This window comes from Pongo abelii, chromosome 1, assembly GCF_028885655.2.
Source record: "Pongo abelii isolate AG06213 chromosome 1, NHGRI_mPonAbe1-v2.0_pri, whole genome shotgun sequence".
Lineage (NCBI taxonomy): Eukaryota > Metazoa > Chordata > Mammalia > Primates > Hominidae > Pongo > Pongo abelii.
The window spans coordinates 43,864,526-43,995,188 of record NC_071985.2 but is presented as its reverse complement, the minus strand read 5'-3'; the positions used below and the strand labels follow the sequence as shown (position 1 = coordinate 43,995,188).

At 46.4% G+C, this 130,663-nt stretch overlaps 3 protein-coding genes, 1 non-coding gene and 1 pseudogene across 8 annotated transcripts in view; 3 read left to right on the top strand and 2 right to left on the bottom strand.

Annotated features, from left to right (window-relative positions):
• Positions 1–33,202: 33,202 nt before the first annotated feature.
• LOC112130856 (U2 spliceosomal RNA) lies at positions 33,203–33,292 on the top strand (annotated as a pseudogene).
• A 2,234-nt stretch (positions 33,293–35,526) lies between these two features.
• On the top strand, positions 35,527–69,616 carry MFSD4A (major facilitator superfamily domain containing 4A). The gene is given in 10 exon segments (NM_001131772.1): positions 35,527–35,786; positions 46,190–46,388; positions 47,068–47,328; positions 50,363–50,531; positions 51,287–51,402; positions 52,440–52,613; positions 58,533–58,680; positions 64,166–64,236; positions 65,511–65,631; positions 66,799–69,616. Coding segments are annotated over 10 exon segments (1,545 nt in total). The 5' UTR covers positions 35,527–35,556; the 3' UTR covers positions 66,855–69,616.
• LOC112130997 (U6 spliceosomal RNA) lies at positions 61,465–61,571 on the top strand. The gene has a single exon (XR_002913161.1). It is a non-coding gene; the product is annotated as a U6 spliceosomal RNA (small nuclear RNA).
• Positions 69,617–74,568: 4,952 nt separating the features above from the next.
• Positions 74,569–97,787, bottom strand: ELK4 (ETS transcription factor ELK4). 2 transcript variants are annotated; one of them, XM_002809560.6, is made up of 5 exons: positions 97,648–97,787; positions 89,697–89,912; positions 86,096–86,968; positions 85,095–85,211; positions 74,569–82,782 (listed from the first exon to the last, which is right to left on the bottom strand). In XM_002809560.6, exons 2-5 carry the CDS (start codon positions 89,901–89,903, stop codon positions 82,684–82,686), a joined length of 1,296 nt encoding a protein of 431 aa, XP_002809606.3. In that variant the 5' UTR covers positions 89,904–89,912; positions 97,648–97,787; the 3' UTR covers positions 74,569–82,683. The 2 variants fall into 2 exon arrangements, with proteins under 2 accessions (XP_002809606.3, XP_054378072.1); XM_054522097.2 differs by lacking the exon at positions 97,648–97,787 and adding an exon at positions 97,400–97,516.
• Positions 97,788–125,974: 28,187 nt separating this feature from the next.
• Positions 125,975–130,663, bottom strand: part of SLC45A3 (solute carrier family 45 member 3) — a 22,601-nt gene continuing 17,912 nt past the window's right edge. For all 4 annotated transcript variants that reach the window (XM_024248200.3, XM_009238683.4, XM_054522068.2 and 1 more), the window contains 2 exons: positions 129,955–130,220; positions 125,975–127,776 (listed from right to left, as the gene is read on the bottom strand). In XM_024248200.3, coding sequence (XP_024103968.2) covers positions 127,339–127,776; positions 129,955–130,220 — 704 coding nt within the window. In that variant the 3' untranslated portion in view covers positions 125,975–127,338. The remainder of the gene's footprint in view (positions 127,777–129,954; positions 130,221–130,663) is intronic.

Here is a 130,663-nt window from a genome sequence, read left to right as displayed (position 1 = left end):
GGCCTGGCATTGGCCCAAGTTGGTGCCTGTGGGGTGGGGCTGGCCAGGAGAGCAAAGAGGGACCCCTGGGCGGGGGTCTGGGGTCTGGCCGTGCAGCCGATGCCTGTGTTCCTGGTGCCAAATGGCCCCCTGGCTTCTGGGGAGGGAGGCAGGCAAGATCAAGATGGGGTTGACATGGGAGATGGCCAAGGCCAGGGCAGCAGGACGAGGGTGTGGGCCTCGCTGTAATTCAGGCCCTGCAAGAATTGCTGCAGACCTCGAATACACCTCCTGCTGTTGCCTAGCCCACCTCCCCACCTTTGATCTGGACACAACCCGCCCCCGCCAACACATCATACACAGCTCCCAAAGTGCTCAGAATCCTGCTGTTGTCCAATTCGGTGACCAGGTTTGTTCTTCTCGAGACCACTCTGAGAATGCCAGGCCCCAAACCCTGCCTCCTGACCTGTCCTCATGCCTGGCCTTAAGCACTTTGCAGTTTGCCGGCATGGTTTGCAGTTACTTAAGAGGGTGGCTGCTTTCCAGAGGAGGAAGCTGATGCTGAGGTTGATGATATCTCCCAAGGCTCTGGAAGTAAGGGGCGGGCCAGGGCTCCATTCTCAGCTCAGCACCAGTTCTACCGAACAAGACCTCCTCACTTTGCTTGTAGGCAGCCTGACACCAAAGTAGGATCGTAACTCAGACAATTAGTGCTTGAGGGGAGGAGAAGGGCTGGGAAACACATTAGTGGGAATTGGAAACCAGACATTTATTAAGTTCCCTGCTGGGTGCCGGGCAGCCCTGTGCCCAGGCATTGTCTCACTGAATCCTCATAGAAACCCCCCTTTCTCCCCACTTTGCAGATGAGGACAGGAGCCTCCCAGGGGTAGCCTGGGGTCACATACCAAATTAGAATCCCAGGTGTCTGTCCCCCAGCCCTGTGGTCTTTAAGGAGTGGGAGGCGTGGGGAGGGTGAGGTGGAGACATGGGCAGATGCTGCCTTGAGGAGCACTTTGCAAGGCAACCCTTGTGGCAGGCAGAGGTGGCCCAGCGAGGCTCTGCATCTTTAGGAGTCGCTGGGGGCAGCCGTTCTTGCTGCTGCAGCTGTGGCCCTGCTGAGGAGGCACACACCTAGGGGCTTCTGACATCAGGCACGCTGAGCTTCTGCCCTAGAAAGCTGCCAGGGCTGGGGGTGCAGGCCAGCCTGGGAGTGTGGAACTCAGCTGGACTGGCCCACACCAGGCCTTGGATATGATTGGTGCTCAAAAAGTGATGGCTCCGGAGAAGGAAGCTGGGTTCAGGGGTGAAGAGGGGCTGAGTGATTTTGGCCATGAGCTGCCACTGGGCTCCCAGGGACCAGCCTGAGCTACAACACAACCCAGTGTCCTGGAGCCCTCGGTTTCCTGGGCACCCCTGCAATCATTTCCTTATGCCGGTGACTCTCAAAAACAGGAGCCTGCCCCATTCTGCTGGAATCCCCGGCCCAAAGCAGCCTTTTGCAAGTCATTCCCCCTCTGGCCTCACTTTTGCCATCTGCCTGCTTCTGGGACAGGTCAGGAATATCCAGGGTGCAGACGCCGTCCCCTCCACCATGGCCATTTGGCAGGGGCATTTGAGGTGTGTAGCAGCCCTGCAGCTTCAGACAAAATGTCCTATTTGCTGAACTCTACAGGGTGGGGGTGATATCAGCTCCTGTGCTTGGCACTGCCCACATCATCTTGCACCCCGGTGGGATCTGGAGCTGGCTCTCCCCTGCCCCACCCGCCTGTGGGCTCCCTTTCACCCTGCCCCTACTCTCTGGGTCCAGTGGTCAGGGCTGATGTCTAATAGGCCACCACTCCTCTATCCTGCTAGGCCCCCTGGGCCAGCCAAGTGTCAGGCACTGTTGCAGGCCTGCTCCTTTCCTCCCTCCTTGAAGCATTCCAGCCTCCTTTGGACCATCTCCCCACCTCTATCACTGCTCAGACCCTTGCTTTTGGCCGTGACACTCTACAGCACCCTAGTGACCCCCTCTATCTCCAGAGCAAATCATCAGCACCATGAATTAGCCACAGCCTCCTCCATGCCTGGCCCTGTGCTAGATGCCAGGACACCAAGATGCATGACATTCCACCCCCACCTTCCAGAAGCTCAGACCTGCCGGCAGAGACGGCCTTGATTACAACAGGTTTTCTCAAGAACCCACTGTGCACCCGGTGCTGTGCTAGGCACTGAGGATACAGCCGTGAACAAGATGGCCAACCCCTATTCTCATAGAGCTTATGTTCCAGTGGAGGGTATAAGACGTTATCCAAATCAACAGGCATATCAAGGGGTCATAAGTGTGATGAGACAAAATAAGGCAGGGGCAGGTTTGAGGGGGAAGAATGTGATGGCATAGGGTGGGGAACTGCCTGGTCAGGGAGGGACCTCTCCATCAAAAATGAACTATGGGCTGGGCATGGTGGCTCACACCTGTAATTCCGGCACTTTGGGATGCCAAGGCAGGCAGATCGCTTGAGCCCAAGGGTTTGAGATCAGCCTGCGCAACATAGCGAGACCCCATCTCTATTAAAAAAAACAGCTGGGCGTGATTGCTCATGCCTGTAGTCTCAGCTACTCAGGAGGCTGAGGTAGGAGGATCACTTGAACCCAGGTAGAGCCGCAGTGAGCAGTGATTGTGCCACTACCATCCAGCCTGGGCAATGGAGTGAGACCCTGTACCCAAAAAAAAAAAAAAAAAAAAGTGAGTTATGTTGTGTAAGGGGGCCAGGTGGACAGCCAGGGACAGAGTATTCCAACAAAGGCCCTGAGGTGAACATGCTTGAGAATGAGTGAGAGGCAGTGAGGCCAGGGCAGAGCGAGCCAGGCAGCATGGCAGGAGGGCTGGATCATGTGGGGCAGTGGCTTTGCCCATTAGATCCACCTGGGAAGTGTTTAAGATCCACTGCCATCCGGCCTCAGCTCAGATTGATTCAGATGACCCTAACATGTAGCCAGGGTTGAGAACCGCTCACTCATGCGAGGTCTTGTGGGCTGTGGTAGGGGTTCTGGATTTTATTTTGAGATGGGAAGCCACTGGCCTCTGTTTTTAAAGGCTCAGAGGGTCAAATAGGAGATGTCAGCCCCTATGAGGAGGGTGCTGGGGCAGGGAGAGGAAGGATCCCCCAGGTGGTGGTAGAGCAGCAGCAGGTGTGGTGGGAAGGGAGAAGGGAAGCACCTGCTCTCCTGTGTTGCTGTGAGAGGGACTATCATCCTAATCCCAGGGAGGGCCACAGAGGCTCTAGGGTTAGGTAACCTGCATGGCCACACAGGGAGTAAGGTGGACTGTCAGTTCCAACCCAGGTCAGCCTACCTGAGCAGCTGCCTCCGGGCAGGTGTGGACGCTGGCACGGACACTCCACCTCACTTGTTTGCATGGAGGATGGGTATCTGGTTTCCAGGGACTGGGAAATCCTTGCCTTCTGGTCACCTAAAAGCATTGTCTGACAGGCAGCCAGTAGGCACCTGGGGGTTGGGCAAAAGTCACTATCCCCCACCCCACCAAGTGCCCCCTGCCATCACTCAGCCCCTCTTCTGGACCTTCAGAACCTCCCACCATCTGCCAACTAAAGGCATCATTGGGCACCAGGGCCCTGCTCCCGCCCTAGCTGTGGAGGCCCGGTGGCTGGCATCATTGCTGATGGTCAGTGCCCAGACTCCAGGCGAGTGTGTGCCAATTCTCCTAGACAGGACGGGTGGGGCCAAGGGCAGCTCTGATGAGATTGCAGGTGCCACGTGGCCACTCCCACTTCCTCCCTTGTTTTCTCCTCTCCCTTCTTCCTGCTTCTTTTTACTTCTCTCAGTGCCCCTTGGGGGCACTAGGTATTACTCAGTGGGTGGCCCTGAGTAACATTGAAACCCAGAGATCAATAATCTGACCCAGCCTGTTCTCTAAGGAAGGAGATTTTGCAGCCTTTCCCTTGAATCAACCCAAGCCTCCAGTCCCTGAGATGTGTTCTCAATGCCAAGCATCAACCCTTGCTCCTGCACCCCCGGGCCCTTCCTGGTGATGTGACGCAAACATGGAGAGCTGAAGCATGGACAGGGCGTGGCAGGGAGGATCCCCGCTGCCCTCCTGCATGTGGTCAGCACTCCTGCTTGCCCCTTTCTGGGCTAGAAACTTCTAGCCCAGTTCCTCATCTTCCTGTCTCCTCCAGAGCTCCTACCTCCCTAATTTACTCATTATCCATCAGATGGTTCCAGACTCTGTGCCAGGCTCTGTTTTCACTACCCAGGATACAAACTTGACCCTGACTTAGACCCCACTCCCAGGAGCTCAGCGTCTCAGAGGCGGCTAGGATAATCTTTTCTTCCTCTCAGCTTCTTAAGGTCTCAGCTACTTGGGGGAAAGACAGTTGTCCATTAGTCATTCTATTAAAATTTGCTAAGGTTTTTTTTTTTTTTCAAGAACAATAAAATGTTTTAATGTCCTCATGTTTTCCCTGGAGGAGAGATTGGCTAAGTCCTAGGTTCCTGGGGAGAAGGAATCTTGCACAACTGGGGAAATAACACACAGGCTCCAAAATCACACAGACTTGGATTCAAATCCCAGCTCTACGGCTTGCAAGCTGAGTCACCTTGGGAATGTTCCTTAACTGCTCTGTGCCTCAGTTTCCCTCTCTGTAAAATGGAGATAGTGATAACACCTATTTCACAAGGTTGTGAGGATTTAAGAATGAATATTCAGGCCGGGCGCAGTGGCTCATGCCTGTAATCCCAGCCCTTTTGGAGGCCGAGGCGGGTGAATCACTTGAGGCCAGGAGTTCGAGACCAGCCTGGCCAACATGGTGAAGCCCTGTCTCTATTAAAAATACAAAAATTAGCCGCGCATGGTGGTGGACACCTGTAATCCCAGCTGCTTGGGAGGCTGAGACAGGAGAATTGTTTGAACCCAGGAGGTGGAGGCTGCAGTTAGCTGAGATCGTACCACTGCACTCCAGCTTGGGTGACAGAGTGAGACCCTGTCTCAAAAAAAAAAAAAAAAAAAAAAGAATGAATATTCAGGAGGGGCCTGACCCAGAGTGCTAGGTGAGTGAGCTTCACATCCTCACTCTGCACACTCCCACCCACTTCTCCACAAGCAGGAATTCCAGCTTCCTCCCTCCTGGAAGTAAAGTGGAAGATCATATGCTTTTATTTCTTGCATTCTTCACTCTTGATAAGATCTCAATCAGCAAGAATGTATTAAGAATATCCTACTTTAAAGATTTTGCAAGACTTTTAAAATGACCTCAGCCCAGAGTTTTTTCTCCACGGGAGCTTTAAACGTAGCTGGGGAAGTAAACATGGAAAGAGAATTTATGATAAAAGGCACTGGGTCAGGTCAGGTGTCACTCAAAGTGGATCTGCTGCCTCTTGAGGTAGTAAGCAATTTGTCCCCCAGACTGGGAAACTACTTGGGAATTCCAGGGGCACCACTGCCTCTGGTACGTCTTGCCAGGTTCCTGAGGAGCCAGCAGCCAGATCAGCACCTGGCCTGACCCTATTCCTTGGATCTTTCTTTTTTGCTGTACGGAGTAGCAAGGTATAACTGGCAGATGAGATACCTTCCTCAGAGAAGCCAGAGGAATGTGGCAAAGCATGATTCTGGGCTTGCAAACACCCTTCTCCTTGGATTCCAGGATTCCAGGGGTATCCTCTCAGCCCTGTCACCGGCTTTGAGGCCAGACTTGGCTTTTCAGGACCTGGGACTGATTCTGGCGTATGGGAATGAACTAATCTGGGATTTTTTTTTTTTTTTTTTTTTGAGACAGTCTCACTCTGTTGCCTAGGCTGGAGTGCATGATCTTGGCTCACTACAACCTCTGCCTTCTGGGTTCAAGCAATTCTCATGCTTCAGCCTCCCAAGTAGCTGGGATTACAGGCATGTGCCACCACGCCCAGTTAATTTTTGTATTTTTAGTGGAGATGGGGTTTTGCCATGTTGACCAGGTTGGTCTTGAACTCCTGGCCTCAAGTGATCCACCTGCCTCGGCCTTCCAAAGTGCTGGGATTACAGTCATGAGCCACCATGCCCAGCCCTCAATCTGAGATTCTTAAAGCTGGAGTTGATGAGAGTAGGAGGGCCACCTCAGGGAACAGGAGATGGGGCCAGAGGTTACGGCTCAGTACTGTTTCCTGCCTCGGGCAGATGCCTTGAGTGGGTGCCTTCAGCCACCTGTGATTCCACACCTCCAGCCAGTGTTCCACTTGGTAATGGAATTTACTGCCTGGCTTCTCTGTAGAAGATGAGCTGGGGTGGAGCGAGGTTGAGGTTTATAAGCAATAGAGGCAGTGGTGTGCCAGGTTGCCTCAACCTGAGTCCTGGCACCACCACATCCTAGTTGTATGACCTTAGCCACATAGCATGGCTTCTCTCTGCCTCAGTTTCCCCACCTACAAAATGGGGTGATCATAGGATGAGTGTGGATTAAATGAATTAGTACATGAAAAGCATGCAGAGCCCAGGCATGGTGGCTCACGCCTGTAATCCCAGCACTTTGGGAGGCCGAGGCGAGCAGATCACGAGGTCAGGAATTCGAGACCAGCCTGGCTAACATAGTGAAACCCCATCTCTACTAAAAATACAAAAATTAGCCAGGCATGGTGGTGCACGCCTGTAATCCCAGCTACCCAGGAGGCTGAGGCAGGAGAATCAATCGCTTGAACCTGGGAGGCGGAGGTTGTGGTAAGCCAAGATCGCGCCACGGCACCCCAGCTTAGGCAACAGAGCAAGACTCCGTCTCAAACGAAAAAAAAAAAAGAAAAAAGAAGAAGAAGAAGAAAAGCACGCAGAATTTACTGGTCATGTAGAAAGCACTACACAGTGTAAGCTGTCATCTTTCCCTGAGGGAGGGTAGAAGCAGGCATCACCCGCCTTCTCTGTTTCACTGTGAGGGCTGTGACCAGGAGCCAAAGGCTTCTTACTAAAAGGAGGAATGGTTCCGTGGGGCACACAAGTGAATAAAACCCTTTCTGTCTATGGAGAACTACCTGTCCTCCCAAAATGCCATTAGAGTTTGGGAATTCTGGTGTCACTTATTCCAACAGATACAGATGTTAGGCAAAAGGCTATGAACTTAACAAATATTACCTAAATTTTAAAACTTTTTAAAAGTTAAGAGACAAATCTTTTTGGGGCCAGGCACGGTGGCTCACGCCTGTAATCTCAGCACTTTGAGAGACCGAGGCAGGTGGATCACCTGAGGTCAGGAGTTCAAGACCAGTCTGGCCAACATGGTAAAGTCCCATTTCTATTAAAAATACAAAAATTAGCCGGGCATGGTGGCATGCGCCTGTAATGCCAGCTACTCAGGAGGCTGAGGCACAAGAATCGCTTGAACCTGGGAAGTGGAGGTTGCAGTGAGCTGAGATGATGCCACTGCCCTCTAGCCTGGGCAACAGAGCGAGACTGTCTCAAAAAACAAAGAAAAAAAACTCCTTGGGTCCAGGTCCGGTACTCACACCTGTAATCCCAGTGCTTTGGGAGGCTAAAGCGGGAGGATTACTTGAGGCAAGGAGTTCGAGACCAGGCTGGGCAATATAGCAAGACCTTGTTTCTACAAAATATTTAAAAAGTAGCCAGGCATGGGGGTGCATGCCTGTAGTCCCAGCTACTCTGGAAGCTGAGGCAGGAAGAGCACTTGAGCCCAGGAGTTTGAGCTGCAGTTAGCTCTAACTGCACCACTGCACTCGAGCCTGGGCGACAGGGCAAGACCTTGTCTCAAAAAAGAAAAAAAAAAAATGTCTCCTTGGCTTAGACCACTCTGTGAAACACTAGAGATTCAGAAATAAATAAACAGTGTTCTATCCTCAAGGAATTCACAGCCTGGTAAAGGAGAGAGACATCGGTTGTAGAAATAACAATAATGGCTTTGAAGTGGGCTTTGGTATCTGCATTTCGCAGATGTGGTAGGTATTATCCCAGAGATTGTAAACAGCTGCCCAGATGACTTGCTCCTTCCACCTCCCTCCACTCCCCTTCCTCAGCCCCTGCAGTACCTACCTGGTTTGCAAGCCTTGTAAACTGAGTTGGGCCTCACTGCCAGGCTCATAGCTGTGAATGAAAATATGAATGAATACAAACATGAAATGTCCGCTGCATTAGGAACTTGCTGGAACCCACTCTTGCCTGGCCAGCTCTCTCCCTTCCCTTCCATGCAGCAGCAGGCACCTCGGGCTACCCTGCTGCCTTGAGCTTAGGCTTCAGACTCGAGTGCCCATTTACAGTCCTGGGGTACAGCCAGTCTTGTTTCTAAGGTGTTTCCAAACTCTACTCCCCAACCTCCACTCCTAGGTGTTCCTGGGCTGCAGAGGGGCTCCAGAGAGGCTTCAGAACATTCCGCTGACTGTCCCACTGTCACCACTAAGGGTTGAGCCTCCTCGCCAGCAAGGTGCCTAAGCCCCTTGTACCCTGGCTCTGACTTCTTTGCATACTCTGCAATCTTGCTACTAGACCAAGGACCCATTTTCCCCAAGGGCACCTCCTACCTCAAGCCCTTGTGCCTGAGTCTGTCCACGTTCCTTCTGTTTGGACTTCCTTCCTTCCAGTTCCCTGCAGCACCAGTTCCAGTTCAGTCACTGTGCCTTGGGCAAACTCCTTCACCTGGCTGAGACCTTGGTGCTTTTGTCCCTACGATGAAGGTGGGTCCTGGATGCCCTCAGAGTCTCATTCTTGCTCCTGGATTTTACATAAACCTGTCTGCTGTCACTTTCATGTTTTATAATCCCCCCTCTTCTTCTTTCAAACATGCCTCAAACTCCCTTCCTCCAGGAAGCCTTCCTTGATCAGCCCCGTGAATACTCCCATATGTGCTCAGTTCTGTTGGTAGCAAGTGGGCCTATGCCAGTGCTGGTGCCAAGGGGTCCACAGGGGCCTTAGCTCCCTCATAACCTCCATTGCCTGAAAGGCCACCCGAATACCTACAACCTAAGTGAAAAACAGAGCTTAGCATAGAAACAGTGACCACTTCTCAGTAAATCCCCCAAGCATTCTCTCAACCCCCAACCAGACCTACCCCAAGCCAGACAGTCTAGACATTCTAGTTGTCTATAGTCTACACTCTTTATTTTTTTGGAGACAGAGTCTTGCTCTGTCACCCAGGCTGGAGTCCAGTGGCGTTATCTTGGCTCACTGCAACCTGCACCTCCTGGATTGAAGCAATTCTTCTGCCTCAGCCTCCCAAGTAGCTGGAACTTACAGGCACATGCCACCACGCTCGGCTAATTTTTTGTATTTTAGTAGAGACGGGGTTTCACCATGTTGCCCAGGCTGGTCTTGAACTCCTTAGCTCAGGCAATCCGCCCACCTTGGCCTCCCAAAGTGAATGGATTACAGGCATGAGCCACCGCGCCCAGCTTAGTCTACACTCTTGTATCTAGGTTTTCAGTGTCTAAGTCTCTTTCTTGGGTTTAAGTTGCCTGGGATGAAAAGGGCCATGCCTTCTAATTCCTGGCTGTGACCTCCCCCAGTGGCTTTGTCAGAGTAATGACACCACTTGGTGACCAAGTAATTTTTTAAATAATTATTTGGGTTTTTGTTTGTTTGTTTTTATTTATTTTTTGAGATGGAGTTTCACTCTTGTTGCCTAGCCTGGAATGCAATGGCGCAATCTCGGCTCACTGTAACTTCCACCTCCCAGGTTCAGGCAATTGTCCTGCCTCAGCCTCCCAAGTAGCTGGGATTACAGGTGCGTGTCACCATACCTGGCTAATTTTGCATTTTTAGTAGAAACGGGGTTTCACCATGTTGGTCAGCCTGGTCTCGAACTCCTGACCTCAGGTAATCCACCTGCCTCAACCTCCCAAAGTGCTGCGATAACAGGCGTGAGCCACCGTGCCTGGCTAATGTTTTTAATAATTATGAAAATGCTTTCATGCCCAGTAGCCCTTGTTACCTCACCTTCTGTGAGGGAGACAGAGCATGCACGATTTCCCCAATTCAGTGGATGGGGAAACTGAGGCTTTGGGATTTTGAACTCCTTGCACATGGGAGGTTAAGTGGCAACACTTGGCCTCCTACCAGGCACACCCCTGCCCCAACGCTGTGCACCATAGGTCAGTGACTCTGAACTGCTTTGTTTGCCAGCTCAGGTTTTAATCCATTTCAGCATCGGGCCGTGAGCAGTGGCCGCGGGGCTGGCAGGAGAGCCAGAATAAGCAGATTTGGCTTCTAATCTGACTCACCCAACTGGTTCAGAATGCAGCCAAACGGGGGAAATTTGGGTGAGCTCCTCCTCTTCCCCTCCCTCGCTTGCTCTCGCAATTGTCCTCTAGCACCTCTCTCTACCCCTACCTCCCCCTCCCCCCCTCCCCCCACACTCCCCCAGCTCTAGGAGTGCATGCGGGGGCGGGGTCCTAGGAGGATGTGAGCCCATGGACATGCGGGCGGGATGTTTTTCTCCTCGGCATTGTTCTCCCATGCCCATTGTGTGCGCTGAGAGCAGCACGTCACCAAGTCGCCTGGCAGGCTCTCAGCAGAGCTGGGGAATGTTTCCGGAGTGAACTAACCCATTATGAATGGCCGAAACTTTTTAAAAGCTCTGGCATTTCTTTGGATGGCCAGACTGGGAGAGCCAAAGAGAAGGAAGGATTTGGAAACTCCTGGCTTTGAGACTAAAGGTCCCGGGGACCTTGGCAGACCCGTGGTTTGCCAAGAGGGCCTTTCAGACTGGGCCTGCCACCCAGTGAGGGATCTAGGAATGTCACGTGGAGGGGAAATGGCAGGTGGGGCAGTGGATGGAGGGCTCAGCTGGAGGTGTGGAGGGAGTCAAAATTGTATTATATTTTGTTTAGAACACCTGACCCCAACTTGGGACTTGGGATGGCTCACACCTGAGTATGGGAAAGGACCTAGTCACCTTTGAAAGCTTCACTGAGCTCCCCCCAGAGGAAATGGAAAGTCAGAATTGTTTTGAAGCAGGTCAGTATTTGCCAGTGGGTGAGTAATGCTCAGCGCTCCCAGCTCTTTCCTCCCAGAGAAAGCATTCCTCTATACATCCCTCTCTTTACCACTAGGCTGGGGGTGCCATCTCTCCGAGGTGCCCGGTGCTTTGCATACATTTCCTCATTGTTTGATTGGTCTTGTGAAGATCAACTCACAGCAAGACCAATAAGCTTGTGTAGTAACCTATTTCTTTAGATGAGGAAACTGAGTTTCACAGAGGCTGAGATTGCTCCAGACCACGCAGCTACTTTGTGGCAGAGCTGGGACTGGAACCCAGGTCTGTGACACTCCAAAGTCCATGTTCTGCGACAGAATTTCTCAAGCATTCAGGTGCATAAGTGATGGCTGGGGTGCCAGCCGAGAGTGCAGATTTCTGGGTGCTGTCCCCTCTTCCTCATCCTAATTCAACAAATCAGAGTTGGCGGCAGGAATCTGCATTTTTGACAAATAACAGGTGATTCAGAAGCGGTTGGGGCAAGGTTGAGAAACACTGCCTTGGGGCTCTGTTGTTGTTGTTGTTGTTGTTGTTTGAGACAGAGTCTTGCTCTGTCGCCCAGGCTGGAGTGCAGTGGCACGATCTTGGCCCACTGCAACCTCCACCTCCCAGGTTCAAGCAATTCTCCTGCCCCAGCCTCCCAGTTAGCTGGGATTACAGGCGTGTACTACCACACCCGGCTAATTTTTTTTTTATTCTCCAATTTAAAACTTTTAATTAAAAAGTAAACTTCAATGTCAAAAGTGCAAACTTGGGGAGGGCAGAAGTATCACACACAAGGCTGTCACTTCACACTTGGAGGGTTGCACAGCGGCCAGGGAGAGGTGTTCCTCACATCCCAGATGGTGGGCAGTGGCCGGACAGAGGCGCCCCTCACTTCCCAGACAGTGGGCAGCTGGGCAGAGGCACTCCTCACTTCCCAGACAGGGCGGCGGCCAGAAAGAGGCACTCCTCGCTTCCCAGACTGTGGGCAGCCGGGCAGAGGCGTTCCTCACTTCCCAGACAGGGTGGTGGCCAGAGAGAGGCGCTCCTCACTTGATGCCTGGCAAATTTTTGTATTTTTAGTAGAGACGGGGTTTCACCATGTTGACCAGGCTGGTCTTGAACTCCTGACCTCAGGTGATCCGGCTGCCTCAGCTTCCAAAGTGCTAAGATTACAGATGTGAGCCACCACACCCGCCCGGGGCTCTGTTTTATGACTTCAGCCAAAAGAGCAGCAACCTGGTCTGAAAACACAGGTGCAGCCTAGGACCCTGCTGAGCCCTCAAGGGGCGGCCCTCTCCCCTCACTCCACCTTCAGCTATAGAGTGAAACCCAGAAGAAGTAGTCCCATCTCTCAGAAGGCAAAGGACCCATCTTCTGCCTAGAAAATTTCCCATTGCACTTTATAACATTTTCAACCCCCAAAGAGAAACCTGAACCACACTGGAACATTTACTCATCCCTCAGAGGTTTATGGGCCCCTTGCCATGAGTAAGGGATTGGGACAGATACCGCTCAGATGGGTGTAAAGCAGGTTTCTCAGAGATCGGTGCATCAGGACCCTCCTGCTTCAGAATTATCTGAGGGTCTGCTAAGAATGCAGAGTCCTGGGCCCTACCCCAGACCTCCAAAGTCAGAATCCCTGGGGGATGAACTCTGGGAATCTGCATTTTAAATACTCTCCTCAAGCAATTCTGTAGCAAGTAGACGTTTGAGAAGTGGTTTCCTGAGAGTCTGGGAAGGCAAGGAACTGGGAACGCTGTAGCTTTGGGTCTTGCAGGTTAAAGACCACAGTAAGACACCCAAACTACATTTGTCAGCCGGGAATCCCTGGGGTGCAGCTGTGGATTTGTGAAAGGAGAGCTGCACATGGCACATGGAGGTCTGGGTTTGAATCCTGGCTTGGCTACTCTGTGATTCTGGGCCAGTGACTTAATCTCACGGAGCTCAATTCCTCACATGCCAAATGGGATACTCTAGTCCACCTCCCAGCATCGCCATGAGGACCTAGTGAGCATGCCGCAGCTCTGAATGAACAGCGCGGGCTTGTGCTGGAAGGAGCTCATTCTGCATGATGTGGCTCTAGGCAGTGCCATCAATGGGCTCCTAGTAGCCTCAAGCTGGAGCAGACCCACTTCACTCTGCTGGGGAGCCAAGGGCTGGGGTGGGGTGGCTGGTTAGAGTTCAAAATCAGACTCTGGACTCATGGGGTGGCCCAGGGTACCCAAAGAGGGTCAGGGGTCAAGCTGTGCCTCACAAGACCCTGAAGAGGACAGTATAACCCTAGCAGGATAGCCTCGTGGTTAAGGGCATAGGCTCTAGAGCCAGAGAGCTCAAATCCTGGCTAGAGTACTTGCTAGCTGAGCGACCTTGGGCCACTTACTTCAGCTCTCTGTGCCTCAGTTTTCTTATGTGTAATATGGAGATATAAAAAACATACCCACTTCCCTGACACAGGGGAAAAGCCCTCAAAATATGTCACACATATTAAGTACTAGGTAAATATTAGCCATTATTGACTATTAATGGAAGGATTTTATGCATGGGGAGTCTTTTAATAGTTGACTTCATAGTTGTGTGTGTCTGTGCAGGGCTGTGTGCCCTCCATGTCCAAGTTTCTCCCTGGCTGCCCTAATCTGGAGATGATGCTGAAAATGGAGCCAGATGTCCAAGTCTTCCAGCTGGGATTTAACTCTTGGTAAATCTGCTAGGGTGTAAGGATAAGGATGAAAGCAACGGCAGCCAGATTAGGAAGCATCTCTGTTAGTAGCTCTTAAACCAAGGCTGCTTAAGAGAAAGCATAGATGGACATAAAAGGAATTCGACACCTGCTCTTCTCTTTTTTTTTTTTTTTTTTTTTTGAGGCAGAGCCTCACTCTGTTGCCCAGGCTGGAGTGCAGTAGTGCAATCCCGGCTCACTGCAGCCTTGACATCCCGGGCTCAAGCCATCCTCCCACCCCAGCCTCATGAGTAGTTAGAACTACAGGTGTGCCCCAGCATGCCTGGCTAATTATTTTATTACTTGTAGAGATGGGATCTCGATATATTGCTCAGGCTACTCTCTAACTCCTGGGCTCAAGGAATCCTCCCTGCCTCGGCCTCCCACGGTGCTGGGATTACAGGTGTGAGCCACTGCACACGGCCTGCTCTTCTCTTCCATTTCCTTTAGGTTCAGCGAGGCATGGTGGCTCACGCCTATAATCCCAGCACTTTGGGAGGCCAAGGCAGGTGGATCACTTGAGGTCAGTTCAAGGCCAGCCTGGCCAACATGGTGAAACCCCGTCTGTACTAAAAATACAAAAATTAGCCGAGCGTGGTGGTGCACATCTGTAATCCCAGATACTCGGGAGGCTGAGGCATGAGAATCGCTTGAACCCAGGAGGTAGAGGTTGCAGTGAGCCAAGATCGTGCCACTGCACTTCAGCCTGGGTAACAGAGCAAGACTCCATCTCAAAAAAAAAAAAAAAAAAAAAAAAGAAACCAGCCAGGCGCAGTGGCTCACGCCTATAATCCCAGCACTTTGGGAGGCCAAGGCGGGCAGATCACCTGAGGTCAGAAGTTCAAGACCATCCTGGCCAATGTGGTGAAACCCCGTCTCTACTAAAAATACAAAAATTAGCTGGGCATGGTGGCGCGTGCCTGTAATCCCAACTATTCGGGAGGCTGCGGCAGGAGAATCCCTTGAATCAGGGAGTCAGAAATTGCAGTGAGCCGAGATGGCACCACTGCACTGCAGCCTGGCGACAGAGCAAGACTCTGTCTCAAAAAAAAAACAAACAAACAAAAAACAATATTTCCTTTAGGTTCAACTTCCATATGGACTGGGGGGCAGGGCTTGGGTAAGAGATGGGTGCAGGCAGTCTGTGAATTAAGGGATCTTTGCATGCTGAGAAACTGGGAAGGAATGGGATTCTCTGCCAGCTATGCTCTTCTCCATGAATCTGCGAAAAGGCAAGGAACCATCTCAAATCCTCTGAGAGGAAAGGAGATAGATTGGGGTTGGGCCCTGCTTCAGTCACTACCCTGCTCCTGTCTCCTCCCCTCCTGCCCAATTTTCTTTTGGACAGGTGCAGGCAAGAAGACTTGGAAGGTTCCCAGGAGGGAGTGGAAGTGTCAGGACAAATGTGTTACTTGGGCTCCCAGCCCCAGTTTCTCCAAGATTACTGACGGGATGTGAGAAAAAGCCCTCCTCTTGCCCCTCTCCTGAGGCCAACCAGCCGTCCCGAGAGCCCCTTCTCCTCCAGCTAGACCTCTGGGGGTTGGTCAGTAACCATCCTTGGTTTGGAAGATGCAGCTCTGTCTGAAGGATGCTGCTAAGTCGAGGGCCCCCCCAGTGGGGAACAAGCACTGCAGCATGTCTAGCAGAACACCCCGGAAACAGTGATGCACAGAAAGGAGACACCGCTGTGAAGAGAGGACTGTGGCCAACTCAGACTCTCGTAACCCAACCGTCTCACAGAAGGTGGAGGAAGCAACAAGGACTTGTGGTCATTCAGCCTGCATTTGCCAGCACTTGGCACGCCCCCTGAGTCAAGGCAGGGGCCATCCCAGGTGGCAAAGGGACAAGGAGACAAGGTCCACACCCACCAGGAACCCAGGCCAGTGGGAAACAGTTGGCTACATGGGCACAAAGGAAAGAGCCGCTGATTCTATCTGGAAGGGGGTGACACATGAGCTGCACAGTGGAGGCTGGGTCGCATTTCTGCAGGACAGGGGAGAACAACCAAGGGGCCATGTTCAGAAACCACCGATCCTGCTGTGCTGGGGGAGGTTGGGAAATGATAGGGGAGGAGGATGGAAATGCATTGAAGACACTGAGCTTGATCCTGTGCACCATGTGGGGGAGGGCAGCATCCATTATTTTTTTGCTGATTATTAGAATTGATATGCTTATCATAAAAAAATTGAGGGAGAAACAGAAATAGGATAAAGAAAACTAAAATCACTCATATGCCAACTACCCGTAAATAACCACTGCTAGTTAATATTTTAATGCTTTTATAAACCAAGAAGTTTCTGAGGCAGGTGTCAATTAATTTAGAGGTTTATTTTTCCAAGGTTAAGGATGCACATCCAGAAGACAGGTCTGTGCCTGTCTCCAAGGATGATTTTGAGGGCTTCAATATTTAAAGAAGAAAGGGTGGATATTGGTGAAATAGGAAGAAATGTTTAAAACGCATGGGTAGATAAGAGGCAAATGGTTGCATTCTTTTGAGTCTTTGATCAGCCCTTCACCTGTGAGAGGTGGGTAGAGGACTAGTCACCTATGCATTCATCTAGCTCAGTGAATCTGCATTTTTACATAAGATAAAATAAACATAGGGGCTAGCATGGTGGCTCAAGCCTGTAATCCCAGCACTTTGGGAGGCCAAGGCAGGTGGATCACTTGAGCTCAGGAGTTCGAGACCAGCCTGGGCAGCATGGCAAAACCTAATTTCTACAAAATATACAAAAATTAGCTGGGCATAATGGCACATGCCTGTGGTCCCAGCTACTTGGGAGGCTGAGGTGGGAGGATCACCTGAGCCCAGGGAGGTGGAAGCTGCAGTGAGCTGTGATCACGCCACCACGCTCTCTCTATAATCTTTTGCTTTATTTATAAACAGTGCTGCAATAAATAACTTGGTACATACGTCACGTTTTACATGTACAACTCTATGCAGGATAACTTCCTGGAAGTGAAATTGCACGTCAAAGGGCAGGTGCAGTTATAATTTTGGTGGATATCGCCAAATAGCTCTCCATAGAAGTGATGTTAATTGCTTTAAAATGTTCTTCTTTTGCTGTAAATGAAGGACATAATAAAGTCTGAATTTAGAGCTGGTAAGGCTGGATTAGGGGAGGGTCGGCAGGGACCAGCTAGGAGGCTGCTACAATCGTACAGGAGAAACCGCCTGGAACTGAACTATGGGCGAGAACCACTGGACTGAGGCAACAGAAGAAGCTAGAGCCCTGAATTCAAGGAACATGCCGTACTTAGAACTGACAGGACACAGACATAATTGGCATTTGGAGGTGAGGAAACAAAGGCCTCTGACAGGGACAAGTGGGAAGCTGCATCTGAAGTCAGAAACAAAAGCAGCCTAACAAGCTCGGCGTGGTGGCTCACACCTGTAATCCCAGCACTTTGGGTGGCCAAGGCAGGAGGATCGCTTGGGCCCAGGAATTCAAGACCAGCCTGGGCAAAAAAGGCAATACTCCGTCTCTATAAATCTATAAATACAAAATTTAGCCAGGTGTGGTGGTGTGGTGCCTGTGGTTCCAGCCATACAGGAGACTGAGGCTGGAGGATCACCTGAGCCAGGGAGGTCGAGGGTGTAGTAAGCCGTGGTCACACCACTGCACCCCAGCCCAGGCAACAAAGCAAAACACTATCTCAAAAAAAAAAAAAAAAAAAAAAGCCCAACAGAGAAGGAAGGAGCCTCTCAGATTTCAGGAGCCTCTGTTTCACAGAGGGAGAGATATTCATTATGATGAGGAAGCTTTCAATTTGTTCATTCTCCTATGTTAGGAGAATGACCATTCTGAAAAAGATAAAACACACACATTAAGAGGGAATTGAAAATTTCCATTCATGGGCCGGGCACAGTGGCTCACGCCTGCAATCCCAGCGCTTTGGGAGGCCAAGGCAGGTGGATCACTTGAGGTCAGGGGTTCGAGACCAGCCTGGCCAACATGGTGAAACACCGTCTCTACAAAAAATATACAAAAAATTAGCCAGGTGTGGTGGTGCACGCCTGTAATCCCAGCTACTTGAGAGGCTGAGGCAGGAGAATTGCTTGAACCCAGGAGGCAGAGGTTGCAATGAGCCAAGATCGTACCACTGCATTCCAGCCTGGGCAACAGAGTGAGACTCTCAAAAAAAAAAAAAGAAGAAGAAAGAAAGAAAGAAAAGAAATGAAATCTGCCAGCTGACCAGGATGGCTCACTCTTAAATATGAAAAGACAAAGATCGTCAGACATTTGAAAAATGACCTTAGCATGAAAAAGAGACAAGGATAAATGGTGGTGGTGGTCAGGGCAGAGCTTCATAAGAAAGAGAAGTAATTTAGGAAACAGAAGACAAAAGAACATTTTAAATATTTCAGGCATTCTCAGATAGATTGGAGAGGTGTTACATCCCTAAACAAGGACAGGATGCTATGAAAAGGAGTAATCAGAGAATAAGTGTGAACTACTGGAAATTAAAGATAGGATCACAGAAATAAAAAAGTCATTAGAAGGTGTTGGAAGGTAAGACAATTAGTTTTATATCTAAATGATAGTATATCTAGATCCTAAAAATTTCCTTAGAGGTAAAAAAAGAAAGAAAGAAAGGTTACCTAAAAATTTCCTTAGAGGTAACAAAAGAAAGAAAAAAGAAAGAGTACCTCTAAAAATATAGGCATCAGAGGCTGGGTGTGGTGGCTCACGCCTTTAATCCCAGCACTTTGGGAGGCCAAGGTGGGTGTATCACCTGAGGTCAGGAGTTTGAGACCAGCCTGACCAACATGGAGAAACCCCATCTCTACTAAAAATACAAAATTAGCCGTGCATGGTGGCACATGCCTGTAGTCCCAGCTACTCAGGAGGCTGAGGCAGGAAAATCGCTTGAACCTGGGAGGCGGACATTGTGGTGAATTGAGATCTCACCATTGCACTCCAGCCTGGGCAACATGAGCAAAACTCCGTCTCAAAAAAAAAAAATATATATATATATGTATATGTATATGTATATGTATATATATTTATATGTGTGTATATATAATTTGCATATATATATATATATATATGCATCAGATGGCCTCAAAGTTCTCACCAGCAAAGGCTAGAACTATGCCTTCAATATTCAATGACCAAAGCAATTTTCAACCAAGAATTCTATATCTGTCCAAATTACCATTCAAGTGTGAGGGTGGAGCAATGATACTTTCAGACATGAGGGACTCAGAAAACCTACATACCACACACTCCTTGAGAAATTAAAGATGTGGTGCAGCAAAATGAGAGCATAAACAAAGAAGAAACAAGCAGAAGAAAGGAAGAGAAGGAGGGAGGGAGGGAGGGCTGCCAGGCCCAGGGCGTCAGTGAAAGGAAGAAGCCCCAGGCCAACACCTACGTGGCGGAAGAGCAGAGGGCTCTGTGTAACAGGTCCTGAGAAATAAGGCACCTCTACTCATTTGCTGGAAAGGCGGGAGCAGACTTGAGGAAATGACAAGGGTATTATTAAAGAATAAGCCTGGCATGGTGGCACATGTCTGTAATCCCAGCTACTTAGAAAGATGGCTTGAGTCCAGCCTGGGTGACATGGTGAGACCCTGTCGAAGAAAGAGAGAGACAGAGAGAGAGAAAAAAGAGAAGGGAAACAAGAAGAAAGAAGAAAGGCAATCCAAAACTCTTATGAAAAACTAGAAGAAATAAAAGAAGAAAATTCATCATAGGACATTGTGTGGCTCTGTAATAAACAATATTTACATTGTCACAAAATGTAAACACTATTTATTGGATTTAAACATTTAGAAACCTATAAGCAAAGTACAGAAGATTAGAACATAATCTAATGAGAAAATTGGAACATAAATGTTGTCAACATTGAACATTTAAAGTAAATGTGCCAGGCGCAGCGGCTCATTCCTGTAATCCCAGCACTTTGGGAGGCCTAGGTGGGTGGATCGCTTGAGGTTAGGAGTTTGAGACCAGCTTGGCCAACATGGCCAAACCCTATCTCTACTAAAAATACAAAAATTACCTGGGTGTGATCCTGCATGCTTGTAATCCCAGCTAGTTGGGAGACTAAGGCAGAAGGATCACTTGAACCCAGGAGGCGGAGGTTGTAGTGAGCCAAGACCATGCCACAGCACTCCAGCCTGGGTGACAGAGCAAGACTCTGTCTCAAAAAAAAAAAGTAAATGTTCAGAAGACAGAAGTTGGGAAGGGCAGCCTAAAGGGAAAGGTAGGAGTGATGATATCTTTATCCTATAAACAGTGAGTCAAAACTACTATCAACAGCTAGTGGGATGAAAAATAAAGATGTAGTCACTAAAGCAACAGAGGTAATTGACAGATTTATTTTTATTTTATTTAGAGGAATTAAATAAGAACAGTTATATAACTGTACTGACAGTAGGGTGGGGGGAGGGTTGTTTGGATTAGATATGTAAACTAAATCCTCATTTTTGATAAATTATTATTATTATCATTGTTTTGTGTGTGTGAGATAGGGTCTGGCTTTGTCACCCAGGCTGCAACCTCCGCCTCCCGGGTCCAAGCAATTCTCCTGTCTCAGCCTCCCAAGTAGCTGGGATTACAGGCACGTGCCATCACACCCAGCTAATTTTTTGTATTTTAGTAGAGACAGGGTTTCACCATGTTGCTCTGGCTGGTCTTGAACTCCTGAGCTCAAGCAATCTGCCTGCCTCACCCTCCCAAAGTGCTAGGATTACAGGCGTGAGCCACCGTGCCCCACCTCATTTTTGATAATTATAAATTAATAGAGGATGTTTAAATTTGAAAAACCAAGGAACAGTGGCATTAGCATATTATTTAGAGATATGGAAGTTACTCCCAGAATAAAGAGCTAAAAGAGTTAGAAGCAGTTGTCTCTGGGGAGCAAGACTAGAGGTGGGAGGGATGAGGTAGGGGACTGTAAGCTCTTCTGTTCTAGTTTATTTTTAACCATGTGCATGAATTACTTTGATACAAAACATTTTAAGTGTGTCACAAGACAGATGAGAAGGTGGAGGGCAGACCTTTTGTGGCCATAGGTGAGTTCTGGGGGCCCGATTCAGGTAAGACACCAGAGTCATGAAATCCCTTGCAGGTAGGACTGAAAAACAACCTAGATACTTGAGGACAGTGGAGATGGGAAACTGTTCTGATTTTTACAAGGAGACAGAAGGTATTTCTGGAAACTATAGACCAAACGGCTCAATATAGAATCCTGGCAACATTCTAGCACAGATTATTAAACAGATGGCTTGGGAGTGCTTTGTGACTTTTTATTTATTTATTTATATGCCACCTCATTCCAAAAAGAGGAATCTGTAGTGGCTTACAGAGATACATACTATACTATAAGATAAAAACCTTTCTTTAAATGAGGAAAGGGTCTCAAAAAGTTAAACACAGAGTTACTATTTGACACAACAAACCACCCCTCTAGTAGGTACCCAAGAGAACTAAAGCATATTCACATAAAAACTTGTGCATGAATATTCTCGGCAGTATAATTCATAATAGCCAAAAAGCTGACGAATGTATAAACAAAATGTGGTATGTCCATACAATAGAATACTATTCAGCCATAAAAAAGGAATAAAATACCAATACCATGGATGAACCTTGAAAACATTATGCTAAGTACAGGAAACCAGACACAGAAAGCCACATATTGTATGATTCTATTTATATGAAATATCTAGATATGAAATATCTAGAACAGGCAAATCCATAAAGACAGAAAGTAAGTCAAGGGGAAGAGAGAATGAGAAGTGACTGCTAATGGGTATGGAGTTTCTTTTTGGGGTGATGGAAATGGTCTGAAATTAGTAGTGATGGTCACACAATCTTGTAAATACACTAAAAACCACTGGATTGTACACTTTAAAAGGGTGAATATTATGATATGTGAATTATCTCAAAAAGCTTTATTATAGAAAAAGTTAAGGAAAGGAGGGTGTATTCGTACATTTTCACACTGATATAAAGACATACCTGAGACTGGGTAATTTATAAAGAAAAGAGGTTTAATTGACTCACAGTTCTGTGGGCTATAAAGGCTTCTGCTTCTGGAGAGGCCTCAGAAAACTTACAATCATGGCGGAAGGCGAAGGGGAAGCAGGCACATCTTCACATGGCCAGCAGGAAAAAGAGAGCAAAGGAGGAGGTGCTACACACTTTCAAACAACCGGATCTCATAAAAACTCATTATTGAGAGAACAGCAAGGGGGATGTCTGCCCCCATGATCCAATCACCTCCCACCAGGCCCCTCCTCCAACATTGAGAATTATAATTTGACATGAGATTTGGGCAGGGACACAGACCTAAACCATATCAGAGGGTGAAGAGAAAAAGACAAAAAATAAAGCAGAACCAAGTCAATTGTAACACATACACCACAAAATTCTTTATAGGTGATAAAGATGGACCATGGCTTTGATCTTGAGCTACTACATGGCTTTGCAGCAGCTACTACAAACCTGGAAAATAGTGTTAACTAAATGATTCCTGGAATCCGTAAGACAAACATGAACTGGTTGCTCAGGAGGATCATGGCCTTTTTTTGGTGCTGATGCCCAATAGGCATCTCTCTGGTGTGTCTTCATAAAGAGGATCCATTGACAACATCTCCCCATATCTCCGGTGACAAGAGTCACACAGTTATATACTAGGTTCAGTCAAATTGGACACAAAGCCCAAGTATAATTCAATAAAGGCACTTTAGTGCAGGGTCTAAATGGTACAGGATATGCAGGCAGTTCTTCAGTGGTAAAATGTGGATTTTCTGGAGCAGTGGTTTCCAACCCTAGCTGCACATTAGGAAGCCCTGGGAACTTTTGCAAAATACCAACACAGGACTCCACCAACCAGAGATTCTGATTTTTTCTATGTTTCCAGGGGATTTTAATGTATAGCCAAATCTGAGAACTGATGAGATCGATAAATTGTACATTTTTCATGAAATCCTCTATAAATACTATTTCTTGCCTCAGAGTTTCATCAACTCAAGGTTATAATACTTAAACACATTTTTGTGTAGCTAATATTTTCTGAATGCCAGCTATGTACCAGGCAGGTGCTGTGCTCTAAGATATAAGGATAATTGTGTGACCCAATCTCTATCCTCAAGGACCTGATCCAGTACTGATTCGGGTTACAGACACCTCCACTGCTTGTCACAAAGGAAGGTGGTGAGGGGATGCAGAGAACACAAGGCAGGCACCCGGGGCAGCTCTGGGTGGGCGGAGCACTCCCAGCAGAATGAACAACTTAGCTGAGTCCCAAAGGAAAGATTAATTAGGAAAAAGTGGGGTGGGAGAGTGGTACATTGTGGTCAATATTTTTCTCAATAACTTGGATGACTATTAGTAACCATTCTATATGAATGTGAGGTGCCATGCTTACTCAAGAACAGCTGGAGGAATAGCCCCGTGCTACATGACTGAATGGGGGACCAAAGTGCACTGGTGGGCAAGAGGAACTCAAACCAAGATTAATTGACACTCCGGATCAGGGGAAGGCAACTAAGAAGCCTGAGCAGTGCTGCCCTGAGTGTTCTACTAGAGGCTTCGCATGTGTTATCATGTAATCCTACATCGACATTTTACAGTTGAAGAAAATCAGCCTTATAATGTCAAGGTAGCTGCCTTGAGTTGGCACAGCCAAGTGTGTAGCCAGAACTCAAGTCTAAGCCTGTCTCACTCCAAGGTCCAGGTTCTTTCTGTTATTCCACATGTATCAAGTCCTGTATCAATTCTTTAGATTCAAAGAATCAGCTGCTCATAGACAAGATAGGAAGGCTTGGTTCAACTGCATTTTCTGTGGGGGAAAATGTTAACAGCTATCAGCTTATGCACTAGTCTTAGATGTGTGTATTGGAGTTGAATGTGAGAGGCAGACATTCTCATGGGAAGGATCCAGACTTTGGAGTCAGGCAATGCAGGCTCAAAACTCAGCTTTGCTACTTATGCTGTGTGACTTTAGGCAAGTTACTCTGCCTTCCTGAGCCTCAGTTTTCTTATCCATAAAATAGGGATAATAATGCCTACCTCACAGGACCATTGTGAAGATTAAAGTTAATGTATATGCATGGAACATTTTCCAAGATAGAGCATATGTTAGGTCACAAAATAAATCCCAACAAATATTAAAAAAATCAGGCTGGCTAGGTTGGGCATGGTGGTTCACACCTGTAATTCCATCACTTTGGGAGGTCAAGGCGTGTGGATCACTTGAGGTCTGGAGTTCAGACCAGCCTGGCCAACATGGTGAAACCCCATCTGTACTAAAAATGCAAAAATTAGCCGGGCGTGATGGTGCACGTATGTAATCCCAGCTACTCAGGAGGCTGAGGCAGGACAATCGCTTGAACCCGGGAAGCAGAGGTTGCAGTGAGCCAAGATCGTGCCACTGCACTCTAGCCTGGGCAACAGAGAGAGACTCCATCTAAAATATATATATATATATTAGGCCGGCTATGGTGGCTCACGTCTGTAATCTCAACACTTCGGGGGGCAGGAGGATTGCCTAAGCCCAGGAGCTTGAGACCAGCCTGGGCAGCATAGAGTGAGACCCCATCTCTATGAAAAAAAAAAAAAAAATCAAAACCATACCTAGTATTTTCTCAAACTACAATGGAGTAAAACTAGAAATCAATAACAAAAGGACCCCTGGAAACTCTACAAATACATGGAAATTAAATAATACATACCTGAACAACCACTGGGTCAATGAAGAAATTAGAAAGGAAATAAAAAAAAGTCTTGAAACATGAAAATGGAAACACAACATACCAATACCCACAGGATACAGTAAAAGCAATACTAGGAGAGATGTTTATAGCAATAAATACTTATATCTAAAAAGTAGAAAGATTTCAAATAAACAACCCCATGATGCTCCTCATGGAACCAGAAAAGCAAAAACAAATCGAACCCAAAATTAGTAGAAGCAAAGAAATAATAAAGATCAGGGCAGAACTAAACAAAATAGAGACTAAAAATAGTACCAAAAGATGAAAACTTGTTTTTTCTAAAGATAAACAAAATTGACAAATCATCAGCTAGACTAAGAAAAAGAGAACACCCAAATAAATAAAATCAGAAGCTAGGCACGGTGGCACATACCTAGAGTTCCAGCAACTTTGTAGGCTGAGACAGGAAAATTGCTCGAGGCCAGGAGTTCGAGGCTACAGTGTGTGATGATTGTGCCTGTGAATAGCCACTGCTTTCCAGCCTGGGCAACAAAATGAGCCTCCATCTCTTAAAAAAAAAATCGGAAATGAAAAGGGAGACATAATTGACACCACAGAAATACAAAGAATCATTAGAAACTGTTATGAACATCTATATGCCAACAAATTGGAAAACCTAGAGGAAATAGATAAGTTCCTGAATATATATAACTTACCAAGATTGAGCCAAAAAGAAAACCTGAAGAGACCAATAATAGCTAACAAGATTGCACCAATCATGCCACTGCATTCAAGCCTGGGTTACAGAGCCAGACCCTGTCAAAAGAGGAGAGGAGAGGAGAGGAGATGAGAGAGGGGAAGAGGGGAGGGGAGAGGAGGGGAGGGGAGTCTAACACCAATTCTTCTCAAATTGTTCCAAAATAATTAAAGAGGAAGAAATTCTTCCAAACTCATTCTACGAGGACAGCATTTGATACCTGATATCAAAAACCAGACAAGGACAAAACAGAAAAAGACAACTACAGGCCAATATTTCTGATGAACATAGATGCAAAAATCCTCAACAAAATATTAGCAAACAGAATCCAACAACACATCATAAAGGTAATAATACACCATGATCATGTGAGATTTATTCCAGGAATGCAAGAATAGTTCAACATTTGCAATTCAATAAACACGATACATCACTTCAACAGAATAAAGGACAAAAACTATATGATCATCTCAATAGGTGCAGAAACAGGATTTAATAAAACTCTACATATTTTCATGATAAAAACTCTCAACGAATTAGGTTTAGAAGAAACATACCTCAATACAATAAAGGCCATATATGACAAACCCACAGCTCACATCATACTGAGTGAAGAAAAGCTGACACCCTTTCCTCTAAGAACTAGAACAAAATAAAGATGCCTACCCTCATCACTCTTATTCAACTAGTACTGGAAGTCCTAGCCAGAGCAGTTAGGCAAGAGAAAGGAACAAAGGGTATCCAAATTGAAAAACAGGAGTCAAATTGTCCCTCTGCAGACAACAGGATTTTACATATAGAAAAATCTAAAAGATCACACACACACACACACACACACACACACACACAAACCTCTTGGAACTGACAGACAAATTGAGTAAAGTTGCAGATACAAAATCGACATACAAAAATCAGTAGCATTTCTATATGCCAATAATGAACGAGCTGAAAAAGAAATCAAGAAAGCAATCTCACTTATTTTATTAAAATAAAATACCTAGAAATAAATTTAACCAAGGAGGTGAAAGATCTCTACAATGAACTATAAAACACTGCTGAAAGAAATTAGAGACACAAAAAAATGAAGACATCTTATGCTCATGGATTAGAAGAATTAATATTGTAAAATGAACATACTACCCAAAGCAATCTACAAACCCAATACAATCTGTATCAAAATACCAATGACATTCTTAACTGAAATAGAAAAACAATCCTAAAATTCATGTGGAACCACAAAAGACCTGGAATAGCCAAAGCAATCCTGAGCAAAAAAAAAGAAAGCTGGAGGCATCACACTGACTTCAAAATATGCTACAGAGCTATAGTAACCAAAACAGCATGGTATTGGTATAAAATAGACACATAGACCAATGGAACAGAATAGAAAACCCAGAAATAAATCCATGTATTTTCAGCCAACTGATTTTCAACAAAGTTGCCAAAAACATACCCTGGGAAAGGATAGTCTTTTGAATAAATGGTGCTGGGAAAATTAGATATTCATATGCAGAATAATGAAATTAGACCCTCATCTTGCACCATGTATAAAAGTCAACTCAATGGATTACAGACTCAAACATAAGACCCAAAACTACTAGAAGGAAACATAGAGGAAATGCTTCAGGACATTGGTCTAGGCAATGATTTTATCCATAATATTTCAAAAGCACAGGGAACAAAGACAAAAATAGACAAATGGGACTATATAAAATGAGGAAGCTTCTGCACAGTGAAAGGAACAATCAACAGAGTGAAGAGACAACCTGTATAAAGGGGGGAAACATTTGCAAAGTATTCACCAACAAGGGACTAATATCCAGAATATATAAGAAACAACTCGACAGCAAAAAAAAAAAAAAAAAAAAAAATTAAAAAGTGGGCAAAGGATAAAAAAAAATAGACATTTCTCAGAAGGATACATACAAATGGCCAAACAAATATAGAGAAAAATGCTCAGCATCACTAATCATCAAGGAAATGTAAATCAAAACTGCAATAAGATATAATCTCACCCCAACAAGAATGGCTGTCATTAAAATGATAAAAAAAAAATGCTGGTAAGGATGCAGAAAAAAGAGAAATCTTATACACTATGGGTGAGAATGCAAATTAGTAAAACTATTATAGAAAACAGTATGAAGGTTCCTTAAAAAACTAAAAATAGATCTAGCTACCATACAATCCAGCAAACTCACTACTGAGTATTTATACAAAGAAAGGAAAATCAGTACATCAAAGAGTTATCTGAATCCTCATGTTTATTGAAGCTCTATTCACAATAGCCAAGATATGGATTCAACTTAAATGGACATCAACAGATGAATGGATAAAGAAAATGTGGTTTATATACACAATGGAATACTATTCAGACATGAAAAATAATGAAATTCTGTCGTTCACAGAAACATGATGAGCCTGGAAGGCATTCTATTAAGTGAAATAAGTTCAGGCACGGAAATATTAATGTAGCAAGATTACATTCATTTGTGGAGCTTAAAAAAATTGAGCTCATAGAAGTAGAGATAGGATTGTGGTTATTAGAGATTTATAAGGGTGGGGGGATGAGGAGGATAGGGTGAGAATGCTTAATAGATACCAAGTTACAGCTCGATGGGAGGAATAGGTTCTAGTGTTATGTAGCACTGTAGGATGAACACAGCTTACAATAATTTAGTGTATATCTTTGAATAGTTAGAAGAGAGGATTTTGAATGTTCACAACACAAAAAAAATGATAAATATTTGAGGTGATAGATATGCTAATTGCCCTGATTTGATCATTACATATATTACATACATTATACCTGTATCACAACATCACTCCCTGTCCTCAGACTATGCAGATAAAAAAAAACTCTGTACCCCGTAAGTATGTACAATTATTCTGGGTCAATCAAAGATAAAAAGAAAAAATAATGTATGTGCAGACAAAGAAAAGGTATTTACAACACATGTAACTGACAAAGAACTCATATCCAGCATATATCAAGAACTCCTAAATAAATTTCAAAGAGATAGACAACCCAATTTTAAAAGTAGGCTGAAGACTCAAAGGGATATTTCAAAAAAGAGGATGTGCGAATTGCCAATAAGCATATGATGAGATACTGAACCGTATTTGTCATGAGGGAAATGCAAATGAAAACCTTTGAGATACTAGTACCCCTACACGGGAGGCGAGGGGAGGGGAGGACTGACAATGCCAAGTGTTGATAAGGATGAGGAACTAAAACTCTAGTAGGAGTGTACACTGGACCAACCACTTTGAAAAACTGTCTTGCAGCATCTACTAAAACCAAACCTATCTGTGACATAGCAATTTCACTTCTGGACATAAACTGAATAGAATGGGAGCTTCTGTCCACCAAAAAATAAGCATACATATGTTTAGAGTAGCTTTATTACAGATGCAAACTGAAAACAATCTGAATGTCCATCAATAGTAGATGAGAAAAATATATTGTGGTATATCCATGTAATGGAATACTACATAGCAATGAAAATAATGAACTACTGCTCTCACATACATAATGTGGAGCAAGTACACTACTGTTTCTGGCATGGGTGCTGGAAATGTTCTATATCTTGATGTGGATGGTGGTCACATAGATGTGTACACATAAAAATCATCAAGCTATTTAAGACTTGTGCACTTTAATATATGTAAGTTTAACCTCAATCAAAACAGTAAACTAAAAAATACTATATGTTATGTGCTTGGCACGGAGTGGGCACTGAATAAATAGTTGTCAGAATTTCTAGAGAAGAGGAGGCAGCAAGCCCATTGCACTGTGCACTGCTCAGACCACCGGGAGCCCTGGGTGCAGTGCCGGGAGCCACCCTTTTTGAGAGGGTCGCTGACCGTGACAGCATGGCATGACGGTGCGATAAGAATAGCAAAGGAGTACTTGGTAAATGAGAGATGGCTGAAGGAAGCAGAGACGATGATGTCAGGAATAAGACTTCAAAAGAACATACAGTGTATTCCAATAGTGAATGGCTCTCTGTAGAATGGGAATTAGACTTTTGCTTAGTGGCTCTAAAGTGGTGATTCTCAAACTGTAACTGCATCTCAATCCCCTGAAGCGCTTGTTAAAACACAGATGATTGCTGGGCGCGGTGGCTCACGCCTGTAATCCCAGCACTTTGGGAGGCCAAGGCGGGTGGATCACTTGAAGTCAGGAGTTCGAGACCAGCCTGGCCAATATGGTGAAAACCCATCTCTACTAAAAATAGAAAAGTCAGCCAGATGTAGTGGCGCGCGCCTGTAATGCCAGTTACTCAGGAGGCTGAGGAAGGAGAATCGCTTGAACCCAGGAGGCGGAGGCTGCAGTGAGCCAAGATCACACCACTGCACTCCAGCCTGGGCGATAGAGCTAGACTCTGTCTCAAACAAAAACAAAAACAAAACAGGTTACTGAGCCTCCCCCCTAGAGTTTCTAATTCAGCTAGTCTTGGGCAAGACCAAGAGTCTGAATTTCTAACAAGTTCCCCAGACATGCTGCTGCTGGTGGTCCAGGGACACGCTTTGCCAGCCACTGTTCTAGTGCACAAAATGAGGATGGCAGTTTGTGTTGTTGTTAATAATAATAATAACCATGAGAATTTATTAGGAACCTGGTGTACCAGCTCCTATGTTATATACTGTCTACATTTTCTCACAGTAAGGGAGTTCTTATTCACCCCATTTAAAAAACGAGGAAACCGAGGGTCAGTTTCTCACTGATTTCACAGCCTGGGCTAGATCCTCTGATTCCTGAGCCTAGGCATGCTCAAGCTGAGGCCAGGTGGCTACCTGCAGGGATGCTGGATGCTGTAAGTGGAATCCCATTTCTGAGTGGGAGGTTGCACTAATCTCTTCCTTCCTTCCTTCCTTCCTTCTGTCCATCCGTCCGTCTGTCCGTCCTTCCTTCCTTCTTCCTTTTTCTTTCTTTTTTTGTTTTTGAGACGGAGTTTTACTCTTGTTGCCCAGGCTGGAATGCAATGGCACAATCTCGGCTCACTGCAACCTCTGCCTCCTGGGTTCAACTGATTCTCCTGCCTCAGACTCCCGAGTAGCTGGGATTACAGGCGCACGCCACCACGCCTGGCTAATTTTGTATTTTCATTAGAGATGGGGTTTCTCCATGTTGGTCAGGCTGGTCTCGAACTCCTGACCTCAGGTGATCTGCCCTCCTTGGCCTCCCAAAGTGCTGGGATTACAGGCATGAGCCACCATGCCCGGCTGGTTGAACTAATTTCAGAGAGTCCTTCCAACTGTCCGTTAGACTAGTTTCAACTAGCACTTTTAAGCACTAGCACCTAGTAAGCACCAACTAAATGCCAGACGCTAGGCAACACCTCTCCAGGGTGTTTATGGCAACTGGTCTAACTCTAAGATGCTTCTGGGTCATCTCACCTCCTCCTGTCCCTCCCTTTCTTGGCACTTGTGTGACCACTCCCCTTACCCTCCAGACAGGCTAGCACTAAGTAGCTCAACCGGATATTTGGTAAAGGAGGCTCTTTGTACACACACCCACCTCTGCTGTATTTGCATTCCTATGCCTTAGGATGGCTGGGCCATCCAGGTATAGTCCTTGGCACCAAACTATCTGCCATCCGCCCCATGCCAACCTCAGACTGAGCCTTCCAATCCACCCCCACACTCTGGCCAGCAGAACAACCATATAGGGAGTGACAAGACAAAATCCGGAGATGGGGGAGGGGTGGCTTCATGACCCAGAATGGCCAGAGGAACTGCAGGATGTGCTTAATGACCTTGAGCTGGAGACTTCACTCTACTGCTCCTGCCTGGCCTCTGCAGAATCTGCGAAGCAGAGACCAGAAGGCCCTGGGGACAGAGGGCAGCCCCAGGTCACTAAGAGAATCCTGCTAAGCATGAAATCAAGCCGAAGTCCCAGTGATTCCCCACTAGGCTGGTAAGAATCAGGTCTCTTTATATCTTGTTTAAATATTTAAGGTTTTCAATTCTAAGAGAAACAGTAACAAAAACAAAATACACAACATGGGTTTACACACTAAGGAATTTCTGCAGCTGTAATGCATGTAAAAGGATAGTGGTAAGGGTATCTAACTCTTATTTCATTGTTTGTTTACTTTCTTCTGTGTGTTTCCATGACACAGATTACCTATAGATGGTCCAAGATCTGCAGGTGATTTATTGCTACTCAACTTCCAGGTATAAAGCATAGGAGTTCAGCCGAGTGCAGTGGCTCACGCCTGTAATCCCAGCACTTTAGGAGGCTGAGATGGGCAGATCACCATGGGCCAACATGGTGAAACCCTGTCTGTACTAAAAATACAAAAATTAGCCAGGTGTGGTGGCGTGCACCTGTAATCCCAGCTACTTGGAAGGCTGAGGCAAGAGAATCACTTTAAACTGGGAGGCAGAGGTTGCAGTGAGCTGAGATTGCACCATTGCACTCCAGCCTGGGTGACAGAGCTACATTCCATCTCAAATAATAATAATAATAATAATAATAATAATAAAATAAAAATAAATGAATAAATACAAGGCCGGGTGCGGTGGCTCACGCCTGTAATCCCAGGACTTTGGGAGGTCGAGGCAGGTGAATCATGAGATAAGGAGATCAAGACCATCCTGGCTAACATAGTGAAACCCCGTCTCTACTAAAAATACAAAAAAATTAGCCAAGCATGGTGTTGGGTGCCTGTAGTCCCAGCTACTCGGGAGGCTGAGGCAAGAGAATGATGTGAACCTGGGAGGCGGAGCTTGCAGTGAGCCAAGATCATGCCACTGCACTCCAGCCTGGGCAAGAGAGCAAGACTCCATCTCAAAAAAAAAAAAAAAAAAAAAAAAAAGGCACAAGAGTTCAGTGTAGTATAAACATCTCTCACCAAGGAGTCAGAAATCCAGGCACCCAGTGATGAACCAATCCTGTGGTCCTTGCCTTGGAAGGGCGGCACTAAACAGAGAATCAGCACTAGGATAGTTTGGGAGCCCCAAGGAGGGAGCCTAGGAAGGTCAGAAAAAGGCTTCTGGAGAGCCAACCCTTGAGGCAATTAATAGATTTCAGGCTCCAAGAGCTTGAGAACCCTTTACTCCCACAGATCCTTTATTCCAATTAATGTAACCTTTCCATATTTGGGAGTCTCAGATCACTTTCCATGGCTTGTGAGGGTGGGGGATAATTCCCTTCTAATTTATAAGGGGGGAAATCAGAGAGTAGTTAAAGAAGGATCCAAGGTTTTGCCCTTCAAATTTAAGAATAACCACAAGGTGCCCAACTAAGAACAGACATGTGAATACACAGCAAAAGGAAAGACTGGATAGCCTCTGCCCTTGGGGAACTTGTAAGTGGGAGATAAGACATGTAAATGTAAAGCCAAAAGTAATTGTATAATTTTTGTGCAAACAATTCACCTCACCAGCTATTTATCCAGGACTTGCTATCTGCAAGGCATTCTTTTATGTGAGGCACATGAGAAGGGGTGGAGTTAGAACACAGGTAAATATACTCCCAGCCCTTAGGAACTCATGATTTAACTGGCTCCTGTAAGGGGCTGGAGGAACAGTCCGTGGAATGTAATACCTGGCCTTGTGAAGATGGGGTAGCAGTACAGGAGTGGATGAGAGTCTTGCTGGAAAAGAGAATTTAATAGAATTAATTCATCTGGGAAAGATGCCTAGAGGAGGTGGACAGTGTGTGATGCTGGAAAATAGAAGAGACAGAGAAAGGGATGAAGAAAGCAAAAATAAGCAAAACCTTTTCACATATAGACTTGCCTTTCAGACCCCACTCAAAAGTCACCTCTTCCACGAAGCCTTCCCAGGCAGAATTAGACACTTAGCTCTCCAGGCCCTCAAACTACCCCATTACAGAACATACCTCACTGTTGCACAGTTGGCCCCCTGTCTCTGTGGGTTCTGCATCCGTAAATTCAACCAACTGCAAATCGAAAATATTTGGGAAAAAAAATTCATCTGTACTGAACATGTACAGACTTTTTTCTTGTCATTATTCCCTAAACAATATAGTATAACAACTATTTACATAGCATTTACAGTGTATTAGGTATTATAAGTAATCCAGAGATGATTTAAAGTATACAGGCCTATGGATGTAGGTTATATGCAAATACTATGCCATTTTATATCAGGGACTTGAGCATCTTCAGATATTGGTATCTATCGCTTCTCAGTCTTTTGGCTAAGACCAAATGTAGTTTCTGTTCTTATCAGATATTGGTATCTGCAGGCACTCCTGGAACCAATCCCCCCGCGGGATATGGGATACGGAGAGACAACTGTACTTGTTTCCATATCTGCTTATATCAACCAGAGGACATTGTACAGTACCAGAACCCAATAGGTCTTTGACTATAAAGGGGCTGAGTACTGTATTCATGGTGGAATGCCTCCCTTTATTTTTACTTACTTTTTATTTTTACTTTTTACTATTTTAATCAAGTATAACTTACAGACAAAAATGCACAAATCTTAAATCTACAGACCAATAAATTTTTACATATATTTACACCTGTGTAACTACCACCTAGATCAAGCTTCAGAATGCTTCCAGCATCCCAGGCACTGGGGGCTACCTCATTGTGGCAGGGTCATTGTTACTGTGGCTAGTGGAGCTGAGCCAGCAAGGTGCTGTAGTTGAGGAACGCCATTTAGGGAAATTATGGAAGGATTTCAGGTGTTTGGGCTAGAGAAGCAAAATCACTAGGGCAAGGTCATTTTGGGTGTGAAGGACTTACATGACAGAGCAATTAGATTTGTTCTGTGTGGGGCCGTGGGGAGCAGTTACAGGGCGAAGCATTTCAATTTTGCCTAAGACCCTCTCTACAACCAGAGCTCATCCACACTGCAAGCAGAGCCCCTGGGAATATGCAAGGTCCCCAGCACTAGAGGTGTCAGTCAAGAACAGGACTGGCAAGCATTCAAAGGTAGTTATGGGGAGGGGATAGGGGACTCAATTGGAGGCTATTCCTTCCAACTCTGAGCGTCTATGGTTCCTGGAGTTCTGTGATAGTGGCAGAGAAGACTCAGTCAAAAACTTGTGGTTATGATTTGTTTGGTGTTTTTTTTTCCCCCAGAGGGTAGCTTTTTAGTTTATTACAATTACTGTGCAGGCCCCCCATCATCACTATCGAATAAGTACTTGTCATTACCCACAGAGTGATGAGCCAGAGGGACCCTGGGACTCCCCCTTCTCTGGGGCTCACTGTCCAAGAAGGGATAGGGCAGATGCAGGGGTGCGGCTATGAGATGGGACCAGTACCTGCAAGAGAAATTGGTTGCCCCACCTCATGCCAAGTTGTCTTGGGGACACCCGCCCACATACCTCCTCAGTCTTTTCAGCACTGGTCCCCCTGGTGGGCCAGTGGACATGATGTCATGGCTCCTGTCATTACTAGAACACCTGGGCAGAGGGGACACCACAGGGCCTTACTGTTCTGCCTCTAGGGGCCAGATCCTGGCTCCCTTAGGAGCGGGAACACACAGAACCCACCAGCCAGCCAGAGGCCACCTAATGAAGGGACAGCCTAGGTCAGCTGCAGGCTCCTCGAAGGACACCCAGTCTAGAGAATAATCAACCCCTACTCACTGCCAGGGATTTATCCATCGAAGAAAGAATTTTCCCCAGACCTCTTTTTAAATTTTTTTTTCCAGGAGATTATTTCAGAATTCCTCCCGGGGTTCCTCCAGGACGCGGCCCTTCCCTCTCTGCCCTCCTCCAACTAGTTAGGAGAGAGACAGAGTCAGCACAGACCAGCGTCATCCTCCTCCTTCCCGCACCTGGCCAGGTGGAGAGGAGGGCCTCATCTCAGGCCCTTCCAGGGAGCTTAGTGTGAGGAAGATGTTGAGTTTCTAGGGTTCTCCTTCTAAAGGGCAATGTGATTAACCTCTTGGGGTTCTAATGAAAGCCATGCACGCACGAATACTCTCCCAAGAAGAAACATATGTACAACAAGATTTTGCCTTCTGTTCTGGGGGAAAGGGGGGTGCCGTTAGACCCTCGAAGTCCATCTGTGAAGCGCCTAGGTTTAAAGGTCCGGGTTTCCTCCACTGCCACAGCCCGGGTGCGGCGAGAGGGCCCCTAGCCTTATCCGGAGATACAGGATGTCTCGGGCTCTCCATCTGCCGGGCTCTAAAATGGGCGCTCGGGCCCCTCGGTCCCTGGGGGCTGCATCCGGAGGCTGGTGGGACTGGTCGAGGGAGAGCGGGCGGGGGGCAGCGCGGCTGCCGGTTGGTCTCCGCAGCCGGGGGAGGGCGAGCTTGTGCGCTTGGGTAGGAGGGGGAGGCCGGCGCCTGGCACCGCACGGGGAAGGCGCGGGAGCGGACGCACTGCCCACCCGCCGCAGAGGCGCCCCCGCCGCCGCCCGGGCCCGAGGGCGGGGCCCCTCGCTGGGGCGGCCCCTCCCCGCCCCTCCCTCCCCGCCGCGGGCCTCCCCAGCCCGGCCGGCCCTCCCGCGGGCGGCACTCGGGCACCGGGCTCGCCGGGACCAGATCCGCGAGCCCGCCAGCCTGCGCCATGGGCTGCGACGGCCGCGTGTCGGGGCTGCTCCGCCGCAACCTGCAGCCCACGCTCACCTACTGGAGCGTCTTCTTCAGCTTCGGCCTGTGCATCGCCTTCCTGGGGCCCACGCTGCTGGACCTGCGCTGCCAGACGCACAGCTCGCTGCCCCAGATCTCCTGGGTCTTCTTCTCGCAGCAGCTCTGCCTCCTGCTGGGCAGCGCCCTCGGGGGCGTCTTCAAGAGGACGTGAGTGCCGCGCCCGTGCGCCCCCGCCCCGCGGCCCCCGGCACCCACCCTCGCCGGGCCGACCCTTCCCTCCCGCCCCGCGACCCGGCCTCTGCCCCAGCCCCGTGGGGCTGCCCGTCGCCCCCGCCTCCCGGCCGCGACCACCCCTCCCAGCTCCGCCTTGGCCGAAGAGCTGCCTCCCTCCCTCCCTCCCCCGCAGCTCTCCCTGGAAAACTCTCTCCAGAGACTGAAGGTGACTTCTGGCTTATTTATTTGTTATCACTCATCCCTGTGAGAGGATAAAACCAGTTCCCACCTGCTTCCCCCACCCACCGCCCCGTGGGGAGAGGAGTGATGGAGTTTGCAGAGGTGGGGAGGGTGCCCCTCTTACACAGCTCCTCTGGGGTTTGTCAGTAGCCCCGGCTGCCGGGGGCGGGATTGGCAGTGAGGTGGAAGGACCGTGGGAGGGCCAGCTCTGTGGCGGTGCAGGGTGCTGGAGGTGGCCTGCGGCTTGACTGATTCTCAGGGCCAGGCTCCACTGTAGGCAGCTCCACATCAGCTAACACAGGCTGTCCCTTCCCCCGGGTAGCCACGGGGTTTAGTGGGTTCTGTGTAGCCCTCCTCCTGAGGCAGCCAGAACATGGTTCCTGCATTGGTCCCCGAGACACACAGGACCTCACCGTTAAGGCCAGGTTGGGAGGGGCAGGACACTTTACCCATAGCTTAGTAAGGTGACTCTCCAGCCCTGGTGCCAAGGTTCCCCTCCACTCCCCACCCACCTTATCCTACTCCTGCTCGGCCTCTGCCCCAGGACAGGGCTCTGGACTCTCCCTGGCACCACCCCCAGAAATCCCCCTTTGACACCATTGCAGAGCCTTATTCTCTCGCCTTAAATTGGGCAGGGCCACCTCCGGGGGCCCTTGTGGAAAGAGCCAGATTCACTCTCCCAGTGCAGCATGGAAAACAGAGACCCATAATAGAATAGGGAATAGATGACTTGCAAGCCAGAGGCTGCTGCTTGATTTCCCCAGTCCCGGCTCCTGGCTGAGTGGTTTCCTAGATCCCATGGACTCAGTCGAGCAAGCAGCCGGCCTGGAGACAAAACCACAGTTGGGCTATCCCAGAGAAACCTCTGGAGGGGCCGTTCTGGGCTGTGGTCATGCCCTTTGGCTCACGCCTAGAGGTGTTCATGAGGGCAGGTGTTTCCATCCACCTTGCTTCCAGAGCTGGTGGAGGGAGCACAGGTGTCAGTACAGATGGACCCCACTTTAAGCCTTAAAAACATGACCAATTTTGGAAGTGATTATCCTCATTTTCCCCAAATCCTCTTGTAAACCAAATTATTCTCCTCTTAAAAAGCAAGTCTCCTTGTGTACACCAGTGTTTTGTGGGTGTGGTACAGGATTGGAATATACAGAAGATTCAGAAAATCTTAAGAACAAGCTCAAGATTCATTCTGCCTAGAGGTTTAATTAGAAACAAAGTATCTGTGGCTAGCAGAGGTTTTTCGGTTTTAAGTACTTTGACTTACAAAAGCTCCTTTACCTGGAACTTTTAAAGAACATATGTAGTGCAAAGAACACGGAGGGGAAGGAGGATGATTTGAAATGACAGGTTGGCAGGGCAGGGTTCGTGAAGCCAGCAGAGATGCACACCCACCCAGCTGGGCCATCTCTTCCTGGGTAGTTTTGTGTCTCCCTCAGCACTGCTTACCCAACAGGGGGCTCTGAACAGGCAGCAGAGAGAACCCTGCAGCAGGAACTGGCTCACAGAAGAGAAAAAAAATCATGGTAACAATGATAACTAACTTTATTCTGCACTTAACTGTGTGCCAGGCACTATTCATAGTACTTCACATGTATCAGCCCATTTAATCTTCACAACCACCTTGCAAAGTAGTACTGTTATCTCCATTTTATGCATAAGGAAGTGGAGGCACAGAGAGGTTAAGAAACTTGGCCCACATCACATGGTTGTTAAGAAGAGGCCTAGCCAGAATTTGAACCCAGGTGTTGTCTCTAAGACAGATACTTAGGCAATGCCTCTTGCTTTGTGAGTCATCAGTATAAACTCTGCAGATCAGGCACAGGTTTGGGATGAGTAGCCCTAAGGATGCTCATGGGCTGGGTATTCCTGAGCTCTGACAACTTCTGGGAATGTAATGATGACCCTCTGGGGCTTCCTGCTGGGATCTTTGGGGGGTGGGGTAGATCCTATCAGTGGTTGAGGTTTAAAATCTGAACCTCAGTCCTCCTACCCCCAAGACAAAATGCCATGAAGAACTCCTTCCTTTGGTTAAGAGCAAAGCAGATATACAGTGGAAACAGAGGGATGTCCAGGGGTGGCCTTGAGTGTAGGCGACAATCTCCCACTACCTTGCTGACTCTGGGCAGTTCTCATCACAGTCTCCCATCCCCCCAGACAGGAGCTCCACCAGCCCTGCAACAAAGCTTTGAAGCTGGATTCCATGGGACCATTTCTCAGTTAAAATGCAATACCCCTGCAAGCAAGTGCTTTGCAGCTTAAGTGATTACCAGCTAACACTCTCACTTGGTTTATACTTGTGAGTGGGGGATTGCTTTAACAAATCTGTGAGAGCCAGCTGTTGCGGGGGAGTGGGAGAAAGTTTAGGATGACACATGGGAGAGGAGAGTTGGGGGCAGTGTCTTTCTCGTGGGTTCCTAGTCAGGTCCTGCCTACTGCTGGGCCTAGACTGAGGGTGCAGGCAGAATGGGGCCTCCATAGGGATGTGCTTTGGGAGGACTACGTGTGGAAAGTGGAGAGCCTTGGCTATTGGAGTGGGTGCAGGGGAAGACTTGAGCTCAGGGCAGCACCAGCTTGCTCACTCTCTCAGAGAAAAACAAAAAGCCACCTGGTTGGCAAGGGTGTGTAGGTATGTGCTTTGTCAGGCAGGAAAGGGGAAGGGGTATTTAGATTAAAGGTTAGGATTTTTCCTGGTTTCTTGGGGACCAGTCTAACCGCCCTAGGCAGTTGGGAGACCCCTTTATCTCGGAGGCATCAGCGTAAGTAAACAACTTTCAGTGCTTCCCCAGGCTTCTCCCAGCCTCACCTTGGCCTTTCCCCTGTCCATGCTCTCTTAACAGAGGGTTCGTCAGAGGATCTGTTGAGTTCTTCCTCTCTTTGCCCTATTCACTTTCTCTTTTCCTCCCTTTTTTCCCCCTCAAATTCCTTCTAATCTGCAAGTCCTACCCTGCCCCAGACCTAGCTATGACTCCCTCCTGGCTATTGCACCAAACCCTCTCTTCCATACACCAGTTGCCCAGGCCACCCCCAGACGTGCTGGCCCCCTCCCGTCCCTGGAACACAGGACAAAACAACTTCTCCCCTTGAGCTGGGCTCTGGTTGGTCTCCCATCCAGAAAGCCTCTGCCTCTCCCTCCAGCACCTTGTCTACCAATCAGCATGCAACAAACCTGTGCCAAAAGCCTACTGAGCATCCAGTACCAGACATTGTCTTTATTTTAAAAATCAGTCTAAACATGGGGCTATCATAGGGTCCCAACTCCCAGGTATGATCCCCAAAGAACTGAAAATGTATGTCCACACACTAAACCTGTACGTGGATGTTCATAGCAGCATTATTCATCCCAGTCAAAAAGTAGAAACAAAGCAAATGTCCATTAGCGGATGGATGGACAAACAAAAACGTGGTCTATCCAGCCAGGTGTGGTGGTGGATGCCTTGTTGTTCCAGCTACCTGAGAGGCTGAGGTGGGACGCTCGCATGAGCCCAGGAGTTCAAAGACAACCTGGGCAGCATAGTGAGACTCCAGTGTCAAAACAAAACAAAACAAAAATGTGGTGGATTGGCCCAGCGCGTTGGCTCACTCCTATGATCCCAGCACTTTGGGAGGCTGAGGCGGGTAGATCACCTGAGGTCAGGAGTCCAAGACCAGCCTGGCCAACATGGTGAAACCCCGTCTCTACTTAAAAAAAACAAAAACAAAAATTAGCTAGGCATAGTGGTGCGTGCCTGTAATCCCAGCTACTCGCGAGGCTGAGGTAGGAGAATCACTTGAACCCAGGAGGCGGAGGTTGCAGTTAGCCGAGATTGTGCCATTGCACTCCAGCCTGGGTGACAAGAGCGAAACTCTGTCTCAAAAAAAGAAAAAAAAAAAAGTGGTGTATCCATGCAACGGAATATCACTCAGCCATAAAAAGGAATGAGATACTGACACATGCTATACCATGGATGATCTGGAAAACACTACGCTAAGTGAAAGAAGACAGACACAAGAGATCACATATTGTATCATTTTATTTATGTAAAAGTTCAGAATAAGGAAATCTGCAGATACAGAAGGTAAATTAGTAGTTGCCTAGGGCTAAGGGTAAGGTGTGGAGATGAATGGGGAGTGACTACTAATGAATATAATATTTCTTTTTTATTTTTATTTTTTGAGACATAGTCTTGTTCTTTTGCCCAAGCTGAAGTGAGGTGGCGCGATCTCGGCTCGCTGCAAACTCCGCCTCCCGGGTTCAAGCAATTCTCATGCCTCAGGCCTCCCTAGAAGCTGAGATTACAGGCATGCACTGCCACACCCAGCTAATTTTTGTATTTTTAGTGGAGACAGGTTTCACCGTGTTGGCCAGGCTGCCCTCAAACTCCTGACCTCAAGCAGTCCGCCTACCTTGGCCTCCCAAAGTGCTGGAATTACAGGTGTGAGCCACTGCGCCCGGCCTGGATATAAGATTTCTTTTTGGGGTGACAGAAATGCTCTAAAGGTAGATTGTAGTGATGGTTTTACAACTCCAAATAGTCTAAAAACCATTGAATTGTACGCTTAAATATGTGAATTTTATACTATGTAATTTATATATCAATTTTTTTTAAGTTAAAAAAACCTCAAATCCAGGTTCGGTGGCTCACACCTGTAATTCCAGCACTTTGGGAGGCCAAGGTGGGAGGATCACTTGAGGGCAGGAGTTCAAGACCAGCCTGGGCAACAAAGTGAGACCTTGTCTCAAAAAAATTTTTAAATTAGCTGGGCATGGTGGTGCACACCTATAGTCCCAGCTGCTCAGGAGGCAGAAGTGGGAGGGTCACTTGAGCCTGGAGGTTGAAGCTGTCGTGAGCCATGATTGCACCACTGCACTCCCACCTGAGCAACAGAACAAGACCCTATCTCAAAAACCAAAACAAAAATCTCAAAACTTATATCACCCATTAATTCACTCATTCAACAAATACCTCTTGAGCCAGATCCTGTTTTAAGGGTGAATACAATAGACAAAGTAAAAGTCACTGCACTCTTGGAGCCCACACTCTGGAGAACTTTACATTGTGAAATGAAGGAAATCAAGCAGGGTAGCATGGAGAGTGGCACATTTTGGGGGCTACTTAGCTAGGTGATCAAGGAAGCCCTTTCTGGGGAGATGATATTAAAGCTGACTCTTGCATGACAGGAGAGAGCCAGGCATGCAAAGAATTGAGGGAGAGGTGTTCCAAGTGAACAGACTGCAAGTTCAAGCTCAACCAACATCTAACGAGCACACCCTGTGTGCCCAGCACCACGGTGGGCCCCAGGGGATGCCATCATGCACAAGTTGCAGCTCCCAACCTCAGAGTCTAACGGGGTGGTCCTGCCGTGGCTTGGAATCTCCCCAAAGACCAGTTTGTCTGCCCCTCCCTTTGGATCTCTCCAGCTTTAACATGGGGCCCTTAACAACTGAGGTGTCAGTGTGAAGGCTGGGGTGACCAAGTTAGAGGGGGGCCTTTTTACCCCGGCCTTGCCCTCAGTCTCAGCTGCCCCTTCCCCATCAGCCTGGCCTGAGATAGAGTCACCAGCCTGTCCTAGCTCCCAGGGGGTCCTTTGTCTCCTGGTTTCTTGTCCCAGGTCCCCAAACCATCTCCTTCTGGGCTGCTGCCCCTTTGGGGTGGTTAGGGGCTAGGGACACTTCCATCTGTGACTCTTCCACAGTTCTGCTCTCTGCCCCTCTCCCCTGGTCCTTCGAGGAAGGAGATCTTCCAGGCTGGGAGGGGAGAGGTGGGAGGAAGATGTCCTAAGCATCCCTGCTGGGCAGAGGGATCACCTGGGACAAACATGTGAAGAGAATGGCAATGCCATCAGGCCCTACCCAGGGTGGCATGGGGGCTGGGCCTCAGCAGCATTCTTCCCCACCCCTGGGGTGGCAGGCAGGAATGGGCTGCCTGGCATCTTACTGCTCGGGCCCTTCCCCTGTTTTGGAGCCAGCTATTCCCTCCTCTTTTCACAGAACCAGGAAGGCAAGAACAGGTGCCCAAGGCAGAGCAAGGTCAAAGTGATCATGTGTGCCCTGTGAGTAAGGCAGAGCATGGGGCTGAAGGGGGCGGCAGCAGGTCAAGGTCACCCAGCAAGAGGGGCTGGGCAGGCAGCTCCAGCAGAGCCACAGCTCACCTGGGGGAGAACTCTAGCTCCCTCCTCTTCCCTCTCCCACTTAGACCTTCTGTGTGGAGCCATTAATAAGTAACTTGGTCATTTCTGAGACTTCCTGAAGTAGGTTTTCCAGACTGTCCAGGCTATTTCTTGGGTCTCTCTGGGCCTTGGGGAAAGTGAGGCTCTTTCTCTAATTGGCCTGAATTAACCTGTGAGCCCAGGACCAGGGGAGGGAAGACCAATGCCACTCTGCCACTCTGCTGGCTTTGCCTGGGTTGGGAGCCAAGACTTTGGATCCTGGCTCAGTTCTACTCCTCTCTTTTCCCCTATCTGGGCCTCAGTTTCCTGATCTGTAAAATGAGGGACAGGACTCATGTCATTGCTGCCACCTTAGCTGGGACGCTGCCCAGGGTGGGGAGTGAGTGGGGCAGGGGACAAGGAGTAGGAGCAGGGGTACCTCCCTCCAACAGTTCCTGGACCAGCCTTCGAGGGTCACCCCAAAGGGCATTGCAGCAGGAATAGGGGCAGGCCTGGGAGGGTAGAATCTGGGAGCTGGCGCTGGTCTCTGTACCCTGCCAGCTCAGTGCAGTTCTCTAGGCCCAACATTGTTCTTTGGGGAAGCCAGGGCCAGCAGGGAGGCAGTGAGCACCTGGGACGGGTGGCAGGTGGCCAGGGGAAAATCCCAGAGAGTGAGCAAAGGAGGATGAAATGTCACGTCACATGGACTCCTTGTGGCAGCCTCAACCTCATGCAGAGCTTGTTATCCCCATTTTACAGCGGAGGAAACTGAGGCTCAGAGGGGCTAAGCATAAGTGGCTTGCCCAAGCCACATCACTGGGAAGTGGCTGAGGTGGACTTAGAACCTAGTATTCTGATTCCAGATCGCACTCCATCCTGGATGCCAAAACTATTTTGACATGGTTATTCCATAATTTTTAATGATGCACATTCCTAGAAGGGGCTATTGACCAAGCCATTTAAAACAGGCAATAAATGTATTTCAGTCTGGCTCTGGGATGTGTCTGGGACTTCCTTTTCCTTGGCAACAGCATATCATTCTAAAGAAATTTGTTCAGGCTGATGTTTGGAATGTCCAGGCACAGCCCTGTGGAAGCAACTGGGGAGGGTGGGCAGCCTGGGATCTACAGACAAGATTTCCTGTGATACAGATGTCCCCATTTATTGGGAACAGGTCTCCATCGCCCTAACCTCCAGGCCTATCATACTAAAATCACAGCCCAGGGAGATGCAGGGAGGGGATTTCCCAGGCGTGGTTCTCTCCAGCCTCCCTTTTCCGTCTTTTCTCTCTTTATCCCTCCCTCCTACCTGTGGCTGAGCCTGGGACAAACCATACCCCCAATGGGCACCTAGTGTCCTTCTCAAGAATGACAAGTGAGAGGAGACAGAGAGCAGTGAACAGGACAGAGATGAGACCTGGACAGGGCTTCCTGACCCCTTCCAGCCCTTACTGACCCCTTCTCCTTTTCCCGATCCCCACTGTACACCGGGCACCTTCCTGGCAACCCGTCCCTACATGATTCTTTCTCTGCCTCTATCTCTGTCACCCTTATCAGATAAACTAGCAAAACCCCCACATCGGCCTCCCAGCAGTGCCCAGTCCCTTCTACCAGGCCATCCCATGTGGGCTGGCAAGACAAGCATTCCCCAAGCACTGTGCAGGTCACTAGCCACATCCAGGAACCTGGGTTGAGCGTCTCTGCAGAGCCGAACATGGGGCCAGGCATGGCTTCCACAATGAACAGGCAGAGGCAGATGCCTGGGGAAGGTGGTGGAGCCAGCAGTGATGCTCGCAAGCATGTGGATCTCTGCTAACCCCCGCAGAGGGGTGTTAGAGGCGCATGTTCTAGAGACTGCAGCTGCTCTCCAGTGCTTCCTAGCCCTGCCATTCAACGCTCTGCAGAATCTGGCCTCCTATTCTTGGCTGGCACTCCCCTCTCCAGCCTGGTTGGGTCCGTGGCTCCTTCCTCTCCCCTCCTGCATTTGCAGGAGGTTCTGAGTGGAGCCATTAGCGAGTAACTCGGTCACATATCCATACACATGTACTCACATGTGCACGCACATACACTCCTCCCTGGAAAAGCAGCATAGCATAGGGACTATCAAACCAGAAGACCTTGGTTAGAGTTCAGGCTCTGTCTGCTGCTATCTTAGCTTTTCTCAGCCCGAGTTTACTCACGGGTCAAATGGGCACAACGACAAAGCCTGCCTCATAGCCTTGTCATATGCACCAAATGACAAACATTAGCAGTTGTCAGCAGACCATAGTAGCACTCGCTATTATCCTGGTTTCCTTTCCCATACCTCTGCGCAGCCCCTGCCCTTGTCAGTTTACTGATCCCAGGTCCCGTTCCCCTCAGGACTCTGCTGCAGGATGGATGGATGACTTCACTTTCCTGCAGGATTGAAAGGCAATAATGATAATGAGCTAGTTCTTCAAGAGAGTTTTTGCACTTGCCTTGGGGCATCCCTGCTTACCGCAAAGTGGTGAGTGAGGTGGTGGAAATGTCATGTCCTGGTACCTGTGTCAGTGGGAGGACCTCTGGCTATCCCTGAAGTCAGGCCACCCAGGAGGCTGCCTAGTCTGTCTTGTCCGGGGAAAGAGAGAGAACTATGATGAGCAGCCTGCTGTTTCATCAGCCCATGGTGTGTGTTAGCATTGCCTCCCCATGACGCACTCTCCCTCCATCTCCTTCTAACAGCTGGCCTTGAGGTTGGTCCCCCTCCCCTCCCCCATGAGTTCTGATCTGGGAACACGCTGGGGTCATGACTGTCATGATCGGTAATCTCCCCAGCAGATCAGCCTGGAAACAAGAAAGGAGAAAATAACGAACTGCTGTATCAGCAGAGCCGTTCTGATAGAGGATTTAATCAAAGATGGGGCAAGACGAGATGGCTGAGGGCCAAGGCCAAGAGCCAAGGGGGTCAGGGGCAGAAGATCTGGGAAGACAGCCTGAGGGATCGCTGGGGCCCTCCCCTTTTTTTTCAGTGTGAAACTCAGAGAGGCCTTTCCCCCTCCCCTCTCTCAGCTCCCACCTTTCCAGGTCCAGCAGCCACACTGGAGGCTGATGGGGCGGGGGGCTCTCTCCCTTTTCATAATCTGAGAAAGTTCCTCTACAACCTCCAGAACCTTCCTGCTGCCCAGTCTCTCCTCTCTGACATTAGACTTTCAGACTGGTCTCAGAAAATACAAGTCTTTATCCTTTCTCTGAGATTCTGGTTATTGGGCAGAGTGTCTGAAAAAAGACCTTGACAGAGCCTTAGACACTCCACCCATTCATTCATTCATTCACTGGTAGGGTAGCAGGCCCTCCCCCTGCCTGCTGTGGGCTTTTCTATTATCTGAAGAAGGGGAAGATCAACATGGTCACCTTTCAGTGTGTATGGCCACAGTGCCTCCTTTCCCCACTTCTGCACATTTGCCAGGCACAGAGCCTGCGACCTCTGCCTGCTACAGGGGTCACCAAATCACCTCAATACCTGGGCTGTGGGCGCTGGTGTGGGCGGCTCAGGCCGGGTGCCTGTGAAGCAATGGCTGCCTCACCATTCCTGTGTGGGGAGGGAACAGGGCAGCCAGCACCAATTCCTGGGCAGGAGGAAATGCCCAGCTCTGGGACTTCTGGGCTCAGGTTCCATCTGGGTCCCACCTGCGGTTGCATGTCTATGATACATGGCTCTTGAGATGCTCAAAACAGGTTCCCTGAAAAGGGTAGGAAATATTTTTGCATTTAATTGCTTTTAAGTAAACAATTTAGGGTTTAAGGAAATAACACGCAATTGTTTGTAAGTAGAATACTAGTGGCTAGGCTTTGTGAAGTGCCCTGCAGCCACCTTGTGAGGTAGATTGTTATCTGAGCAGACTTTGACAACTTGCCCACAGCTAATAAGTGAGCAGCTCCTTCCTCAGCTCTCTTCCTTTTCTACCAGAGGGGGAGAAATGTCTTGGCTGCCCAGACCACCCAGTGAATGGAGGAGAAGGGGGAGGGGATGCTTCCAGCCCCCTCCCCTGACATCACCCTTCCCTCCTGCAGCCTGGCCCAGTCACTATGGGCCCTGTTCACCTCCTCTCTGGCCATCTCCCTGGTGTTTGCCGTCATCCCCTTCTGCCGCGACGTGAAGGTGCTGGCCTTAGTCATGGCGCTGGCGGGCTTGGCCATGGGCTGCATCGACACCGTGGCCAACATGCAGCTGGTGAGGATGTACCAGAAGGACTCGGCCGTCTTCCTCCAGGTAAGCCCGGCCAGCAGGCACAGGGCTGGGAGCTGGGGAGGGCATGGGAGCTCCCTAGGCCCCCTCAGTCTCTCCCAGCCTCCTCCCCCAGGGGGCCACTTACCAGCTGGGTTAGTAAGTTCTGGACTCGGTTTTCCCATCTCTAAAGCAGAGCAGTGACCCCTGCCCTCACTGCAGGGTGTCCCAGGGAAAGAAAGCTCTTTGCGAACTGGAAAGGGGGTATGACTCAGGGCTTGCCTCCCCTCTCCTTCCCCTCCTTCCCTCTCTCTCCTTTCTTCTTCTTTCTCCCCCCGGGATTCAGTCAGCCCTTCCCTTTTTGTGCCCAGGATTCAGCCAGCCCTTCCCCATTTGTGCCCCCTTCCCTTTAGGGTGTTAGCTAGTGGATGCTAACATGGGGATCAGTCCCAGCTGGGGATTAACAGAGATGGGGAGGGAATTGGGCACTGTCACCTGAGTCATCCCAGGCTGGCAGGGTGGTTGAGAAAGGAGTGTCACTCCTCACCTCCCCTTACCTCTCCTGCTTCCTACCCCCAGTGGTCCCCATTCCGGGGCTGGGCGCAGAGGGTGGGGTTGGTGGAGGGGGCTCAGTGTGGGTACTCTGGGCTGGAGGCCAGGCCACCGCTTCCCCGGGCTGAAGACTGAGCCACACCCCCACCCGCCACCTCTCCTCTGTCCCCAGGTGCTCCATTTCTTCGTGGGCTTTGGTGCTCTGCTGAGTCCCCTTATTGCTGACCCTTTCCTGTCTGAGGCCAACTGCTTGCCTGCCAATAGCACAGCCAACACCACCTCCCGAGGCCACCTGTTCCACGTCTCCAGGGTGCTGGGCCAGCACCATGTAGATGCCAAGCCTTGGTCCAACCAGACGCTCCCGGGGCTGACTCCAAAGGACGGGTCAGGGACCCGAGTGTCCTATGCCTTCTGGATCATGGCCCTCATCAATGTGAGTGTCCCTGGGGCGGGCCAGGTAGGGAGCTAGTGGACAGTCCACACATGCCAGTCCACCCCACACCCAGTGCAGATTCTTCAGATGCTGAGAAACGTGCTGGGGCTGAGGTGTGCATCCCAGAGGCAGGAGGATGGGAGGACAAACCCTCCCCGGGATCCCCCACACTACTCCACCATCCTTCAGCGACCTGTGATTGCAGTTCTCAAGGAAGGTAAAACAATGAGCTGAGTGCAGTGAAAATCAGGGTCAACTTTAGAATTATCTGAGGTTCTGTGGGAAACTAGTTTTTTCCTCCAAGGCCAGATGAAGTGGGCCCTGGACAGACCCTGGCAGGAAGTGGCAGGTTTTTCTCTGGGTCCCTTCATCGATGGTGGGATTCTCCTGTGCCCTGCAGTCAGGGGCTCCTGTGGAGGCTGGGAGACAGACAAGATGACCTCTGAAGGGCCCTGCCTGCGAAGGCAGCCTATGGTGGGAACAGCAAGAGATCACTTCACCCCATGACTGCGTCAGATACTGAGGCCCGCTTTGTACACCCCTGCCAAGTCAGCACTGACTCTGGCCTCTGGCTGGAAACCTCCTCTGGTGCTCTGCAAACCCAAGTTGGGATCTCCCACGTGAGCCCAGACTGGAGCCAGAGCGTCAGGTGGGGAGACCCCCTACCCCCATCCGCCTGGCTTGGGGAGGACTGTCAGGAACACCAGCGCATCCCTGGCTCCTGGGCTGGGGGTGGGGAGCATTCTAGTGGCCACTGTCTTGGCTGTGGGATGGAGGCACCATGCTGCTTGTCATGGTGGCTTAGAGCCTCTCTTTGCAGTGGGTGGACTTATCAGCTCTCCTGGGGCAGGTGGGCTGGACTCAGGCACTAGAGCAGCTGCCCAGCTGCTGCTGAGCCTCAGAATATGCCACACACATAGCACTGAAAGGAGCCTTTGAGACCACCATTCCAGCGAGCAGCAGGGCAGGGGTGGGGGAGTCATGCCATCACCAGCTCAAAGCCCTGACAAGGGACTGATAGGAGGCTGAGCCCGGCTGGAAGCCCTGACCCTCAGCATAGACCATCTACCTGCTGCCCCCTCATCACCGGTCCTTTTCCTTCCTTTCCTTTGTAGATTTCCTTTCCCTGGCCCGAATCTCCTCTGCGGGCTCTCATAAATGCACCCTCTCCGTCTGCTCCTTCCCTTTTCGGCCCATGCCCATCCATTGTTTTGGAAAGAATGCGGCTTTGGGCCTGTTCCTTCCAGGAGGGACCTGCGAAGGGAAGGAGCAGTGTCAGTAGAACCTCTAGGCTGAGACTCCCAGACCAGGAAGCCGGAAGGTCCGGCTTAAGCCCAAGGTTTGTTCTCTCTTGCCCCATGAAGTGCAGACTGGAGAGACTTTGTTTGCTGCAGGATTTCCGGACTTTTTCTATTGGTTTGTGTCTGAAAATAAACAGTCCAGCACAGAGGAAGATGGGGCTGTGCATGTACTCATGTGGGTGCACACGCACACACACGTGCACACCCCACCTGCCCTTCTCTGACTTTTAAGGTGGGGCTGCCTTCCCTGAATGGAATTCTTATAAAATTGGGCGTGTTCCTGCCAGCAATGCCAGCCAATCCTCTGTGAAGCCCTTCCCAGCACCCACCTCCCTGGAAAGCCCCACCTGAGCGATCACGCCTCTTGTACAGCTGTTTCCCCTTGGCTTTCACTCAGGCACTCTGCCACTACAGGCCTTTGTGGGTGGGTTTCCTGTTTCCCCCCTCACACTGGAGGGAGGGCTGTGTCTCCCCCATTAGGGCTCAGCAGGGGCTGTTCTCTCCCCACTCAGGCCTGACTGCCAGGGGCCATGTCTGACCTTGACTTCTTTTTGAGTGTGCAGAAAGGCTCCCAAGGTCACCATAGGGAGGTGCCAACACAGGGGTGGTTTTTGTCTTTCACTCCTGTTAGGTGACTTGAGGAAATACTGGTGAGAGCCAGCCTGCCTCCAGGCACAGGGAAGGGCTCCCCCAGAACAACACCAGGGAGGGGCTGGCAGTCTGCCGGCCTTCCATCTCTACCCTGTGCCTCTCCCGCAGGCCGGGAAGAGCCCAATAGCTGGGCACTCTCACCAGCCTCTGGGAGACATCTGCAGCTCCCTGGGCTTCCTGTCTTTCCTAAGTGAAAGGAACTGGGCTGAAGTTGCAGCAGGAAGGACAATAGTTAGACTTGATGCAGTACTTCCTGTCAACCAGGGTGGTGAGACACAAGCAGGGGCCCCTGAGGGAGGTGGTGGAGGCTTCCCCAAGCAACGTCAGAAGCAGGAGCCATTTCCCACTGCTCTGAAGGAGTTCCGATTTAGCATAAATAGTAGCAAACTGAACATTGGGCTTATGTGTACGGGCTGCTCGTAAACATGCATTTTTCAATCAAAAGGAGATCACGTTTTTGTTTTCAAGCCCCTGAGGAGAGCCTCTGTGCCCTGCTAGGATCAACATCACCAAGGCAGCTCCTTAGGTGGAGATAGCGCTGGAAGAATCAGGATGCCAGGCTCCATTCTGGCTTTGCCCCGAGTCCACTGTGTGACCAGGGCAGTCTCTCGGTCTCTAGTTTACCCCTCAGATCTCTTCCAGTTCTAACAGGTTATGACTAAGTGATAACATCCCCCAGCATATTTTGTAGAGATGTGATGCCCAAAAGCAAAGCTGCTTTGTAAAGCATCACGCGACCCACCAGCATGAAGGAGTGTGAGGTGTGACACTCCAGCAAGCTTACCCCCAGCACCTCTTCTGGGCCAGCAGAGAGTTTGAGTCTAAGCTTTGCATGTGACAAATATCTGTCTTTTCAGGGAAGCGAGTATGGTGATCAGGCAGCAATTACAGCAGGCCTCCCCACTGCTACCTTGGTCGAGGCACCCGGCTTCTTAGGTTGGGATGGCTCAGCTCTTAGCTGGGCACCCTTAGAAAAGAGCTGTCTTCTCCCAGGACTATGCACATGCAGTGTGTGCAGAGGCCAGGCGTGGGAAGGGGGAGCTTCAGGACAGGGCTCTCCTGACCCTCTGCCTGCTCCCCAGCTTCCAGTGCCCATGGCTGTGCTGATGTTGCTGTCCAAGGAGCGGTTGCTGACCTGCTGTCCCCAGAGGAGGCCCCTGCTTCTGTCTGCTGATGAGCTTGCCTTGGAGACACAGCCTCCTGAAAAGGAAGATGCCTCCTCACTGCCCCCAAAGTTTCAGTCACACCCAGGTAGGGGCTCTAATGAATCTGCATCCTCACAGCCTCATGTTGAGGCTTCCTTGGTAACCCCTCTCCCAGAGAGAGTGAACCTAGATCACAGGTGATTTTTTTTTTTTTTTTTTGAGACAGAGTTTCACTCTCGTCGCCCAGGCTGGAATGCAGTGGTGCGATCTCGGCTCATTGCAACCTCTGCCTCCCGGCTTCAAGCGATTCTCCTGCCTGAGCCTCCCAAGTTGCGGGGATTACAGTCGCACGCCACCACACCTGGCTAATTTTTGTATTTTTAAAGTAGAGAAGGGGTTTCTCCACGTTGGCCGGGCTGGTCTCAAACTCCTGATCTCAGGTGATCCATCTGCCTCGGCCTCCCAAAGTGCTGGGATTATAGGCATGAGCCACCATGCCCGGCCACAGGTGATAATCTTTTTTTTTTTAAAAAAAAAAAAAAAAAAAGAAACAAAAACCTTGGCCCTGATGGTGCAACCTGACCAAGAGAATGAGGAAGGCAGACTTCTGACTTCACCCTCCATTCTGCTCAGCCTTGCCTTTTGTTACCTTGGGCAAGTCACCTGACCTCTCTGAGCCTTGGTTCCACCAAGACTGGGAGATGGACAGGGGTTATTCCTAACAGAAAGGTAGTGAAAGTAGAGGCAGTAAGTGGGCCCCATCCTGCAGGGCTCTTCTGACTGCCAGCCACGGCCCTGGGACATGCAGAGGGAGGGAGCAGAAGCTGAGATTCACCCCTGTTCTTCCTGTGCCTCCTGCAGGGCATGAGGACCTGTTCAGCTGCTGCCAAAGGAAGAACCTCAGAGGAGCCCCTTATTCCTTCTTTGCCATCCACATCACGGCCGCCCTGGTCCTGTTCATGACGGATGGGTTGACGGTGAGCCTGCCTCAGAGGGTGCCCCCTATTGGGGGACCCTTCACCCCGAGACTCCAGTCTGGGAAAGGCAAGAGAAAGAGAGGAGCATGAAGGTTTCCTGGAGACCTCTCCTGGAGTACAGTTGATTCAAAAATTTAAAGTCCTAGAGTGACTGTCTCCAGAATCAGTCACAGCACATTGGTACTATGGGATTCTGTCTTGGCCAATTGTTTTTTATTTTTGTTTTATTTTTGTTAGTGCTATAGGTAGGGGGCCTAACTGGTTTGTTGTCAAGGACAGGCTACTTGCATTTTTTAAAGGGGTGGTGCCCTATTCCGCAATTAGAGGTCATGCTATATAAACAGGGCACTTTGCTTCCTGGAATACATTACAAACCTGGGTGTCTCGAGCCAGTGTTGCAAACAAGCTTCAGGTGGAATTTAGGCCCAGCTGTTCATGCCACTAGTGACCTCTGTTACATTGGTTAGCACCTTTTTCCAGAAACTTCTTAGGATTATATTAGGGCAGTCGTGAATGGCTGATCAACTGATTGCCATATGATGACCTCTACAGAGAAAAAGCCCTAAAAACTTAGATGACCTGGTGGAAAGTACTCGTGACACTACTGGTTGACTTCCAGCACTTGGTGTGACCTTGGGCAAGTCACTTCTGTCTGCTTTCTCATCTGTAAAACGAGATGCTTGCACACACCTTTTTTTTTTTTTTAAGTCGTGTTCTACTCTGGTTGAAGTGGGGAGCAGTGCCTGTCTGCCCAGGCCCTGCAGGTACTCCCATGGAGATCCAGAGCCACCTCTCTGGAACCCCTACATCTCCACGGTGCAGTCTGTAAGCTAAGGTACCCCAGGTTCTGTCCTCAGCTTGAGCCAAGTGTGTTGTGTGGCCTTGACCCCAAGCCCAGCCCTGGCTGAGCCTCTGGGAGCAGAAACAGGCAGTCCTCCCTCTGCCCTCCCCACACCTGCCCAGCCTGGGCTCCCTTTGTGAGGGTCATTGTCTGGCTGGGCTGCAGGTGTGCTCAGCGGCACCCGCTCTCTCCACAGGGTGCCTATTCCGCCTTCGTGTACAGCTATGCCGTGGAGAAGCCCCTGTCTGTGGGACACAAGGTGGCCGGCTACCTCCCCAGCCTCTTCTGGGGCTTTATCACACTGGGCCGGCTCCTTTCCATTCCCATCTCCTCAAGAATGAAGCCGGCCACCATGGTTTTCATCAACGTGGTAAGCAGCTGAATAGCCTCCTCTCTCTTCTGAGAGATCCAGGAGAAGCCTTCTCCTCCTGGCCCTACCCCAGGACGTTTGCCCAGGCCTGCACTCTGCCAGCAGGATGGGAACTCAAGAGTAGAGGGAAGAGAGGAGAGAGAGGATGACGACGAAGGGGTGGGAGCCTGGGAGGTGGAGCCTACCTGTGTGACCATGAAAAGTCTCTTCCCCTCTCTGGGCCGTTGATCTTATACCCTTAAAACATGAAAGGTCTGTAGGAGGTGCTGGCTGCAGTGTGTGGAGCCCATCCCAGCCAACAACCGGCCACGAGCGTGAGGAAAGCCAGTGCTGGCCCTGGTCCTCCTGTGTTTACCTTGGTGCCCAGCTGCTCAGAGCCCTCCAGTCAGTGGAAAGCTGTGGAGGTCAGGGATCCCGCAACCTTCGGAATCACCGCCTCTGGGCTGGGGCCTGGGGATTTGCATTTTGTAGCTCTCCTAGGTGATTCTTTTTTTTTTTTTTTTGAGATAGGGTCTCCCTCTGTCACCCAGGATGGAGCACAGTGGTGTAATCTCAGCTCACTGCAACCTCTGTCTCCCAGGTTCAAGTGATTCTCCTGCCTCAGCCTCCCAAGTAACTGGGATTACAGGTGCCTACCACCATGCCTGGCTAATTTTTGTATTTTTAATGGTGATGGGGTTTCACCACGTTGGCCAGGCTAGTCTTGAACTCCGAACTCCTGACCCCTCAAGTGATCCACCCGCCTCGGCCTCCCAAAGTGCTGAGATTACAGGAGTAAGCCACTCTGCCTAGCCCTAGGTGATTCCTAAGTAGGTAGGACATGGAGGATGACCTTCAAGGAACTGATCTGCCTAGGAGGCAGGAGGTCTGGGCCTGAGCAGTGGGTTAAGACTCTTGCCTTGGTGTCCATCCATGTCACCATCCATGACACAGGGGTCCACATTACAGACTCCTGCCAAATCATCTAGTCCAACCTCCCATCAGGCTTAAGCCACCCCTATAACATCCCTTCCAAGGGGTTCACTGTCTGCTTAAACACCTCTAGTAACTGCAACTCACTACCTTTCCAAGTAGCCCAGTGAGGGTACTAAGCCCAGGTAAGAAAGCATTTCCTTGGTTGAATTTCTAGCAGAGAGGGGGTTTGGACAGAATGTTGCAGTTTCAGAGACAAAGATCATGATCCCCAAGAAAGGCCTTTGTATTTGACCTTGTGCTAGTTGACCCTCAAGAAAGAAATTTCAGTTCAATGTAGATGGGAGGTAGGTGATAAACCCAAACTCAAGAGGTTGAGGGTGAGAGGGAGATGAGCAGTAGAGGAATTTCTCTTTGTAAATATTTTTGAGTTGAAGGGAGTTGTGTTCTGCAGGACTCGGGGTGGTATGGGCCTGTTTATCGTACAGGATAAAGGGAGGACACCTATTAGGAGGAGGAGTCTGTGAAAATACCATTGTGAGAGAGTAACCGAGTGAGGAAGGCCCTGACAGAGGGGAGGTGGGATGGAAAGCGGGAGTGGAGGAAGCTCTAAGCTCAGTAAGGAGGAAGGCCCCTGTCCACGGAGCTGGGGCGAAACGATGTCAAAGGGGAAAGGTTCCAGAAGAGGAAGGGCACAGACATGGTGGCCAGCCCTGGCTTTCCTGTCTAGGGCAGACACAAGGCCAATTGCTAAGACAGAGGAGAGTGGGTGGAAATCTGGGTTTGGGAAAATAAAGGTCTGAAGCATCCACATGTGTTAGGCATTGCCCGTAGACACTCACCTGGAGTGCTGGGTTTTAAAAAGGAAAATCAGGTTCCTGGGCCCAACCCAGTCTGAGTGAATCCGAATGTCCAGGAGGAGGCATAGCAATCTATATATTAAACAAATGCCCCAGGGGAATTAGATCATCCAGCAAGCTTAGGAAAACACTGTCCTGGAACAAGTGACTCCCAAATACATTAGATTCACTGGAGCTGCTTTTTGAAAATAGGATCATGAAAAGGCCAGGCGCGGTGGCTCACACCTGAACTTTGTAATCCCAGAACTTTGGGAGGCCGAGGCAGGTGGATCACTAGGTCAGGAGTTCGAGACCAGCCTGACCAACATGGTGACACCCCATCTCTACTAAAAATACAAAAATTAGCCAGGCGTGGTGGCGCCTGCCTGTAATCCCAGCTACTCAGGAGGGTGAGGGAGGAGGATCACTTGAACCTAGCAGATGGAGGTTGCAGTGAGCTGAGATGGCACCACTGCCCTCCAGCCTGAGTGACAGAGCAAGACTTCATCTCAAAAAAAAAAGAGAGAGAAATAGGATCATGGACCCCTACCCCAGAGATTCTAATTTAGGAGGTATGGAGAGGAGCCTGGGCCTCTGGGTTGTTTTGGAAGCTTTCCAGGTGCTTTTGTGGGCACCCTGTTTGGGAACTGCAGCTGAGTGGCCCTGAGCAAGCCTCTCCTGTGTAGATGCGAAGTGCCTGTGTCATATTCACTGTGACTACTTCCGAGTATTCCTCTCTAGGTTAAATTAATGGTCACCCTGTTCTCAGCATTCTCCTGGAGCTCAACAGCTACTTCCTGACTTAGTATGTTTGTGCTGTGTGCAAAGCCCTGCTGCAAACTGCAGGCTGCCAAGTTCTGGAAGACAAGGTTCTTGCTTTCAGGGAGCTTACGGCTGGCCAGAGGAGGGCAGTGTGCCCCAGCACAGATGGAGGGTGAGGGGGTATAGGCAGTGGGGTGCAGGCTCAGTACCAGACTGAGTCACTGGCTGAGGCAGGGGCCACACTGTGTGGGAAGAGAGTTGGTGGAGCTGATAGTTCGCCCTGGTTAGTCTTCTATCACCAAGGCTAAAATAAGACTTGGGTGTCTTTCAAACTTCCCCAAATCTAGGGATTTTCAGGGTGACAGTCTTTGAGGCATGGCTGGAAATGCATGTGGTTTGTACATGGGGTAGCCAGGTGGAAGAAGAGGAGCAGGAGTGGCGGCTTCCAAACCCCGGCATGTGTCCCAGACTCCTAAGTTGAACACTGAATATCAAGAGGGTGCCAGCCCCTGAAGACAGGAGGTGAGCAGGCCTGGCTGAAGTTCAAAGGCCCATGTTCAAAGGCCTGGGTTAGGGGGTAGGAGGCTAACTTGCGGGGAGCACAGTAGGCAGGGTGGGGGGTGGGGAGCAGAAAGAGATGAGGATGGGGAAGTAAACAGGGGCTACATCCTCAGGGTTTTGTAAGCTGGGCTTTGAATTTTATTCTAAGTGGGCAGGAAGCCAGTAGGTTTTAAGCAGGTCTGCAATGCATTTTCTTTTTTTCTTTTTATTTTTTTGCATCTCACAGATACATTTATTCATGCTATGAAGTAAATGGCACTTATGCAGGTGTCCCGTGATGTTTCACATTTCCATCTAACATAGCTTGCATTGCATTTTTAAAATTTATTATTGTTTTTTTTTTAGAGAGACAGGGTCTCACTATGTTGCCCAGGCTGGCCTCGAACTCCTGGGCCCAAGCGATCCTTCCTGCCTCAGCCTACCAAAGTGGTAGAATTAGACAGGAGCCACCATCTCTAGCCACTTGCACTGCATTTTAAAAGTGCCCTCCAGTGTGGAATAACAGACTGTAGCTGGCAAGAGTCAAACACGGACTGTCTGTTATTGTAGTCCAGGCACAAGAGGGAGGCGGCTGGGATGGGGTGGCCTGGATGGATCTGGAGCAGTACAAGGATCGAACATGTTTTTTGAGATGGTGTGGACAGGACTTGTTGCTGACCCAGGTGTGGGAGGTAAGGAAAGGGGGGAATCAAGGACCTTAGACACAGGACTTAAGCAACTGCATGACTGGGATGCCCTCACTTGATGTGAGCAGGAGTAGGATTGGCAGAGGAAATTAAAAGTCCAGTTTGGGCCACATGGTTAGTCATCCAGGGACTGACTATATCCAAGGGGCAGCTTTAGGTACAAGTCCGGAGTCCTGGACACAGCTCATGGCTAGAGGGATAGATATAAGCATGCCTGCTGTAGAGGCAGGTAAAACATGGAGCAGGGCACTGCGGATATGGAAGAGCCAGAATAGAATCCTGGGCCACCCCAACATTGAGAGAGTGAACAGAGGGGAAAGCAAGAAACAAATGGATCTCAGGGACCATGTTCCTCGCCAAAGAAAGACATGACCTTTGGAACCATAATTATGCTATGACTTTCATATTTTTACTGCATGAAAGAAGTCTTTTGTCTTTCCATTTCCATTGTGAAGGGAATATGTTTCTCTCCTTCAGCCACTGTTTTGTGGCTGATCCCTCCCCAGGGGAGGAAGTCTGTCTGGGTAAGGCCTCTGAGCCTCGAGAACACCTTCCACCTAACAGATCCTGTGGCAGAGACGGAAGGGCTGCTAGAGGAGCGTAAAGGCCTCAAGGATTAGGAGCACCAGCTTTGATTTTCCAATTGGAGCAACTCTCCCAGGATCGGCTCCCAACTCTGAAAGTCTTTCCTTTCTGCATGCCCAGAAGTGGAGGGGTTGGGAGCTGGATGAGATTTCTTGCCTAGCTCTATAGTTTGTACTTACTTTTTTAAGAAACGGATGTCTTCATCCAGGAGATTTTTACCTCAAAGCCATAGGCTGCTATAGAAGATCCTTATCTCCTGAGACGTCTAAGAAAAGCCCACAGAGAAACACTAGGACTCATATTTGTCTGAAGCACCACAGTCTACAGAGCCCCTTCACTTGTATTATTTCACCACCACTCTTTAGTGTGGCTTTTGTAACTACTCCTATTTTGCAGATTAGGAAGTTAAGAATCAGAGCAATCAACTACTTCCGGGTTCCACAGCTGGTAAAAAACACATCGGGACTTCCACCTGGGTCTTCTGACCCCAAATCTTGTGCTGCCTGGGTTTATTCCCAGATACACTTGCATAGAAGTGACTCAATGCAGACATAAAAACGTGTTTAAAGAACTTAGAAATATGGTTATGTTAACAAAAACATGCCTGTGCGACAGAGACCTTTACTGAACTAGAAAGATTTGGCCGGGCATGGGGGCTCATGCCTGTAATCCCAACACTTTGGGAAGCTGAGGCAGATGGATTGCTTGAGCCCAGGAGTTCAAGACCAGCCTGGGCAACATGGCGAACCCTTTGTCTACTAAAAATACAGAAAATTAGCAGGCGTGGTGGCACATGCCTGAGGTCCCAGCTACTCAGGAGGCTGAGGTGGGAGGAACGCTTGAGCCCTGTAGGTCGAGGCTGCAGTGAGCTGAGATTGCACCACTGCCCTCCAACTTGGGCAACAGAGTGAGACCCTCTCTCTCAAAAAAACGAAAAGAAAAGAAAAGAAAGATTTCTGGGTCTCCAACCATAGGTTAGCATCTGCCCATGGGAATCTGAGCCAAATCTGAGAGTGCCAAGCTGACTACCACAGCCACTGACCCTCTCTCCCTGGGTGGCTGGCTAGGATTCCCAGAGGATGGGACCCTGCCGCCATCACCCCTTTTCCCCTGCTATCTGATGGCTTCCTGTCTGTGCACTCTTGGCTTTCAGGAGAAGAGAAGCAGCTTCTCACAAAGAAACAGACTCTCCTACCCCCAGGGCTGGCAGGGCAGAGAGAGCTGATGAAATTGGCTTGGGTGGAGTTCCCGCGGTTACAGATAAGACCTTGGGGACAGGTAGTCCTCAGTCCCCAAACGCTTATGCAGCGTGTACCGTAGCTGTTAGGGGAGATGTCTAGGTGGGAAGATGTCTAGGTGGGGGTCTCCTTTCCACGCTTCCTTCCGGATGTCAGAACGGTCCCTGGAACACTGCGGTTCCCGCCTGGTCCACGGGGTGGCGCGCGGGTCACACAGCTGGGCTCCTTGGGCTAGAGAGGAAACGCCAAGTCAGGAGACGCCGACTCCCGGCGGTTCCTCACCACCGATGCTCAGCTTTTCGCAATTCCTAACCGCCTCCACCTCTGCCGCGACAGGTTGGCGTGGTGGTGACGTTCCTGGTGCTGCTTATTTTCTCCTACAACGTCGTCTTCCTGTTCGTGGGGACGGCAAGCCTGGGCCTGTTTCTCAGCAGCACCTTCCCCAGCATGCTGGCCTACACCGAGGACTCGCTGCAGTACAAAGGTGAGGGCCGGGCCCGAGCCAGGAGGCGCGCTCTAGCTGGGCGCCGCCGCCTCGGTCTGCCCTGTCTCTCTGTGCTCTTTTTTTTTTTTTTTTTTTTTAATTTTATTATTATTATACTTTAAGTTTTAGGGTACATGTGCACAACGTGCAGGTTTGTTACATATGTATACATGTGCCATGTTGGTGTGCTGCACCCATCAACTCGTCATTTAGCATTAGGTATATCTCCTAATGCTATCCCTCCCCCCTCCCCCCACCCCACAACAGTCCCCGGTGTGTGATGTTCCCCTGTGCTCTTCTAGGCCAGCACCATCTCCCAGTGAGAATGCTGCCCTAGCTCCCTGGAGAAATGAACGCCTCCCTCCTGACTTCGGCGGGAGCAGGCCCACAGCGGGGGTGGTTCTGACCCGCAGGGCTCCCTCCATTCAGAATGATCCCCGTAATGATGGGACTGCAGGCCACAGAGAAGCAGTTAAGCTTTTTTCCATCTGCTTTGTCCCCATCGTAACGTCTGCTGACCTGCAGCTGACATTTTGTGCGATATGCATGTGCTGGAAATGCCAAGTTCAAAGAAAAGCAAAGATGCACAGGAGAAGTTATGGCATAGGAAAAGCATTTTGTAACCTAATTTTCAGTAACAGTACGTGCCTGCCTTGTGGCTGTGGTGGATGTTGTTAGAAACGTGGAGGATTAGAACACTGATCTGGTTTCAGGAGTCACACAGCCTCTTTGATGTCAGAAATCTCTTAATTCTCTCGACTAATCTCCCTCCCCTTTCCCTAGCCTCCCAAGTGCCTATAGCAAAGATCTCTTTTTTAATGAGTTAATTTAAAATAATTATGTTTTGAACATCACCAGAGACGCACTAGAGGCTGGAAAACCAGCATTAAGATGAGCGATTTCAGGCCGGGTGGGGTGGCTCACGCCTGTAATCCCAGCACTTTGGGAGGCCAAGGCAGGCGGATCACGAGGTCAGGAGATCGAGACCATCCTGGCTAACACGGTGAAAACCCGTCTCTACTAAAAATACAAAAAAATTAGCCAGGCATGGTGGCGGGTGCCTGTAGTCCCAGCTACTCGGGAGGCTGAGGCAGGAGAATGGCGTGAACCTGGGAGGCGGAGCTTGCAGTGAGCCGAGATTGTGCCACTGCACTCCAGCCTGGGCGACAGAGCGAGATTCTGTCTCAGAAAAAAAAAAAAAAAAAAAAAAAGAGGGGCGATTTCTTTAGAGAAGAGTGGGGGAAGTTGGTGTACAGGGAGAGTCAGGGCAGTTAGAGCTGCACTCAGCAGTTATCCACAGCCTGGATCCTTGAAATCGAAGGATAAGCCCTAGACAATTTTAGCACATAACATCACCATCAGTCGTTAGGAATAAAATCTTTTCTATGATAAACCTGCACACTTTTTGTTTTGTTTTCAAAATGGAATTTTTTTTATTATATAAGTCGTATGTGCTCACTGCAAAAACCTCAAACAATAGAAGCACAGTTTAAAGCAGTAAGTGAAAGTAGCTGAAAATAACCCTCTTAGCAGTTCATTTCCTCCCAGATCCCTTCTGAGCTTGTGAGACCATTCTCTGCGCTGTTTAATATTTGCAGTTTAGAAGACAATTCCTGTGAGAGAATGGATTAGAGAATCAAGTGTATCTGAGTTTCTTTGGCTTCTGGCTCCTCTGAGTGGGGGTACTACACATCATCTGAGAAACACCCCCAAATCAGGGCACACCTGGTATAAATTCCATTGAATCATGACTCTGAAGAGATCCTGGCCATGGTGAAAACTGAGGGCAGAAAATGCATCAGCTAGTCATCATCCAGGCAGCCCATCACTCACCCATCTTTCTGCTACTCAGGACATCATGCTGGGTCCCACGGGACATGGCCAGGGAAACACAGCCTCTCCCTGCAGCTTGTCCTAACAACAGGACAGCCACGCACCCAGCTCCCACGGGCGAGGGCCCAGGAGCCCTCAGACTCCTCCCTCACCCATCAGTCTCCAAGCCTCAAGGGAATCAGTGAAGTAATGAAATAAGGTAGCCATCACATGTCACACAGTACAACTCAAGAGTTTTAAGTGATCAACAAATGTTAGAGTTTAATAATGGTAAGTGAGGCCGGGTGCAGTGGCTCATGCCTGTAATCCCAGCACTTTGGGAGGCTGAGGCAGGTGGATCACTTGAAGTCAGGAATTTGGGACCAGCCTGGCTAACACGGTGAAACCCCATCTCTACTAAAAATACAAAAATTAGCTAGGCGTGGTGGCGGGCGCCTGTAATCCCAGCTACTTGGGAGGCTGAGGCAGGAGAATCGCTTGAACCCGAGAGGCGGAGGTTGCAGTGAGCTGAGATTGCACTCCAGCCTGGGTGACAGAGCAAGACTCCGTCTCAAAAAAAAAAAAAAAAAAAAGAAGTGATATTGATTGATTCTGCCTGCAAATGATCACTCAAATCCATCCTCTTCATTTCTTACTGTCCCTGCCTGATTTAATGTCTTTATCTTCATTGACCTGCTTGGACTAGTTAATGGTACCCAGGTTTTTCCAAGTTCTAATCACCTCCATCCCTTCTTTGATGGGTCTTGGCTTGTCTCCTTGTCTTCAGTCTTGCCTCCATCTAACCCAGCTGGCTGAACATTAAAATCACCTGGAGCTCTGGTACCAAAACCCAGTGACTGGGCCTTACCTCTGAGTCTGATGCAACTGGTCCAGAACTGCTGGGTGATTCTAATGTGCAGCTAGAGGTGAGGACCATGTACTAAGCCACCCTCCACATGGTAAAACAGGGCTGTGCTTACTTCAGCAGCACATGTACTAAAATTGGACCAACACAGAGATGATGAGCATGGCCCCTGTTCAAGGATGACATGCAAATGTGTGAAGTGTTCCCCAGAAAAAAACAGAAAACAGAGCTGATCACAACCTCCAGATCTACCTATGGAGCATCTTTCTCTCCAGACTTCTCTCTCCTTGCTTCCCCTCCAAACCTGCATCCTAGCCACCAATTACATGCTTTTCCCTGATGGCACAAACACTGTTCTGTACCTCCCTACTTTGGCACGTGGTGAACCCTCTGCCTGGAAAGTCCTCCCTGCTCCATCTCGCCCCTTTATCTTCCTGCTCTTCCTTCCAGACCCAACTCCAGGAAGCGTCCCCCTCCAGGAAGCTCCTCTGATCCCCACTGGAAAGGTGTGCCTCCCCTTTGTGTCCTTTGACGTTGCCCCCGTCTCTCATGTTTGACCCATCTCAAGACTTTTGTACCTATGTTATCTGCTTCTTCTCCTAGACAACATGACCCTACCAAGGGACAAGGGTAAGAGCATGGGCTGTGCAGGCAATAGCACACCTGGCAGTCCTGCCTCCAGAGTTACTGGCTTTATGACCTTGTGCAGTTTCACTTCCTTCCCCTCTCTGAGCCTCAATTTTCTCATCTGTAAAATGAGGATGCAAATACCTGCCTTTTAGGATTGTTTTGTGCATCAGAAAAAATGTAAAGCTTTTGACTTAGCATCAAAGCTGGCTCACATGCACTCAATGTCTTGTTAAATCTTAGTATTCACCTGATCATCCTCAGTGGTTAGCATAGAACCCAGTGGTCCTCAGTTTTTTAAACAAATGAGTGGAACGGACAGATGGGTGCTACTGGAATTCAGGGAAGGGAGTGAGGGGGCAGTGTTGATTTAAATAAAAGTAGCTTCATAGAGGGGATGGGATGTGAGCTGGCCCAGAATCTAGAAAAGCAGAGAGGAAAATGGAAAGGCCTTCCTGGACAGGGTGGGGCAGTGAACAGAATGAGAGCAAAGGCACAGAGACAAGTCTGAACATAAGCGAGACTGAACGAGCTAGAAGGAATGTGAAGTCCAGAGTAGACAATGATGACAACCATTTTATTAAAAAAAAATAGTGTCTACTATGTGTTAGCTGCTGTGCTACTAACAGGCACTGGTTTTTGCCAGTGATCTATATGACAAGGCATGGCCATCCTCTCCTGGGCTTCCAGCCTAGTGGGGAGGGCTAGCTGGTCAACAGACAGTGTGGTGAGAGCAGGTACAGGGTGATATCACAGCACAGAGAAGCAACCCATCCAGGCATGGGGACCAGGGAGGAACATTACTGATGGAAGTCTAAACTAGGACCTAAAAGATGAATGGGAACCAGCTGGCCAACATGGTGGAACCCCATGTCTACTAAAAATACAAAAATTAGCCGGGTGTGGTGGTGTATGCCTATAATCCCAGCTTCTTGGGAGGCTGAGGCACTGTACTCCAGCCTGGGTGACAGAGCAAGACTGTCTCAAAAAAAAAAAAAAGATGAATGATAATTTACCAGAAAAGAGGAGGAGGAGGAATGTTCAGTGGGGAGTGAAGGTGTGTGTTGGAGCCTGGAGGTGAGAGTATGGAGGGTGGAGGGGGAGAGAAAAGCCTGAGCCGTTAGCAGGGGCAGAGTCTAAAGGGCCCTGCAAACCACTTGAAAGTCCTTGGCCTTCATCCTGAAGGCAGTGCTGAAGGGCTTGCGCAGAGAGTTGGGCTGGTTTTGAGTTTACTGTGTGCCAGTCCTATGCCGGGCTCTTGGCATGTCTTACATCAGAGTTACCCACACGGTAACTCTGTGAAGGAGGTGTGATGCTTATCTTACAGAGAAGGAAACCAAGGCCTAGAGAAGTTAGAGAACTTGTCTAAGGTCACATGGCTAGTAGGTGACAACCTGGGCTTGGAACCCAAGTCTGACTCTGAAGCTTGGGCTCTGAAGGTCTGCGCCACACTGCCAGACTATCAGGGCATGTGGCTGGTCAGTGCAATGCCAGGACAGCGAAGACACTAGTCTTCCTGCACCAGAGGGCTAGCTTCAGGATATCAGGAAATCTTTCTGGAGAGGTAGGTAGCAGTCAGAATGGGAATGTCGCTGAATGCCAGGGCTAAGCAAGATGGGATTTACCCTGAGATAGTGATGAGCAATTGAAGGTTTCAGAACAAGGAAAGGACAAAATGACAGACCTAGACATTCCCAAAGCAAAGTTACAAGCTCATGTCTGAGAAATCCAAAGCAGTCCTTTCCGCCATGCCAGGTTGTTTCCCAGAAGCAACCTAGGTTTTTTGTTGTTTTGTTTTGTTTTGTTTTTTGACAGGGTCTCACTCTGTCACCCAGGCTGGAGTGCAGTGGTGCAATCATGGCTCACTGCAGCCTCCAACTCATGGGCTCAAGGGATCCTCCTACCTTAGCCTCCCAAGTAGCTGGGACTACAGGTGCACACCACCATGCCCAGTTAATTTTTTTAAATTTTACTTTTTGTAGAGACCAAGTCTTGTGATATTGCCCAGACTGGTCTTGAACTCCTGGCCTCAAGAGATCCTCCCACTTCTGACTCCTAAAGTACTGGGATGTGCCTTCCAAAATGCATATGCCACTGTGCCTGGCCAGCAACCTGGACTGTAATGCTGACTTCTGTCTCCTTAACTTGCTTTTACCAAACCAAACCTTCTCTTTTTGTTAGGCTGTGCAACCACAGTGCTGGTGACAGGGGCAGGAGTTGGCGAGATGGTGCTGCAGATGCTGGTTGGTTCGGTATGTGGGGACCTGTAAGGGAGAGGGGAGCATTTGGGGAGCACTCCTCTGACAGGTGAGAAGGTGCAGATAGCCGCCTTCTGAACTCAAACTGTCCCTTTCCTGAGTCTCCAGCAAAGCCAGCAGGGCCCCCTGTGCCGTTGTTACCTGTTTCCGTTTCCAAGCCAGCCCTGAGAGCTGAGCCTCCATATGTGGGATCTGGAGATGTGAACGGATGCATGGAAAAGTCCAAAGCAAACACAAGCCATGTCTGGGAGCAGGGCCAGAGGGGGCCCGTGGGAATGCTGTTTAGCTCTCAGAGCCTGAGATGGGTTGGAACTGCAGTCAGAGTTCTTTTTCCATCCCTTCGGAACCCACCACTCCCTACCCCACCTCTCACAGCCTCTGGCCGCCCTGCAGAGGGCCCAGCTTCCTGCTCAACTCCTGCCCTGACCGAGAGGGCCAACTCTTCCAGTTCTATTCAAATCTACCCATGTTTCATTTATTCACCAGGAAAAAAAAATAAAACCTAACATCTACTTTTTATTGAATACTATAATGTAGACATTATTCCCCTTTTTACAACAGAGGATACGGAAACTCAGAAGAATTTGGCAACTTGCCCTAGGTCAGTCGCACTTCTAGAAGCTGACAGAGAGGACCTCACATCTAGATCTTTCAGCCTCCAAAATCTCCCTCATTGTGACTCCATTCTCCTTTCCTCTTTTGCCCTGCTGGAGGGAGGGGAAGAGCTGCATCTCACCATACCCTCCTCATTGAAATGATGTGACATCTGGGACTTGCTTTAGTGTAACCTAGTGCAGAAAAGAAGTGCAAGGCCACCGATGAAACCGGTGCTGACTGCTAAAGTGGAGTGATGGGTTCATTGGAGCTCCATATACTACTTTAACATGTTTTAAATTCTCATAATAAAAGATTAAAACAATATATCCTTTGCAAAGTTCTGGTTAGGGCTTATGGGTATAGAAACACCTAGTATGACTGGAGTTTCAGTGATGATAGAGATTGTCAGAAGGTTCCAGAACACAGAGCTGCAAGGGACTGCAGGGGGTCACCAGGTCCAGTCCTGCCTTAGAGCAGGGCTTCTGCCTTCTCCAGACACATCAACTTGAAACAAGGCCAAGGCCTCCCTCCTCCCCGTGATTCCATCTCTTGGTGTGACGGGCCTCAACTTAGTTGAAAAACCAGCCAAGGATGGAGAAGGCTGCTTCCTCTGAAACACCTTCCACGTTAAGTTTTAATGGTCTGTCTCTCTGTGTTTTCCCCTTTGGCAGATATTCCAGGCTCAGGGCAGCTATAGTTTCCTGGTCTGTGGCGTGATCTTTGGTTGTCTGGCTTTTACCTTCTATATCTTGCTCCTGTTTTTCCACAGGATGCACCCTGGACTCCCATCAGGTAAGGAAAGAATCTGTTTCTACACAAGAGGAGGAAAACAGAGCCGGGGTCAGGGGGGCGGGGGGGCGGGGGAGCGGGAGATGCTATGGATCTTAACGTGCCAGAAACGCTGCTCTGTTCCAAGAAAAATGCAAGGAAATGTTTATTTTTCTACAGCTTCCTTTTCCTCTCTTCCTACTTTCCATACGATTGCCTGCGCTGGACTCTTAAGATAGGCGAGAGCTGGGTCGGCTGACTCATGGTTTGTCCATTAGCAGAGGGGCATGGATTGTGAACTTGGCTTCCTGCATCCCACCATGCCATGGAACCATGAGCCAACAATCTCTTTCCAGCCTGCTCAGGGAACTGAAAGGCAGAGCCCGACTCCTTGGCTGGAACTCAGCCCAATGGCCTAATTGGCCATCTCTTTGCAGTTCAGGATTTTGATTCTAGTCCAAATCTTTTTTTCAAAAAGAAGTCCTTCAGGCCAAGTAGCAAAGAAAGGCTCCTTCAGGGCAGAGACACCTCCTAAGAATAGTCTCCCTTCTAGAGACCCCAGGCAGGGGGAGTCCCAAAGCTATTTTCATAACCCTGAGTCCTTACCTGCCCTTTTGCCCACTGCTTTCAAAGTGCCCAGGGACTGCATCGGCTGTGTGCAAAGCCAGTTCTTAAGAGAAGGTGTCCAGGCGGAGACTTTGTCCTCTCTATAAAAAGCAAAATCATCACAAAAAGACTAATGGAACAGGCATTCACCATCCACTGTCAGTGGGTGAACATATCTACGCTCTAAACGCTCAGTACAAAGGCCCAGAAGGAAAGGTGGCCCCCAAAACAGCACTAACTATAGCCTCACTTCTGAGACAGCAGTACTGGTTGCACACAGTGCAGAGTTTCATTTAAGACCTACATTCAATTAATATTTGCTGAATATTAAATGAATAACGCTTAATGGGCTCCTTATTCATGGGAGACAGACACATTCCTCAAGCCCTAGACAGTAGTCTCAGGAAACTGCCTCCACCAACTGTTCGCCAGAACTAGGGGGTCTGACTTTTCACTTTGTTCCCTCTAGAACTACAGAATGGCAGAGAAACAAACAGCCTGGGTAAGCTCTCAGAATGAATCATCGCTGCAACTCACCAGAGCTGCTGAAACATGCTACCTGTTTGTTTTGTTTTTCTTTTGTAGTTCCTACCCAAGACAGATCAATTGGAATGGAAAACTCTGAGAGCTACCAGAGGTAAAACTGGGTGAAGGAGGCAAGAGGAGACTTTCAGCCTCTTGATCACCAGCACGACCATACTGTTTCAGAAAGCTGGGTGGTGGTGGAGGCGCTCTCTCAATGACTATTCAAGTCTTCTCCACTAAAACTTGGTTGGGTAGAGGAAATTAAATTGAGTCCTGGTACCTGGTCAAAATCATTAGAAGTTTACCTGGCTTCTCAAGTTATCTTCTTCCCTGGTTTGGACTGTTGGTAAGAGCTGTCCAGATACCCAGATGGGAAGGAAGGAGACAGCCACGCGCTTCACTCCATTTGTCACCTCATGCATGGACCATACTCTGGGTTTGAGATCATTCTTCATTGAAGTTTGTAAAAATAGGTTGAAATTGTAAAGCTCCATGATCATTGCTATATGTAGATATATTTCAATTTAAGCAAAACAAGCTGCAAGTTATTCCCTGGCATGCTCAAAGGATTTTTGTGCTTTTCACTTAATAGTCCAAAGTCCCTTAAATTCCTGCTGCAGACATTAATAGCTTATCTATATTCTCAAACACCAAAAGGAAAAGTTGAATCTTGCCCTCTTTGGTATACTAATGTAGTGGTATGCTAAGCTAGCTCATACCAACTTAGAAAAGCTGATTGTAAAATTTTCATTTTGACAGCTGGTTATTAAATGCAGCCTTTATTAAAAATCAAATCATACAAACTTATAATTAAATCAATTACATTTAAAACAAAGGTAATAAATATTCAAAGCATATCACTTCCTAATTTTATCTTGATGCTCTTGAGGTAATTTACGTCCATGGTACCTGTGTGGTGGAATTACTATATATGATGGTGTGCTACTGTGCACCTTGTCTCAACCCCACTCTTGGTGATAGCATGTTGGTAGCTTGAAATCAGCCAGGTGGGAGTATTACCATGGACACTGGCAAAAGCTACAGATCCCAGAGAGCCAGTGGTTAAACATTTACCAGCATACCACTGCTAGTAATCAAGGCTAACTGGTCCAGAAATCACCCGGGAGAATGAAATGGATGTTCCATTTTTCTCTACTGACATTGACTAGCATATAAAAGGTATAGAAACAGCACTAAGACTTTCTGAAAATACCTAATGAAAATTTTACATCTTGTTTTTATTTTTGTTTTTGAGACGGAGTCTCACTCTGTTGCCAGGCTGGAATGCAGTGGCGTGATCTCGGCTCACTGCAACCTCCGCCTCCCAGTTTCAAGCAATTCTCCTGCCTCAGCCTCCCGAGTAGCTGGGACTACAAGCACATGCCATCACGCACAACTAATTTTTTGTATTTTTAGTAGAGACGGGATTTCACCGTGTTAGCCAGGATGGTCTCGATCTCCTGACCTCATGTTCTGCCCGCCTCAGCCTCCCAAAGTGCTGGGATTACAGGCGTGAGCCACTGCACCCAGCCAAAAATTTTACATCTTTTATAGAGGGAAAAAAACTCTTTATACCATGGCAAGGCCTTTTCTTTCACAAAAAGCTGAGCCTACTGAACAATTCAAGCTGTGCAGTAGTAGACTGAAAGCAGGATTTGTTGAGGAGTTAGACAGCTCCTGTCCAGAGCAAATCCTGTAGTGATACAAGGAGAATGTAAACTTGCCAGCTTAGACAGGGATCAGTCCTGAGAATGCTGGCAGCAGCAAATGGCTATCAGAGTAACTGTATAATGGTTTTGCCTGCACTTTCTCTATGTATATACAAATGTACATGTATAAATATAAAAATTAAGTGATCATGGTTCTCGGTAACCTGTCCTAAGTGCTGTGATTCACACGCCTGACACTAAAAGGTTCTTCCTGGTCCAGTCAGCCAGCTGTGACCACCAGCAGCACAGCTGAGTGCTGAGAACCTGGCTGGAAAGAGAAACGGCTCAAGCGCTGGCTCACCTTCTAGTTGTGTGGCCCTGGGCAGGTTACTGAGGCTCTTCCAACCTCACTTTTCACATGTAAAATGGCTTTTTTTTTTTTTTTTTTCTTTTTGAGACGGAGTCTTGCTCTGTCGCCCAGGCTGGAGTGCAGTGCGCGATCTCGGCTCACTGCAAGCTCCGCCTCCCGGGTTCACGCCATTCTCCTGCCTCAGCCTCCCGAGTAGCTGGGACTACAGGCACCCACCACCACGCCCGGCTAATTTTTTTGTATTTTTAGTAGAGACGAGGTTTCACCAGATTAGCCAGGATGGTCTCGATCTCCTGACATCATGATCTGCCCGCCTCGACCTCCCAAAGTGCTGGGATTACAGGCTTGAGCCACCACGCCTGGCCATAAAATGGCATTTCTAAAAGTACCTACCCTACCTCAAAGGAATTCTGAAAAAATTAAGTGAATTTGTATAAAGCACTCACAATATGCCTGACACAGAAACTGCTTAGTAAATGTTAGTAATTTTTAAAACCTCCTCATAAGCAGCTTAGAAATTATTCATGTTTGGTACATATTTATTGCAAGTCAAGCAGATCCAACTTTTTTGAAAGCTGGTGGTCTAGGAGTATAGTTTTAATTATGTTTGTAAATACTCAAAAGTATTAGATGCCGGTCTAATTTAAATGCAGTCTGACTGCAGCGAGTAACTGACCTGGGCAATGAAAAAGCAGTTGTATTTTTCTTGTGGTTTTTCAAGAAAATATCCTTTTTATACAGATTTAGAAAGAAGAATCAATGGCTATATCGAAGTTGATTGTGACTAATTTGTTAATACAGAAAACAACATTAACACAAATCTAAGAGTACCTTTCCTAAAATAAAATATTTAAACTTATTAAGTGTGTTATCCATTATGAAGAACAATTGATCCTCTTGTATAACCTCAGAAACAAATGGCCTGATGTTCCCCAGAGGCAGGTCTCTCTCATACTATAAGTTAATATGGCTTATATTTTAGAAGAAAGAAAACTGTCTCACAAGGGAAACTGAATTTTTTTAAAAAAGAAAAATAAATAAATAAATAAACTCTCATAGCAGGGCTAAGTGCCACTATTCCCTATTACATAAAATCAGAATAAGGAAAAGGCAGGTCGATTCTTACACCACACGCTTCTCAGTTACACAAGTAGGACTTTCTTCCTCATTTTCCTTTCAGGAATTTGGACATTTCAGAATCCTGTGGAATCACCCTGTTCCCAGATTTTTCTCTGCTACTTGTATATGGAAATCTAACCCATCAGGCACATCGGGTTCACTAAAAGAAGACACAGTGACATAGAGTTCTTTTAGAGTGAATTTCATTTATTCAGTCAAAAAGGATTTGTTAAGCACCTGCTGTGTTCAAGGCACTAATCTAGGTACAGACATACAGTGGTGACTGAGACAGAAGTCCCTGCCTCACAGGGATTATACCGCAGGTGAAGACATGCAGACAGAAAACAAATACTACACGTAACATGCCACAGGGTGGGGGTAATGTAGCACCATAAAGAAACACACAGGGAATATGGAATGGGAATAGGGAATGTCAAGAGATGCCCTGGGGCCAGGCACAGTGGCTCATGCCTGTAATCTCAACACTTTGGGAGGCTGAGGCAGGCAGATCACCTGAGATCAGGAGTTCAAGACCAGCCTGGCCAACATGGCAAAACCCTGTCTCTACTAAAAATACAAAATTTAGCTGGGCGTGGTGGTGCACACCTGTAATCTGTAATCCCAGCTACTGGGGAGGCTGAGGTGGGAGAATTGCTTGAACCCGGGAGGTGGAGGTTACAGTAAGCTGAGATCGTGCCATTGCACTCCAGCCTGGGTGACAGGGTGAGGCTCTGTCTCAAAAAAAAAAAAAAAAGATGCTCTGGAAGGCCTTTCTAAGGAGGTCCTATTTGTGTAGAAAACTAAATGATACGTGGGATCAAGCTATCCAAGTACGTGAAAACATCCTATCAGGCAGGGGGCACAGCAAGTACAAGAGCCTTAGGCTGGAATATGCTTATGGTATTGGAGGAACAGCAAGTAGGCTGGTGTGTGGCTCAACTGCAGTGAGGAAGAGTCACACGGAACAAGTGGGAGTGGTTGCTAGAGGCCGGATCATACAAGCCATGGTATGTGTAGAGGTTTTTTTGAGTGATGTAAGACGACTGGGAGAGTTGTGAGCAGGCAAGCAACACGATCTGATTTACATATCTAAAGTATCACTGGTTACTATGGAAAAGAGACTGTGGGGCAAGCATGGAATTGGGAAGACCACCTGGGTACCACTGCAATAGACTGAAGAAATAATGGTGGCTTGGAAATGTAGATTGCAACGGAAGTGGTGAAAGTGATTGGATTCAAGCAATATTTTGAAGGTGAAACTGACAGAATTTGCTGATGGATTGGGTGTAAGGTGAGAAAGGTAAGAATCAAGGATGGGCCGGGAATGGTGGCTCACTCCTGTAATCCCAGCACTTTGGGAGGCCAAGGCAGATGGATCACCTGAGGTCAGGAGTTCGAGACCAGACTGGCTAACATGGCAAAACCCTGTCTCTACTAAAAATACAAAAATTAGCTGGGTGTGGTGGCAGGTGCCTGTAATCCCAACTACTCGGGAGGCTGAGGCAGGAGAATCGGTTGAACCTGGGAGGCAGAGGTTGCAGTGAAGTGAGATCATGCCATTGCACACCAGCCTGGGTGACAAGAGTGAAACTCCGTCTCAAAACAAACAAAAAAAGAATCAAGGATGACCTGAAGGAATCTGACCTAAGTAACTGGGTACATGATGAAGCCATTTAACTCTGGAAGGCCGTGGGGAGACATTCAGAGTTCTGTTTTGGACATGATCATCTTATGATGCAATCTTGGATGTCAAGAAGGCTGTTAGATATAGAAGTCTAGAGTTTGAAAGAGAAGTCAAGGCTGAAGATACAAATTTTGTGGTCACATAAAGTATTTAAAGTCATGGGACTAAAATGACACAAGCTAGGGAGTGAATGTAGAGATGGACAGATTGAGCCCTGGGATTCTTCAACATCTAGAGTTTTAGAAAAAGAACAAGTCCCAGCAGAGCACATGAGAGAAGCCAGAGAAACAGAAAGTTCAGGAGAAAATGTGGTTTCCTGGAGGGCACATGAAGCATATCTCAAGAAGGAGTTAAGTAATCAGTGCTGCCAAGAGGTCCAATGAACACCGAATGTCAACCACCAGATCTGGCAACATGTAAGGCAGTATGACCTTGACCAAAGAAGGTAGTTTTGGTTAATTATGGTGACATATTCAAAACATACGGTGGTGGCTCATGCCTGTAATCTCACTGCTTTGGGAGGCCAAGGTGGGAGGATCATTTGAGCCCTTAAGTTTGAGGCTGCAGTGAGCCACAACTGTGCCACTGCACTTCAGCCTGGGTGACAGCAAGGCTGACCCCAAAACAAAACAAAAAACATGGGAACCATCCAATGGACTTCTTAACACCAATGCTTGTCGGTTGACTGGCACAGCTGTTTTGAGTTTGCTTTTTTTTTGAGACGGAGTTTCACTCTCATTGCCCAGACTGGAGTGCAATGGCGTGATCTTGGCTCACTGCAACCTCTGCCTCCCGGGTTCAAGCAATTCTCCTGTTTCAGCCTCCCTAGTAGCTGGGATTACAGGCACGCACCACCACGCCCAGCCAGTTTTGTATTTTTAGTAGAGACAGGATTTCACCTGTTGGTCAGGCTAGTCTCCAACTCCTGACCTCCGGTGATCTGCCTGTCTCGGCCTCCCAAAGTGCTGGGATTACAGGTGTGAGCCACTGCACCCAGCCCACTCCTGTTTCATTTAATAAAATGAAGTCACTTTCATAGACTCCCTGCAGTTACAGGGGGTTGGTCGTCCAGTTAGTACAGTGTTTTGTAGCGACAATCAATGTGAAATCATCTGTTAATTATTATCTCCTACCTGATAATGCCAACCCTGGAAAATTACCCAATATTAGGGTATTAGTTTGTCATTAAATGCACCTATAAAACACAGAAAGTGCTTGCAAAACAGGTAGGCTTCTCAAAAGAAGTGTCAACAGTCAGAAAGGTTAGAAAACAGTGGTGACTTAAACAGGCTTTTTGTTTGTTTGAGACAGTCTCGCTTTACCGCCCAGGCTGGAGTGCAGTGGCATGATCTTGGCTCACTGCAAGCTCTACCTCCTGGGTTCACGCCATTCTCCTGCCTCAGCCTCCCAAGTAGCTGGGACTCCAGGCGCCCGCCACCACGCCCAGCTAATTTTTTGTATTTTTAGTAGAGATGGGGTTTCATCGTGTTAGCCAGGATGGTCTCCATCTCCTGATCTCGTGATCCACCTGCCTCAGCCTCCCAAAGTGCTGGGATTACAGGCATGAGCCACCGCGCCCAGCCTAAACAGGCTTTTTAACTGAAGGACTTGGCACTTTTTATGTTCTGAAATCCCTTTTGAATTTCCGTGAAGAACCTATTTCCCAAACTGATTTTGCCTCGTGGGACTACTGTCGCAGGTGATACTCTGAGAGCAGTGTGTTAGGAGCATGCAGTAGTCCTCGCTGTGCTCCACATGCTGACTGACCCACCAACCAAAGTGACATTTCACCCATTTCAGCAGGGTAGTGAACTGCCCCCTTTGTCCCAGAATAATCTGTCACTCTATCCTCCTGTGACTTTCATTTAGAGATACGAAACAGCTCTCTGCTGTCATTTTGCCACCTATAAACCCCACTTTTGGGCTGGGTGTGGTGGCTCACGCCTGTAATCCCAGCACTTTGCGAGGCCAAAGCGGGCGGACCACCTGAGGTCAGGAGTTCCAGACCAGCCTGACCAACATGGAGAAACCCTGTCTCTACTAAAAATACAAAATTAGCCGGGTGTGGTGGCGCATGCCTGTAATCCCAGCTACTCGGGAGGCTGAGGCAGGAGAATCGCTTGAACCCAGGAGGCAGAGGTTGCAGCAAGCCGAGGTTGCAGCAAGCCGAGATCGCGCTATTGCACTCCAGCCTGGGCAACAAGAGCAAAACTCTGTCTCAAAACAAAACAACCCACTTTCCCTTGTGTATATTATTTTGATCCAATTCTAAAAAAGCCTAATTTCATTTGCTAAGTGAAGTCTAAATTGCTTTTTACAAGGGCTAGATAAAAGCCTCTAATTTTTTTTTTTTTTTTTTTTTTTTTTGAGATAGGATCTTGCTCTGTCACCCATGATCACACCAGTGCAGTGGTGTGATCTCAGCTCACTGCAACCTCTGCCTCCCGGATTCAAGCGATTCTTCTGCTTCAGCCTCCCGAGTAGCTGGGACTACAGGCACACCCCACCACGTCCAGCTAATTTTGGGAGGATTTTTAGTAGAAACAGGGTTTCACCATGTTGGCCAGGCTGGTCTCAAACTCCTGACCTCAGATGATCCACCTGCCTTGGCTTCCCAAAGTGCTTGCATTACAGGTGTGAGCCACTGCACCCAGCTGATTAAATTTTTAAAAACCCTTTTTGAATGTAAATAAATTTTTCAAGTAAAACAAAAAGAGATTTCACATGGTGAATATTTTTTCTAGCCACTCAGTTCTCTCTTAATTCCTTTTATGTCAACAATCATTTTACAATCTCCCCTGTTCCCCACCTATCTCAATCTAGACTTTAAATATTTTAATGTAGATACGTATCAAATCATTGAAGGCCAGATTTTAATGGTAACCATTGGGAAAACAACTCTTTCCTGACCCACAGTTAGCATGGATGAAAATGTAATACAGAGACTGTAAAGAGACCACCTCAATGAATGTGAGAGAAGGGAAATAAATAATCAATTCAGAAAATCATTTTGTTAAAAATATTTATTTAAAAAAATACAATTGCTGTCCATATCTAGTTGCACATATATCTATTAACATATATGTATACTTTTAGACTTGTAGTAAATTTGCTACAGTGCTTTTGTAAAGCCAGCTTGCATTATACAAAGCAAATTCCTCTGTCAGTTCTTACATAAAATAGATTTTTAAAAATGTATATCTTTCCTAAAAGATGCATATCACCATTATAGAATTTAACAAAATTTTTGCATAAAACCTGGGAAGTGATAGAAAAAATGATCACCTGATTGGTCAGAGCAACCCCCTTACTATGTCTGGAGATGCACTGAGTATCAACTACACGTTTTTTTTTTCAAGCAGCATATTATTATAAAGCCCTCAAAGTGCTTTCGCATCCTTTCGCTCACCTCTCTACACTCTCTATAAAGTTTCTCTGCCGCATGCAGATAGAATTCAAGACTCTAGCTACAATCATCCTAATCAATCTTAGAGCAATATCCCTTTGTTTCCCAACAGGTAAGTCAGACTGCTTAGCTACGTGATGTAGCAGCTTCCCTCCAGCTGTTTCATCAACTAACATGAATTTTAATAAATGTTAGCAGTGACCATTTTAATTGCTTTTTTAAGAAAAAGAAAAAAAAAGGTGCTTTTAATACTTTGAAGGTGCTTTTTAGGTCTCCCTAATATAAATTATGCTGAAATCAACTAAGACGAGCTATTATTAACACTTTAACAGTTATCCATTCCTCTGGGTAGGTGTGCACTTACATTATATGTAAGTATCTCTACAAAGTGTTAGATACTGGATATGAGATACAGATTTCAATAAAACAAGGGAAAAAATAAGCAATGAAGTAACTGTCTTCTCAGTTGAGCTGACAGGTTTGAAGAAAGCACTCTTGACATGTTCTTACTACCACATATCCCAAACTAAGACATACACATAAAATAACACATCTCTCCTGTGTTAACACTGATGGAGACGCACTGCAATAGTCCCATGGCAGACATATGCTTTTCTTCTGAATTACAGATTGGCTTAATGAAAATTAAGAGTTTATTATTAATCATCTTTTAATTTTTAAGTGATGTTCATACTTGATTGTTCAGAAACTGTCACTGCCACTGTGGTTAAATCACTTGGTGTATGGAATTTAAAATAATCTAACCTAGAGTTATTTCCCATTAATCAAACTCATCCCTAATTGTCTCTTAGGAAGGTCTTCTTTAAAGAAGATTGAGTAGGGCTCATGAAAAATTATCAGTTTGTTCTTCAAAATGCAAAGTTATATACCCTATTTTTTAGCCAGTTTGATTATTTGGTAAAGCAAGGGCATAATTTTAAGAAACTAATTTTAATCAAAAATTTTTACTTGCCTCAACTAAAGCTAACCAGTAGCAAAATGACTGGACTAAATTTCATATTTAATCTTCCCTGCCCACAAAGATAAATGAAACTGCTCAAAGGCAAAAATAAAGAAATGTAATTGTGATTAGAAAAGATCCAGGGCCAAAACAAATAAATAGGCCTCAAGGAATAAAAAATTAATTGTATTCATTTCTTTTCTATCTTTACATATACGCATCTGTTAATTTCACTAACACTGAACAGGGAAGTTCATAAAAATGCTACTCTACCACTTAAACAATTAATGTAAGCAATGAATGTACATACAAAGGCCACTGGTTAATACTGCCCCAAGAAACAAAACAATGAAATGTCAGGATTGTGTCCCCTACACAATAGACAATAAGCAACAATGACCAAACAGAAAAGAAACTTAAAATTGGATACTTTACAAATTTAAGTGTAATCTATCAATTGCAAATTATTTTTAAAAATCGTAAATTTCTACAAAGCACAATATTAAAAGCTTGCAAATTATTTTAAAATATCCTAGCCAAGAGGGCATATCTTACAGAGCCTAGAAGAATGGCTCATTAGGTAACCCATTTATCCCTTCTACAAACACCCTATAAATTCCAGAAAACACAAACAAGAAATCAACCTTACTTCCCTGACCCTCAATATCCTTAAGTTGAAATTAAACAAACAAAATCATTAAGTGCTTCCAGTTATTAAAAATGAAACAGTGCTAATATTGGTGTCCAAGAAAGTGCCAAGTGATTAACACCAATATATGGCATTCCCACCCCTGAACTTTAGGCATTCTTGAATGATTCCATTGGCTAGAACTCTGGGCCAGCCACAGGAAACCCCTACACCTCCTCCCAACCCCATCCAGAAGATCCCAGGCCTATGTGAGCATGACTCACAATCCTTGGAAGGGAAAACAACCAGAAGGAGCCTTTATGAGATGGGAAACAAGGCAAAGTTGAGAAGATCATTCAGCCCAAGACACTCCACTCTGAGGTTTTGGCTAATACTAATGACATACAGTTTAAAAGGATAAATTAGGCCACAATGCCAGCATTCCTCCACTACTGTATTCAATCCATGGTCGAATCTCTGTACTTTAGAAATACTGCTTCCAGTATAAACCTCCTCTTTGAGAAATTTACACACAAACTAATAAAGATTTTACACAAAAGCAAACATAAATGTAGAAATTTTAAGAAAGGACATCCTTATTTGCTCAATAATACATGAACCTAAGAGAACAGTTTACTATGACTTTGTTTAGAGTATGTCACATGTAAGCAGTGTATTTCTAAAATGTTGGTGAGCAATTCGTCTTTAAGGCCTACTGAAATGTGCAAAGCATTAATCTTTTAAAAAGTGGCAACTGCAAAGTGCAGCAAATTTTTTTAAGTTTTAGTATAAAATAGACTAGGAGCCATCAATGTATGTTCCCTGTGAAAACAGATTTACACACACACACACACACAATCAGTCAATACATCAGTATATACGCATACACATACATTTACTAGGACAATAAATCAGAATGACTTGGAAAGAAATGGTCTAGTCTCCCAATTAAATATTTCAAAGTAAAGTTTTCAGCCTCATAAAACTTCCTGATGTGGACTATACTCAAATGATTAGCACTCAAGAGATTAACTATGTTTGATTGTATCCCTCATGAATTTTCTTGTTAAAAGTTTCCTTTAAAATTATGTCAACAACAGCATGAATTTCCTGTTTTCTGTAGAAAGCTTAGAGCCAGTATTTCCCCTCTCATACAAACCACTCTGGATTTTCATATTTCACAATGAGTAAGTGTGGATGGCAGCACCTTAGAAATTGCTGTTTTCTGGCAGGCTATCAATCTATCACAATTTTTTTCAGAGAAGTGACCTGAAGAAACTGACAGCTTCAAATGAAACAATTATAGTACCATTAACGATTCACCTTTCAGATTTGCTCGGCTTACAGGTCAAAACATGATTCGTATAGTAACAGGTTCCACCAAGTACAAGAAATAAAATCAAACCACCTTCTTTTCTTAATACACGACCAACCACAAGAATTCTAGATCCTAAGATTAAAACTTCAACTTCAGTAAGCAGAGTTCTGATGACATAAGAGGAATAACAGGACACTTTGTTTCAGGCAATGCCAGCAACATTAAAACAATAACAAAACATTTGTTGATCCCAAACCAAGAATATAATTCTATTTTCCACAGAACCCAGTCTCTGGTCAGAGTACCTGCTGAAGAAAGACAATTATGGCTGACCTCCACACTTCACTTACACTACTATGGACTGAACAATTAACTTCTCAATACTATTTTAGAAATAATGTATTCTATCATAGCTTCAGATGACACACTACATCATGAGTAGTCTTTTTAACTTTCCTATTGGTTTGGTAATTCATTTAGAGCCCCAGATTTCTGCACAGAGACCTGCATTGGTCTCCAAACTTGTTTTCACACCTAAGAATGGCACCTAAGCACGATTCTAGACTCCTGGCACGGGTAAATAAAACATATACAGTCAATGAGGTTAAAAACACAACAGACCTATAAAGAAAAGTATTCCTTTAGTTGCTGAAATATCAGATTTTAAAAATCAAAAACTTATTAATGCAGCAAGAAAATGTAACTTGTTATATATTTTAACATAAAGCAACTTGAAATAATTCTAAATTTGTTGGTAAAATATAACATAAGTCCCAAAGAAGTCTGTGAGCAGACTAGTAAAATAAAAATAGAGTCATACCTAACATGAAGATAAGAGACAACAGGCTGACGAAAGTAATAGGAATAAAGCTGTGGAAAACATGTGGTAATGGATTATTATTTGGGAATTTATCAAAAAGAATTAATGTGAAATTTCAAAAGTTGACAATAAGCTCTCCTGAAAAACTCCAAATCTCTAGGATTTCTCCATATATCATAAGAGGAGCATCATATATGTTTGGAGATTAGAATGAGAATATCCTGAGTCAGCAGTCTTTAGGAAAAGCGTGTGCTTCTGGAGGGTGCACAAGACAACCAACTGGGGTGTGGGAAGAAAATTCTATAACTGCTATTCAAGAATTACTTTTTATGCCATCCTTCATTTCAATTTTTGTGTATTTTTTTTATAACACACATATTACTTTGGTATAGCGGTATATAATTTAACATATACCCATATGAATTTTTAATAGGGAAAGTTTTTATGTTCAATAACTCATACTGATCAATTTGTGTGTTCAAAAAGGCTGGACACTCCTTTTCTGAACCACTGCTTCAGAGGTATTGAGAAGTGGTACTGAGTGGCTCTAAATGTGCTTACATTCGCCAAAAACATAAAGGGACACCTTTAAGAACTTGAGAATCATAGTAGAAAGTCAGATCAGGATGAAACAATGTTGTCAGACTGGACGTCGCACAATGCAGGGGTGAATGGAACTGAAGTGATATTATCAACAGGCTGGAGTTACAGCTCCAGAATTCCAAACCTCTGATTTACTTAAGTCAGTCTTGACTTTTAAAATCTGTAATATAGTATGTAAATCTTCAAGGAATTTTCCAGTTAAAAAAAATCCAGTACCCTAATAGAGGCTCATAGGTTTACTGTCCCTATCAAAATTTCAACTGTCAAAATGTGGGAAAAAATTAACTCATATTTTAACTCTAAGAAGCTTACGGTTGACCTTTTAAGGGCCTCTAATTCTTTTTTTTCCTTACAGTAGTCCTCAAAATCCAGATTCTTTGTGCATAAATTTTTTTAAAAATCAACGGAAATTTCCACCTTTGTTCAAACACATAAAGTATGCCATGAGCAATGTAACGTCACAAACGTACTGTGACAAACCATTAATAAAGAAGGATTACTAAGCCAGGTGGTGGTGCACGCCTGTAGCCCAGCTATGCAGGAGGCTGAGGCAGGAGGATCACTTGAGCCCGGGAGTTTGAGTCCACCCTGGGTAACGCACCAACCTGCTCCCCTTCCGTAACTTAGGCTACTGCTGCCCAACAGCATTCATCCTGGCAAAGTGACTAGGGATGGATACGAGCTACAGCTACCAATTACAAGTCTCTCCAGTGAAAACTGATCTGAAGTGGTACATCACCTTTCACACTAAGAATTCTCCGGATATTCAACAGAATATGAAGCTGAGACTTTCCCAGGAAGGAGGTAGTCTATAAACAGAACTGTCTGCCTCATACACCTGCAGTAAAGTTGTAAACTTTGACTTAAAAAAGGATACACACACACACTTCTCCAAATTAGTTGATCTCAAAGAGATAGCAGATCACCAATCTGTGACAGCCTCACACCTCTGAGAAGCTATAGGTTTATGCAAAAAGGACTCACTAAAATGGTTTACTAGGAAGTTGCTTCAACTGAGTTTCAATGGTGCCCTTGGTTCCAAGGTACCTCTGTGCTGAGACAGTTAATTATTAAAAATACCGTCTGTGAAAACAAATCAATGGCTTTTCTCCTTTAATTCAAAAAGATAAAATACCTTTGTGTTTTCAAAATTTAACACATCTAGTTAAATCAACCATCTATATCTACTTATTTAATGTACAAAATGTTAACCTAATTAAAATTATTCCAAAGTGCTGCTGAGAGGTCCAATTTCAAACAGGCATGCAAACTAAATAATTTAATATGGAAAAAAAGTCCAATATGTCTGTTCCCCATCACTATTAAACAATACCTTTCAACACTACTATTGCACATCTCAGGAACAGAACCTTCAACTGATAACCACAAATGAACCAGTAACAAGTCTCCCACACTACAGATATAAAGGCAGCTCACTGAATATGTTCCCTCTACTACTACTAAGTTAGCTAGCATAGATGTCTTCTTATACAAGAGCTTCTCTACACTGTATATAAGCACATTTACAGTAAATACCATGCATCTGAAGATGCTAGTTTCTAACAGTGTCAGTCTGAGCCTTCAAGTTCTTACTTCTTCATTTAGTTCACGTGATTCTACAGGGTTAGAAGACGAGTTTAACCGGTGGGAGAGATTGGTGGGGGAGGGTAGTAGTGGTGGTGAGTGGTGACAACATATAATTTAATCCTGGACTTTAGTGCCAAATTTTTCAAAAGACTCCACTGTGATACTGATATCAATTCAGTCTGGGGAACCAACAAATCTGTACCTGGCATTGATTACCATATAGTAATATTTTAAAAATTTGGTAATGTAGAGAAGAAGGCCTACATTTTTTACTACTAATATGAACAATCCAATCCCTACGTATAAGCATTCCCAAATGAACTCTGCTCTTCCCCATTAAAAAAAAAAAAAAAGTTGAAAGAAATAAGCACATCTGAGCCAGGCGCCGTGGCTCATGCCTGTAATCCCAGCACTTTGGGAGGCTGAGGTGGGCGGATCACAAGGTCAAGAGATCAAGACCATCCTGGCCAACATGGTGAAACCCCGTCTCTACTAAAAATACAAAAATTAGCCAGGTGTAGTGGCGCATGCCTGTAGTCCCAGCTACTCAGGAGGCTGAAGCAGGAGAATTGCTTGAACCCGGGAGGCGGAGCTTACAGTGAGCCGAGATTGCACCACTGCACTCCACCCTGGGTGACAGAGCAAGACTCCGTCTCAAAAAAAAAAAAAAAAAAGGAAATAAGCACATCTTCGCTTCTCACTGGGGAGGCTTCACTTTGAATTCTACCTTCCTAATTGCATCTTTAAAACTATCATAACCTCTAACAACCTTAAACATAAAGGAAAGGTGATAAATATGTAGTAGAAATGAGGTAAAATGAACAGGAAAAAGACAGGGTCCTTCACTTGGTTATCTTCTAATTGAGAAAACCACTACATGATGTTTCAAGTTATTTGATCAAATATTTTACTCAGAGATGTTTCAAATATTCAAAATCCAAGTTCATCCTCCTAAAAGTGATCATTTCCCATGCTGTATTCCATGGGCATATAATCATACCACCCAGAGGGCAAATAGCATTTCTGTGCTAGATGTGAGGTCCCATATTCTTACTAGGTGTTCCAAAAACTGTCTTAAACCCCAGGTCTAAAAATCTTTCTATAGTGAAATAGACTAGCTCCATGCTCTGTTGACAGGTTCAGACAGGATCATACATATGGCTAAGAGACCCACGCTGAATAAAGGTAAACAAGATGCCTTTTCATGGAGTTGCTTACACGTTATAGTTCACACAAAACAATCTCCCCAGTATGACTGCTCCAATCTTTGTATGAATAGAACGATTCTTCTTCCACTGCTTAGGAACAGCTCACTTTAAGCCATTCAACAGAGCACACTTAGTCCTAAAGATGCCAATTCATTTCACAAATATTTCTTTAAATAATAGATTCTAAGCATAATTTTTCCTGGCCAAAGGGTCCCAATAGCCAGAAGGAGTAACTTTGTTCTTAATTGCTCTTGCAAAGCACAGCCACTAAACCCCACCAAAAATTTCTTCAGCACAAAGCTCAAAATATTTTGAAAGGAGAAAAGGAAAGGAGGGAAGGAAAGAAAGAAAAAGAAAAGGAAAAGACAGAAGGAGGTAGAGTTTAGACTCCAATTAAGGCATTTTTATACATATAGTCCAACTTGAGTCCTACTCAAAGAGAATCCTAAAAAGATGTTTTCAATGGGGAATGGCAAAAATCACAATAGTCTATTATCAGCATTGTAGAACTATCAATTGCTCACTTCAAATGCAATCACGTTGAATGTCTGTTTCTTTGTTCCTCGGTTCTCTCATTCCACAAGTGCATAGGTTATGTCTTCTGTAGGTCTGGGGAAAATGGGCCAGGGGTGGAAGGTCCATCCAGCCCAGACAGAGTGAATGGCCCATGACTGTTCAGTACAGAAGGAAACTGAGAAAGAAAACAAAACATGTTATCATCCTATTACTCAACCCCAACTTTTACTTTCTGTCCTACTCTATCACCTGAGGCAAAACACAACAGCCTTCTGTAATGGCTCACAGGAAAAAGGCAGTGGCTGTTTATCATGAAAGAATATGATGTCCTAACAAAAACTACAAACAAAAATCTTTTGTCCTAACATATTAAATATTAACATTCTCCAACTTACCTCAATGGAGTAGAAACAAAGAACAACCTGTACCTTCCTTCATATCCTAAGGTACACAGATTTACAATTAACCTCAAATGAAGGTTTCAGAAAGTTCAAGTAAATGACAATATGCACTACGGAGTGTAATTCAATTATGGAGCAAACCATAAACCAAGAGAGATCCAGAAAGGTACAAATAGTTAGAGGGCACTCATCCTAGAAAAGGGTTCCCCATCAAGTATTCTGAGGCCAGCTCTACAGGGAGATTCCAGGCTGAAGCTACAGGAGCACTATGACTTTGCTTAAGGTCTCAGCTGACTCTATAACTCAATTATCTGCTCATGAGTGGCAATGAAAAAAATATGAAAAATTCTCAACTTTTTTTTCTATTCAATAATTTTAAATGTTGGCAAAAAAAAAAGTAGAAAGATTTTTAATTTTCTTCTTTTTCCCTACCATTTCATTTCTAAAAGGATGAGAAGTTAAATTACAAAATATAAGAAAATCAGAGATAGTCAACCATGAATAAGTAAATGAATTGACTCCAAGAAAGTCTTTAAGTTATAACATATAGGTGTTTTGGGCAAAATAATGGCTAAACCCATTAGGAATGGCAAGAACTTTCTTAACATCTTGGTGAAGAGATAATATTCATTTTTTTAAAAATGTACATATAAAATGTTGATAAATTATCAATTCTGAGTGAGGGAGAAATGGGACTGTTTGATATACCATTTTCAAGACCTTTCTCTATTTAAAAAAAAAAAATGCTTGGGCCGGGTGCAGTGGCTCATGCCTGTAATCCCAGCACTTTGGGAGGCTGAGGCGGGCGGATCACCTGAGGTCAGGAGTTTGAGACCAGCCTGATCAACATGAAGAAACCTCGTCTCTACTAAAAATACAAAATTAGCCTAGCGTGGTGGCACATGCCTATAATCCTGGCTACTCGGGAGGCTAAGGCAGGAGAACCGCTTGAACCCAGGAGGCAGAGGTTGCAGTGAGCTGAGATCGCGCCATTGCATTCCAGCCTGAACAACAAGAGCAAAACTCCGCCTCAAAAAAAAATTTTTTTAATCCTTAATTAAAAGAGGGAACCTATGTGCAGAGATCCCCCATATATGTGTATGTGTGTGTGTGTGTGTGAGAGAGAGAGCGAGAGAGAGAGAGAATGTGTGTGCGTGTGGATTTTGTTTTTTTGAGACAAGGTCTCACTGTGTCACCCAGGCCGGAGTGCAGTGGTGCCATTATAGCTCACTGCAGCCTTGATCTACTGGGCTCAAGCGGTCCTCCCACCTCAGCCTCCCAAGTAGCTCTAGGGGCCACAGGCACGTGCTACTATGCCTAACTTAATTTTTTTTATTTCTAGTACAGACAAGGTCTCCTTAGGTTGTCCAGGCTGGTCTCAAACTCCTGAGCTCAAGCAATCTTCCTGCCTCGGCCTACCAAAGTGCTGGGATTACAGGCATGAGCCACACAGTGCCTGGCCCATTTTTTTTTTTTAAATAGAGAATTTCTAGTGACAAAAACTTGGGGTAGGCTCTAAATCTCCTACAGTATTGAACAATTCTTGGTCTAACTCAAATGTATGTAATAGTAAATAATGAAAATGAAACTTTGCTATATTTATCCAAGCTGTTTTCCAGCTAGGAAATTAAATTTAGAAATTCAAAAATAAATCTAAAGAATATTCATTGGGCAGGGCACAATGGCTCATGCCTGTAATCTCAACACTTTGGGAGACCAAGGTGGGCGGATCACCTGGGGTCAAGAGTTGGAGACCAGTCTGGACAACATGGTCAAACCCTGTCTCACTAAAAACACAAAAATTAGCCAGGCGTGGTGTTGCACACCTGTAATCTTAGCTACTCCGGAGGCTGAGGCAGGAGAATCGCTTGAACCTGGGAGGTGCAGGTTGCAGTGAGCTGAGATTATGCCACTGCACTTCAGCCTGGGCGACATGGTGAGGACTCCATCTCAAAAAAATAAAAAAAGGAATATTCATTAAATACAAGTTTTATAATGATTAAACTGAATAGTGGGACCCTGCCTTTTTGCCTCTTTCTTCATTTAACATGCTCCAACTACAGAAGACAGATTTTTGTAAAATTACCTGGAAAAGTGTGTTAGCACCTTGCAGTCTGGCTGGACTTAGGGGAGCAACAGGACTGAGAGTACTCCAGAAGTGGATACTGGAGAGCAAGGGGCTTGGAGTCAGTATGATGGGTGTCTGCAATACACAAAGCAAAAATATTCACTGAATGACTTACCAGGATGTTTTATCCTTGAAATAGCACACAAATAACCCAAACCTAAATATTGCCCTATCCTCCACTCCAAATATCTCCAAGTCTGAAATTTTATCATGACAAAACTCAAAAATTATTTTTACAAACTAAGAAAGATAAAGGTGATAATAACTACTTAAAATTTTTTAAATTTTTATTTCAATAGTTTTTGGGGGTACAAGTGGTTTTTGGTTACATGGATGAGTTCTTTGGTGGTAAATTCTGAGATTCTGGTGCTCAACCTCTTTTTAAGCCAACATTTACAGAATCTTTTCCAAACAGAAAAACCAACCTGAATTCAGGTACAGAGGAATAATGGGTAACCAAGACACCAGCATGTTTGTTTTTTTTTTAATAATGAGGTCTGCAAAAAATCTATTAAAATGTTCTATGAGATGAGCAAGTTAATAAATAGCTAAAGTAACTGTACCAACTTGTTACTCAACATCACACCAGTCATTTTTCTTACGGTTCTCAGGACCTACTGTTTCCTAACTTGAGATTATCACTGTTTGTTTTATAAGACACCGAGTTTTATAAGACCGAGAGAGCGAGAGAGCGTGTGTACTTTAAGAGAAAACAGAAAAATCAAAATATTTATTTACTTGTAGAACAATAAATTTTTAAAGAAAATACTCCAAACTTTCTATTTTAGCAATCCTAATTAAGATGAGAAATGGGGTAACTTTCACATGACAGTCACACATAACCTTTCTAAGACAAACCTAAGTAACAGAAAGCAAACTTGAGTGTATAAATTCTGGATTTGCTTAAAAGGGCAAATAAATGAAAGCAATGGTGACACCATAAACAGCAAGCGAGCTACCTGTGAAAAAAATGCTGGTGTAAGAGAAGCTGTAGGGAGAGATGGGCTCAGTATTCCCAGTGGGCTTGGATCACTGCTCGTGATCACAAGGGTGGGTGCCAGTTCTAACCCTTTGGGTTTCTTGGATCTTGATGAATTATTTGCTTTGTCCTTTTCTGGCAAGACTGAATCCTGGTCTTTAGGCTCCAGTGACAAGTTCTCTGGAAGTTCCATTGGCTGAGAAGCCACTGAATCAATGTCTGTGTTGATGTCTGGGTGAGAACTCAGTGGTGGTGAAGGTGTTCTGGGAGGTTCCTGCAAAGGGGGTATGGACGAAATGGGTGGTGTGGTGGCAAAAGCAGTCATTACGTTAGAGGCAGAGGTTGGGGCTTCCAGGGAAGGCAGTTTTGGGGAAACCAATGTCTCCAAAGCTTGGATAGTTTCTTCTGAAGATGGAGAAATACTTGGGCCAGTTGAAATGGTGGCAGCAACAGGTTCAACCGGTGGCTTTTTGGAAGGTGTCGTGACAAATTTGATGACAGATGGTGTGGGCTCCTGAGGAGATTTTTTCTCTGCCAGTTTCTCGGCTGGATTCTCAGTCTTTATCAATTTGAAAAGCTTTACATTGGAGGAGTTCAAAGAGTTGAGAGTAAATGAAGAATATAAGCCAGAGTGTATGTAGTCATTGCGGCTAGAGGTCTTGGCACCAGGCTGAGGTGGTTTCTCTTTCCCTCCATTCTCCACATCTTTGGAACTGCTGCTGACTTCACTGAAGTTTAAACTTTCACAGTCACCCTCAATCCTGCCCACTGTCATTGGATCCATGTTCAAAATCTCTGGATAAGAGACAAACTTGTACACAAACTTCTGGCCATTCACTTTTTTGATGATATTCTGCAGGTTAAAAAAAAAAAAAAAGGCATTCTTATCCTTTCTTATAAACTTATATCCCATAGTTCATGAAAAAGCTGGCATCGGCCAGGCACAGTGGCTCACGCCTGTAATCCCAGCACTTTGGGAGGCCGAGGAGGGCGGATCACGAGGTCAGGAGATTGAGACCAGCCTGGCCAACATGGTGAAACCCCGTCTCCACTAAAACAGAAAAAATTTGCAGGGCGTGGTGGCGTGTGCCTGTAGTCCCAGCTACTCGGGAGGCTGAAGCAGGTGAATCCCTTGAACCCGGGAGGCGGAGGTTGCAGTGAGCCAAGATCACGCCACTGCACTCCAGCCTGGTGACAGAGCAAGACTCTGTCTAAAAAAAAGAAAAAAAGAAAAAGCTGGTAATGAGGTTCTCCATTTTAGAAGTAGACATCACTTACTTAAAACTTTCAAAATCACCTAAATTCATCTAGCCATACCAAACACAGTCCCTACTACTATGGAGAAGTTAAGGCAAGAACACTTAAATGTCTTATTAACAACTGAACTAATATGTTACATAAAAACTGAAGGATTTTAATTGCTTACCACTCTCAACCAAGTATGCACAGGTGAGAATTCCCTGAACTGCAATCTCAAACAATTCCAAAGGTATAAACCATACACATCCTGAGTAAGCAAAAAGGAATTTATTTACTTATTTTTTTGAGATGGAGTCTCACTCTGTCACCCAGGCTGGAGTGCAGTGGTGCGATCTCAGCTCGCTGCAACCTCTGCCTCCTGGGTTCAAGCAATTCTCCTGCCTCAGCCTCCCAAGTAGCTGGGATTATAGGCACACATCACCATGCCCAGCTAATTTTGTATTTTTAGTAGAGGCGGGGTTTTGCCATGTTGGCCAGGCTGGTCTTGAACTCCTGACCTCAACTGATCCACCCACCCCAGCCTCCCAAAGTACTGGGATTACAGGCGTGAGCCACCGCGCCCGGCTGCAAAAAAGGAATTTAGAACATAGTATCTGTTAAGGTTCTTACTTCCTTCAGAAATTCCAGTTTATCTCCAGACAGGAAAGCTGATAAGATCAACCACTTAATGGTGAAAGAGCCCTGCACAGTGGCTCTTGCCTGTAATCCCAGCACTCTGGGAGGCCAAGGCGGGTGGATTGCCTGAGGTCAGTTCAAGACCAGCCTCCCGTAGAGATGGTGAAACCCCATCTCTACTAAAAATACAAAAATTAGCCAGGTGTAGTGGTGCATGTCTGTAATCCCAGCTACTCAGGAGGCTGAGGCAGGAGAATCACTTGAACCTGGGAGGCAGAAGTTGCAGTGAGCTGAGATCATGCCACTGTGCTCCAGCCTGGGCAACAGAGCAAGACTCCGTCTCAAAAAAAAAAAAAACAAAGGTGAAAGAAATTAAGATCTCAGCAATTTAAGATATAAAACAAGTATATATATGTAGATATATATGTGTGTGTATATGTACATATATGACTTTTCCCCCCACAAGACAGGGTTCTCGTGGAGTGCAGTGGTGTGTGATCATGGCTCACTGCAGCCTCGACCACTTGAGCTTAAGTGATCCTCCTGCCTCAGACTCCTGGGCACTGGGACTACAGGTGTACACCACCACGCCAGACTGTTTTTTTGTAGAGACGGGGTCTCCCTGTGTTGCCCAGTCTGGTCTCAAATTTCTGGGCTCAAGTGATCCTCCTGCTGCAGCCTCCCAAAGTGCTGGCATTACAGGCATGAGCCACTACTCCAGGCTTCACAATTTTTAAAGTAAATTGTGACACACATGAGAATATTTACTTATCCTCATGAATCTCAAATTGCCTTTGTCATATTCCAATTCTGTACATACTTTTTCTTTTAAAGACAACTGTAATTAGGAATAAAATATGTGTAATGGGAGTAAGTTAATAAATAAAATCTGGGGCAGCTGGCTGTGGTGGCTCACGCCTGTAATCCCAGCACTTTCGGAGGCCAAGGCAGGTGGATCACCTCAAGTCAGGAGTTCAAGACCAACTTGGCCAACATGGTGAAACCCCACCTCTACTAAAAAAATAAATAAATAATAAAAAATTAGCCAGGCGTGGTGGTGTCCACCTGTAATCCCAGCTACTTGGGAGGCTGAGACAGGAGAATAGCTTGAACCCTGGAGGCAGAGGTTGCAGTAAGCCAAGATCGCACCACTGCACTCCAGCCTGGGTGAAAGAGTAAGACTCTGTCTCAAAAAAAAAAAAAAAGAAGATTTGGTAGAGATACAGCCGGAACGTTTATACCTTGTATCCTAATTTCAAACTGCTGAAGCTACAAAATACATTGGATTAAAATAAACTAGGACATTGGTATCTATAACCTCAACAGAAAAGAAGGAATTTTTTTTTTTTTTTTTTTTTTTTTGAGATGGAGTCTCACTGTCACCCAGGCTGGAGTGCAATGGCACAATCTTGGCTCACTACAACCTCCAGCCTCCTGGGTTCAAACGATTCTCCTGCCTCAGCCTCCTGAGTAGCTGGGATTACAGGTGCCTGCCACCACGCCCAGCTAACTTTTTTGTGTTTTTGGTAGAGACAGGGTTTCACCATGTCGGTCAGGCTGGTCTTGAACTCCTGACCTCAGGTAATCCACCCTCCTTGGCCTCCCAAAGTGCTGGGATTACAGGCATGAGCCACTGCACCCAGCCAAGAAGGAATCGTTCTTGTCTTGAGGTTCTCTGTATAGTATAAGATCAGGATGTGTACTACCTTTACATAATAGTATCTGAGGGCTCGGCTGAGTTTGTCATAATTCATGTTAGGCTTGTTCTTGCGAATCCCCCAGAGACGAGCCACCTCTTCTGCCTGCAAAAGCTTAAACTGCCCATCATTAGAGGTCCAACAGATCATGTGCTTGTTCTGAGGCTTCTGCAGGAGCTGAAGAAGGAACTGCCACAGGGTGATAGCACTGTCCATAGCAATGAGCTGAAAGAATATAGATAAGATATGTGATAATATTAACAGCCAACACCTATTTAACACTGTATGTCAAGCACTGTTTTAAGTGCTCTAAATGTATTAATTCATCCCCACATTTCTATAAGGTAGATACTACTGCATCCTCATTTTACATAAGAAAAAACTGATTCATAAGAGGGTTAAGGAACTTGTACAACATCACACAAGTAAACGGTGAAGCTAAGATCTAAGCCCAGGCAATCTGGACCCAGAATCCAAACTCTTAAGGATGCCACGCTGCTTAAGAAATGTCTTAAACAAGCAACTTGCAAGGAGGATAAAGCTAGTTCCCTAAATTATAGGAAAAAACAATGATTGTCAATCACTAGTGACTGTCAATCACTGTTGTTAAATTTGAATCCTAAAATGTCATTGCTGTATTCTCTCAGGAGACCACCATTCCATCATCTGTCTCAATCAACCGGGTTTGGTTATCTGCCTGTGAGTGCATGTGTTTGTGTCTATCTCAGGGTGGCCCAGGGACTGAGGTGCAGGGAATAATCTACTTTTGCTCCAACTGGTTTCCATCACCATAAATGTCATTTACATACAAATTGGCAGCATTTTTAATTCAGCAAAGTGTTCTCTTAACTTTTCTGTCACTGTTCTGTCCACAGGGATTCCATCTGCAAAGATTCTCCTTTGATTAGCAACCTTTATGTGATTATGAAGACATGGATTGAAGAAAAATATTTTAATATCTTAAGTTTCAGGATCTCCCTGTTTAGGCCAGAGTTTCTCAATTTTGGCATTATTGGTTTTGGGGACCAGATAATTCTTTGTTGTGGGAAGCTGTCCTGTACACTGCAGTTTGTCTAATAGCATACCCGGCCTCTACCCACTAGATGCCAGTAGCACCGCCTGCCCCATTGAGACCATCAAAAATATCTCCAGACATTGCCAAATATTCCCCCAGCGGTCAAAGTCATCCCGGTAGATAACCATTGGTTTAGGCAAAGGAGCAGCAAGGAATGCTCTCTCATAAAGGTATTTTCCTCACAGAATTTCAAAACACCTTTCTATTAGGAAGAATTATTTAGGGCAGAAACTCTGGCCAAATCCGTATAAGTGTGTCCTAAGAATCTTATGAATACTTCACACACACACAAAAAACCAAAAACAAAAAACCTTTCTTTCTCTGTAATGAGATCTCAGTGGGTTAGAATAGAGTTTGAAAACAAATTAAATCAATACCATTAAAACACTACAAGAACAGATCAAAACTGGACTACATCAAAATTTAAAACTGTTGTGCTGCAAATAATGCCATCAAGTGAGAAGACAATCCCCCAATGGGAGAATATTTTCAAACCATGTATCACAAAGGGAGCCTGTATCCAAAATATATAAAAAACGCCTACAACTTAAAAAAAAAAAAAAAAAAGGCAAAGAATTTGAAAAGACATCATAGCAAAGAAGATATACAAACAGCAAATAAACACACGAAAAAATGCTCTACATCGGCTGAATCTGCCTACGTGTCGCCACTATCACTGCCACCCCCATCCCAGCTCCCCCAGGTTCCCTCAGCCCAGCCTAGTTCAGCCCGGTTCCCAGGAGGATGAAGTTCGTGTACAAAGAAGAGCATCCATTCAAGAAACGCACAGCTCCAAGAGCGAGAAGACTGGAAAGAAACACCCGGACCGGGTGCCGGTGATAGTAGAAAAGGCTCCCAAAGCTTGGATAAGAGACCCGGACCAAAAGAAATACCTGGTGCCTTCTGATCTCACAGTTGGTCAGTTCTGCTTCTTCTTTTTTTTTTTTTTTTTTTGAGATGGAGTCCCACTGTCACCCAGGCTGGAGTGCAGTGGCGCAATCTCGGCTCACTGCAACCTCCACCTCCTGGGTTCGAGCGATTCTCGTCTCAGCCTCCCGAGTAGCTGGGATTACAGGCGCATGCCACCACGCCCAGCTAATTTTTGTATTTTTAGTAGAGGTGGGGTTTCACCATGTTGGTCAGGCTGGTCTTGAACTCCTGACCTCATGATCCGCCTGCCTCGGCCTCCCAAAGTGCTGGGGATTACAGGCATAAGCCACCGTGCCCAGCCCAGTTCTACTTCTTGATCCGGAAGCAAATTCATCTCCGAGCTGAGGATGCCTTGTTTTTCTTTGTCAACAATGTCATTCCGCCCACCAGTGCCACAATGGGTCAGCTCTACCAGGAACACCATGAAGACTTCTTTCTCTACATTGCCTACAGTGACCAAAGTGTCTACGGTCTGTGATGCTGCTGCCCCTGAGCTGGAAGGGGGTCTCATTCTACAGAGAGGTGGCCTCCCTTTCTTGACCTCCTCCTCCAAGCTCAAACGCCACCTCCCTTATTCAGGACCGGCATCTTCTTAATGTTTGAGGCTTTCTCTCCAGCCTCTCTTAGGAGGGGTAATGGTGGAGTTGGCATCTCGTACCTCTCCTTTCTCCTTTCTTCCCCTTTCTCTGCCCACCTTTCCCATTCTGCTTTAGACTTCTTGATTGTCAGTCTCTGTCACATCCAGTGATTGTTTCAGTTTCTGTTCCCTTTCTGACTGCCCAAGGGGCTCAGAACCCCAGCAATCCCTTCCTTTTACTACCTTCTTTTTGGAGGGTAGTTGGAAGGGACTGAAATTGCAGGGGGAAGGTAGGAGGCACATCAATAAAGAAGAAACCACCGAAAATAAAAATGCTCTACATAATTAGTTATTAGGGAACTAAAAATCAAAACCACCTAAGAAACCACTTCATGCCTACTTGGAAGGCTATAATCAAGAAGACAGACAATAACAAATATTGGCAAGGATGTAGAGAAATTGAAGCCCTTGTACATTGCTGGTGAGAATGTAAAATGGTGTAGCCACTTTGGACAAGTTTAACACATGACTCAACAATTCTACTCCTAGGTATATACCCAAAAGAAATGAAAACATACGTCCATACAAAAACTTACACAGGACTGTTCATAGCAGAATTATTCATAACATCTAAAAAGTAGAAACAAACTAAATGTCCGTCAACTGATGAATGGATAAATAATATGTGGCACATTCATAATGGGGTATCATCCAGCCACAGAAAGGAATGAGGTACAAACACACACACAAGGACAAACCTTGAAAACATTATGCAAGTGACTAATAGAATCCAGTCCACAAAAGAGCACATACTGTATGTTTCTACTTATATGAAATGTCCAGAATAGGAAAATCCATAGACACAGAAAATAGATTACTAATTATTTAGGACTGGGGGCTAAAATGGCGGGAAGAGAAGTGGGGAATGATAGAAAATGGGTACAGGGTTTCTTTTGTGGGTGATGAAAATATTATAAACTTAGGCCGGGCGCGGTGGCTCATGCCTGTAATCCCAGCACTTTGGGAGGCTGAGGCAGGCGGATCACAAGGTCAGGAGATCGAGACCATCCTGGCTAACACAGTGAAACCCCGTCTCCACTAAAAATATAAAAAATTAGCCGGGTGTGGTGGTGGGCGCCTGTAGTCCCAGCTACTCAGGAGGCTGAGGGAGGAGAATGGCGTGAACCTGGGAGGCAGAGCTTGCAGTGAGCTGAGATTGCACCACTGCACTCCATCCTGGGTGACAGTGAGACTCCACCTCAAAAAAAAAAAAAAAAAAAAAGAAAATATTATAAACTTAGATTGTGTTGATGCTTGCACAAAACCCACAGCATATTATACCTAAGGAGGTGAATTTTATGGTATGTGAATTATATCTCAATAAAGATTTTTAAAACAAACTTAACACAACAAACATTACAAAAGTTAGGACTGGGAAGACTAATTATAACAACATTTAATTCACAGAAGATGGGATCCTAAGGGTCAACTATGCCTACTTCCAAAAAGGGCAGAGATAAGAAACTGTAGTGGAAAATAGTTGGGTTTCTATAACTTTTCTAAAACACTCAAAATGTCCTCCAGTAATCCTCACGATTATCACTTTGAAGCTGGTTGTACAGAGACAGTCATCTAAAAGTAACGATGGGAAAATAATAAAGGATAGAAAGTGAGAGATGCTGCCCACAGTCAGAATTCACGGAAAAGCTGAGGCCATGAGTCCCAAGTCTCTTTCATCACAGTCATGTACTCCGTCCATTAGGGAAACCACTTTCCCAATGAATAAAAGCACTCATATCACTAATTGATTGTAAAAAATCATTACATATTAGATACCGATAATAATCCACAAATAGGAACTGCTACCTTAATGCCAAATAACCATCCCCATAGCCTCACTTAAGCGGGGCGAAAATAGCAGTTTTATACTATAGCCATTAAGTATGGTGGACGCAGGCAGGGGTTCCCTGTTATGTCTCTTGAGTTTACCTGACAGGCCTTTCTTCTGATGATGCCTAATGATGGCAAGTTACCGTTCTACTACAGTTTTCCCACTTAAACAATTATTTCTAATCTAATCCTGTTAAAACTACTCTCTAGTAAATGTTATCTTAAGCCAAGAACTCAATTTCCACATTTCCAGACATCACCTTCATATAAGACTGCTTATAGGGGTGGAGTATGAATCCATTTGTGAGATGATGAAGGAAAGACAGAGAATGGGAGTCTCTAGCCTACACAAATGTGGTGCCTATTATTCCATTTGTTTTTGAAAAAATTCCAACACCCGGATCCTAGAGTCTTAATACCTATTATGTAGATAACATTTGAGCCCTACAAGTTAAAGCCTCAGCTATACATCTAAAAAGACAAAAACAACAAATTAACGTCTCCATAACGAGCACCCAAGGAGATTCCTCAAAATAACAGGTGTTCCCCAGATGGTACAGGTTTAACTTGCACCTTCCCTGTTGGTTATCAGTGGAGCAGCATGTATTTAGTCAAACACTGGTGAGCTGTTGGTTGCTTTAAGGTAGAACCGAGCTGTTGTGGAAAATGCTGATGCTTATTTAGCATCTACAGTGTGTCTACGATAGAAGGTTGTGGACAGCAAAAAAAAAAACGGCTTTGGCCGGGTGCAGTGGCTCACGCCTATAATCCCAACACTTTGGGAGGCCGAGGCAAGCAGATCACGAGGTCAGGAGATGGAGACCATCCTGGCTAACAAGGTGAAACCCCGTGTCTATTAAAAATACAAAAAATTAGCCAGGCGTGGTGGCAGGTGCCTGTAGTCCCACCTACTCTGCAGGCTGAGGCAGAATGGCGTGAACCTGGGAGGCGGAGCTTGCAGTGAGCCGAGATCGTGCCACTGCACTCCAGCCTGGGCAACAAAGCGAGACTACGTCTCAAAAAATAAAAAAGAAAAGAAAAAATGGCTTTGAGGTTTTAGACTGAAGTATCAGAAATGAATTTTGAGAAAAAGATATAAAGTGGACACTTTCAGTGGGTACTTTAAAGGAATATTTTATTAATTCAATTATGATATTGTTATTCTTTTGATTGAAAAGCAGCCAACGTCTTCGTATACAGTTAAGTCAAAACTCTTCATTTTAGTTTCAAAAAGTGTGGTATTAACAATGATCTTCAATGATTTCATCAGATATAAAAGAAAGCTGGCCGGGCACAATGGCATACGCCTATCATCCCGGCATTTTGGGAGGCCAAGGAGGGCAGATCACTTGAGGTCAGGGGTTCTAGACCAGCCTGGCCAACATGGTGAAACCCCGTTTCTACTAAAAATACAAAAATTACCTGGGCGTGGTGGTGGACACCTGTAATCCCAGCTACTAGGGAGGCTGAGGCAGAAGGATCATTTGAACCTGGGAGGCGGAAGTCACAGTGAGCTGAAATCACACCACTGCACTCTAGCCTGGGCGACACAGCAAGACCCTGTCTCAATAAATAAATAAGTAAATAAATAAATAAAAGCTAAAGAAAAAAATCCCCTAAGACAGTTATTAAAAATTATGTGGTTGCTTCATGCCTGTAATCCCAGCACTTTGGGAGACCAAGGGGGGAGCTTGAGCTCAGGAGTTCGCGACCGGCCTAGGCAACATGTTGAAACCCTGTCTTTACCAAAAATACAAAAAATTAGCCGGGTATGGTGGTGCGTGACTACTCGGGAGGCTGAGATGGGAGAATGGCTGGGAGATGGAGGTTGCAGTGAGCAGAGACCACATCACTGCACTCTAGCCTGGGCAACAGAGTGAGACCTTGTCTAAAACAAAAACAAAAACACAACAAAACCAAACAAAACCTTTTATTTTTGTTACCTATCAAAAAAAAAAAAAAAAAGAGGTTAGTTACTTGACTTTCCTTCTCACAAGAATCCCGAGTTTTCCACAACTGCAATTTTTAAAGTTTAAAGTTATAACAAAGGAAGAAAACACTTAACTGGTCCAAATGAAGGTATCTGATTTTTGAGGGGGTAAAGGCTGAAAACATAATTGATTATATTTTAACACTTCAAAGATAGACCAATCCCTGTGCTAAATTGAAAGGGAGCATGTTGAAGTAATGTATTAAGGAAAGGAAGTCTCTATTAAATAAAACCTTTTCCACCCTAAACATGTTTATAATACACACAGTCCAGTTGCTGTGGTGACCCATAGCCCAACTATTTTTCAGAGACAGTAGCTAAGACCCAAAAAAATACAGTCTCCAAATTTTCTTCAGCCTGCTACTTAAAACAAAACCAAGTTATGAATGTATCAAGCCTAGTTTCGAATCAAAATACTCACCGTTGTCAAAAAGTAACCAAAAGTAACCAGACGTTTGTAACTACACAGGCTCCTAAAAAATATTCTTTGTATAGGATCCTGCACAGTTCTTACAATATTCTTACAATAAAACCTGAAGACACTACTTCACTAGGAATGAACATATTCCACTTATGCAGTTTTAATGTTCAAGTAAAATCAAAGAGAAGAGTGTTCCTGAAGGGAAAATATTGAATCATACTACATTTTAATGAAAACACCGCTGCCAAGCCTAAATATTGAAGCACCAAGTTTTCCAAGCCAGGGGGTGTAGGGGGTGGGAAAAGAAGACAGAGGATCTGATCTATCAACCAAAGAGATGGGCAAACCATTCTGATGAGGCATAAAACTCCAGAATCTTTATTTAAATTCCCCAAATTTCAAATAGCAATAGCTGGAGAAAAAGTGAAGTGTGTACTTTTGACTACTTCAGTTAACAACATCCCTATTTCCTTCCAAGGCCAGTTACTATCCCGCCCCGAAAGATGTTTCCAATTGATCTCAGGAATGAAGTTACCAGCCTCGATGCAGCTGTGCACAAGGCGGAAAGTAAAGAGGGGCGGGGGGCCGCTGGAGCGAAATAGAAAAAGAAATGAAACTCGACACCGGATGACTAGCGAGCTAAGAGAGAGGAAGAAACACGGACAGCCGCGTGTGCCCTACAGGAGATCAAAGTCCGGGGGAAGAGGTGCAACCTCACCGGCCTTGGTAAGCACTGAATTACTGTACTTTCATTTTCCAACTTCCTGTCACTACAAAAAGTCAGAATTGCTCCCCTCCTCCCCATCCACGCCGAAAAATTCGCCGCCACCTTTTTCGCCCACGGGACTTCGCGGGACCAAGTAAGAGACGACGAGAGCTGAGCGGTGCGCTGTGGCGTCCACCTGCGCGCCGCGGTGCCCGGCGGGCCGGGGGCGGACCCAAGGGGAGCGCGCGCCCGGCCCCCGCCCCACTTCCTGTTGTGCCGCGCGCCCCTCGGCCCCCGCCCCCGCTCCCGCTCCCAGCCGGTGGGGCTGTGGCCGCGAGATCCCGAGGGGGCGCGCGGGGCTGCCCGCTCACCGACGCCGCGCGCGGGGCTCCCCCTCGGTCTCCGCCTCGAACACGATGCGCCTCTTCGCCCTCAGCCTCCTCCTCACGCTGGAAACTCGAGGACGGCGCGGCAGCCGCTGCGACCCCCGCGGCGGAGCCCTAGAAGGCGGCGGCGGCCGAGCCGAGCCCGCCGGGTGCCCGCAGCCGCCCGCATCTCCCGCCGCCGCGGCTCCTCGCGCCCCGCCCTCCCCGCCCCCGCACGCGGCAGCGGCGGCGCGGGTCTTGGGGCCGCTACACGCCGGGCGCGCGCGTTCGGGGCGTTCCTTGCAGCGGCTGGGCCCGCCAGGCGCTCCGCGGGTGCCGCCACTCTCAAACCCCCCGGCTGCCCCTGGGTCCCTCCCAGACGCCGTAGTCGCTACACGTCACTTCCGGGGGGAGGGGCCGCGACCCTGAGGGGCGTTGTGAGCCGCTTCTGCCCGTAAACCCGGTTTTGGTGTGGCCGGGGGATGCAGCTAGGGCGCCTCCTGGAGTCGTCTCGCCGTTCTCCGCCGCGTTTGGTGCAGTTGCTTCCAGTTCCCTGAGGCGCCCGTCCGGAACCCGCCAGGACCCAAGCTGCCCCCTGGGCCAGCACCTCGAACTCCTCAGGGGCGCGCCACGTTCTCCTCGGTTGGAGGGAAGAGGTGGCGCTCCCGGAGCAACCTGCTGGGGACCACTTCTGTTGGTGCTAAGCTCTGGCGAGAGGCTTCTCCCTCCTGTGTCCCTCGTCCTCCTTACCACTGGCTGTTAGAAGTTGGGGCCGCCACAGCTATCTCATCGAAGTGCCAGATCCCAGGACGCTACAAACGCTCGATAAATACTAAATTAGCACTGTGGCTTTCTAGCCTGGGGACTGACAAATGGAAGCGCTGGAGTCGTGGGAAAAGCTTGCCCGGGCGATGGAGGCAGCGACCAGAAATCCATTCGTGGCTCTGCCCCTCACTAACTCACCAATTTTAAGCAACCTTAACCTCTCTAAAACACAGTCATCATCTATAAGATGGAAAGAACCCAATATCTTAGAGTTGTAATGATTAAAGAAGATAAGGTGCATGAAACACCTAGCTAGTTTCTAGCTTAGAGGTTCTCATTAAGTAAAATTCTTAAGGAATCAGGTCACACTTGATACAAGAAGCTACTTGAGCAGTTTAGCACCAGAAGGAATGTAAAGTCATAAATTAGGACAGCTGAACAAAACCTCCAAGAAATAGATTACATGTTTGTTTAACAAGAAACCAAAGACAGGTCAGTGTCTGAGTTACTGGTTATTCGTGGCCATTTACTAGCTGTGTGACCTGTAGTGGGTTGCTTAACCTTTCTTGACCTCAGTTTCCTCGTGTAAAATGACAATAATAAGCAGCATTGCCGAGAGGATTAAATGAAATATAGAGCATAATGTACTTAGTGCATTACCTAGCACATAGTAGATACCCAGTAAATAGTGGTGTCATTTATTTTTGCCCCAACAATTGAATGTATAGTTAATTGAACTCACTGAGTGAAATGTGATTCTGTCATCCTCTTGTAGGCTTTTGGAAGAGAATCATCACTTCCTTGATTTCCAGCCTCCTCTTCCATAATACAGAGTAATTATAATCCACAAAGGTAGCTATTCCTGTAAAAACAACTCTACCTGAAGATGTTAACTTTCCAAAATTAGTTTTACCAAAGCACGCAAACAATTAAGACATGTTTTATAAGGAACATGCGGTATCTGAAAAGCACTAGCAGTCTTGGCCCCTAACATAAAATTTTCCTTGCAACAAGTTCCATCTTGGAAACCAAGAAAAAAAAAAAAAAGTATTAAGGTAGGCTGTTTAAGATACACCTATTGGAAACATTTGTTCATAGAAAGATTTCATTTTAAAGCCCCCTACCAAGAACAGTTAAGTGTTGTGGAGATCTGCACACTACCCTGCTGTGTTCAAACTGGCAGTAAACATCTGATTCAGCCTTAGGGCCAGTAGTTGTGTCATATCCCTTTTAGACTGAGCTTACAGCATTGTCAATTGCAGTGTATTTTTGGAAAACAGCCTGCTTTGGGAGTTCTTAAATTAGTCATAGCAAATCTGTCTGCTTTTAAATTGACTTTTTTTTTTTTTTAAGGCGGTTCATATTGACAGAAGAGAAAGGAAGAAAAGTGGATTTCTAATTAGAGAACTTGAGGGGAAAAGTTAATTAATTGTGCCTGGTTTTCCCACTCAAGATTCTATAAATACGCAATCTCTCTCCATGGTTCCTCACACAACAGATGGTTCTGTTTGTGCAAACTCCATGGTAGTTTCGTTGGTCAACCAAAAAGAGTCAACCAAAAAGACTGCTTTTTCGTTATCTTGTTTGGTCACTTTCCCACCAGATAGGTGGATTCCTGATCTTAGCCTTAGTTACTCAGAGCCATCCCAAAGAAAATTTGTAGATTTTTAAAAAATGTTTATTTATTTTTTTGCGACAGAGTTTTGCTCTTCTTGCCCAGGCTGGAGTGCAATGGCGTGAGCTCAGCTCCACAACCTCCACCTCCTGGGTTCAAGCGAGCCTCCTTCCTCAGCCTCCCAAGTAGGTGGGATTACAGGCATGCACCACCATGCCCGGCTAAATTTTTTTGTATTTTTAGTAGAAATGGAGTTTCTCCGTGTTGGTCAGGCTGGTCTCGAACTCCCGACCTCAGGTGATCCACCCACCTCGGCCTCCCAAAGTGCTGGGATTACAGGCGTGAGCCATCACGCCTGGCTTAAAATGTTTAAATATGTATTTTCTACCTGGCCTGCCCTAGATTTTGTTGTTTTTTTGGTTTTGTTTTTTTTTTTTTGAGACAGAATCTCACACAGTCACCCAGGCTCTAGAGTACAGTGGCACAATCTCGGCTCACTGCAACCTCCGCTTCCCGGGTTCAAGCGATTCTTCTGCCTCAGCCTCCTGAGTAGCTGGGACTATAGGTGTGCACCACCACACCCGGCTAATTTTGGTATTTTTAGTAGAGACGGGGTTTCACCATGTTGGCCAGGCTGGTCTCAAACTCCTAACCTCATGATCTGCCTGCCTTGGCCTCCCAAAGTGTTGAGATTACAGACGTGAGCCACCGTGCCCGGCCTAGATTTTTTTCTTAATCACCGCAGTTATCTCAGCTCTGCAACCCCTTGCCCCTAATTTAATTACATTTCCTATCCCAATAACACCTAGTTATGATCATTACTTCTCAAGGGAACTTCCTCTTCCCTCTCTTTTATTTCACTGCTTCATCATTACTCCCAGTCACTATCCCTTTTTCCTAAAGAAGCGTTCCACGGATTTTGACTGACTAAGGAAGCATGGAGCCATCCAGTTGCCTGTTAACGTCTTTCAAGCAATGTCTTGTAGCACGTAACTTTAAGAAGAGATATCTTTTAAGTCAAAGAGAGCACCCACAACCCTAGGTGGGGACAAGTGTGGAGCAAATTGCAACATGACTGAGAAGAAAGTATAAAAATCTGGGATATCTGGGTTCTAGCCTTTGGGTCTCCCTAAACTCAAAGCTTGAACCTCCTGAGAAAATCCTTGTGACTTACCCTTTCTGGGTTTCACTTTCAACATCTTCAGAAATAGAAGAGACATACCTTTCACTTCATGTCTGTAATGGATAGACTAAAAGAAAAAGGGAGTAGGCCGGTTGCGGTGGTTCACGCCTGTATTCCCAGAACTTTGGGGGGCCGAGGCAGGTAGATCACCTGAGGTCAGGAGTTCAAGACCAGCCTGGCCAACATGGTGAAATCCGTCTCTGTTAAAATACCAAAAAAATTAGCCAGGTGTGGTGGCAGGCACCTGTAATCCCAGCTACTTAGGAGGCTGAGGCAGGAGAATGGCTTGAACCCGGGAGGTGAGGGTTTCAGTGAGCTGATATCGTACCGCTGCACTCCAGCCTGGTGACAGGAGCGAAACTGCGTCTCAAAAAAAAAAAAAAAAAAAAAAAGCGGTTGATCAAACAATGCTTTGAACTCTTGTAAATAGTCCTATTGCTGTTATATTTGTGTGGACTGAGATCTTAGAGGTAAAGTTATCTTTGAAAAGAAAACTCTGGCTAGCTGTATATTGAATCTGGCAGCACTGGCAACCCCTACTACCTGTTAAGGTCCTAAACTTTACCAAATATAACCAGTAAACGTTTCATCCCCAATAATAAGGCTTTTAATCAGAGGGTATTAAGGGTCCGGAGAAAACCCAATCTGAAGGTCATTGAACAAGGTACTTGTGGCCTCTAGACTGTGAAGTAAATGCATGGCAACATCTTTCAGGACTAGCTGTAATCTCCACACAATACATTGTTTTTTCAGAGAGGACATGACGAGACATGAGTTATTGCAATTACTGCCTGAGGCATAGCAACAGTCTAATATGTTTGATGACCTGTCACAAACACAGGTCAGAAAATAGCTTCATATAATTTTCATTCTTGATCTCTACACCCAGTCTACTTATTTTCTTTTAATATTTTTAACCTCAAGTAATTTTATTGGTCTTTGATAAATGTATTATTTCTAGACTTATAAAAATTGATATGGAATATGTAATAGAGAAAGAAGAGAGAATATATCAATTGCTTTTTGAGACAAAATCTCACTCTGTCACCCAGGCTGGAGTGCAGTGATGTGATCTCGACTCACTGCAACCTCTGCCTGCCGGGTTCAAGCGATTCTCCTGCCTCAGGCACCTGAGTAGCTGGGATTATAGGCGTGTGCCACCACACCTTGCTTATCTTTGTGTTTTTAGTAGAGACGGTTTCGCCATGTTGGCCAGGCTGGTCTCGAACTCCTGACCTCAGGTGATCCGCCCACCTTGACCTCCCAAAGTGTTGGCATTACATGCGTGAGCCACCTTTGGAAAAGGTGTTCCTTAATTGATAAAAGCTCATGAAATCTGCCTTTTGTATAATTGTTTAAGATTCTGGTGTTTGGACCAGCTCCTTGCAGAATACATACTGCTCTGAATTTTAAGCCAAAATAATTTTTCCTCTCTGGTGTATTTTATAATCACTGTCTGGAAAAAAATTCTTCTTCAATTAAAATTAATTAAGGAACCACCAATATATGACACTATGCTGTTATTACAGAAGAAACTCAAAAAGCATTTGCTCTTCTAGGAATTTTGAGTCTTGAATTGGCAACACTGACACCCTCAGCGACCATCATTGCTGTCCACGACTTCCAGCATTTTCAGAATTCTTTTGCTATCCCGTTGACATGAACAAAGAATTCAGCTAAGGATTCAGAAATGATGGGAGAGGCAGTCAGGCTGACAAACGAAGATAGAAGTGCAGCTCTGAGCAGGGTTTTGTGTTGCTGTGAGGGAAGTAAAGTGAGGGTTTGGAGAGAGTAAAATTACCACCTCCCACTGCATTAAAGAACATTTCCTGGAAAGGGTGGAGTTTGAAAGACTTGGTGCTAATTCAAAAAGGTGGAATGCCATCTTTTTTTTTTCCTTGCTTTATATATCCAGCAGCAAAACAAAATTGTTCTGCTGTGCTAGAAAATTTGGCTTGTGAGTTGTGTACACAACTCAGGAGTGTGACACAGCTACCAGCTTTCCTCGTAACTCTCAAGGGAAGAAAATTCAAGTTCTGTCTAGGCTCACTCTGTAAAGTGGGAAACTTGCTGGTTTTGTAGGCTTTTTTTCCTTTCTTTCCCTCTCTCAGCTTCTCCCTGCTTCTCAGAAGATGGAGTTGTGATGCCTGCAACTTAATCAAATCTATCTATGAATCAGATTCCAATGGGAGACTCCTAAAGCAGAGGGAGAATAACGAGTTCTCCCCATGATGGAAAATATCCAAAAACAAGATTTCATGGAGCAAAGAATTCTGGCTAGATTTGGTTTGTAACTGGATCCCTCCCCACTGTGTGTACACTTTATCTTTGTCTCTTTGCTTCTTCCCCACCCCCTTTCCCAGCTCTCTCTCTCTCTCCCTCTCTCGTTCTCTGAACCTTTTTTCTTCCTATGTATACTTTTTCCTTTCCCTTTTTAATCTCTATATCTTAATCCTACCAATGGCCCTCTGAGAATTTATTAGCCATGATAGGGATTCTTAGGCCTGAGATTTCTTATCAAAAAATATTTTTAAAGCATTAATCGTGTGCTGAGCTCTGTGCTGGATACTTTAGGAGATTCAAAAATAAGACCAGTCTCTTCAGAAGTTTCCAGTAGATAGAGGGGTAAAATCACTATAATATAGGAAAGAGTATTTAGTGGAGGTAAAAACTACGAATGTTGAGAGAGTTGAGAGTAGGGAGGAGAAGATCAGGAGAATCTTTGTGTTCCCACCAGAGAACAAACCTGACCACTCCAGGGTATGGTATTCAGGCATTCGGCCTGAAATGTCGTCTTCTTTACTCTCTCCCATCTGACTGTTTCCTACTTTAGGTCTCAGCTTAGATGTCCCCAATTCCAGGAAGTCCCCTAACACCCTAAACTGGGTTTGGGACTTTCCAGTGTCTCCCATCATGTCCAGTACTGGTCCTTCTTGCAGCACCCTCCACACTGACTTGAAGTTTCTTACTTGTCTCTTCAAGTGTTGGAAATGAGTTCTGGAGAAGAGAGCCCAGGTTGTTTATCTTTGCAGCACAGCTGCAGAATAATCCCTGCCCCAGGAGTGGCTCAGTAAAGGTTTATTGAAGAGATCATCCAGGCGAAGGGAATGGCATGGCAGAGCTCAGAGGCACAAACTGCCTGGCATAGAGAATTGCAGCGTGGCTTGCGCTGGAGTCCGTTTCCTCCGCCTCTCCACGGCCTTTGCTTCACCCACTATTGCCTCTCTTACATTTGGCCTCTCACCTCCCTCTCCTTCTGCTAGTAAACATGCTCAAGTCCCACCCATTCAGAAAACTTCCCCCTTCAAGTATTAGCCTTTCCTTCTCTTTAGTATCAAACTTCAAAAAATAATGGTTTCTGTCTCCTGCCTACCCATGCTCACCTTCTGCTTACTCTTCAGCCTGCTGAATCTGTCTGCTGTCTCCACCACTGACTTTTCCGTAGTAAAGGCTACAGCTATCCTGACTGCCAAATCTCACGTCCCCTTTTCAGGAACTGTCCCGTTCACCATCTTCGGCTGTTCCTCAAGACCAGTTTAGATGTTGCCTCCTTAGGTACGCATCCCTGACCTCCAGAGCAGACTTAGCTGTCCCTTCCTGGCACCCTCTCGGAAACACTCTCTTCTCTTGGCCTCCGTGATTCTTCTATCTCCCTGACCAGTTTTTGTCTCTCTTTTGGGACTTCTCTTCTACCAGCTCTGAAAGAAGGTTCTGTCCTTCCTTCAGGTTTCTATCTTCGGCCTGTTGTTCTTCAACACACTCCCCATAAGGGACCCCATTCTCTCCAAGCCTTCATTCATCACCCAGATGCTAGTGAGCCCTAACCTTTATCCTGACTTCTCCTGTGAACTCTGGATCCATTTCCAGTGTCCTACAGGATTTCTCCACCTGAATGTCCTCATGACACCTCCATCTCGGAATATACAACTTGAACTCATTACCTATACCTGCCACACCAAACCAGATCCCCTTTCCCAGTTTCAGTTGAAAGTGTTACCCAGACACCTCAGTCATCCTCAACAATTCCTTCTGCCTCACCCTCCACAGACAATTGGTCACCATGGCCTGATGCATGCACCTTTAGAATATCTCACATTAATCTGTTCCTCATGCCTGTGCCCAAGGCTCTCATCATCATCTCCCTCTCTTTTTTTTTTTTTTTTTTTGTTTTTGAGACAGAGTCTCGCTCTTTTTGCCCAGGCTGGAGTGCAGTGGTGCTATCCTGGCTCACTGCAACCTCCGCCTCCCATGTTCAAGTGAGTCTTATGTCTCAGCCTCCAAGTAGCTGGGATTACAGGTGTGTGCCGCCACTCCCAGCTAATTTTTGCTGCTTTTTTTTTTTGTAGAGACAGGGTTTCACCATGTTGGCCAGGCTGGTCTTGAACTCCTGGCCTCAAGCAATTTACCCACCTTAGCTTCCCAAAGTGTTGGGATTACAGGTGTGAGCCACCGTGCCCAGCGTCTCATCATCTCTTGCTAGGACCATTGCAGTAGCCTTCTAACTTGTCTCCCGGTAACAAGACAATCCAGCCCATCCTCCACATTGCCACATGGAAAATTTCTGAAGTACGCATTTGATTGTGTCACTCAGCTGTTTAAGAGTAGCCAGTGATTGATTTATCTGCTGCTTCCAGGATCAAATTCAAACTGTAACCTGAAAGACCTGTAAGCAGCAAAGTTTAAAGGCCATATCACCTTCCACTGTTCCCTACTTTCACCTTTCACTGTCTAGCTCTTTTTAAGCCTAATCTCCTCCCTCATAAACTATATCCCCCGCAAACACATCAAGCATTTTCAGGACTCCAGCCTTTTGTTTATATAGTGCTCTCAGCCTGGATTGTCTCCCCTATCCCATGAGATTCCGAAAAACTAAATGCTGTGTCAGTCATCTCTGTATATCCAGTGGGTCCTTGCCCAATGCCTGGCATAAAATAGGGACTTAGTAAATTTTGAATGATTAATTCCCACTTCAAGGAAGACTCAGCTCTCAAATGTTATTTCTTCCCGGCTTCCCCTGACCACCTCCCACCTCTGTGCCATTAGATGTGATTGTTCCTCCTGTGTGAATGTTCCTATTTATTTACCAAATATTTCGTGAGTTCCTGCCATGCACCAGGCACTGTGCTAAGAAAGAGGAATATAAGATGCTTTAAGGGCCAGGCACAATGGCTCACGCTGGTAATCCCAACACTTTGGGAGGCTGAGGTGGGCAGATCAGTTGAGCCCAGGAGTTTGAGACCAGCCTGGGCAACATGGCAAAACCCCATTTCTATTAAAAAATACAAAACTTGGCTGGGTATGGTAGCACATGACTGTAGTCCCAGCTATTTGAGAGGCTGAGGTAAGAGGATCACCTGAGCTCAGGAGGTGGAGGCTGCAGTGAGCTATGATAGTACCACTGCACTCCAGCCTGGGTGACAGAACGAGATCCTGACAAAAAAAAAAAAAAAAAAAAAAGAACAACAACAAGACATTTTCAGTTAAGGGTAATAGACTGATAGTAATTAATTATAGCACTGTGTGAATTTGACTTCTCTAGGAAACTCATATAATTGGAATCATTACTATCTGTCTTTTTGTGACTGGCTTCTTTCACTTGGCATAAATGTCCTCAAGGTCCATCCATGTTATAGCAAGTGTCAGAATTTCCTGATTAATACTAGAGACTCAGTTTTATAGCATACTCGTTTGTTTTGCCTAATTTTTTTTTAATGGAGTCTCACTCTGTTGCTGCAGCTGGTGTGCAGTGACACGATATCAGCTCACTGCAACCTCTGCCTCCCAGGCTCAAGCAATTCTTCTACCTCAGCCTCCCAAGTCACTGGGATTACAGGTGCCCACCACCGCGCCCGGCTAATTTTTGTATTTTTAGTAGAGATGGGGTTTCGCCATGTTGGCCAAGCTGGTCTTGAACTCCTGACCTCAGGTGATCCACCTGCCTCGGCCTCCCAAAGTGCTGGGATTACAGGCGTGAGCCACTGCACCCAGCCTGTTCTGCCTAAATTTTTTTAAACCATGCATTAATGATGAAATAGTCACCTCTTTCATGACAGCTTTCCTTGCTCTCCAAACTGTGTATTATTACCATCTCTTCTGTACTCTAGCAGAGGAGGAAGAGAGGTGTATATGCCTCTTTATAGCCTGTGTAACATTCTGTTTTGTATTACAGCCACGTGTGTACTTGGGATGGGGACCTTAGTATCTCTTGTTGAACAGAGTGCTTTATACACAACAGACCAACACGTTTGGTTGGATGAATGGTCATATTCAACCTCTTCAGATGCCACTATTGATGGCAACTGACCATTATCCACAGCCTCATATCAGAGAATCTCAAGGTTAAAAGGTGCTTAAAAATAATGTAGCCCAAGCATCCCTTAATGCTTCCATCTCCTTCACAACCCTGCACCAAGCACTTATCCAGCCCGTGTTCCAAAACCTCCAAGGCAGAGCCCTTCACCCTTTGCCTACCAAAACCTGTATTCCTGTAACCTCTCCTGGCCCCATTCTGATCTCTGGAGAACATAGAACAACTCCATCCCTTCCTCCTCAGAGCAGCCTTTTCAATAGCTGAAGACTGCTCTCGAGTCTCCTGAGGAATCTCTCTGCCAAGCTAAATATATCTGCATCCTCTAGTGAGAGGATTTCAAGAACCTTTACTATCTTGCCCATTGCCCTTGCTCTAAATAGGAGGTAAAATGACAATAATGCCATATTGGGCACAGCATGGTTTTCTGTTGCAAGCTATCGACCGCAGATTGAACAGCCATAAGCTTTATATAAGCAAAAAGAAAAAAGTTTTACATCAGGTTTGAAAATAGGCTGCCGGTTGCCTCACTGCTCCAAACACCCTGCTGCCCACTTTGCCACCAGCTAGCAGGTGAGATTAGTGGATTGTGCAGTGGGAAGAGCCTTCCTTGTTGGGCCTGTTTTCTTTTCTGTAAACTGAGGGAGTGGTTTGATCCCCACTTCCACAACACAACCAGGAAAGGGGTGGCATGCCTAAAAATGTCATTGTAAAGAAGATGTGATGCAGTGCTACTGCTAGAAGACTATTTGCAGAAATTTTCTACCAGCTCACTGAAATTAAGCATTGGGCCAGCTCCAGCCATTCATCCCTCTGGATGTGTACTGTTGATTTAGTTTCCCAGCGTAACATAGACTACAGTGGTCTGGGCCAGCTCTCAACAGAGTAACAAGGAGGCAAGGTCTTTGGGCCTGCCCTGCCCCTCCTGTACCCCGTCTCTCATTGTCCTGAATGCTCACTTCCAAGAACCAAACTATGCTTACTGTGGATAGTTTGCTTCTGTGCATCTTTGAAACTCATTGACCAGGGATCTCCGAGAGGATAGGGACTGTATCTGTCTTTTCACCCTGTGCCCCTGCCTTCCCCCATTGCACCTTGCTCTTCAGAAAAAAAAAAAAATTCATCCAACTGTTTATATTTTCATGTGAATTTATGTCAGTGCATTATTTTCCCATTTTAAGTCTTATTTCTAATTATGGTATCCAATTAAGGGGATTCCATCCTCAGCTAACAGGTAAGATTAGTGGATTGTGCAGTGGGAAGAACCTTCCTCATTGGGCCTCAGTTTCCTCATCTGTAAACTGAGGGAGTGCTTTGATCCCCAGCTCTGGTATCTAAGGATTGATGATTTATTTGGTGTTAGTAAATAAACCTAGGGGCCCTCTGTGCACTCCCAAACCCCTCGGCCCCCATCACAACACTGTCACCTTGTATTAGTCAGGGTCTCTAGATAAATAGAACCAATAGGGTGTGTGTGTGTGTGTGTGTGTGTGTGTGTGTAAAGAGATTTATTACAAAGAATTGGCCTACGCTTATTGAAGGCTGACAAGTCCCAAGTCCCAAGATCTGCAGGCTAAGTCAGCAAGCTAGAGACCCAGGAGAGCCTGTGGTATAGTTCCAGTCCAAAGGCCAGCAGTTACAGACCCAGGAAGAGCCAATATTTTAAGTCCATAGGCAGGAAAAAGTCAATATCCCAGTTTAAATGCAGCCAGGCAAGAGGAATTCTGTCTTACTCAGAGCAAGGATCTGTTTTGTTCTGTTCAGGCCTTTACTGATTGGATGAGGCCCACCCACATTATGGAAGGCAAACTGCTTTACTCAGTCTACCAATTTAAATGTTCATCCCATCCAAAAACATCCAGAATAATGTTTGACCAAATATCTAAACATCCTGCGGCCCAGTCAAATTGACACATAAAATTCATCATCACAGCCTTAGAGGTAGGTAACAGCCACTCAAAAGGCCTGGCCCTGTCGTGAACAAGAGAGGTATCAGACAGGCAAGTTCTTTGAACTCCTGGATATAAAGGCAAGGCCCATCCTTGGTCTCCGACTCTATCTCTTCCCCTAACACCCCTGCCCACCATTCCTACAATTTCTTTCCACTGCCATTCACATCTTTTTTTTAAGATGGAGTTTCACTCTTGTCGCCCAGGCTGGAGTGCAATGGTGCGGTGTCGGTTCACTGCAACCTCCACCTCCCAAGTTCAAGCGATTCTCTTGCGTCAGTTTCCTGAGTAGCTGGGATAACAGGTACCTGCCACCGCACCCAGCTAATTTTTGTATTTTTAGTAGAGACAGGGTTTCACCATTGTTGGCCAGGCTGGTCTCGAACTCCTGACCTCAGGTGATCCGCCTGCCTCAGCCTCCCGAAGTACTGGGATTACAGGTGTGAGCCACTGTGCACAGCTATTTTTTTTTTTTTTTTACATTAAGAAAATTTTAAGCCAGGCGCAGTGGCTCACGCCTATAATCCCAGCACTTTGGGAGGCCAAGGCAGGCAGATCACTTCAGGTCAGGAGTTCGAGACAAGCCTGAACAACTTGGTGAAACTCCGTCTCTACTAAAAATACAAAAATTAGCTGGGCATGGTGGTGCATGCCTGTAATTCCAGCTATTCGGGAGGCTGAGACTGGAGAATGGCTTGAACCCAGGAGGCAGAGATTGCAGTGAGCCCAGATCACACCACTGCATTCCAGCCTGGTTGACAGAGTGAAAACTCTGTCTCAAAAAAATAAAAGAAGAAAAAGAAAATTTAAAAGGATTTTTAGGAAAATATCACTCATAAAATTACTAGATAGTCATAAATTAAATAAAATTATTCTTTTTATAGCACACTGAAACAAAAGCCACGAACTCATCTGAAAAACTGTGAAACCACTCATCATTCATAGAGTATTACTAAACTGAATCTAAAGGTCAAAAAAAAGTACTGCAGTAAACCACATGATACGCAAAAGTAAAACACAACTTTTATCTTAGGCCCAGCCACCTGATATTAGAAGCTGGAACGTTAAGCTGAGGTTGTCCACTTGCTCAAAAGTAATACAGTTTTATTTGCCCATTCATTTTGTTTGCCCAATAATTCATTTAAACAAACAAGCAAATGTAATGAGCACCTACTATGTGTAAATACAGAGCTAGAGTGGGGGTAACACAACAATGAATAAGATGCAGCTTTTCCCTGGAAGATCTTGGTGGAAGACCAGATTGCAAATTCTTGCCTGGGCTTCAGAAATCAATTTAGTATCATGGCTGGTCGTAGTGGCTCACACCTGTAATCCTAGCACTTCGAGAGGCCGAGGTGGGCAGATCACCTGAGGTCAGAAGTTTGAGACCAGTCTGGCCAACATGGTGAAACCCCATCTCTACTAAAAAAAATACAAAAATTAGCTGGGCATGGTGGCACGTGCCTATAATCCCAGGTTCTGAGGAGGCTGAGGCAGGAGAATTGCTTCAACCCGGGGTGGGGAGCTGAGGTTGCAGTGAGCTGAGATAGAGTCACTTCACTCAAGCCTGGGCGAAAGAGCAAGACTCTGTCTTAAAAAAAAAAAAAAAAAAAGCATCGTTTCTCCTGGGAAGCCCTCTCTGATCCCCCAGGGCCCCTCTGAGACGGCCCCTCCAGGCACACCCCCATCACAGCACTGTGACACATTCTATAATTGCTTCTGCATATCTCCAGCCCCCTCACTGCTTGGGGACATCCAAGAGGACAAGGACTGCATCTGTCTCTTCACTCTGTTGCAGCCCCAGCATGTGGTAGTTGCTTAATAAATGTGGAAAGACTTAGCAGATGATGAAGTCAAACAAATTTCTGCCCAGTGAACATGAGGACCACAGCAGCGGTATGCTATAAGGAGACCGAGGCGGGAGTGATTAACTTCAGAGGCCATAGAAAGAAATGTTTAAGCTGAGTGTTGGAGAATAAATACAAATTCAGTAGGCAGAGAGCTCTCCATGAAGAGAATGCAGCCAACAGCAAAGGCACTGAGGCTCAAAAGAGCAAAGTTTGCTTGAATGGAGGGAAGCAGGTCATCATGGCTGAAGCAGGATTTGAGGGGCTGGGAGAGCTGGGGCGGTGGGCAAAGGGGATAAAGAGGTGTACAAAGCCACACGTGAAGGGGCTTGTTTGCCGCATGCAGAAACGTGAGTCTCCTGAGGGTCCTCTGGCAGCCCAAGCATGATGTAATCAGCTCAGTGCTCTGGCCAGATAACCCAGGCTGTAGTACAGGCATGGACCCAGCGGAGGGACAGGCGGGACTGGAGAAAGGAAGAGGGATGGGTTCATGTGTGAGTCCAGAAAGAGATGCTAAGGGCCCAACCATGACAGTAGCAGTGAGGATGGCAATGAGAAAATCAATGTGAGGGATATGTAGGAGATAAAATCAATAAGACTTGGTGGGCTTTTTTTTATGACTAATGCATGAAGGCTAGGAAAATATATGTACAATCAATTGAAGTGCTGACATCTTTCAAGAGTTCATTATTTCAAAAACATTCTGCAGCTATTTCATACAAGAAAATCTTTTTTTTTTTTTTGAGACGGAGTCTTGCTGTGTCACCCAGGCTGAAGTGCAGTGGTGCCATCATAGCTCACTGCAACCTCTGCCTTCAAGGTTCAAGCCATTCTCCTGCTTTAGCCTCCTGAGTAGCTGGGATTATAGGTGCCCGCCACCACCCCAGCTAATTTTTGTGTGTGTGTGTATTTTTTGTAGAGACAGGGTTTCACCATGTTGGCCAGGCTGGTCTTGAACTCCTGACCCCAGGTGATCCACCTGCCTCAGCCTCCCAAAATGCTGGGATTACAGGCGTGAGCCACTGTGCCCGGCCAGGAAATCATTTTTATCCCTATTTTAAAAACAATCTTCTAGTGGTCATTTCTCTCCACTTCCCCCAACTTTGTACCTCAGTACCTACTGGCACTTATCAGTCTTGTGCTGTTAGAAATAACTTTTCTGGCCAGGCTCGGTGGCTCATGCCTGTAATCCCAAAACCCTGGCAGGCCGAAGCCAGAGGATGACTTGAGGCCAGGAGTTTGAGACCAGCCTGGGCAACATAGTGAGACCACATCTCTAATAAATAAAAGAAGAATAATCATAAAATAAAAATTACAAAAAAAAATGACTTTTCACTTGAACATGTCTTATTTTCCCACAGGGAAAACTGAGAACTCAAAGAGAGCAAAGACGGCGTTTTAGACATCTTCGTACCCACCCCATAGTTGTACATACCATGGTGTCTTATACCTACTAGGTATCCAGTAAACAGCGATGGCTGGTTGACTGGTTGGTTGGTGTGTATCAGAAGGTGATGAGATGGGTCAAAAGTCCTCCACTTAAAAAAAATAACCTTTTTATTTTGGAATATTAGATGTACAGGACAGCTGCAAAGATAATGCAAAGGTTTCCTATACAGCCTCACCTCCACCTTTGAAAATTGGTGATGGTAGAAGAAAAATAACCCTGAACCAGTGTGCCCTTGGGCAGGTCACACCACCTTAGCAGGCCCCAGTTTTATCACTGAAAGCAAGATAACAGGGTTTGCCTCACTGTCTTAGTCAGCTTGAACTGCTATAACAAAATACCATAGCTGGGCATGGTGTGGCTCACGCCTGTAATCCCAGCACATTGGGAGGCCAAGGCAGGCGGATCATGAGGTCAGGAGATCGAGACCATCCTGGCTAACACGGTGAAACCCCGTCACTACTAAAAAAAATACACAAAAAAATTAGCCGGGCGTGGTGGTGGGCACCTGTAGTCCCAGCTATTCAGGAGGCTGAGGCAAGAGAATGGCGTGAACCCAGTAGGCGGAGCTTGCAGTGAGCTGAGATAGCACCACTGCACTCCAGCCTGGGCAACAGAGCAAGACTCTGTCTAAAAAAAAAAAAAAATTCCATAGACTAGGTGGCTTATAAACAATGGGTATTTATTCCTCACAGTCCTGGGGCCTGGGAAGTCCAAGGTCAAGCCTCTGGCAGATTGAGTGTCTGGTGAGGGTCTGCTCTTGGCTCATAGAGGCCATCTTCTCACTGTGTCCTCACATGGCAGAAGGGGCAAGGGAACTCTTTTAAAAGGGCACCAATCCTATTGATGAGGGCTTCCACCCTCATGACCTAATTGCCTCCCAAAGGCTCCATCTCCAATGCCATCACACTGGGGGTTAGGTTTCAGCATAATCTGGGGAGGAGCACAGTCTGTAGCAGCTGCCTCCACACTCTTCACCCATCACTGTAATAAAATCACTGAGAAGAGGTCAGCCAGTGCCGTGTTCTCTGGGTCTAGAGCCTCTCCAGGATCAGGTCCCTCAGCAGGCAGGCAGCTGTTCCCTGTCTGCCTCCTCGGTGCCGAATCTGGGCTGCCAGTGTGTCTTTCATTGCCACAGCCCCAGAACTAACATGAGGCTCAGCATACAGGAAGGTAGACAGATATTACTTGATGGAAAGAAGGAGAGTGCATTAACTAGGGACTGTAAAATGCTAAACAGTCAATTGGGGGAGGGGGTACAGAGTGAGGTCCTGGAATTCTAGAGTTGGGTCTGTAATCCCAGCACTTTGGGAGGCCGAGGCGGGTGGATCACGAGGTCAGGAGATTGAGACCATCCTGGCTAACACAGTGAAACCCCGTCTCTACTAAAAATACAAAAAATTAGCCAGGCGTGGTGGCAGGCGCCTGTAGTCCCAGCTACTCTGGAGGCAGGAGAATGGCGTGAACCCGGGAGGTGGAGCTTGCAGTGAGCTGAGATCACACCACTGCACTCCAGCCTGGGCAACAGAGGGAGACTCCGTCTCAAAAAATAAATAAAATAAAATAAAAAATAAAATAAAATTAAATTAAATTAAAATAAAATAAAAAATAAAAAAATAAAATAAAAATAAAATAAAATAAAATAAAATAAAATAGATCTGCTAACACCCTCACTTGTTCACACAGTAGGAGAGTAACTTGTCCAAGGTCAAATGCTAGTAGGGGGCAGAATGGGGCCAAGTGCTTCTGTCACAGGGCAAGCTGCCCCTAATGTGCATGGAGATCTAGTGACAGTGTTGGGTGACAGAAAGTCCCAGCTCTAAACAGCCCTTCTGCCAAGGGTGATAAAACCGTCAGGCTGCTGTAATCAGATCTGACCCTGGAAACCAAGGGCTTTTTCCCCAGCAGCATCAGGAGTAACCTGAGATCCAAGCTCCCTGGGAGATATTCCCCACCCCTACACTGGCTGCCCACTGCCCCATCTCTCTGTAACTGGCTCTGCAGGGAGGGATACCCCAGGCCAGAAGGGAAAACCCACGAAATGTGCAAAGGATGGGGCATTGCCCATCCAGTACCCCTCCAGCCCCCTTCTCTCCAATTCCCAGCTTCAAATTCAGGCCAGAACCCGGGGCTCCACCCACCTCTGGGAGATGGGCAGGACCCAGCATGATGGAGCAGTGAGGGCTGCTCCCTCCTCCTCACCCATCAGGAGTAATCATGGATCTCCCTCCTTTCTAAACTCTATTTGTGGCTCATGTTCTGCATTTTCTGCTTTCATCCTCCCTGACACATCTATGCATGTTTGACTCACACATGCTTTTTCTTTTCCACCTAAATTAAGTGGTCCTTAAGGGCAAGGGCCAGATTGCACTTGTCTTAGACCCCAGGTGGAGAGACCTCAGTAAACATGACACTTCTGAGGCTACTTGCAGTTTTCCACTTGCTTTCTAGAGTGTCTCTTCTTCCTGATTCTCTCCTCGCTTCTGTACTTCTTAGCAAGTTGATGTTTCTATGAGGAATGTGATTTAAAATCAAGAAACTACCCATACAAGGCCCCAATTGCCTGTGAGCTGGTTTAGTGGTCCCAGATATCTATTTATTTTTTTGAGACGAAGTTTTGCTCTGTCATCCAGGCTGGAGTATAGTGGCGTGATCCCGGCTCACTGCAACCCCCACCTCTTAGGTTGTGATTCTCCTGCCACAGCCTCCCGAGTGGCTGGGACCACAGGTGCACACCACCAAGCCCAGCTAATTTTTTATATTTTTTTGTAGAGACAGGGTTTCGCCATGTTGCCCAGGCTGGTCTCGAACTCCTGAGCTCAAGCAATCTACCCACCTTGGCCTCCGAAAGTGCCCGGATTACAGGTGTGAACCACCGTGCTTGGCTTTGGTCCCAGTTGTTTAAAACGTGTGCTAGAAATGCTCCTCTGTGCCCCTGAGCTTCCTGTTCCTTAAGAACTTTCAGGCTCCTTTTGTGTGCCCTGTTGAGTGTCAGGACTGAAACTGTTCACACATGTGAGAAGGACAGCTCCTGTTCCCAGGGAGAAAGGATGAATGCGCCTGTTGGCCAGATTCTAGATGTTGGTACCACAGACAGGCTGACACTGATGATTGACTGGTGGTTCTTTTTACTTCTCACATCATCCTTAACACCCACCTGCACACCAAAAGCCTCTGGGCCAGGCCTTTAACTCTGTTTCAATGTGGGAGAGATTAGAGAAGATGCTTGTATATACAAGATACACAGTTCTGAACTTGCATTGGAAATATCAATATAAACTCACAATGTAGTTACATTTTTCAGCCTTGCACTGTGGCTGGAGTCTATAATCCCTGCACTTTGGGAGGCCGAAGTAGGAGGATCACTTAAGCCCAGGATTTGGAGACCAGCCTGGGCAATATAGTGAAAGACCCCACCTCTATTTTTTAAAAAGAAAAGAAAGAAAAAAGAAAACAAAAAGCATTTCCTGGGCACATGTTCTCAGGGCCTCCTGAGCCTGTGTCACAGGACGTGATCCTTACACACAAAATCACACATTTCCTAGCTTTGTCAATGGAAAAAGCCTAAAACCAATGACCAACTCAGTAACAACAAACACTTCTGATGGCCAGGGTATTTATGGTCTCTAAATCCCATTTCCACAAGAAGCAACCAAAGACCCTTAGAAGAAATAGCTCATTCCAGGTCTGTGGCAGCAAAAATACAAGCTAATCCTGCACATCCAGTCATGCCAGAAAGCAAAGAAGCTTTGAAAGATCACTTAGTCAAGACTGCAGTGAGCCATGAACGCACCACTGCACTCCAGTCTGGGCAACAGAGCAAGACTGACTTCAAAACACAACAAAACAAAGACCATTGAGGATTGTGTCAAAGGACTCAGAAATCAACTTGAAGAGGCTCCCACTGGCCAAAGATGGGGACAATTTGAACATGAATAAGGATAACAACTGCAAAGGATTTAAACACAACAAATATGTTTAAATCCATGAATACATCATGAAACTAAGGAAGAAACCTCTGCCATCATCAGGGGATGCTAGAGAATCAATTAATTATTTTGAAAACTGGTGCATGGCTGGGCGCAGTGGCTCATGCCTGCAATCCCAGCATTTTGGGAGGCCAAAGCAGGTGGATCACCTCAGGTCAGGTGTTCGAGACCAGCGTGGCCAACATGGTGAAACCTCATCTCTACTAAAAATGCAAAAATTGTCCAGGTGTAGTAGTAGGTGCCTGTAATCCCAGCTACTTGGGATGCTGAGGCAGTACAATTGCTTGAACCTGGGAGGCGGAGGTTGCAGTGAACCAAGATAGCACCACTGCACTCCAGCCTGGGCAACAGAGCAAGACTCCATCTCAAAAAAAAAAAGAAAACTGTTGCGTACAAGGAAGGAGGTATGCACTTGTTGAAGAAATGATAGAATATCCTATGATACATAGAAAGGATAGAATATCCTATGATAGATAGAAATGATAGAATATCATATGATAGAAATGATAGAATATCCTATGATAGATAGAAATGATAGAATATCCTATTATAGACAGAAATGATAGAATGTCCTATGATAGAAATGATAGAATGTCCTATGATAGATAGAAATGATAGAATATCCTATGATAGATAGAAATGATAGAATATCTTATGATAGAAATGACAGAATGTCATATGATAGAGAGAAATGATAGAATATCCTATGATAGATAGAAATGATAGACTATCCTATGATAGATAGATAGAAATGATAGAATATCCTATGATAGAAAGGATAGAATATCCTATGATAGATAGAAATGATAGAATATCCTATGATAGAAATGATAGACTATCCTATGATAGATAGATAGAAATGATAGAATATCCTATGATAGATAGAAATAATAGAATATCCTATGATAGAAATGATAGAATATCGTATGATAGAAATGATAGAAGGTCCTATGATAGATAGATAGAAATGATAGAATGTCCTATGATAGAGAGAAAAGATAGAATATCCTATGATAGAAATGATAGACTATCCTATGATAGATAGAAGTGATAGAATATCCTACGATAGATAGATAGAATATCCTATGATAGATAGAAATGATAGAATATCCTATGATAGATAGAAGTGATAGAATATCCTGATAGATAGAGTGATAGAATATCCTATGATAGATAGAAATGATAGAATATCCTATGATAGATAGAAGTGATAGACTATCCTATGATAGATAGAAGTGATAGACTATCCTATGATAGATAGAAGTGATAGAATATCCTATGATAGATAGAAGTGATAGACTATCCTATGATAGATAGAAGTGATAGACTATCCTATGATAGATAGAAGTGATAGACTATCCTATGATAGATAGAAGTGATAGAATATCCTATGATAGATAGAAGTGATAGAATATCCTATGATAGATAGAAGTGATAGAATGTCTTATGATAGACAGAAGTGATAGACTATCCTGATAGATAGAAATGATAGAATATCCTATGATAGATAGAAATGATAGACTATCCTATGATAGAAATGATAGACTATCCTATGATAGATAGAAGTGATAGAATATCCTATGATAGATAGAAGTGATAGAATATCCTATGATAGATAGAAGTGATAGACTATCCTATGATAGATAGAAGTGATAGAATATCCTATGATAGATAGAAGTGACAGAATATCCTATGATAGATAGAAGTGATAGACTATCCTATGATAGATAGAAGTGATAGAATATCCTATGATAGATAGAAGTGATAGAATATCCTATGATAGATAGAAGTGATAGACTATCCTATGATAGATAGAAATGATAGAATATCATATGATAGATAGAAGTGATACAATATCCTATGATAGATAGAAATGATAGCATATCCTATGATAGATAGAAATGATAGAATATCGTATGATAGAAATGATAGAATGTCCTATGATAGATAGATAGAAATAATAGAATATGCTATGATAGAAATGATACAATATTATATGATAGAGAGAAATGATAGAATGTCCTATGATAGAAATGATAGAATATCCTATGATAGATATACATGATATAATATCATTTTATAACCCCTATGAAATAATGGATCTAAGTAAAGCTATCAGTGACTGCAAACACCGAAAACGGAAGACAACCACTGGCCTGGGCTACTTTGTGAGACCTCGTCTCTACAAAAATATACAAAAATTAGCCAAGCAGGCCAGGTGCGGTGGCTCAGGCCTGCAATCCCAGCACTCTGGGAGGCCGAGGTGGACAAATCACCTGAGGTCAGGAGTTCGAGATCAGCCTCACCAACATGGTGAAACCCCGTCTCTATCAAAAATACAAAAATTAGCTGGGCATGATGGCAAGCATTTGAACCTGGGAGGCGGAGGTTGCAGTGAGCCTAGATCATGCCACGGCACTCCAGCCTGGGTGACAAGAGCGAAACTTCGTCCTAAAAAAAAAGTAGCCAAGAGTGGTGGTGCACACCTGCAGTCCCACCTGCTCAGAAGGCTGAGATGGGAGGATCACCTGACCACAGGAGGTCATGGCTGCAGTGAGCCACCACTCCAGCCTGGGTGACAGAGCGAGACCCTGTCTCAATAAAAGAAAAAAAAAAAAGCCCAACAGTATATGCTCCATTATATGGAAGTACAAATCTATTAAGTATTCTTGCAAAAACAAACAAACCAAATCTGTTGTCTCTGACTTTAATTACCAGTTTACAGAAAATACAGGGGCAGTAAAAAAAATTTACCATGGGAATACAGATGGTCTAACAGAAACTCCCAGTTTAACAAATAAAGAAAAAATAATCGAGGACATACCTTTGGATTAAAAGATTACAAGAGAAACGGGCGCAGTGGCTGAAGCCTGTAATCCCAGCACTTTGGGAGGCCAAGGCAGGTGGATCATATGAGGCCAGCAGTTCGAGACCAGCCTGTCCACAACATGGTGAAACCCCTTCTCTACTAAAAATATAAAAAAATTAGCCGGGCGTGCTGGCAGGCACCTGTAATCCCAGCTACTTGGGAGGCTGAAGCAGGAGAATCGCTTGAACCCAGGAGACGGAGGTTGCAGTGACCGAGATCAAGTCACTGCACTCCAGCCTGGGTGACAGAGTGAGACTCCTTCTCAAAACAAACAAAAAAAGATTACAAGAGGATTTAATAACAAGATTACAAGAGGATTTAAGAGACATATCAGCCCACTGCAATGTATGGAATTTATTTAGATTCCAATTTGAAAAAAACTATTCCTCCAAACATTTATGAGGCCGGGAAATGTAAACAGTGACTGGATATTTGTTTATCTTAAAGAATTACTATTCTTAGGTATGATCATGGTAGTGTGACTACTTAAAAAAAAAAGTCCTGGCCGGGCGCGGTGGCTCACGCATGTAATCCCCCAGCACTTTGGGAGGCCGACATGGGCAGATCACCTGAGGTTAGGAATTCCAGACCAGCCTGGCCAACATGGTGAAACCCCATCTCTACAAAAAATACAAAAATTAGCCAGGCATGGTGGCTCATGCCTGTAATCCCAGCTACTTGGGAGGCTGAGACAGGAGAATCACTTGAACCCAAGGAGGCAGAGGTTGCACTGAGCGGAGATCGCGCCATTGCACTCAAGCCTAGGCGACAAGAGTGAAACTATGTCTCAAAAAAAAAAAAGAAAAGAAAAAAAAGTCCTCATCTTTTAGAGATATATTCTGAAATATTTCCTAATGAAATACGATATCTGAGATTTGCTTCAATGTTAGGTAAGAAGAATGTACAGAAGTACTGATGAAACAATGTTGACCATGAGCTGGTAATTGCTGAAGCTGAATGACGGGTACATTGGCATTCTTTATACTCTTCTCTCTGCTTTTGTAGGTATTTCACATCTTCCATGATAAAAAGTTTAAAACAGGCCGGGCGCGATGGCTCACGCCTGTAATCCCAGCACTTTGGGAGGCCGAGGCAGGCACATCACTTGAGGTGGGGAGTTTGACACCAGCCTGGCCAACATGGCAAAACCCTGTCTCTACTAAAACTACAAAAAAAAAAAAAAAAAAAAATTAGCCAGGCATGGTGGCATGTGCCTGTAGTCCCAGCTACTCAGGAGGCTGAGGTGGGAGAATCATTTGAACCTGGGAGGTGGAGGTTGCAGTGAGCTGAGATGGCACCACTGCACTCCAACCTGGGCAACAGAGTGAGACTCCATCTCAAAAAAAAAAAAAAAAAAAAAAAAAAGTTTAAAACAGCATTTTGAATATATGTCCCTAACTGGATTTATCCCAAAGACTAAAACAACCACAAAGAAATCTTAAATTTCATTTAGTAGTGTTATTGTCAGCAATATATTACTATTGTCACTTTGGAAACTTACGTAGACTGAATGATAAAGCATATAAGTAATTATGTTAATATGACTAGGAACCCAAAATTTCGGCTCACTGCAACCTCTGCCTCCCGGGTTCAAGCGATTCTCCTGCCTCAGGCCCCCGAGTAGCTAGGACTACAGGTGCACGCCACCACGCCCAGCTAATTTTTGTATTTTTAGTAGAGATAGAGTTTCTCCATGTTGGCCAGGATGGTCTCGACCTCGTGATCTGCCTGCCTCGGCCTCCCAAAGTGCTGGGATTACAGGCGTGAGCCACAGCGCCCAGCCCCTGCAAAATATATATATTTTTGAGATGGAGTTTTGCTCTTGTCGCCCAGGCTGGAGTCCAATGACGCGATCTCGGCTCACTGCAACCTCCACCTTCCGGGTTCAAGCGATTCTCCTGCCTTAGCCTCCCAAGTAGCTGGGATTACAGGCATGCGCCACCATATCCAGGTAATTTTTGTACTTTTAGTAGAGATGGGGTTTCTCCATGTTGGTCAGGCTGGTCTCAAACTCCTGACCTCAGATGATCCACCCGCCTCAGCCTCCCAAAGTGCTGGGATCACAGGCATGAGCCACCGTGCCCAGCCACCCTGCAATATTTAATTTGACTTGGAACATCAGTATTAACTTACTTTTTGTTGTTTCTGAAAGATAAACATCTCCTAGCTATGCCCACTGAACAGACTTAAAAAAAAAAAAAAAGCCAATCTAGTAGCAACCCTGTTCTCAGATTGTGGTCCCTGACATGCACCAGAGATTGAGAAATGGCCAAGTCCACGTCTGGGGCAGGAAATGGACATGATGAACTTGAGCTATCTTGTGCCTAAAATCAAGGAAACATCAAAGGCTACTGGAGTGGTCAAAAGAACACAGGAAACATCCGCAAGGAGGTCCCAGATGGGCAGCTTGAGCCTCAACAATACCAACTGCAATGGAATGAAACACAAATGCATGAAATCCACAAGTTTTTAATGATAATTAATTTAAAACAATAACCTCACTGATCACCTTTAGCTGTTAGAGCATCATCTGATTACTCCAAAAATTGGTAAGTGATGGGAAAGTATCAAGCATTTATCATAGTTTTCCCATACAAACCATATTTTAGCATAATCAAATAATGAATGAGGAAAACATTTTCTTTATGGAAGACTCATACTGAATAAGTAATTAAGGAGCGATAGAACTAGAAAATCATAAATTTGCAATATCTAATGCAACAGAATCTAGGCAATGATCATCAATGGTTTAGGAGAAAGGTTAATGAGACATTTTATAATGGCCAACATGGGCAACATCTCTACAAAGATAAAAACTAGCTGGTGTAGTGGTACATACTGTAGTCCTAGCTACTTGGGAGGCTGAGGCAAGAGTATTGTTTGAGCTCAGGAGGTGGAGGCTGCAGTGAACTATGATTGCACCACTGCACTCAGCCTGGGTGACAGAGTGAGACCCTGTCTCCAAAAAAACCCACAAACTGTATAATGGATGGGTCAGTCTGACATCACCTGAACCCACTGAAAGTGGAACAGCAAGGCATAATGTGCCACATGATAATGTGGCACATCATCTCCACAGCTCCGCTTATGAAACAGTCCTGTCAAAAAATAAATAAAAATAAATAAAAATCTGGCTGGGCACGGTGGCTCACGCCTGTAATCCCAGCACTTGGGGAGCCCGAAGCGGGCGATCACCTGAGGTCAGGAATTCCAAACCAGCCTGGCCAACATCGTTAACCCCATCTGTACCAAAAAATACAAAAAAGGCAATGGGGAAAGGATTCCCTATTTAATAAATGGTGCTGGGAAAACTGGCTAGCCATATGTAGAAAGCTGAAACTCGATCCCTTCCTTACACCTTATACAAAAATTAATTCAAGATGGATTAAAGACTTAAACGTTAGACCTAAAACCATAAAAACCCTAGAAGAAAACCTAGGCATTACCATTCAGGACATAGGCATGGGCAAGGACTTCATGTCTAAAACACCAAAAGCAATGGCAACAAAAGCCAAAATTGACAAATGGGATCTAATTAAACTAAAGAGCTTCTGCACAGCAAAGGAAACTACCATCAGAGTGAACAGGCAACCTACAAAATGGGAGAAAATTTTCACAACCTACTCATCTGACAAAGGGCTAATATCCAGAATCTACAATGAACTCCAACAAATTTACAAGAAAAAAACAAACAACCCCATCAAAAAGTGGGCGAAGGACATGAACAGATACTTCTCAAAAGAAGACATTTATGCAGTCAAAAAACACATGAAAAAATGCTCACCATCACTGGCCATCAGAGAAATGCAAATCAAAACCACAATGAGATACCATCTCACACCAGTTAGAATGGCAATCATTAAAAAGTCAGGAAACAACAGGTGCTGGAGAGGATGCGGAGAAATAGGAACACTTTTACACTGTTAGTGGGACTGTAAACTAGTTCAACCATTGTGGAAGTCAGTGTGGCGATTCCTCAGGGATCTAGAACTAGAAATACCATTTGACCCAGCCATCCCATTACTGGGTATATACCCAAAGGACTATAAATCATGCTGCTATAAAGACACATGCACACGTACGTTTATTGTGGCACTATTCACAATAGCAAAGACTTGGAACCAACCCAAATGTCCAACAATGATAGACTGGATTAAGAAAATGTGGCACATATACACCATGGAATACTATGCAGCCATAAAAAATGATGAGTTCATTTCCTTTGTAGGGACATGGATGAAATTGGAAATCATCATTCTCAGTAAACTATCACAAGAACAAAAAACCAAACACCGCATATTCTCACTCATAGGTGGGAATTGAACAATGAGAACACATGGACACATGAAGGGGAACATCACACTCTGGGGACTGTTGTGGGGTGGGGGGAGCGGGGAGGGATAGCTTTAGGAGATATACCTAATGCTAAATGACGAGTTAATGGGTGCAGCGCACCAGCATGGCACATGTATACATATGTAACTAACCTGCACATTGTGCACATGTACCCTAAAACTTAAAGTATAATAATAAAATAAAATAATACAAAAAAATTATCTGGGCATAGTGGTGCATGCCTGTAATCCCAGCTACTCGGGAGGATGAGGCACAAGAATTTGCTCGAACCTGGGAGGCGGAGGTTACAGTGAGCTGACATCATGCCACTGCACTCCAGCCTGGGCAACAGAGCGAGACTCCATCTCAAAAATAAATAAATAAATAAATACATAAATACATAAATAAATAAATCTAAATTTATTCAAGCCTCTTAGCTCTTATTAGCTTACAGGAAAAAAAAAAAAAAAAAAAAGAGGACAAAGAGGAGTATCTTTTTATTTTTTGTGGAGATGGGGTTTCACCACATTGCCCAGGCTGGTCTCAGACTCTTGGACTTGACTGATCTGCCTGGCTCGGCCTCCCATAGTGCTGGGACCACAGATGTGAGGCATCTGTGCCTGGCTCAAGAGGAGCATCTTAAACACCACTCTGAGGATACAGTCAGCCAAATATAGAATGGGGGCAATTCTGTAGGAAAAATTATTGTTCATCAATAAATAGCATTGAAAGAATAGAGGAGCTGTTAGAGATTAAGAGAAACCTGAGGCACACAGAAACTAAATACAATTTGTTTATCTCAGTTGATTCCTGATTCAAACCAACCAAAGAATTTTTGAGGCAATTGGAGAAAACTGTCCATGGACTGGATAATTGATAAGGAATTATTGTATACTTTGTGGGATATCATGGTATTGTGATCAAGTTTTTAAAAATTTAGTCCTATTTCTTAGAGACACATACAGAAGTATATACAGGTGAAACTAAATTGTCTGGCACGAGCTTTAAAAATACCCTAGGGGATGGGGGGAAGGGGGATAGATGAAACAAAGCAGCAGAATGTTAATAACCGTTGCAGCTTGGTTCTTTATATCTGGTTCCCTACTTGTGTATATTTGAAATTTTCCATAACAAAAAAGTTAAATATAGAACATTTTTTAAAAATAGGCAAAAGAAGCCCTTGCACAGGTATTAACGGAACTGAACTCTTGGGAATTTAAGGAACTGGAAGGCCAGTCGAGGTTGGAGGCATCGGGGAGATGGCAGGGCAGGGAAGACTCTGAGCTTGACCTGGGCCTGGCATGAGGGTGGAGGAGAGGGGAAGGGGCATGAACCAAGGCACAGTGGAGTCAAAAGCCTCATCGTGCACATGCCAGGTACATTCCCTATTCCCATGCTGTGGGTGATGGGTGCTTGTTCCATCTCCTGGCCACACTATGGGTTTTTTTTTTTTTTTTTTTTCCATTTTTTGAGATGGAGTTTCACTCTTGTCACCCAGGATGGAGTGCAATGGCACGATCTCGGCTCACTGCAATCTCCACCTCCTGGATTCAAGCGATTCTCCTGCCTCAGCCTCCTGAGTAGCTGGGATTACAGGCATGCACCACCACACCTGGCTAATTTTTTATATTTTTAGTAGAGACAGGGTTTCATCATGTTGGCCAGGCTGGTCTCGACCTCCTGACCTCAAGTGATCCACCTGCCTCAGCCTCCCAAAGTGCTGGGATTACAGGCGTGAGTCATCATGCCCATCCCTACTCAGGGGTCTTTTAGAAGGAAAATGCCACCATTGTCCCACACTTCAGACTCTTCCTGACCCCCTCTCCCCAACTCCCAAACCCCCCAATCCAAGGTGCAGCACAACCCCACCCAATTGGCAATTGACACAGAGTGCTGGTCTATGCCTCCACCTGCTGGTGGCCACTGGGAAGTGAAGCTGTCAAAAGCCAAAGGGCCCCCTGAACAGAGAGTTAAGAATGTTGTAGAAAGATCTGATCTTTCCCCCTCATAAAAGAAACACATGCCAATAAACATATAAGAAAGCCTTTAATTTCGTCACCATAAACATTATACTCTGATTGCTCACTTACAGTATAAAATATTCACCCCGCTAAATAAATAAGACGACATTATTGCAAACGGCACTTAAACCCCCCTGAGAGATAAGACCTCCCTTAGCTCAGGCAGGGGGGTGCTCCTGAGTTTCTGTGTGAGATTCCCCAAGCACAGATATACTCTGGGGGCTGAGATGGACAAAGGCTTGGGAAACCACACTTTGTGCTTCTGGTCCAGCAATAGCTCCAAACAGGGTTGTGGAGCCAGTGGGGAAAGTTGGGGGTAGGGGAAATTTCGGGCAGTGCCTTCATCACCCCAGTCCTAGAGAGAGTAGAGGGGAGTGGAAGTGGGGGGAACCAGGCTGGGCCAAGAGAAGAGGGGTGGTTAGGGAAGCCGTTGAGACCGGAAGCCCCACCCTCCACCTTCCTTCAACACCCTAACCTTGGGTAACAGCATTTGGAATTATCATTTGGGATGAGTAGAATTTCCAAGGTCCTGGGTTAGGCATTTTGGGGGGCCAGACCCCAGGAGAAGAAGATTCTGGCAATGATCAGCCCAATGGCCAGATATCTCAGGGGACCTGACTGTTGGGGATCCCACCCTACCCAAATATTAGACACCAACACAGAAAAGCTAGCAATGGATTCCCTTCTACTTTGTTAAATAAATAAGTTAAATATTTAAATGCCTGTGTCCCTGTGATGGCAACAGAGGGACCAACAGGCCACATCCTGATAAAAGGTAAGAGCGGGGTGGATCAGCAAAAAGACAGTGCTGTGGGCTGAGGGTACCTAGTTCTTGTGTGTTGCCCCTCAGGACTCTTCCCCTACAAATAACTTTCATATGTTCAAATCCCACGGAGGAGTGTTTCATCCTAGAAACTCCCATGCAAGAGCTACATTAAATGAAGCTGCAGGTTAAGGGGCTAAGAGGTGGGAAACCAGGTGACTGAGTTTATTCAGCTCCCAAAAACCCTTCTCTAGGTGTGTCTCAACCAGAAGGCTAGCTGTTAACCCTGAGCCTGGGTAATCCACCTGCAGAGTCCCCGCATTCCAGTGCATGGAGCCCTTCCGGCCTCCCTGTAGAAGTCCAGACCGAAACCCCCTTGGAAGGCCTCCAGTCAGGCGGCCCTAGAGACTGGGGAGAGAGCAGAGGGACGCCCCAGCCCCCAGCTGTGCAGCTATGCACCTCAGCAGCACAGGGTGGCAGCAGAGAGCCACATTACTTTGGCAGCAACAGAAACTGGCGGCCAGCCCGGCAGCCCCATGGGGCTAACAGGAGTGGGGAGCTGGGACCCAGTGAGGCAGGCCCTCCACTCCAATGTGCTGGAAGTGTTCTACACTGAGTATTTGGCCAAGTCGCTCTTGTCAAATACTACCTGTGTAGCAAAGTAAATGGCGACCAGACCCAGGCCTGCAGCAGACACCATATAGGCAGTGACAGACTGGCTGAGCTGGACGATGGAGCCCATAAACAGGGACGGGGCCACCTGGGACAGCAGGAAGGCACTATCCAGGATGGCGAGGTCCAGGCAGATGCCCCGGCCCGGAACCACCCTTGCCTCGGTGGGCTCACCCACCACCACACGTACGGAGACGTCGCAGGCAGAGGCCCCGCAGAGCGCGGGCGGAGGCGGGAGCAGGCCACTGCCTCCAGCACCCACGTGTCCATTAGGGAAGGGAGCTCCAGGCTTAGGGCCTGGCAGGAAGCTGGTCATCAGGCTGTCCTCACTGCTAGCGCCTCCAGCGTCCCCTCGGTATTTGGGCAGGAACACCTAAGGCGGAGGGGTGAAGAAAAGGGGAAGAGGACAGGTGTGTACCCAGCACTGGCACCTCCCCCACCAAGGTGTGAGAACAAACCCTTGTCTCCATCCCAGGGGCAATGGGACTTCATGAGAATCAGGAGCAGGAGAGAAGATGGAGACCCTACTTGGTTCAGGTCTAACCAGGACCCTTCCTCAGGAGTGGGAGAAGGGTAACGGGGTGGGGCGGGGACAAATGTGAACCCAGAAGTCTAGGTCTCCTCTAGCCTCTTAGAACAGGTAAGAGGCAGACAAACTCAATAGCACAGGTCAGAGAGAACAGAGCTCCAAGGTAAGGAAAAGACACAGGGGGAATGAAGACGGTGGTAAGAGATGCACAGAATAGAGGAACAAAAGCCAAGGCAGGGCCCCTGATGGCCCAAACCCCACACAGGCTCTCCTAACCTTCCTTCCTGTCTGCCCTCCACTTCGACATCTGGAGATCCTCATTGCCCTGTGCAGAGAAGCTCTGCCTCTCTGGGGTCCCAGATGCCATGGGCAGCTGCCCTGCCATGAGCTCCCTTGTCCCCAGCCTTGGGGCAGGGAGAATCCAGTAGACCCAAAGCAGGAGGAATGCCCCTCTTCCCACCTCCCCCAGCCCCAGCTGTGCTAATGTTGAAGGCTTCTCACTTCCTTCCTGCTGTCTGACTTAGATCAGAGTGACTGGTCGACCACCATCCCCCCAACCCCTGCCCTTGATGGCCCAGAGCCTCCTATTTAAGGACAAGGCCAGGTCTTATCCAACATTGTCCCCATGCCAAAAGAGTTGAGTTGGCTGCATTTGCGAGCTGGGAGCCATGGCAGAGCTCAAACCTGATACCAGGGAAGCCCACGGCTCACCATGCAGCTCAACAAGTGGGCAAAGAAACAGGCAGACAGCGTGCAGTGCCAAGTCTGCCATCAGCTGCTGTTAGGAAGGGGCCTCCCAGGACTTCTCCTCCCTGCCTGCCACCCCAGGAATGTCCGCTGAGGCTGGAGTCTGGAGTGGTCCGAGGACAGACATGCTCCTCCATCTGGAGAAGATGGCTAGCCCCAGAACGTTCCCTGACACGACAGCACACACTCAGACCTGGCCGCTGATGCCAGCCCCCTGCCCCCAGCCCAGGCATGCAGATGAGTGAAGGCTGAAGAAGGTTATCAGTGGGCTAACAGGAGTCTCAGGGACTAGACTCCCCCAACCAAAACCTTAGCCCCTTCCCTTCATACCTCTCACCCCTGCAGCTACCTACTCAGTTAACCAGCCTCTCAGCTATGAACTTACCTACTCCTCCTCAAGTGCTACCAGACACAGGGGCAGGTCTTCCCTACAGTCTGAGAGCTCTGTGAGAGCAGTCCTGCATCTTCTCCTCCCTTGGGACACCCCAACTTCATGCCCCTCAAGGCAGAGTCCAGCACCCAGGCTTGTAGCTCAGTGAGGTCAGTGGAGGAGACAAAGATGACCACACTGCCTGGGTTAGGTGGCTTCCCAAGGAAGGGGGCCCCTGGAGAGGCTCGTTAGTGTAGGGCCAACCAAGAAGGAGGTCCCCACAACTTACACAGTGCCCAAGTGAGTGGGTCAGGTGTCAAGCTCAGATATCTGCCACAGGGGAAGGGGAAAGGGAAGGAGGCAAAGGAGGGAGGCAGGGAAAGAAAAGGGAATTAGACAGAAAAGAAAAATAAGCCAGAAAGAAAGGGGGTAGGAAGGAGCCTGCCCCATCTCAGAGACCAGAGTAGGACACAGGCTAAGTCAGGTTGCTGCTCCCTGAAGGAAGGTGTTGCTAAGGCCGGACCATTCCCACGCCCATCTGCTGAGGCTGAATGGCCCAGGGTTCATCTGATCCAGCGCCCTGCCTCTTTATAGAACAACCAGCCTAGAAGCCTAGGGCTCCTGCTGGCCTGACTCTTCGGAATTCCCACTAACATATTTTGCATTTCTTGCAATCATCCATTCAAGTGCTACATAGTCCTGACCCCAGAAAGTCATTCCCAGAATCTAATCTACACTCTTCTGCAGCCCAAGCCTCTGGCCCTGGGGCTAGGATAAGCTTCCTCTCTGATTCAAAGAAGCATTCTCCAAAGTCACTTGCCAGATACCAGGTTCTGAGCTAGTCAGCCTCCCAAAAACCCAGACCACCCCTCCCGCCCTGACTCCACCCACTGGCCAATGAGTACCTGCTTCTCCCGGTGGTAGAGGGAAGCCAGTGTGTAGGGCAGGATCTGCAGGGCTGAGAAGGTGAACCCGGTGAGGGCGGCTGAAGCCGTCACCACGGCCACACTGTGGGAGAGGCATGTGGCACCGGCAGCCACAGGGAAAGCTGCCACACTGGCCAAATAGACTGCTCGAGTGCCGAACCGCTGCACCAGCCGGTCCATGACCAGAGAGAAGACCAGGGAGATGGTGCACTGCAGGAACAGCCCCAGACTGCCCATCCGAACGCCTGCAGAGGGAGAGAGGCCATCAGACAGGGCCTGGGAGGGAAGGGTAGGAGCAGTCTCGGGGAGATGAGAAGGCGGGACCACAGGCACCTGCTGCACGAGACCTGCTGTGGACCAGCCCTGCTCCCCAGCACCCTTCCCCTTTCTACCCGTAGCAATGGGAGTCTAGGTTCTTCCGCTGGCCCTCAGAGAATGTGGGCAAAGCCCCTTGCTGAAGGCAGAGGAAGGTGGTCTGAAGGTTTCCTGGGAGTCTCAGCTGTGGGGACAGGCGGGTGAGAGGGAACACAAAGACAGCTGGCCACAGGCTTCAAGACGCTTCTAGGACGCCTGAGCTGGAAGGCGCTGGTGAGATTATTTGGAAAGTCGTCGGGGGAGCAGAGGGCACACTGCGGCTGGAACCAGGCAGATCTGAAATCCAGCCTTGACTCCTCCACTCCCTCTAGAC

Coding starts and splice junctions, on each gene's coding strand:
- ELK4 (XM_002809560.6), bottom strand. CDS start 89,903: ATGGACAGTGCTATCACCCTGTGGCAGTTCCTTCTTCAGCTCCTGCAG. Junction 86,969..89,696: donor TCAGATACTATTATGTAAAG/GTAGTACACATC, acceptor TTTAACCTGCAG/AATATCATCAAAAAAGTGAA. Junction 82,783..85,094: donor GTGCTAACACACTTTTCCAG/GTAATTTTACAA, acceptor TTTCTTTCTCAG/TTTCCTTCTGTACTGAACAG.